Raw genomic sequence first — 121,937 nt, 5'->3', positions numbered from 1 at the left:
AGTGCAAGACGGTCTTAATAAGTGGTAGAGTCAAGATCTAAAACAGCATATATCTTACCTAGCAATACACTTGGTAAAATGTTACACAGTTACCATAGTTCCTGATACTTTATGCATGCTCAGTTAATATATGATGCTGTTAATACTTGGAACAGAGTTTCACTGACTCCAATATTTCAGATTTCAATCCATGCCAAAGTAAACTTATACATCCTAAATCTGCATGAATTTAAATTTCTCAAGGAAAGAAAGACCATCTTACATTCTGCCTAGAATATTAAGAAATGGCTGTATATGCTTAATTTTAAATTCTAGATACTTCTCCAGGATCTGCATCTGTCAAATCTTCTCCAGGATTTGACATCTGCTGATTTTTCTTAGATTATCATATTGCTAGCAGATGAGCACTTTGTTGATAAGCATATCTACCCCCATATCTGTTGTGAGAATTAATTAGATAACAGGTGTGAGTCAGCCAATATGTATTAGAGGCTCAATAGATATTTCAAATGATTTTATCTTTGTTCTATCTCCATAATCATTTTTTTTCTATGAATGGCTAATGTATAACGTTGAGAGAAATGTGAATTCAAGCCATGGAATGAAATACCCTGAACAGTAGGTGAATGACCAGAATGAGGAAAGAATGGCAGGACTGAAAGGAAGTGATATGAATGGATTCACAACAATTAAAGTGGAAGAACATGTGTGGGAAATTATACCTCCTCCTTTCCATGATCCTACCCAAATGTGAGGAGCCTAAATGATTACAAGATACCATTTATTTAACCAATAATCAATAACTATTTGTTGAAATAACTTCAGTTGTTTTAAAATAGTATATAAAGTATTCACATCACTGACGTTATCAGCATTATATTTATTACAGGAAACACAGGTGGAGAGCAAGGTACATAGAGATAAAGTAAACAGACTCAAATTTTGAGATATCTCCTTTTGACTTTTTGTGGCCTGCCTAGAGTCTTTGGTTAACTTAATTCTTGAGCAATCTTTTCTTTCTTTTTTTTTTTGTCAGGATGGGGGATCATGGATCACGGCAATGGGTACTGGAAGGATCTTCTTTTTCTTTTGGATTTGTTTTTTCTCACTTTATTGGTAATCTGTGAGTCATTTGTTTTCTTAATGAAGTACTTTGCCCATTTTCTACCAAAAGTCTTAAGACTATTTTCCTCTTGTTCAGCAAAGCATGATTTCCCTATCACTGTCTGATTTCCCTTTGGAATGTCAGAGTACACTCAATGGGCAACTCCTTGAATTTATTGCTACTCTAATCACAAAGCAAATTATAAAAATCAGAGATGATACCTATACTTAACTTTAACTAGCACTCAATCTATTATCTATGCAGTAAAAGGAAAATATATTCAGCTATCACACAGTCAGGCAGGAACATGGAAAGGAGGAGAAATCATTTACCACACATGTCCTTCCACTCTAATTGTCATGAATCCATTCATATCACTTCTTTCAGTCTTGCCATTCTTTCCTCACTGAAATTCTGGTCATTCACCTACTGTTCAAAGTATTTAATTTCCTGTCTTGAGTTCACATATCTCTCAATATTATTCATTAGCCATTCACAGAAAAATAAAAGTGTCATTGTAGAGACACTGTCACTCCACCAGTGTTCACACAATGAGAGGACATACCCTCAGAGGAACAGTTTGAAGAAAGTGCATGAATGTGAATATCCACAAGAGTCTAATCTCCATCTATATTGTCATCTCTAAGGTTATTCCCCAGGATGTTCAAGCTCACATAACTAATAAACAAAAATAAAGTGTACTCTCTAAAACTATATATATCTTATTCCAGAACACTGTTTTTGGCAATTGCTTGGATTTATGTTCCCGAATCGTGAGCTCACCAGGTGGATTTCCTCTAGATCCAAATCATCAGATCCACTGAAGTGAGTATCAAATGTTAATTATAAATAATATGCAAGCCAGCATTAGTTTTTGTGTGTGATTTAGGAAGCTCGGTTATTAGACATTCATTCCTCCTGGGCCTCAGTGACTGAATTCCCTTGCACTTCCCTCAGAGTTTTGTGATATAAACAACACTGTGGGGCTTTTCAGAGAAGGCAATGGCACCCCACTCCAGTACTTTTGCCTGGAAAATCCCATGGATGGAGGAGCCTGGTAGGCTGTAGTCCATGGGGTCGCTAAGAGTTGGGCACAACTGAGCAACTTCACTTTCACTTTTCACTTTCATGCATTGGAGAGGGAAATGGTAACCCACTCCAGTGTTCTTGCCTGGAGAATCCCAGGGATGGAAGAGCCTGGTGGGCTGCCATCTATGGGGTCACACAGAGTTGGACACGACTGAAACGACTTAGCAGCAGCAGCACAGCATTGGGGCTTTTGCCTTGAGGGGCTTATCCTTTCCACGATTTCTGTAATCTGAGCAAGAAACAAAGGACAGCTCTGGTACTAGGGTTCACTCCAAGAGTCAGAAAGATCCCCTGGAGGAGGAAATGGCAGCCCATTCGAGTATTCTTGCCTGGGAAATCCCATGGACAGAGGAGCCTGGTGGGTTGAAATTCATATGATCACAAAGAGTCGGACATGACTAAGCACTGAGCTGAGCTAAAACTTATGGCAATTAATAGTCTTAATCTCTCCTCAAAAATATTGTCTTCCCTGAGAGAGTTAGAATGGGTTTTACTTTATTTCCAAATATTGATTTCCTAGAAAATTATACATTAATAAACCTTGGCATTATTTTTATGAATTTAGAAAACTTCCAAAAAATAATACAAAAATTTTTCAGTTGAACATGTTTTAATTTTTCCCCAAACATATCATTTCCAAATGCCTTTCTTTCCTTATTTTCTCTTTTCCCATGTGTTTCTGAAGATTCAGTTGCCTTCCAATGTGCTATATGAGCAAAATAAATAATAGCAAATGCATAGTGAGGATTTACTGTGTGTCATATACTAAGGGTTCTCTTTCATCTTAACACGGTCCTAGTAAGAAAGGCACTAAGTCTCCTAAATTTACCTATGAGTAAAATCAATAACAGATAAGTTAATTTATAATTTGCCTAATGTTTCTAGGTGTTGGTTGGCAAACTGGCCCCCATATATGGAGGCAGGGAGAGACTGAAAAAAGAGGCAAGACCACTCCAGATTGGAAGGTGTCACTTTTAATAAACAAGGGGACTTACATGGGTGGCTTGTCATGGATGGTATAAGTCAAGCAGATCTTTGCCTCTTTATGTCAGAAAATTTAAGATCATATAGAGGCCTTTCCTGGGTTCATTCACATACTCAGTCCAGATGGTCTCAACGACACCTTATTATCTCAAATCTGCATCCTTGAAAATGTCTCCAGCTATGGGGATGATGTTGTTTAGTTGCTCAGTTGTGTCTGACTCTGCAGCCCCATGGACTGCAGCAAGCCAGGTTTCCCTGTCCTTCACCATCTCCCAGAGCTTGCTCAAAATTACTTCTATTGAGTGGGTGATTCCATCCATCCAACCATCTTTTCTTCTGTCATTCCCTTCTCCTTCTGTCTTCTATCTTTCTCAGCATCAGTCTTTTCCAATGAGTCAACTGTTCACATTAGGTGGCCAGATTATTGGAGCCTCTGCTTTAGCATCAGTCCTTCCAATGAATATTCAGGGCTAATTTCCTTTAGGATGGACTAAACAAAGTGATTACATGGATTGCAGTCTTGTCTAACTCAACGAAACTATGAGCCATGCCATGTACGACCACTTAGGATGGACGAGTCATGGAGGAGAGTTCTGACAAAACGTGGTCCACTGGAGAAGAGAATGGCAAACCATTTCAGCATTCTTGCCTTGAGAACCCCATGAACAGTATGAAAAGGCAAAAATTGGGACATTAAATGGAACTTAAATTCAAGAATGGGTGGACAAATGAGGAACTTCTGATGCCCAGGCCCATCTCACTGCTCTAGCAGTGGTCATGTCCTCTCAATGACCAACACCAGGCAGAGAGGATAGTACCTATAAAAGTCAGAAGGGCAGCTAGTTCTAGGGGAAGGAAGCAGTGAGGACAGGAAGGAACAGATGATGGACTTTGGAGATGTTATTGTGCTCTATTTCTTGTTTCAGGTACAGAGTACAGGTTTATTTCCTTCATACTTCGGTCTCTCTCTCTCTCTCTCTCTTTTTTTTTCATTTCTTTGCAGATTATATGTCATAATTAATATATGAAAAAATCTGTAAGATGCCTTAAAACCACGCATAAGTCAGTGAAACTACCCAAGGCAGAGTGTAAGGTTAGATATGCCTTTAAAGAATTAACTTGAAAGCAAACTTAGTTATTTCCTATCTAGTTTTCATGTACAAATATCATAAGCAAATTATTTTTTTTAATTCACAGTCAGTCTTAGAATTGCATACTCTATATAACATAGCAACTGTTTCTTTAAGCTAATATATTTTTAATCATATTAAGTCCCTACCAAATCTCAGTGTGACCAGTCATTTTTCTCATAATTTTTCAGCTCTTCATCTTTGATATTTATAAGTAAACAATTTGGGCTCTGTGATTTGAAAGTTAATTGAGTTCTCTGATTCCCAAGTCCACTTTTACTTCCACATAGAGGTTTTAACACATTGAGTAGGGGAAATTAATTATACTTCTCTTCTGAAAACATCTTTTGGTACCAAACCCTTCTTATGACCTTTTTCATCTCTGTGTTTCTCAGAGTGTAGATTAAGGGATTGAACACAGGAGCAGTTATGGTATAAAAAAGAGAAAATAGTTTGTCCTCAGGGAAAGTGGTAGGGTGTCTTAAATAGGCAAAGATTGACTGTCCAAAAAATAAGACAACCACAGTGATGTGAGACCCACAGGTAGAGAGGGCTTTGTGTCTTCCTTCAGCTGAGTGACTTCTTAAGGTGAATAATATAATGACATAGGATCCAAACAAGAGAACAGAGGTTACTAAGGCAACAATTCCTGAATTGGCCACCACAAGGACACCAGTGACATAGGTATCAGTACAGGCAACTTTCAACAAAGGAAAAATGTCACAATCAGTTCAGTTCAGTTGCTCAGTCATGTCCGACTCTTTGCGACCCCATGAATCGCAGCACGCCAGGCCTCCCTGTCTATCACCAACTCCCGGAGTTCACTCAGACTCATATCCATCGAGTCAGTGATGCCATCCAGCCTTCTCATCCTCTGTTGTCCCCTTCTCCTCCTGCCCTCAATCCCTCCCATCATCAGAGTCTTTTCAAATGAGTCAACTCTTTGCTTGAGGTGGCCAAAGTACTGGAGTTTCAGCTTTGGCATCATTCCTTCCAAAGAAATCCCAGGGCTGATCTCCTTCAGAATGGACTGGTTGGACCTTCTTGCAGTCCAATAGTAGTAGTCAATTTCACTGGGGCCACAGAAGGGCAAACTGATTATCATAGAGAACTGAGAAAAGGTATGGACAGCCCCACCAACCCAAGCTGCCAGGATGAGGAGATTTCACCTTGTCCTGTTCATGATAATCATGTAGTGGAGAGGCTTGCAGATGGCAACCCAGTGGTCAAAGGCCATGACTGTAAGGATGCAGATTTCAATTATTCCTAAGAAGTGCAAGGAAAAGACCTGTAACATGCATTACCATAAGAGATGGTTTTCCTTCCCAGGAGCAGGTCACTGATCAGTTTGGCTGTCACACAAGAGGTATACCAGATGTCCATAGAGGATAAGTGGCTGAGGAAATAGTACATTGGTTGGTGAAAAAGGGCTACATCGGATGGAGACAAGGATCAGAAGGTTTCCCACCAAGATGACAACATAACAAAATAAGAAGAACACAAAGCAAAATATTTGTATATTTTGGTTATAGGAAAGTCCCCCCAAAATAAATTCTGAGATGTTCCTCTGACTTTCCACATATTGTATGCTATCTGCAAATAATTGAGTATCTGAAAAAAAATAAAATGAAAGAAAATATTTACAATATGATCACAATTATATAAAAGCTGCTAACAAGCCATTAAAGCTAATTTTAACAAATTACCAAAGCTTGTTATTAAATTAATGATATTATATTTTCTTAGGAATCATAGCTCATTTCTTCAGTATTGTTTTCAAATATTCTGTTACATAGGTAATAATAAAAATAAATGTTATTTCCATGTCCTGGCTATTATAAACAGTGCTGCAATGAACATTGGGGTACACGTGTCTCTTTCCCTTCTGGTTTCCTCAGTGTGTATGCCCAGCAGTGGAAGCAACCTAGATGCCCATCAGCAGATGAATGGATAAGAAAGCTGTGGTACATATACACAATGGAGTATTACTCAGCCATTAAAAAGAATACATTTGAATCAGTTCTAATGAGATGGATGAAACTGGAACCTATTAAACAGAGTGAAGTAAGCCAGAAAGAAAAACACCAATACAGTATACTAACGCATATATATGGAATTTAGAAAGATGGTAACAAAAACCCTGTGTACGAGACAGCAAAAGAGACACTGATGTATAGATCAGTCTTATGGACTCTGGGAGAGGGAGAGGGTGGGGAGATTTGGGAGAATGGCATTGAAACATGTATAATATCATGTATGAAACGAGTTGCCAGTCCAGGTTCAATGCACGATACTGGGTGCTTGGGGCTGGTGCACTGGGACGACCCAGAGGGAGGGTATGGGAAGGGAGGAGGGAGGAGGGTTCAGGATGGGGAACACAGGTATACCTGTGGTGGATTCATTTCGATATTTGGCAAAACTAATACAATATTGTAAAGTTTAAAAATAAAATAAAAAAAAATGTTATTAAATTTTTAAAATATAATTGTTGGAGAAGGCATTGGCAACCCACTCCAGTACTCTTGCCTGGAAAATCCCATGGACAGAGGAGCTTGGTAGGCTGCAGTCCATGGGGTCGCGAAGAGTCAGACACGACTGAGCGACTTCACTTTCACTTTTCATTTTCATGCATTGGAGAAGGAAATGGCAACCTGCTTCAGTGTACTTGCCTGGAGAATCTCAGGGACAGTGGAGCCTGGTGGGCTGCAATCTATGGGGTCGCACAGAGTCGGACATGACTGAAACGACTTAGCAGCAGTAGTAGCAGCAACAGGCTTCCCAGGTGGCTCTAGAGGTAAAGAACCTGTCTGCCAATGCAGAAGACACAAGAGACATGGGTTCAATCCTTGGGTCGATAATATCCCCTGTAGTAGGAAATGGCAACGCAATGCAGACTTCTTGCCTGGAAAATTCCATGGACAAAAAGAACAGGATGGGCTGTGAATCCATGGATCCACAGTGAGTCGACTGAGCACATGGTTTACGGTACAGAACAGGCATTACAGACATTTCTTGACTCATGGTGGTTCATGTTGCAAGTTTACTGACTTTATCATAGTATGAGAATAGTAAGCATAAAGAAGAAACTGTACTTGAATTTTAATCTTTTTCCTGAGCTAGCTATAGGTGATATGATACTCTGTTATAATGCTGGGTCTGAGCAGTGAGTCACAGTAGCCTCCAGTCAGCCTGGTAATCACATAGGTAAAGAACTGATGCACTTAAAACTATTCTGTACCAGACAGCCATTCTGTTTTTCACCTTTAGTGGAGTAATCAATAACTTACATGAGATAGACTTTGTGTTAGAAATAGACTTTGTGTTAGATTGTTTAAAATAGGCTTTGTGTTAGATTGCTGCTGTTGTTCAATCACTAAGTCATGTCCAACTTGTTAGGACCCCATGAACTGCAGCACTCCAGGCTCCCCTGTCCTTCACTATCTCCCTGAGTTTCCTCAAACTCATTTCCATTGAGTCAGTGATGCCATTTGATCATCTCATCCTCTGTTTTCCCCTTCTTCTCTTGCTCTCAATCTTTCCCAGCATCAGAGACTTTTCCAGTGGGTCAGCTCTTTGCATTAGGTAGTCAAAGTATTAGAGATGATTTTGCTCAATTGCAGGCTAATGTAAGTATTCGAGTATGTTTAAGGTAAGCTGGACTACACTATGATGTCCAGTAGGTTAGATGTATTCAATTCTCTTTCAACTTGTATTTTCAGGTTATGATGAATTTATTGGGATGTAATCTCATTTAACCTCATGAAGATCTGAACTATTTCCTAGAGATAATTATACCATTATTACTTTTAACACTTAAACAACAGTGCTATTAATGCAATTTAATAAAGGACTTTTTTTTACTTATAATTTTCAAATGTGTCCTTCAGAAAGGTATTTTTTTTTAATTACATGATGCTCCATTCCCCTACCATGATATAGAACACTTTGCTGGATTTGTCTGTAGTCATATGATCATGGAATACAGTGCATGTAATAAAAGTCACCTAAATTTTGAGCTGTGTGATTAGGATTATAAGTATTGTCCCTTGAAATACAAGAGTGAGGGTAAAGTAAGTACTGCATATTGAACTTGGGAAACCAATCTTGCCTTTATCTTGTGCAAATGGATGAAATAATACCATGTACAGGTTACTACCATGCCATACACATAGCAATCAATCACTATTAGCTATGGCTAAGTTATTGGCTTTAGGCAACATGGCTTTTCAGTTCTATTACAGTATCCAGAGTCCCCTGTATTCATTCCTTTCCTATTATGGATGCCCTGTAATACTTAATGTGAATGCTTAATTACTTTGTTACAAACAACACTTTGATCTCCATCTCCTTACTGAACCCCATCCAAGTCCACTTGGTCCAAGTCACACACACACAAAAATCTTTATGAGAGTTATAATGCAAAATTCACTCTTTCTCAAAGTTGCCTCATGCCTATATTCATGTGCTCATATTCTTACACTTATATTCTAATATTTACACTCAAATCTTCATACACTCATAGTTGAAAAATCTTGAAGATATCAGAATATTTTCCATCTTAAAAAATCTTATTAGCATTTAGATATCTGTAGAATCTAGGCAATTGCTAATTATTAGATAAAAAACAATAAATTCTAGGCTGTGTTAAAAAAAAAAAGTGTGACTTGTTAAGGCACTGTGATCAACAAGAACATGAAAAACATGGAAAATAGGAACAATGTGACAGAGTTTATTCTACTGGGATTCACGCAAAATCCAAAGACACAAAAAATCCTAATTGTTGTGTTTTTGGTTGTCTACATCATCTCTATGGCAGGAAATGTATTCACTGTGGTCGCCATCACCACCATCTCATTATTGGGGTCCCTGATGTACTTCTTTCTGGCTCATCTCTCTTTTATTGATGCCTGCTATTCCTGTGTTGATACCCCTAAACTGATCATAGATTCACTCTATGAAAAGAAAACCAGTACTTTCAAAGGATGTATGAATCAAATCTTTTGGGAACATTTCCTCTCAGGTATTGATATCATCCTGCTTATTTCAATGGCCTATGACCGCTATGTGGCCATCTGCAAGCACCTGCACTATATGACCATCATGAATCAGCAGTTATGCTGGTTGCTAGTGGGAGTGGCAACCCACTAGCAACTATTGGAGAAGGAAATGACAACCCACTCCAGTGTTCTTGCCTGAAGAATCCCAGGGATGGGGAAGCCTGGTGGGCTGCCGTCTATGGGGTCGCACAGAGTCAGACACAACTGACGTGACTTAGCAGTAGCAGTGGGAGTGGCGTGAATGGGAGGCTTTCTTCATGGAATCATCCAGATCCTCTTCATCTTCAGATTACCCTTCTGTGGCCCTAATGTCATAGATCACTTTATGTGTGACCTGCACCCTTTGCTCGATCTTGCCTGCACTGATACCCACACTCTAGGGCTCTTTGTTGCTGCCAACAATGGTATTCTCTGTCTGTTAAACTTCCTTCTCTTGGTTGGCTCCTATGTGGTCATTCTGCACTCCCTAAGGACCAAAAACTCAGAGGCCAGACACAAAGCCCTCTCTGCTTGTATCTCCCACATCACGGGAGTTGTCATATTCTTTGTGCCCTGCATATTTGTATACATGAGGCCTGCAGTTATTTTGCCTATTGATAAATCAGTTGCTGTATTCTACACTATGATAACCCCCATGTTAAATCCCTTAATCTATACCTTGAGGAATGCCCAGTTGAAAACTACCACTGGGAAAAGGTTTATAAGTAAAGCTATTTCAGGTGAAATATAAATGTGGCCAGAACCCAAAGTCATGCAAACAGAGGTAACTGTCAAAAGGACATTGCTGTTAATCTCTGCAAAGAATACCTATTGAAATAAAGAACAACAACAAAAAATTTACCAAGCTTAGATTCTGTAAGAAGGGGATTAGAAATTGGTGCAAGAAAATGGGAAAAGCCAAAACCAGGACCATTCTTTAAATATGTAGAAAATTCTATCAAATTGGAACTTGATATCACTGAATTCATCAATTTATATGGATTCAAAATGTTTATTCTAGTAAAAATAAAAGCCATAAAATATATTGTTTCTTATTAATAATCTCAATAACAATCAATAGAGATAGGCACTGCTATTTTTCCCATTAACAGGTGAGAGACTAAACAGAAAGGAGTAAATTCCAAAATGAAAATATCAAAGAACTAATAAACAGAATCTAACTGATCACTCAAATCATACTTTTAACTGTCAGAAAACAATAACAGAAGGATAACCTAATTACCATTCAAAGAGATTGGGACTGTTTCAAACTATATATATATGTATATACACACATATGTCTATGTGTGTGTTATATTACATGTCATATATTATTACATAATAATATTAATATAGTATATGCTATTATTATATAGTTATATTACATGCATAGTTATATATATATATATATTACATATACAATTAGTTATATAACATATTATTATGTTAGTGTGTATGTGTGTGTGTTCCCAGTCATGTACAACTCTGTGAGCCCATGGACTGCAACCCACTAGGCTCCTCTGCCCAGGGAATTTTTCCAGGCAAGAATACTGGAGTGGGTTGCCATTCCCTCTCAGGGGATCTTTCTGACTCAGGTATGGAAACTGCATTTTTGTGTCTCCTGTACTTTCAGGAAGATTCTTTACCATTAGCGCCACTTCTGAAGCCCTAGTATATATACTATTAAACAATAGGTTATTTCATATAACTAAATACTAATAATTTTATTAATAATTTTGCTTATTTATCTACATCATAGTAGATTATTAGACACTGACTTATCACTGTGATATGTAATTGCAGTAGCCAGTCCTTTTTACAGGAGATCTTCCAAACCCAGGGATCACATCCAAGTCTCCCACATTACAGGTGGATTCTTTATCTGATAGTTCACTTCAGTTCAGTTCAGTTCAGCCACTCAGTTGTATCTGACTCTTTGTGACACCATGAATTGCAGCATGCCAGGCCTCCCTGTCCATCACCAACTCCTGGAGTTCACCCAAACTCATGTGCATCGAGTCGGTGATGCCATTCAGCCATCTCATCCTCTGTCATCCCTTTTTTCTCCTGCCCTCAATCCCTCCGCAGCATCAGGGTCTTTTCCAATGAGTCAGCTCTTCACATCAGGTGGCCAAAGTATTGGAGTTTAAGCCTCAGCATCAGTCCTTCCAATGAACACCCAGGACTGGTCTCCTTTAGGATGGATTGGTTGGATCTCCTTGCAGTCCAAGGGACTCTTAAGAGTCTTCTCCACCACCACAGTTCAAAAGCATCAACTCTTTGGTGCTCAGCTTTCTTCACAGTCCAACTCTCGCATCCATACAAGACCACTGGAAAAACCATAGCCTTGACTAGATGGACCTTTGTTGGCAAAGTAATATCTCTGCTTTTTAATATGCTATCTATGTTGGTCATAACTTTCCTTCCAAGGAGTAAGCGTCCTTTAATTTCATGGCTGCAGTCACCATCGACAGTGATTTTGGAGCCCCCCAAAATAAAGTCTGACACTGTTTCCACTGTTTCCCCATCTATTTCCCATGAAGTGTGGGACCAGATGCCATGATCTTGGTTTTCTGAATGTCGAGCTTCAAGCCAACTTTTTCACTCTCCTCTTTCACTTTCATCAAGAGGCTTTTTACTTCCTCTTCACTTTCTGCCATAAAGGTGGTGTCATCTGCATATTTGAGGTTATTGGCATATCTGAGGCTATTGATATTTCTTCCAGCAATCTTGATTCCAGCTCGTGCTTCTTCCAGCCCAGCACCTCTCATGATGTACTCTGCATATAAGTTAAATAAGCAGGGTGACAGTATACAGCCTTGACGTACTCCTTTTCCTATTTGGAACCAGTCTGTTGTTCCATGTCCAGTTCTAACTGTTGCTTCCTGACCAGCATACAGGTTTCTCAAGAGGCAGGTCAGGTGATCTGGTATTCCCATCTCTTTCAGAATTTTCCACAGTTTATTGTGATCCACACAGTCAAAGGCTGTGACATAGCCAATAAAGCAGAAATAGATGTTTTTCTGGAACTCTCTTGCTTGTTCCATGATCCAGCGGATGTTGGCAATTTGATCTCTTGTTCCTCTGCCTTTTCTAAAACCAGCTTGAACGTCTGGAAGTTCACGGTTCAAGTATTGCTGAAGCCTGGCTTGGAGAATTTTGAGCATTACTTTACTAGCGTGTGAGATGAGTGCAATTGTGTGGTAGTTTGAGCATTCTTTGGCATTGCCTTTCTTTGGGATTGGAATGAAAACTGACATTTTCCAGTCCTGCAGCCACTGCTGAGTTTTGCAAATTTGCTGGCATACTGAGTGCAGCACTTTAAGAGCATCATCTTTCAGGATTTGAAATAGCTCAACTGGAATTTCATCACCTCCAACAGCTTTATTCATAGTGATGCTCTCAAAGGCCCACTTGACTTCACATTCCAGGATGTCTCACTCTAGGTGAGTGATCACACCATCGTGATTATCTGGGTCATGAAGATCTTTCTTGAAGAGATCTCTAGTCTTTCCCACTCTGCTGTTTTCCTCTATTTCTTTGCATTGATCACTGAGGAAGGCTTTCTTATCTTTCCTTACTATTCTTTGGAACTCTGCATTCAAATGGGAATATCTTCCCATTTTTTCCTTTTCTCCTTTGCTTTTTGCTTCTCTTCATTTCACAGCTATTTGTAAGGCCTCCTCAGACAGCCATTTTGCTTTTTTGCAGTTCTTTTCCATGGGGATGGTCTTGATCCCTGTCTCCTGTACAATGTCACGAACCTCCGTCCATAGTTCATCAGGCACTCTATCAGATCTCGTCCCTTAAATCTATTTCTCACTTCCACTGTATAATCATAAGGGATTTGATTAAGATCATACCTGAATGGTCTAGTGGTTTCCCATACTTTCTTCAATTTAAGTCTGAATTTGGCAATATGGAGTTCATGATCTGAGCCACATTCAGCTCCTGGTCTTATTTTTGCTGACCGTATAGAGCTTCTTTGTCTTTGGCTGATATAATCAATCTGATTTCAGTGTTGACCATCTGGTGATGTCCATGTGTAGAGTCTTGTGTTGTTGGAAGAGGGTGTTTGATATGACCAATGCATTCTCTTGGCAAACTCGATTAGCCTTTGCCCTTCTTCATTCTTTATTCAAGGCCAAATTTGCCTGTCACTACAGGTGTTTCTTGACTTACTACTTTTGCATTCCAGTTCCCTATAATGAAAAGAACATATTTTTGGGTATTAGTTCTAAACCGTCTTGTAAGTCTTCATAGAACTGTTCAACCTCAGCTTCTTTAGTGTTACTGGTTGGTTGGTTTGCCTTGGAAATGAACAGAGATCATTCTGTCATTTTTGAGATTGTATCCAAGTACTGCATTTGAGACTCGTTTGTTGCCCAAGATGGCTACACCATTTCTTCTAAGGGATTCCTACCCACAGTAGTAGATATAATGGTCATATGAGTTAAATTCACCCATACCAGTCCATTTAAGTTCGCTGATTCCTAGAATGTCAACATTCACTCTTGCCATCTCCTGTTTGACCACTTCCAATTTGCCTTGATTCATGGACCTAACATTCCAGGTTCCTATGCAATATTGCTGTTTACAGCATCGAACCTTGCTTCTATCACCAGTCACATCCACAACTGGGTATTGTTCTTGCTTTGGCTTTATGAGATAAGCCACCAGAAAAGCCCTAGAATACTGGGGTGGGTAGCCTATTCCTTCTCAAGTGGATCTTCCCAACCCAGAAATTGAACTGGGGTCTCCTGCATTGCAGGCAAATTCTTTACCAGCTGAACTATTAGGGAAACCCTCATAAAACCAACAGGACATTCAATCTCTAGAGGGCAAGTAATAAATATTACATCATGTGTCCAAATTTCCTTTTAGCATTCAGAATCCTTTTGCATTGTCCATGTGACCTTCTCATGTTTATGATCCATCACAAAAAGTGATGATTTAAATCAAAGAATATTTTGAAGTCAAATAGAAAACTCAATTTATTAAATAAACTGTCATACTCCTTAAAACATTTGCTTACCTGATATAAATGGTTTCTACAAGTAACATGATGTATGGTTTATAATAAATATCAAATGAATAAATATAAGTATTTACAGCAAGCAGAATAACAAACACCAAGAAAATTGAAGGAATAGGTATCTTTACGTGCTTTTTTTAGATATTTTAAAATATATATATATGTGTGCCATATACCACAATGTAACAATTGGAGTGACACCACTCGCTACCACGTTTAGAAATCTATTATAAAAATCTGTGCTTTCTATTGCCATTAACTTAGGTTTCTAACCTGCTTAGAGGTCTTATTTCCAAAGGGAGAAATGGTTCACCAGGAGACACAACAATTACGTATTGATCTGAGAGTTAAGACTCCTGCCTAATCACTTTGGGCTCCTCATGCTTCTGAATCAACAAGCAAAAATGTAAGGTAGCATGATCCTGACTGCTAAGGAGAATTGGACTACTCCTAAGGAGAGAAGAAAAGTATGTCTGGAATATAGTAGCTCCCAAAGGGCCCCTCCTGTGTTACTATATTGGATGATTAAGATCAACAAAAAAACTGCAACAACCCAATCCATTTATAATTACTAATGGTGAAGAATTTTCAGCAATGAAGGTCTATACCATCCTGCCAGGCAAAGATAATGAACAAATTAGGTTATTATTGAAGACACAATCATTCCTCTCTGCTAAAACAGCTCCACTTAATTTTATCTCCCTTTTTACTGTTTTCTGCTCTTTAATCTTCTTTATACAGTGCCTCCTAATGATAATAACTCTTGCATTTATATATTCTAAAATTCTTCCATTATTTTAACTGCATTTCCTTTTTCATAAAATCCCATTATCCAGTTCTTTCTCTATTATGATATTTTCAGTGATATTTCAGATCATATTAAATGATCTTATTTTTTAAAAACTGTTAAATTTGCACAAAAGATCTTTTCATAAAAGGTGAAAAGTTTGGTTTTTTCCCCCTTAATTTACTAGAAAATCTTTCTGAGAGTATCTTCTTCACTTAGTTATAATATTTCTTTTAAGCAGTGTACCACGATGTATTTGCTAATCAGTAAAACTTTATTTTTAGAGAGGTTTTAAGTTCATGGCTAGACTGAGATTAAAGTACAGAGATCCCATATACCTCCTGTCCCCAAAATGGGACACTCTCCCCCTCAGAGGGATACACTTGTTAAAGTCAAAAGAACGTACAATGATGCATTGCTATCACCCCAAATTTATAGTTTACATTAGGGTTCACTCTGAGTACTGTGTATTTTGAGGGTTTTGACATATACATTGATAAGATTCAAAATTATAGAAACAAGCAGAAGAATTTCACTGCCTTAAATATCCCTGGTGCTCCACCTGTTCATCCTTTTCCCTTCCCTAATCCTTTACATTATTTAAAATGAATAATATAATGCCATAAGAAACAAACAAGACAGCAAATGTAACTAAGGCAACCATTCCTGAAAAGGCAATTACAAGCACACCAGTGATGTAGGTGTCAGTACATGCGATTTTTAGCAATGGAAAAATATCACAGAAATAGTGATCACTTTCAATACGACCACAGAAAGGCAAGCCGATTGCCATAAAAAATTGAGGAAAGGAATGGACAGCTCCACCAGTCCAAGTAGCTAAGAGGAGAAGATTGCATCTTGTTCTGTTCATGATAATCATATAGTGGAGGGCCTTGCAGATGGTAACATAGCAATCAAAAGCCATGGCAGTAAGAATAAAGATTTCAGTACCTCCAAAGAAATGCAGGATAAGTACCTGTAGCATGCAATCACCATAGGAAATAGTCTTTCTCTCTACTAGCAGATCTCCAATTAATTTGGGTGTAATGCTGGAGGTATAGCAGATGTCTATGAGGGATAAGTGGCTGAGGAAATAGTACATTGGTTGGTTAAAAAGAGGACTGCATTGAATGGAGAAGAGGATCAGAAGGTTTCCTACAAACAGGACAAGATAACAGAACAAGAAAAACACAAAGCAAAATATTTGTATGTTCTGGTTATATGAAAGTCCTAGAAGAATGAATTCTGATATGTTTTTCTGGTTTTCCATTTGAGTTTAGTGTAGGTTATACACAAGTGACTTATGTTTCTGAAAAAAAAAAGAGAAAACATATGCTTGGGTGAATATGAGCACAATAATATAAAATTTACCCAAAATACATTTACATGAATAAACCTTAATATTAATTATTGATTTCATAAATGTTTTTAATCTCTCTTACTTTGTAAATCTATTGCAAAACAATTTATAATGAAATGATTATATGATTTACTCAATTACTTGTAAAGATTTTAAATATTTAAACATTATTTTGAAAATAAAAAAGTTAATTGTTGTTAGTAAAATATTTTACAAAACAAAGAAGGCTAATTGACTCAAGGCAAGAAGATATTCTTTTGTATATTTTTTAATTCTTGTGGCCATATACATGAAGGCAACTTACCTTCTTTTAAAACTAACCAAATTCCCTGAATTATCTAGGGTGAATCCCAAAGAAACACAAATTTGTTTAAAATCCCAGCTTGAACTGCTGAACATTAATTTAAATAGTGCATCCTAAGGTTTCTGTGATGGCTCAAGTGGTAATGAATCTGCCTCAAAGCAGGAGACACTGGTTTGATCCCTGGGTCAGGAAGATTTCCTAGAAGGGGGAATGGCAGCCACTCCAGTATTCTTGCCTGGAAAATCCCATGGACAGAGGAGCCTGGAGGGCTACAGCCCATAGCGTCTCAAAGAGTTGGACACAAGTCAGCATGTACACATACTCTGGGATCAAACATAGTTAATGAGTCATGGTAAATCAATGTGATTGTTGTTACATAAAAAGGTAAAGAACTTTTGAGAAATATACATTAAGATTTTATTTTATTTATACATTATGATTTAAGTTGCAAAAAATTCTACAAGTTAATGTATTTCTCATATTTATATTTCATGTGTTAAGATAAATAAAAAATACATACTGATATTGAAGTTTGTTTTGGATATTGGTAAAGCACAATAAACATTGTGAAGTTGCTCAAGTGTTTGCTGCTGGAAACTTCATGCAAAAAAAAAAAAAACTACTGTTAATATAAGAGATGATATAACAACTTTTGGTCCAGGTATCCCTCAGTGGCATGTGTTGCAGTAAGAATTAATGAAATGTATATAGATTTTCATCTTTCATAACTAAGGGATAATCTTCTTTCTTCTTCCCTTTGCTCAGTTGTGTCTGACTCTTTGTGACTCCATGGACAGTAGCCTACAAGGCTACGCCGTCCATGGGATTTTCCAGGCAAGAATACTGGAGTGGGCTGCCATTTCCTTCTCCAGGGGATCTTCTCAACCCAGGGATTAAACCCAGGTCTCCTGCATTGCAGACAGATGCTTTACCATCTGAGCCACCAGGGAAGCCCCAAGGGATAATCTTAAGATGCTTTTAATCAGTGTAAATTAGTGCAAGATAGAACAAGTTCACTTCTAGATGCTATTTTAACCACTGATGAGGAATTATTTGTCCACAGTGGGTTTGCAAAAGTTAGCACACTTCTAGTGTTTGACAGTCATATTCAGGCCCCCAGAGGTCTATTTAAAAGAAAAACAAACAAACAAACAGAGAATGAATGTTTTTATAACAAGTGCATGATTTTCATATTTAAAAACTGTCAAGTCTAGGGCTTCACAAAATTATTATTGTTATATATAGTCTCGATGATGATTTTAGATGGCAAATAGTTAACAGATAGAAATTTTAAATGGCCTGTATGACACCAATTCTATTTTAAACTATTATTCAAAACTGCAATTTAAAAGAGGTCAAATTTTCTCATTATTCTACTTTGTTTTCACTCTAACTGTAAAGCTTTCAGTCTGTTTTGCTGTAACCACCAGAACAAAATATCAGTTACACAGTGTTCAGCAATTAGCATTAGCTCAAAAGTATTTAAAAAATTTTTTTGGGGGGGTTGCAGCACATTGATCTGTCTTCTACATAATTGCAATTGATACATAGATTTTTTTGTTTGTGAGGTGGAATAATATCGATATGTCAAATAAAATCATTTATATAAAATTTATTTAAAGGAATGTAGACAAAAATAAATAAATAAATAAATTAGAGAGAAATAACTTCATTAACCTGAATCTCTGACTTTAGAAGAGACCTAGATAGTCAAAATAATTCCTCAGAGTTGGAAAGTAATACACTAAAATGAGAACAGACAAAAACCCTGATTCTTTTTTAATCTGAGGTTAAACAGGAGTGTTGAGATGAATGGGGAAGAAGTTATCAAAGAGCAGCCATGAAAATAATGAAATCTTAATTCAGAATCCTTATCTGAGCAGAAAGCAACATGCAACTATCGGGTTAATGAACGTCCAGTGTGTCTTTCTGAGTATTTGCCTTGTAAAAAGATACTATGTATTTAAAAGAAACACATTTAATCGATAATGGATTTAAACAGCATCCTATATTCTGAGCTATTATAATGTAATGAATGGTGTTAACAGTGGTAAAAGGAAAGGTGAAAAGTCAGGTGAGGAGAAAATATTGTCATAAAACAACATTTTTAACATGAGATAGTAAGGAAATCTATACAAAAACTGAAGACACAATGGATGAAATAAAGAATACCAGGCAATCACTAAACAGATGGTTCATGGAATACAACAAAGTTATGGGAAAGTTGCGGAGTGCTAAATTAACTAACCAGTGTGATTCTCAGGCTAATGGTTTAACGTGTTTGAAAGTCTCATTGCATTTAGCTTAGAATTAAGATATTACATAATTCAGAAATTTGATGAAGAATATAAAATACCCAGTGATATATATGGTTCATAACATACTTCTCTTTAACACTCATTTTTGTTTGAGTAAGTAGTTTAGCAGTCAAAGAAACTGTCATGCCTACATAAAAGTGTAACAAAAAGAAAAAATCCCACATAATTTTAACAAGTGCAATCACATAAGTATCAACTTAAATAATATGGTGATGAAAAATTTCAATTAGCTTGATGATAGATTGGTTGTTGTAAGGCAATTTTTAACACATATTAATTGTCTGATTTTCCTTGCATCATGAAAAAATTCTCCAAAATTACCTTATTTCTTCATTTTGAAAATATCTTTGCTCTTCATTATGCTGACAACATAAAAACAGGCACTCTCATGTTTAACTTACTTTCTCCAAAATATATTTAATTTTTTTCTTGTTTTATTAAAACATGCGTGTTACAAACTTATTTTTATTGATCTAGATGAAACTAGTCTATGTTAAAATGGCAGATGCCTTGAAATGGAGAATTACTCATATTTATGGATATTCAAGCTGAAATTGGATCTTATCTTAAAAGTAATATGGGAAAATGCACACAAGTAGGTGATAAGGCACAATGAAACACATTGCCAACTCGAGAATGCTTTAATTCTGTTATTAAACAGAATTTTCCATTTAAATAATACATAATTAAATTTAAAATATGCTGTGACATTAGTATAGTAATTAAATTATCATGTTACAAGAGAATAGCTTTTAGAAAGAAACTATATCAAACAAACATAAACAGCATATAAACAAGCTAGCACATGGCTGGTGGGACACTACTCAAACCGGACCTGAGTGGCTATCAGGTTAGTTTTAGGATGCATCAAGAAGAATTCCTCCCCTAGATACTTACTCTGTCAATTTTTCCCTTGCATAAAAAAATCTGAAGTTAAATACAGAGAATAAAAACCAGTAATTCAAACATATCTTTCAAATATTTTGGAAAATCAATGCATCTTAAATTTTCCACAGATTTACAAGGGAAGCAGGATTAAAATATTCACTAAAATTATCAGTAATGAATGAAGTGTATATTTATCCCTCAGGAAATCAAATTTAGGTCCTGAGTATCATCTATTTTATACCTATGCCTGAAGAAAATTTGGGAAGGACAGAATATAATCTACAGTAACTAAGCAAAAATTAATGTCTTTGAAAGCTCTAAGTAATTATATTCCCAAAGGTACTTGTAAACATATCCAAAGCAAAGATTGTCAAGCCACTCACTGTCCAAGGTAATGTCCCTGTTCCTCTAGTTGTTTGCTAAGTCGCTTCAGTCGTGTCCGACTCTGTGTGACCCCATAAATGGCAGCCCACCATGCTCCTCCGCCCATGGGATTCTCCAGGCAAGAACGCTGGAGTGGGTTGCCATTTCCTTCTCCAATGCATGAAAGTGAAAAGTGAGAGTGAAGTCGCTCAGTCGTGTCTGACTCTTAGCGATCCCATGGACTACAGCCCACCAGGCTCCTCCGCCCATGGGATTCTCCAGGCAAGAGTACTGGAATGGGGTGCCATTGCCTTCTCTGCTCTAGTTGTTTACTTTCCAAATTTATCTTCTAACCTCAGATATTATTCACCTGAGAGCTCACAAAGGCTATAGAGAAGGCATTTCAGAAAACTCTGCTCTGTGTTCATCTAATTTTCTGAAGGCTGGGAGGGAAAATAAAGTAGCTTTCAGGAAAACCTGAGATGAAATAGGACAAGTAGAACCAGTCATGTGCATTCCAAGAATCAAACATAGGGACAATCAAGGTGCTACTGTGTAGCTGCTGGCTCAGATGGTAAAGAATCCACCTGCAATATGGGAGACCTGAGTTCAATCCCTGGGTTGGGAAGATCCCCTGGAGGAGGGTGTGCAATCCACTCCAGTATTCTTGCCTGGGGATTCCCCATGGAGAGAGGGCCCTGGTGGGCTACAGTCCATGGGGTTACAAAGAGTTGGACATGACTGAGAGACTGAGCACACACACTGTATATGGAAAATATGAATAGAATGCATGTATGTGTATATATATATTCAGCTCAGTTGCTCAGTCGTGTCTGATTCTTTGCAACCCCATGGATCACAGCACACCAGGCCTCCCTATCCATTACCAACTCTCGGAGTTCACTCAAACTCACATCATGGGTCGGTGATGCCATCCAGACATCTCATCATCTGTCATCCCCTTTTCCTCCTGCATATCCTTAACTGTCTCCTGGAGTTTGCTCAATCTCATGTCCATTAGCCATAGTTTATTTAAAATGTGTTAATTTCCACTGCAGAGAAAAGTGATTCAGTTTACATATATGTAGAGAGTTCCAGAAAAACATCTATTTCTGCTTTATTGACTATGTCAAAGCCTTTGGCTGTGTGGATCACAATAAACTGTGGAAAATTCTGAAAGAGATGGGAATACCAGACCACCTGACCTGCCTTTTGAGAAATTTGTATGCAGGTCAGGAAGCAACAGTTAGAACTGGACATGGAACAACAGACTGGTTCCAAATAGGAAAAGGAGTACGTAAAGGCTCTATATTATCACCTTGCTTATTTAACTTCTATGCAGAGTACATTATGAGAAACGCTGGACTGGAAGAAACACAAGCTGGAATCAGGATTGCCGGGAGAAATATCAATAACCTCAGATATGCAGATGACACCACCCTTATGGCAGAAAGTGAAGAGGAAGTAAAAAGCCTCTTGATGAAGGTGAAAGAGGAGAGTGAAAAAGTTGGCTTAAAGCTCAACATTCAGAAAACGAAGACCATGGCATCTGGTCCCACACTTCATGGGAAATAGATGGGGAAACAGTGGAAACACTGTCAGACTATTTTTGGGGGCTCCAAAGTCACTGGAGATGGTGACTGCAGCCATGAAATTAAAAGACGCTTACTCCTTGGAAGGAAAGTTATGACCAACATAGATAGCACATTGAAAAGCTGAAATATTACTTTGCCAAAAAAGGTCCGTCTAGTCAAGGCTATGGTTTTTCCAGTGGTCTTGTATGGATGTGAGAGTTGGACTGTGAAGAAAATTGAGCTCCGAAGAATTGATGCTTTTGAACTGTGCTGTTGGAGAAGACTCTTGAGAGTCCCTTGGACTGCAAGGAGATCCAACCAGTCCATTCTGAAGGAGATAAGCCCTGGGATTTCTTTGGAAGGAATGAGGCTAAAGCTGAAACTCCAGTACTTTGGCCACCTCATACAAAGAGTTGACTCATTGGAAAAGACTCTGATGCTGAGAGGGATTGGGGGCAGGAGGAGAAGGGGACGACAGAGGATGAGATGGCTGGATGGCATCACTAACTCGATGGATGTGAGTCTGAGTGAACTCCGGGAGTTGGTGATGGACAGGGAGGCCTGGCATGCTGTGATTCATGGGGTCGCAAAGAGTCGGACATAACTGAGTGACTGAACTGAACTGATATATGTATATATACACATATATGTAAAGTGATTCAGTTTACATATATGTGATATACACATATCTGTGTGTATATATACACACAGATATATATATATATATATATAACTGTGTGTATATATATATTTTTTATATATATATAACTGTGTGTGTGTGTATATATATATATATATATTTTTTTTTTTTTTCAGAGAAGGCAATGGCACCCCACTCCAGTACTCTTGCCTGGAAAATCGCACGGATGTAGGAGCCTGGTAGGCTGCAGTCCATGGGATCGCTAAGAATCGGACATGACTGAGTGACTTCACTTTCTCTTTTCACTTTCATGCATTGGAGAAGGAAATGACAACCCACTCCAGTGTTCTTGCCTGGAGAATCCCAGGGATGGGGAAGCCTGGTGGGCTGCCGTCTATGGGGTCACACAGAGTCGAACACGACTGAAGTGACTTAGCGTAGCATAGCATAGCATATACAGTTTACATATATGTGTATATATATATACATATATATATATGTATATATATACACATATATATATGTAAACTGAATCACTTTGCTCTGCAGTGGAAATTAACACATTTTAAATAAACTATGGCTAATGGACATGAGATTGAGCAAACTCCAGGAGACAGTTAAGGATAGGGAAGCCTGGCATGCTACAGTCCATAGGGTCACAAAGAGTCAGACATGACTTAGAAACTGAGCAACGAAAGTAATTTTAAAAGTAATGAAATTAGAAAATATTGCTTGGAAGGTAAATATTTGCAGAAGCATGGAGGAACCTACAGATTATCATATTAAGTGAAGGAAGTCAAACCGAGTAAGACAAATAATTATATCACTTACGTGGCGTCAAAAGGTGATACAAATTCATTTATTTACAAAACATAAATAGATTCACAGAATGGAAAACAGACTTCTGGTTACCAAAAGGGAGAGGAAGGGGGGGCAAATTAGGAGTTCAGTTCCGTTGCTCAGTTGTGTCCAACACTTTCTGACTTACTTCACTCAGTATAATAGGCTCCAGTTTCATCCACCTCATTAGAACTGATTCAAATGTATTCTTTTTAATGGCTGAGGTATACTCCCTTGTGTATATGTACCACAGCTTTCTTAGCCATTCATCTGCTGATGGACATCTAGGTTGCTTCCATGTCCTGGCTTTTATAAACAGTGCTGCAATGAACATTGGGGTACACGTGTCTCTTTCAATTCTGGTTTCCTCGATGTGCATGCCCAGCAGTGGGATTGCTGGGTCATAGGGCAGTTCTATTTTCAGTTTTTTAAGGAATCTCCACACTGTTCTCCATAGTGGCCATACTCGTTTGCATTCCCAACAACAGTGTAAGAGGGTTCCCTTTTTTCCACACCCTCTCCAGCATTTATTGCTTGTAGACTTTTGGATAGCAGCCATTCTGGCTGGCGTGAAATGGTACCTCATTGTGGTTTTGATTTGCATTTTCCTGATAATGAGTGATGTTGAGCATCTTTTCATTTGTTTGTTAGCCATCTGTATGTCTTCTTTGGAGAAATGTCTGTTTAGTTCTTTGGCCCAAATTTTGATTGGGTCATTTATTTTTCTGGAATTGAGCTGTAGGAGTTGCTTGTATATTTTTGAGATGAATTCTTTGTCAGTTGCTTCATTTGCAATTATTTTCTCCCATTCTGAAGGCTATCTTTTCACCTTGCTTATAGTTTCCTTTGTTGTGCAGAAACTTTTAATTTTAATTAGGCCCCATTTGTTTATTTTTGCTTTTATTTCCAATATTCTGGGAGGTGTGTCATAGAGGATCCTGCTGTGATGTATGTTGGAGAGTGTTTTGCCTATGTTCTCCTCTAGGAGTTTTATAGTGTCTGGTCTTACATTTACATATTTAATCCATTTTTAGTTTATTTTTGTGTTTGGTGTTAGAAAGTGTTCTAGTTTCATTCTTTTACAAGTGGTTGACCAGTTTTCCCAGCACCACTTGTTAAAGAGATTGTCTTTTCTCCATTGTATATTCTTGCCTCCTTTGTCAAAGTTAAGGTATCCATAGGTGTGTGGATTTACCTCTGGGCTTTCTATTTTGTTCCATTGATCTATATTTCTGTCTTTGTGCCAGTACCATACTGTCTTGATGACTGTGGCTTTGTAGTAGAGCCTGAAGTCAGGCAGGTTGATTCCTCCAGTTTCATTCTTCTTTCTCAAGATTGCTTTGGCTATTAGAGGTTTTTTTTTATTTCCATACAAATTGTGAAATTATTTGTTCTAGTTCTGTGAAAAATACCATTGGTAGCTTGATAGGGATTGCATTGAACCTATAGATTTCTTTGGGTAGTATACTCATTTTCACTATATTGATTCTTCCAATCCATGAACATGGTATATTTCTCCATCTATTTGTGTCTTCTTTGAATTCTTTCACCAGTGTTTTATAGTTTTCTATATATAGGTCTTTAGTTTCTTTAGGTAGATATATTCCTAAGTATTTAATTCTTTTCATTGCAATGGTGAATTGAATTGTTTCCTTAATTTGTATGCAGGTCAGGAAGCAAACAGTTAGAACTGGACATGGAACAACAGACTGGTTCCAAATAGGAAAAGGAGTTCATCAAGGCTGTATATTGTCACCCTGTTTATTTAACTTATATGCAGAGCACATCATGAGAAACACTGGACTGGAAGAAACACAAGCTGGAATCAAGATTGCCGGGAGAAATATCAATAACCTCAGATATGCAGATGACACCACCCTTATGGTATAAAGTGAAGAGGAAGTAAAAAGCCTCTTGATGAAAGTGAAAGAGGAGAGTGAAAAAGTTGGCTTAAAGCTCAACATTCAGAAAACGAAGATCATGGCATCTAGTCCTGACACTTCTTGGGAAATAGATGGGGAAACAGTGGAAACAGTGTCAGACTTTATATTTTGGGACTCCAAGATCACTGGAGATGGTGACTGCAGCCATGAAATTAAAAGATGCTTACTCCTTGGAAGGAAAGTTATGACCAACCTAGATAGAATATTCAAAAGCAGAGACATTACTTTGCCAACAAAGTTTTGCCTAGTCAAGGCTATGATTTTTCCTGTGGTCATGTATGGATGTGAAAGTTGGACTGAGAAGAAGGCTGAGCACCGAAGAATTGATGCTTTTGAACTGTGGTATTGGAGAAGACTCTTTAGAGTCCCTTGGACTGCAAGGAGATCCAACCAGTCCATTCTGAAGGAGATCAGCCCTGGGATTTCTTTGGAAGGAATGAGGCTAAAGCTGAAACTCCAGTACTTTGGCCACCTCATGCAAAGAGTTGACTCATTGGAAAAGACTCTGATGCTGGGAGGGATTGGGGGCAGGAGGAGAAGGGGACGACAGAGGATGAGATGGCTGGATGGCATTACTGACTCAATGGACATGAATCTGGGTGGACTCCGGGAGTTGGTGATGGACAGGGAGGCCTAGCATGCTGTGATTCATGGGGTCGCAAAGAGTCAGACACGACTGAGCAACTGATCTGATCTGATCTGATTTTCTCATTATTAGTGTATAGGAATGCAAGGGATTTCTGTGTGTTGATTTTATATCCTGCAACTTTACTATAGTCATTGATTAGTTCTATTAGTTTTCTGGTGCAGTCTTTAGGGTTTTCTATGTAGAGGATCATGTCATCTGCAAACAGTGAGAGTTTTACTTCTTCTTTTCCAATTTGGATTCCTTTTATTTCTTTTTCTGCTCTGATTGCTGTGGCCAAAACTTCCAAAACTATGTTGAGTAGTAATTGTGAAAGTGGGCACCCTTGTCTTGTTCCTGACTTTAGGGGAAATGCTTTCAATTTTTCACCATTGAGGATAATGTTTGCTGTGGGTTTGTCATATGTAGGTTTATTATGTTGAGATATGTTCATTTGCAGAAGGAAGATGACAACCCACTCCACTACTCTTGCCTGGAGAATCCCATGAAGGGAGGAGCATGGTAGGCTACAGTCCTTGGTGTCGCAAAGAGTCGGACACGACTGAGCAACTTCACTTATTTTCATGTTCTTTCTATTCCTGCTTTCTGGAGAGTTTTTTTTTTTTTTTTAAATCATAAATGGGTGTTGAATTTTGTCAAAGGCTTTCTCTTCATCTATTGAGATAATCATATGGCTTTTATTTTTCAATTTGTTAATGTGGTGTATTACATTGATTGATTTGCAGATATTGAAGAATCCTTGCATCCCTGGGGTAAAGCCCACTTGTTCATGGTGTATGATCTTTTTAATGTGTTGTTGGATTCTGATTGCTAGAATTTTGTTAAGGATTTTTGCATCTATGCTCATCAGTGATATTGGCCTGTAGTTTTATTTTTTTGTGGCATCTTTGTCGGGTTTTGGTATTAGGGTGATGGTGGGCGCCTAGAATGAGTTTGGAAGTTTACCTTCCTCTGCAATTTTCTGGAAGAGTTTGAGTAGGATAGGTGTTAGCTCTTCTCTAAATTTTTGGTAGAATTCAGCTGTGAAGCCATCTGGACCTGGGCTTTTGTTTGCTGGAAGATTTCTGATTACAGTTTCAATTTCTGTGCTTGTGATGGGTCTGTTAAGATTTTCTATTTCTTCCTGGTTCTGTTTTGGAAAGTTGTACTTTTCTAAGAATTTGTCCATTTCTTCTAAGTTGCCCATTTTATTGGCATATAATTGCTGATAGTAGTCTCTTATGATCCTTTGTATTTCTGTGTTGTCTGTTGTGATCTCCATTTACATTTCTAATTTTATGGATTTGATTTTTCTCCCTTTGTTTCTTGATGAGTCTGGCTAATAGTCTGACAATTTTATTTATCTTTTCAAAGAACCAGCTTTTGGCTTTGTTGCTTTTTGCTATGGTCTCTTTTGTTTCTTTTGCATTTATTTCTGCCCTAATTTTTAAGATTTCTTTCCTTCTACTAACTCTGGAGTTCTTTATTTCTTCCTTTTCTAGTTGCTTAGGTGTAGAGTTAGATTATTTATTTGACTTTTTTCTTGTTTCTTGAGGTATGCCCGTATTGCTATGAACTTTCCCCTTAGGACCGCTTTTACAGTGTCCCATAGATTTTGGATTGTTGTGTTTTCATTTTCATTTGTTTGTATGCGTATTTTGATTTCTTCTGTGATTTGTTGGTTATTCAGCAGCGTGTTGTTCAGCCTCCATATGTTGGAATTTTTAATAGTTTTTCTCCTGTAATTGACATCTAATCTTACTGCATTGTGGTCAGAAAAGATGCTTGGAATGATTTCAATTTTTTTTGAATTTACCAAGGCTAGATTTATGGCCCAGGATATGATCTATCCTGGAGAAGGTTCCATGTGTGCTTGAGAAAAAGGTGAAATTTATTGTTTTGGGGTGAAGTGTCCTATAGATATCAATTAGGTCTAACTGGTCTATTGTATCATGTAAAGTTTGTGTTTCCTTGTTAATTTTCTGTTTAGTTGATCTATCCATAGGTGTGAGTGGGGTATTAAAGTCTCCCACTATTATTGTGTTATTGTTAATTTCCCCTTTCATAATGTTAGCATTTGTCTTACACATTGTGGTGCTCCTAGGTTGGGTGCATATATATTTATAATTGTTATATCTTCTTCTTGGATTGATCCTTTGATCATTATGTAGTGTCTTCCTTTGTCTCTTTTTACAGCTTTTGTTTTAAAGTCTATTTTATCTGATATGAGTATTGCTACTCCTGCTTTCTTTTGGTCTCTATTTGCATGGAATACCTTTTTCCAGCCCTTCACTTTCAGTCTGTATGTGTCCCCTGTTTTGAGGTGGGTCTCTTGTAGATAACATATATAGGGGTCTTATTTTTGTTTCCATTCAGCCAGTCTTTGTCTTTTGGTTGGGACATTCAAACCATTTATATTTAAGGTAATTATTGATAAGTATGATCCCGTTACCATTTACTTTATTGTTTTGTGTTCGAGTTTATACACCCTTTTTGTGTTTCCTGTCAAGAGAATCTCCTTTAGCATTTGTAGGAGAGCTGGTTTGGTGGTGATGAATTCTCTCAGCTTTTGCTTGTCTGTAAAGCTTTTGATTTCTCCTTCATATTTGAATGAGATCCCTTCTGGGTACAGTAATCTGGGCTGTAGGTTATTTTCTTTCATCACTTTAAGTATGTCCTGCCATTCCCTCCTGGCCTAAAGAGTTTCTATTGAAAGATCAGCTGTTATCCTTATGGGAATCCCCTTGTGTGTTATTTGTTGTTTATCCCTTGCTGCTTTTAATATTTGTTCTTTGTGTTTGATCTTTGCTAATTTGATTAATATGTGTCTTTGGGTGTTTTGCCTTGGGTTTATCCTGTTTGGGACTCTCTGGGTTTCTTGGACTTGGGTGATTATTTCCTTCCCCATTTTAGGGAAGTTTTCAACTATTATCTCCTCAAGTATTTTCTCATGGTCTTCCTTTTTGTCTTCTTCTTCTTCTGGGACTCCTATGATTCGAGTGTTGGGGCATTTAACATTGTCCTGGAGGTCTCTGAGATTGTACTCACTTCTTTTAATTCGTTTTTTTTTTTTCTCTATGATTCATTTATTTCTACTATTCTATCTTCTACTTCACTAATCCTATTTTCTGCCTCCATTATTCTACTATATGTTCCCTCCAGAGTGTTTTTGATCTCATTTATTGCATTATTCATTATATACTGACTTTTTTTTTTTTTGGACATTTTTTTAAAAAATTTCTTCTATGTCCTTGTTAAACCTTTCTTGAATCTTCTCAATCCTTGTCTCCAGGCTATTTATCTGTGATTCCATTTTAATTTCAAGATTTTGGATCACTTTCACTATCATTATTTGGAATTCTTTATCAGGTAGATTCCCTATCTCTTTCTCTTTTGTTTGGTTTGTTGGGCATTTATCTTTTCCTTTACTGGCTGGGTATTCCTCTGTCTCTTCATCCTGTTTATATTGCTGTGTTTAGGGTGGCCTTCCTGTATTCTGGAAGTTTGTGGAGTTCTCTTTATTGTGGAGTTTCCTCACTGTGGGTGGGGTTGTACAGGTGGCTTGTCAAGGTTTCCTGTTAGGGAAGCTTGTGTCGGTGTTCTGGTGGGTGGAGCTGGATTTCTTCTCTCTGGAGGGCAACGTAGTGTCCAGTAATGAGTTACGAGATGTCAGTGGGTTTGGAGTGACTTTGGGCAGCCTGTATATTGAAGTTCAGGGCTGTGTTCCTGTGTTTCTGGAGAATTTGCATGGTATGTCTTGTTCTGGAACTTTTAGCCCTTGGATGATGCTTAGTTTCAGTGTAGGTATGGAGGCATTTGATGAGCTCATGTTGATTAATGTTCCCAGGAGTCAGGGGTTCTCTGGTGTTCTCAGGATTTGGACTTAAACCTCCTGCTCCTGGTTTTCCGTCTTATTTTTACAGTAGCCTCAAGACTTCTCCATCTATACAGCACCATTGATAAAACATCTAGGTTAAAGATGAAAAGTTTCTCCACAGTGAGGGATACCCAGAGAGGTTCACAGAGTTACATGCATAAGAGAAGAGGGAGGAGGGAGTTAGAGGTGACCTGAATAAGATGAGGTGGAATCCAAAGAGGAGAGAGCAAGCTAGCCAATAATCACTTCCTTACATGCGCTCCACAGTCTGGACCACTCAGAGATGTTCACGGAGTTATACAGAGAAGAGAAGAGGGAGGAAAGAGACAGAGGTGGCCAGGAGGATAAAGGGGGGTGATCAAAAGGAGAGAGACAGATCCAGCCAGTAATCAGTTCCCTAAGTCTTCTCCACTGTCTGGAACACACAAAGAGATTCACAGAGTTGGGTAGAGAAGAGAATGGGGAGGGAGGAGATAGAGGTAACCTGGTGGAAAAAAAAAGGAAAGTCCAAAGGGGGAGAGAGCAGTCAAGCCAGTAATCTCATTCCCAAGTAAAAATGAGTACTGAAGATCGGGTTCTTAAAGGTACAAAGTTGATAACAAATACTAAAAAACAAAGATTAAAAATCTAGAGCAGAGGTTCGATTTTCAAAAATAAATATTAAAGAAAAGAAAAAAAAAAAACAAAGTCACAAAGATTATAAAAAATATATATATATATGAAGTTTGCTTTAAAAATAGGGTCTCTCTCTTTTATTTTTTTGCAAAGTAATAGTAGATTATAAAAACGAAAATTAAAGGAGTAATAGAGGACTTAAAATTGAAAAAAAAATTAAAAATGATAGTAAAAATATATCTAGGACTTTCTCTGGTGTTGTTGCGGGCAGTGTGGGGTCAGTTCATTTTTGGCTAGTTCCTTGGTCCAGCTTATATTTCTCAAGATCTCTAGGCCCCTTCCTATGTAGTTGGTACTAACTACAGGGTTTTAATCTATTGGACCTGTCACTTCCAAGATGGTTCCCTCTGTTTTAGCTTCTTCTGTTTGCTGGTCTCTTCAGTGTCTGATTTCCACCCTGACACAAGGTGGCGGTGGTGGACACTTTTTTAGGCTCACTTATTCAGTCACGCTGTGGGGAGGGAGGGACGCTGCAAACAAATAACACTGGCGTGTGCTTGCAGTGTCTCAACCACACTGGGCCTGACCCCGCTCACGGCGCATGTGCCCTCCCTGCCCACACTGGTCAGGCTCTAGGTTCCTCTGCTGGGAACCGTCCAAGGCCAGCCCTGAGCTGCATGCACCTCCCAGGTCTAAGCTGCTCAGGTTCAGGCACTCGGGTGGTCCTCAGAGGTGCAGACTCTGTTGGGCCTGCGTTTTGTGCCCTTCCCAGGTCCGAGCAGCTCAGGTGATGAGGTGTTTGGTGAAAGCAGTTGCTGAGACTTATCGCCTCCCCTGTCTCTGCTGCTCGGTTTTCTGGGTGTACGATTGACGCACCTTCTCAGGTGGATGTTGACCATCCAGAAACCCAAGAAGTCTTAGCAAAGAAGCCTGCTTGCAGTTTGGTAGATAATGCCTCTCTGGGGCTGCAATTGCCCCCTTCTGGCTCTGCCTGTCACCGGAGGGGGATGGTCTGAAGCCAGCTATCTTTGTTCAGTCCTTTGTTCTGTGAGCCGGGCTGAGGGTATCTTAGGTTAGGGATTTTTGCATGGTAGCTATCCCACAGTCTGGTTTGCTAGCCCAAGTTAGTTCCCTCAGATTGCCCTTGGGGCATTCAGGCCCAGTCCTTACTCTAAGCAGTGCAGCCTGCGCCTCTCTACCCAGCCTCCACTTACTAGTGGCCAGTGCAGGCATCTGCACTGCTTCTCTGCTGGGGGAGTTACCATTGGGCACATAATCTGTGGGTTGTAATTATTCATTTATTTTTCCTCCCAGTTATGTTGTCCTCTGTGGTTCCAAGGCTCGCCACAGACTTGGCAGTGAGAGTGTTTCCTGGTGTTTGGAAACTTCTCTCTTTTTTAAGACTCCCTTGCTGGGACGGAGCTCCATCCCTACCTCTTTTGTCTCTCTTTTTGTCTTTTATACTTTTTCCTACCTCCTTTCAAAGATAATGGGCTGCTTTTCTGGGTGCCTGATGTCCTCTGCCAGCCTTCAGAAGTTGTTTTGTGGAATTTACTCAGCGTTTAAATGTTCTTTTGATGAACTTGTTGAGGAGAAAGTGGTCTCCCCGTCCTATTCCGCTGCTATCTTAGGATCACCTCCTCTGGAAATCTCTTTAAATACCCATGCATCACAGATGAAAATGTCTTTTCTGTTTTCATCTCCAGAGCAAGATTTATCAAGGGTGCTGCTGCTGCTGCTAAATCACTTCAGTCGTGTCCGACTCTGTGTTGACCCCATAGATGGCAGCCTACCAGGCTTCCCGTCCCTGGGATTCTCCAGGCAAGAACACTGGAGTGGGTTGCTAATTTCCTTATCCAATGCATGAAAGTGAATAGTGAAAGTGAAGTCGCTCAGTCATGTCCGACTCTAGCGATCCCATGGACTGCAGCCTACCAGGCTTCTCCGTCCATGGGGTTTTCCTGGCAAGAGTGCTGGAGTGGGGTGCAATGACACATTTGTATATGTTTTCACCGCTCTTTCTGCCTCTTGTCTGCAGCACTAAAGCTACTTGTTTGGGCCATTTCCCCATAATGTTCCAAGCTAATGCATTCTAAATTCAAGCCCTGGATTTTCTTTGTAAACTTTGTGAGTCTTTAGGCTAGAAGAAAAGACTTAGACTTATAAAAAGGATAATATTTCTACTGTGAATAATTGGAACAGGGTCTTTTGGAATATGTCATATCTTTCATACTGAAAGCTACTTATCCCAAGATGAGGCAGAATAATTTGAAAATGGAATTAGTTCTGACCATTTTCAAAATCATTAATATCATCTAAGAAGGTGAAAGAGGAGAGTGAAAAAGTTGGCTTAAAGCTCAACATTCAGAAAACAAAGAACATGGCATCCGGTCCCATCACTTCATGGGAAATAGATGGGGAAACAGTGGAAACAGTGTCAGACTTAATCTTTTTGGGCTCCAAAATCACTGCAGATGGTGACCGCAGCCATGAAATTAAAAGACGCTTACTCCTTGGAAGGAAAGTTATGACCAACCTAGATACCATATTCAAAAGCAGAGACATTATTTTGCCAACAAAGGTCCATATAGCCAAGGCTATGGTTTTTCCTGTGGTCATGTATGGATGTGAGAGTTGGACTGGAAGAAGGCTGAGTGCCGAAGAATTGATGCTTTTGAACTGTAGTGTTGGAGAAGACTGTTGAGAGTCCCTTGGACTGCAAGAAGATCCAACCAGTCCATTCTGAAGGAGATCAGCCCTGGGATTTCTTTGGAAGGAATGATGCTAAAGCTGAAACTCCAGTACTTTGGCCACCTCATGCGAAGAGTTGACTCATTGGCAAAGACTCTGATGCTGGGAGGGATTGGGGGCAGGAGGAGAAGGGGACGACAGAGGATGAGATGGCTGGATGGCATCACTGACTTGATGGACGTGAGTCTGAGTGAACTCCGGGAGTTGGTGATGGACAGGGAGTCCTGGAGTGCTGCGATTCATGGGGTCGCGAAGAGTCGGACACGACCGAGTGACTGAACTAAAGACCAGAAGGTAAGTTTTTTTTGTAGCGTCAATCATAGAGCTTGTGATTTTCTGCATGCAGTAATCATTCTGTTTCAACAGTTTTCAAATATAGTAGTAGAGCATTTTAACTTCACCCCATTCTTCCAAAGGTAACTTGTAAATATCATTAACATAATGTTACAAATGAAAAAATTATGGCTCATAGAATTTAAGAAATTTTTAAGATCTAGCTAAATATCAGATATAGTTCTTTGACCATGAGATACTTCTTTTAATAATTAAAACTAATCATGTAAATGAAAATAAAACTTAAATATAATTTACACTGATATGTAAATAAATGTAAATATTAAATGCTATAAATCATCATTTGTTTAGTTCAAACAGGAATGTGAAGAACATTTCCTGGGATCAACTGCTGTGCATAATAAGGGTCTCTGTGACTTCAATAAAAGTAAAATTGGAGATGACTCTTCGTCACTTTAATTGGTTAATTTATTTGTATTTTTGCATAAAACATCAGTTGTTCCTACTGCTGGGTCCATAAATAGAAAAATAAATGAAATGCCTTTGTGTGTTCTCCACAGTGTGATGGATATATTCATACATGTTTCCTCAATCAGTTTTTATAACAACCTGTGAGGTAGACACTGTGAGGTTCTCACTTGACTAGAGGAAACAAGGATGGAAGCTGCAAAGAAGTGAACCCCAGATAAAGAAGTTGCAAGTAGGAGAAAACAAGATTCTTTTCTGGTCTTTCTGATTCTCAAAATGACATACTTAACCACTGGGATTGTGATTTTCAACATTTTACGGAAGAATCTGTGAGATTATATTTTATAGGGGAATTGGAGAGAGAACAAAAAGGCTAAGGGAACACAAAAATAAAATGGATCTACAAAGAAAGCAGCACCATATGTCATTGTTGCTATTGTTGTTCAGTTACTCAGTCATGTCCAACTGTTTGTGACCCCATGGACTGCAGCATGCCGGGCTTCCCTGTCCTCCACCATCTCCTGGAGCTTGCTAAAATTCATTAATTAATTAATATTTGAGGATTAAGAAAAGCTATATTGTGTGTGTATGTATGGATGTTCCTGTGTGTCTGTTGTATTTGCTTGATATACACTTGCCTCTAAAGTTATTAAAGTAATTCAAGTCATCATGGTCAAATCAAAAGAGTTTACTAGTTAAACATTGTTTATTATGACATAGAGCAGAGTTAAAAATTTGAAGCACAGTCAGTATTCATTAAGTTTAATTAATGATTATTCAGTCAGTTCAGTTCAGTCGTTCAGTCATGTCCAACTCTTTGTGACCCCATGAATTGCAGCATGCCAGGCATCCCTGTCCATCACCATCTCCTGGAGTTCACTCAAACTCACGTCCATCGAGTCAGTGATGCCATCCAGTCATCTCATCTTCTGTCGTCCCCTTCTCCTCCTGCCCCCAATTCCTCCCAGGATCAGAGTCTTTTCCAATGAGTCAACTCTTCGCATGAGGTGGCCAAAGTACTGGAGTTTCAGCTTTAGCATCATTCCTTCCAAAGAACACCCAGGGCTGATCTCCTTTTGATTATTATTAAGACTAAAAGTAGTCTTTACAATTTTTAATCCTGTGCAAAAAATGAAATAATACTATCCACATAGGTTGCTATCATGCCATGATGATGTCAGCCATTGAAAGTATGTTTGTTAGCACTATAAATTTACTGGAATTAGGCAATTCATTGATTGTTCGATTACAGTTAACTGTGTCCTTTCATTTCCTTCTCATCAACATTGCTCTGTAAAATTTATGCCAACTATTACAGTTAGTCTTGTCCTGTGGTTCCCTTATCTGTCCTCCTTCACTTTCCTGAACCTAAACCTGCTTCATACAAGTCACACAAAAACCTCTATTAGAGTTGTATCCAGCATTCCCTCTTTCTCAAATGCTTCTTTATCCTTCCACTAGTACTCCCAGTTACTTTCCCTGGTTTCTCTTTTTCTAAGATTAAAAGGAGAACTCTTAAACTTTGATTGCATAGACTTTGCATCCATTTTCTATTTCATTTTTCAGGCTTAGTTGCCATTACACATGAGACCTACTGCTTTTACTAAGGCCCTACGTCATCTCACATGATTTGGTGTGTACAGACCCCCTCTTGCCTCTGTGTTCACTAAGTTACTCTGACTCTAAGCATTGTCTTCCCCCAGAAAAGAATTTGAGTAATTTTTCAAGATATCAGAAGCTGTTTTCTCCTTGCAACAGGATCTGCGGGGTTCCACTCAAGATTCAATAGGTGAGACAGGCCTCCTATTATGATGCAAGGGGAAGTGGGGATTCCTCTTGAGTTGAAGCAGGGAATGAGCCCTCATCTCCCAATGAGGTGGGAAACACGGGACTCTTCTCGACTTGTGGCAGGAAACACAGATTTCATCTCGAGTTGTGACGGGGATCTCTGGGCCCCCTTGTGTTGTATGAAGGGAGTCATGCCTCCTCTCGAGTCTGGAGAGGGAACTCGGGATTGCTCTCTAGGCGCTGTAGGAGAAAAGGGCCTCATCTCGCGTTGATGGGAGAATCTCCTGGTATTTCTCCAGTTGCAGCGGGAGGCTTGGGATTCCTCTCCAGGGACCACGGGGAACTCAGGGAGCCTCTCGTGTTGCCTCAGGGGAGTCAATTCTCTATTCGAGTTACGAGGGGGAGTGCGGGATTGCTCTGGAGTCACGACAGGGGAATCCGGCCTCAATTTGCATGGAAGGTGGAATGTCAAGGTGTTTCTCCAGGTGCCACAGGAAGTTTGGGTTCCCTCGAGTTGCGATGGGGAGCTGAGCGAGTCTCTCATCTTGTTTCTGGGAAGTCATGAGTCCTTTGGAGCTGTGAGGGGCCTCTCGGGATTCGTCTCGAGTTGTTGCAGGGGACTAGGGCCTCACCTGGAGTTGAGGCAGGAAACTCAGGGTTCCTCTCCAGTTCTGACATGGATCTTGGGGTTCCTATGGAGATTCCACTGGGGAGTCAGATGTTGTCTCGTGTTGAGGCATGGAACTCTGCTTCCCTCTCGAGGTGTCAAAGGGGAGTCAGGCCTTCTATTGAGCTAAGGTAGGCATCTGGGGCTGTTTCTTGTGGTGTCACGGGGCTCTCAGTCCTCCCTTCGTGTTGTGAGTTGATGCCCGGGGTTACATTCGAGTCGTTGCAGGGGAATTAGGCATTGTCTCGAGTGAATGGGGACATCGGGATCTTTTCGAATTGTGGCATGACCCCTGGAGTTCCTCTGGTGTTTCAAGTTGAGACAAGCCTCCTCTTGAGATGCGAGAGGAACGTCGGGATTCCTTTGCAGATGAAGCAGGGGCAGGGACCCTCATCTCGAGATGAGGAGGGTAAAACGGGGCTCTTCTTGAGGTGTGGCAAGAAACTCGGTATTCCTCTTGAGTGGGGATGGGTATCTCGGGGAACTTCCTGAGTTGCATAAAGGCTGTCAAGTACCCTTTCGCATTTCAAGAGGGAATGTGGGATTCCTCTCAAGACACTGCTCTGGAAAAGGGCCTCATCTAGCATTGAGGGGAGAATCTCGTGGTTTTTCTCGAGTTGTGGTGGGAAGATTTGGGTTCCTCTCGCGTTGAGACAGGGACCTCAGGCATCCACTCATGTTGCCTCAGAGCACGTCGGGATTCCTCTAGAGTCGTTGCCGGTGAATAGGGCCGTGTCTAGATTCAGTCAGTCAACACAGAGTTACCCACCTGCGGCAACAGGGCTACCTATCAAGCAGCAGCTAGGGAGTCTGGCCTCATCTGGGGTCAAGGCATGGAACTTGGCTTTCCTCTAGAGATTGTCAAGGGGGTGTCAGGCCTCCTGTTGAGTTCAAGTGGGGATTTGGGGCTTTTTCAAGAGGATCAGCAGGGGAGTCAGTCCTCCCATCATGTGAGGGTATCCTTGGTGTTCCATTGGAGCCAGTGCAGGGGAATCAGGACCTATCTGGAGCTAAGGGGGAACTGGGTGTCCTTTTCCCTTGCAGCAGGATCTGTGGTGTTCCGCTCGAGATTCAATAGGTGAGACAGGCCTCCTCTTGTGGTTCGAGGGGAAGTGGGGATTCCTTTTGAGTTGAAGCAGGGAATGGGCCCTCATCTCCTGATGAGGTGGGAAACACCAGGCTCTTCTCAACTTGTGGCGGGAAACTCGGGTTTCATCTCAAGTTGTGACGGGGATATCTGGGCCCACTTGGGCTGCATGAATGCAGTCACGCCTCCTCTCGAGTCTGGAGAGGGAACTCGGGATTGCTCTCTAGGCACTGTAGGAGAAAAGGACCTCATCTCACGTTGATGGGGGCATTTCCTGGTTTTTCTCCAGTTGTGGTGAGAGGCTTGGGATTTCTCTCCAGGTACCACAGGGAACTCAGGGAGCCTCTTGTGTTGCCTCAGGGAAGTCAAGTTTCCATTCAAGTTGTGAGGGCGAGTGCTGGATTTATCTGGAGTCACGATAGGGGAATCGGGCCTCAATCCGCATGGAAGGGGGAATCTCAAGGTGTTTCTTCAGGTGCAGAAGGAAGTTTGGATTCCCTCGAGTTGTGACGGGGAGCTGAGGGAGATGCTCATCTTGTATTTGTGGTCAGGAATCCTTTGGAGTTGTGAGAGGCCTCTCGGGATTTCTTTTGAGTTGGTGCAGGGGACTAAGGCCTCATCTGGAGTTGAGTCAGGAAACTCAGGGTTCCTCTCCAGTTTTAACATGGACCTCGGGGTTCCTATGGCGGTTCCACTGGGGAGTCAGACATCATCTCATATTGAGGCATGGAACTCCACTTCCCTCTCGAGGTTTCAGAGGGGTGTCAGGTGTCCTGTAGAGCTGAGGTAGGCATCTGGGGCTATTTCTTGTGGTGCCATGGGGCTCTCAGTCCTCCCTTCATGTTGTGAGTTGACACTCGGGGTTACATTCGAGTCGTTGCAGGGGAATCAGGCCTTATCTCGAATGGATGGGGACATCGGGGTCTTTTCAAATTGTGGAACGACCCCTGGAGTTCCTCTGGAGTTTCAAGTTGAGACAAGCCTCCTCTTGAGATGCGAAGGGAACGTCGGGATTCCTTTGCAGACGCAGCAGGGGCATGGACCACCATCTCGAGATGAGGAGGGGAAAACGGGACTCTTCCTGAGGTGTGGCGGGAAAGTTGGTGTACCTCTCAAGTGGGGTTGGGTATCTCAGGGAACTTCTTGAGTTGCATCAAGGGTGTCATGTACCCTTTTGCGTTTCAAGAGGGAACATGGGATTCCTCTCAAGACACTCCTCTGGAAAAGGGCCTCATCTTGCATTGAGGGGAGAATCTCGTGGTTTTTCTCGAGTTGCTGCAGAAGATTGGGGTTTCTCTCGCATTGCAATGGGGTCCTCCGAGACCTGTCGTGTTGCCTCAGAGAAGTCAGGTCTGTTTTCCAGTTGCAAGGGTCACGTCGAGATTCCTCTCGAGTCACTACCTGAGAATAGGGCCATGTCTAGAGTTCAGTCAGTCAACTCAGTGTTCCCCTCTGGCGGCGACAGGGATGTCACGCTTCCTATCAAGCTGCAGCTAGGGAGTCAGGCCTCCTCTGGGGTTGAGGCATGGAACTCGGCTCTCCTCTCGAGTTGTCAAAGGGGTGTCAGGCCTCCTGTAGAGTTCAGATGGGGATTTTGGGCTTTTTCAAGAAGATCAGCATGGGAGTCAGGCCTCTTATCATGTTGTGAGGTGATCCCCAGTGTTATGTTGGAGCTGGTGAAGGGGAATCAAGACCTATATCGAGTTGAGGGGGAACTCAGTGTCCTTTTTCCTTTCAGCAGGATCCGCGGGGTTCCCCTCGAGATTCAATAGGTGAGACAGGCCTCCTTTTGTGTTGCGAGGGGAAGTTGGGATTCCTCTTGAGTTGAAGTAGGGAATGGGCCCTCATCTCCCGATGAGGTGGGAAACACGGGGCTCTTCTCGACATGAGGGGGGAAACTCGGGTTTCATCTCCAGTTGTGACAGGGATCTCTGGGCCCCTTGAGTTTCATGAAGGGTGTCATGCCTCCTCTTGAGTCTGGAGAGGGAATTCAGGATTGCTGTCTAGGTGCTGTAGGAGAAAAGGGCCTTATCTCGCGTTGATGGGGGAATCTCCTGGTTTTCCTCTGGTTGTGGTGGGAGGCTTGGGGATTCCTCTCCAGGTACCACGGGGAACTCAGGGAGCCTCTCTTGTTGCCTCAGGGAAGTCAAGTCTCCATTCGAGTTTCTAGGGGAAGCGTGGGATTGCTCTGAAATCACAGCACTGGAATCGGGCCTCAATTCATGTGGAAGGGGGAATCTCAATGTGTTTCTCGAGGTGAGGCAGGAAGTATGAGTTCCTTTGAGTTTCCACGGGGACTGGAGGGAGCCTCTCATGTTTTCTGGGAAGTCAGTAATCCTTTCGAGTTGTGAGGGGCCTCTCGGGATTCCTCTCAAGTTGGTGCAGAGGACTAGGGCCTCATCTGTAGTTGAGGTGGGAAACTCAGGGTTCATCTCCAGTTCTGACAGGGATCTCGGGGTTCCTATGGAGATTCCACTTTGAAGTCAGACATCGTCTCGTGTTGAGGCATGGAACCCCACTTCTCTCTCGAGGTGGAAAAGTGGTGTCAGGCCTCCTGTGGAGTTGAGGTAGGGATCTGGGGCTATTTCTAGTGGCGCCACAGGGCTCTGAGCCCTCCCTTCGTGTCGTGAGTTGATACTTGGGGTGACATTTGAGTCATTGCAGGGGAATGAGGCCTTTTCTCCAGCGGATGGGGACATCGGGTTCTTTTCCAACAGTGACACGACCCCTGGATTTCCTCTCGAGTTTCAAGGTGAGACTGGCCTCTTCCTGAGATGCGACGGGATTGTCGGGATTCCTTTGCAGATGAAGCAGGGAATGGGCCTTCATCTAGAGAGGAGGAGGGGAAAACGGGGCTCTTCTTGAATTGTGGCGGGAAACTCGGTGTTCCTCTCAAGTGGAGACAGGTATGTCGGGGAACTTCTTGAGTTGCCTAAAGGGTGTCAAGTACCCTTTCGAGGCTCAAGAGGGAAGGTGGGATTTCTCTTGAGATGCTGCAGCAGAAAGGGGACTCATCTCACATTGAGGGGAGAATCTCCTGGGTTTTCCCGAGTTGAGGCAAGAAACTTGGGGTTCCTTTAGAGTTGTGACGGGGACCTTAGGGACCAGCTCGTGTTGCCTCAGGAAAGTCAAGTCTCCATTCGAGTTGTGAGGGGCCTCTCGGGATTCCTCTCCAGTCTGTGCAGGGACATAGGGCCTCATCTCGGGTTGAGGCCAGAACCTCAGGTTTCCTCTCCAGTTCTGACATGGATCTCGGGGTATCTATGGAATTTCAACAAGGAATCAGGTCTAGTCTCATGTGGAGACATGGAACTCCGCTTCCCTCTCAAGGTGTAAAATGAGTGCCAGGATTCCTGTTGAGTTGACATAGTGTTCTGGGGCTTTTTCTCGAGGTGCCTTGGGTTTGTCACACCTCCCTTCATGTTTTGAGTCAATGCTCGGGGTTCCAGTCGAGTCAGTGCAGGGGAATCAGGCTTATCTGGAGTGAATGGGGAAATCGGGGTCTTTTTGAATTGAGGCACGACTCTTGGGGATGTGCTGGAGTTTCAAGGTGAGACTGGCCTCCTCTTGAGGGACGATGGCAATGCTGGGATTCCTTTCCCAACGAAGCAGGGGAATCGACCGTCATGTCGTGTTGAGGAGGGGGAAAACAGGGCTATTTTTGAGCTGTGGCATGAAACTCAGTTTTCCTCTCGAGTGGGGATGGGTATCTTGGGGATCTTCCTGAGTTGCATCAAGGATGTCAAGTACCCTTTCACGTTTCAAGAGTGAACGTGGGATTTCTCTCAAGACACTGCTCTGGAAAAGGGCCTAGTTGGAGATATGTCTCTGGGACTTGGAAATGGCGAACCTGAAAGAACAACACTTTGACAGTCTCTGCAAGGACTGACAAGTTTATTTCTGCAGTCAAGCCTTTTTATAGGGGCAAGGAACAAAGAGCTTAGAGCATACAGCCAGCAGAACATGTACAAGGCTAGGATATAATCAGTAAAAGATATTTCAAGGAACAGCGCATTCTTAACGAGCCATGTATTTATCCATGACCCATTTTCTCAAGCAACGTCTTTAATGTTTAATTGTTAAATCTAGGCACCGAGCATAGCCAAAGGCAGGAAATGTTCTTCAGCAATCAGTACACAATGCCTGGGTACTTCTGGCCCTTCGCCATTTTCCCACGAACCTCCTCCTTCAAGGCTATTTTGCACTGTGCCTCCCAAAATATCCTCCTTTTGTTTTTAGTTTAAGCATGGCAGCTGTTAGTTGGACTCCATCGTAGGAGGCATGGAGTCTTGAATAGAGACATCTGTATAGAATTGTATAGTGCCATACCAGATAGGGTTCCTACTGTAACAATAGATATTAGACTAAGAATGCCAGCAATAATCCATCATATTATGCGCCTTGACCTCCTAAAGCCATATTTGAGCAAAACTGAGAGAAATACAGTCGGTCCCTGGTTCTGTTAGGTTAACAGGCAGCCACAAATCAGATCTTTGCTTGACTATTGCAATGTTGACATAATGATATGAAATAATATGGTTTAAACACGTATACAAGGCACATACTGTACAGTTAACAATCTTAGCAGAAAGATCTATATCGAAGTTACCTACAATAAACATGTATGGGAGGTGCACACAAGATTGGATATAACCTGTACTATCGTATAAAAAAGTATAGTTTTGAAGTTTTTAAGGCTTTCACAGTCCCATACACGTTGGCCAAAGCACTCCAATGCAGCAGGAATCTTCCACACATGCCATTGCTCAGGTCCTATGGTAGGGGTTCAGACATTGACGTTTTCTCTTCGGCTTCTCTATGGTCATTGATGAGACCCTTTGCATCAGCTGCGTCACCTGTCAGGGGAGTCTGGTCTTGGGGTCCTTCTTGGTAATGGACATAGTGAAGTGGAACCCAGATTTCTTCATCTGCAACGACAAGACTGTAACCTCTGCCTAGGAGTCATAAGATTCCTGGCAACCATTGATTAAACTGCTTATACCATATTGGTGTGTTGGCTTCTAACAGTTTCTTACTGTTTTCCTCTGCAAAATGTCTGTCTGCACAAGTATCAGAACTATCTTTTAGTAAATTTAAAAATTTAGGGAATAAAGAGTTAAAGATAATAACAATTGAGGGTTCATAGGATAAGAAGTGTATCTCCTCTTCCATATTCCCCCTTTCTGTTTTAACAAATGAGTTTTAAGAGTACGATGGGTTCTTTTGATAATTGCTTGACCCTGGGGATTGTAGGGTATCCCCGTGATGTGTGTTATATTCCATTCCATTAGAAATGAACGAAATGAGTGAGAGGTAAATGCAGGCCCATTATCTGTTTTTAAGACCGAAGGTATTCCCACAACAGGGGACGTGAGTAAAAGTGCGGAAATGGCATGTTTGCTGGATTTTAAGAGACAGGCACTGCCCATGTAAAACCTGAAAATGTATCAATAGAGACAAAAAGCAAAGAAAACTTTCACAAGGAGCAATAAGTGAAGTCAGATTGCCAAAGGGAGTTAGGCTGTTGCCCAGGAGGATTAACTCCTGAAACTGTGGTACATACGTGCAGAGGAGCACAGACATCACAGGATTTAATGATATGTCTCGCTTCAGTGAGGGGAATATGGTATTTAGAGTGCAATCTTTTAGCATTGGTATGAAGATTAGCATGTTCTTCCATAGCAGATGTAAAGATAGGAGCTATGAACTTATCAACAGCATCATTCCCTGCTGACAGGGGGCCAGGTAAAGCTGAATGAGCATGTATATGTGCAATGAAGAAAGGTTCTGTAGGTGATCTAATTAAGGCTTGAGTCTTTGAAAAGAGAATATATAATTCTTCATCTAGGTTGTATAAAAAGGTGGTAACAAAATCGGAGAAAAGGGAAGCAAGGTATTTGGAATCAGTATAGACATTGAAGGATGATGGTTGAAGAGACAAAAGAGCATATAAAGCATACAATTCAACTCTTTGTACTGAAGAATAGGTAGTGGGTAATTTCTCTTTGATATCAGTGCCAACAATCCCAGCTATGCCTTTCTTGTTGCCATCAATGAAATAGGTAGGTGCATTTGAAATAGGCTGGGAGGCAATGATATTAGTTACTATAAATTTAGTAAATTGTAGGAAGTCCCATAATTTTCCTTTCAGCAAATGGAATGAGATAACATTCTGAGAGTCACTTAATGCTATTTGCATGGTCATGTTATACTGTAAGGCAATTTGTAATTCCTTTTTTGTCAAAGGGACATGTATTGCGTATGGATCAAATCCAGTTAAGGTTTGTACAGGGCTCCTTCCTGATACAATTAGCTGTTGTATTTTCTCAATGTATGATACGATTTTCTTTGACTGCTTAGTATGTAGATATACCCATGCTATCGGGTGGTTTTGAGCTATGATTGCAGTAGGTGAATGTTTGGTGGGGAATATATATAAATAGATCGGTTGGGTATGGTCCAGCCGAGTTGAGAAAGATTGTTGAATATGTTTTTCAACAAATTTTAATTCCTCTTTCACTTTTTTTTTTTTGTTAGCTGTCTAGGACTATTAGTGTCAGAAGGTCCCTCTAAAATTTTAAATAAATTTTGTAATGCATAGGTGGGAATGCCAATAGATGACTGAAGGCAATTAATATCTCCTATCAATTTTTGAAAATCATTTAATGTGCATAGAGAATGCACAGAGATTTGAGTTTTTTGAGGTTTTATCTTAGATTCTTCCATAACATGTCCTAGGTAATTATAGGGTGCTTTCAATTGAATTTTATCTGGCACAACAAGTAGGCAATGATTTTGAAGAGTGGTGGTGACTTCATCATATAACTGTTGTAAACAAAGTTCAGATTCCATGGAAAGGAGTATGTCATCCATATAATGAATTATGGAGGCAGTAGGATATTTATCTCTACTGGGTTGTAATAAAACAGATATGAGTTATTGGCAAATGGTAGGAGAGTTCATCATCCCCTGAGGTAAAACCTTCCATTGAAATCTTTTAACAGGAGCCATGTGATTTATAGAGGGAACTGAAAAAGCAAAACGTTTTCTATAGTAAAAGAGCAGTCTTGCAAATCAATAATAATTACAGGCCATCGTTTTTGCACCATGGAAGCGGAGGGCAATCCAGGTTGTAAGGGCCCCATAGGAATCATAGTATTATTAACATTTCTTAAATCTATCAACATACACCATTTTCCTGATTTCCTTTTTATTACAAAAACGGGAGAATTCCATGGGGAAAATGAAGGCTATATATGATTTTTCTGTAATTGCTCATTTACTAATTGTGTGAGAGCTGCCAACTTTTCTTTAGTCAGGGGCCATTGAGGTGTCCATACTGGGGCATCAGATTCCCAATCGAGAGGCAGCGGTGTTAACTCAATGGCCCCCATCAAAAAGGCTCATTTAGAGAGATCATGACTTTTGTTTGTTCAAGAAAATCCCTTCCCCACAAATTAATAGGGATACTGGTAATATATGGTTTGATGTAAACTACAATTTGATCAGGACCATAAGCTTGTAAATAGGATGCACTGATGAAAGTTCGTGTAGCATTAGCCTCTCCTACCCCTAACAGTCTGGAAGGAGCCACAGTCTTATCCCATTCAAGGGGCCATTCTTCAGTTCTAATAATGGAAATGTCGACTCCTGTATCCAAGATACCTGTGAAATTTTTCCCCTGTATCTTTAGAGTAAGCATAGGCTTTTGATGTTCCTTTAATAAGGTAGATAGTGCGGTGGTAAGGTTGGTGCTACTAAAACCTCCCTGCCTAATTTTATCAGATGCCCTCATTGGTTTGACATATGGCAATAGTAATAATTGTGCAAAGCGTTCCCCTTTTTGTAGATATACATTTCTTAATTTTATGGCATTCACCATGACATGTATCTCTCTTTCATAATCTTCATCCACAACTCCAGTCAATATTACTAAACCTTTCATTGTACAGCTGCCACGTCCCAAAATTAGTCCAACTGTTCCAGGTGGGATTGGACCATAATATCCAGTGGGGATTTTATGAGGATTGCATAATTCTATTAATTCCATATCATAAGGACTAGGCATATCAATGCAAGCACTCTTAGATGTAGCTGCTTGCAGTGTCATAATGTTGGGTCCTCCTTTTGTAGTGGGGCTAGAGGATAGCCCCTTTATTAGTTTCCCTGTTGTTTTTGTTGTGCCCCTGGCGTCAATGCATTTCCATCCTTATTGAATTTGGAATGACACTCATTCAACCAATGGGATCCCCTTTTACATTTTGGGCAAACTCCTGGGGACCTTTTTTTATTAGAAGTAAGATTATTTTTAGCTGTTTGCACTGGCATGTGGCATTGTTTTTTCATATGGCCGGCCCTCCCGAAGTTAAAGCATTTAGCATTGGCAGCCTTTTGCACACTGAAAGTTTCTAGTGCCGCTAATTTTGCTCGATGGGACATAGATCCAATATCTCTACAAGCTTTCAAATATTCCATAAGAACCGGTTTCTTGAATTGGTCTAAGCACGGATTGACATTCCTCATTAGCATTTTCAAAGGCAAGTTGTTTTAAAATAATATTTTGTAAGGTTTCATCTCTGATAGATTTTTCGATGGCATCCTTTAATTTTCCTATACATTGGGCATATTCCTCCTCATGTCCCTGGGTAATCTTTACAAATGGAACATCAGAGTTAACATTATCAACCTTTGCCCATGCTCTGCAAGAAATTTCTCTAATGAAATGCAACAGTTGGGCAGTCATATCAGCCATGGCTCCCGTTCCAGTGATATATCATAGGTTAAATTGCCAGGGTTACCACGAGATTGCTGGTCAATCATCATTTGTTGGGCCTCATCACCAACCCACATTTGCCACTGAAGTAATTGTTGAGGATTTAGAACCATCTTTGCTACTTGAAAAAAATCATATGGCATCCAATGATCAGCCCATCCTCTGAGGAATTCTACACAGTAAGGAGAAGTAGGTCCATAGAGAGTGCATGCTTTCTTAAAGCTGGACAACATACCAAAATCTAGACCAGCCCAAGAATTCTGGCCTTGGGCAGGCTGATCAAACTGTATTGGGAAAGCAAAAGTGCAAGCAGGCATCTCCCGAGGAGGAGTGAAATGATTAGTACGAGCAAAGTTAGCAACTGCTGTTACAGACGGAGCAGAAGGAAAAACCTCAGGTTTGGGCTGTCCATTGAATGAAATGACCTCTGCTCTAAGTGGCTTCAGTTTTGACACATCCTGTATACATACGTCTCCATGCTGTTTTTCCAGGGATTGTGTCTGATTAAGCATAACATTCTTATATTTCACAGCACCTTGCATATTTTGTTCCTTAAGCTCGTATTCATGTAAAGACCAAATAGTTTCTACTTCCAAATCAACATTATGCCCTTCAATTTGTTCTATGACAGCCCGTATGAGTGACCACATGGTCACCCACCATTGAGGGGGAATACGGACTCCTTGCCGATATGCTCACAAAACATTATTCTTAACCCTTTTCCATATGTCTAGATTGAGCGTCCCCTCCTCTGGGAACCATGGATTATGTTCCAGTAAAATATGATAGCAGTCATTCAACTGATCTCTTGAAACATTAACACCATTTTGTTTCAGAAAGTGTTGCATTATAGAAATGAAAGGAATCTTACTGCTATGTTGTTCCATCCTGCTTACCTCTTTCTGCAGGGCTCGCCGCTTTGTTCAGTCTTCCTTCAAGTCCCTGTTTGTGGCGCCACTTGTTGGAGATATGTCTCCGGGACTTGGAAACGGTGAACCTGAAAGAACAACACTTGGGCAGTCTCTGCAAGGACTGACAAGTTTATTTCTGCAGTCAAGCCTTTTTATAGGAGCAAGGAACAAAGCGCTTAGAGCGTACAGCCAGCAGAACACGTACAAGGCTAGGATATAATCAGTAAAAGATACTTCAAGGAACAGCACATTCTTAATGACCCATGTATTTATCCATGACCCATTTTCTCAGGCAACGTCTTTAATGTTTAATTGTTAAATCTAGGCGCTGAGCATAGCCAAAGGCAGGAAATGTTCTTCAGAAATCAGTACACAATGCCTGGGTACTTCTGGCCCTTCGCCATTTTCCCACGGACCTCCTCCTTCAAGGCTATTTTGCACTGTGCCTCCCAACAGGCCTCATCTCCTGTTGAGGGGAGAATCTCGTGGTTTTTCTTGAGTTGCGGCGGGAAGCTTGGGGTTCCTCTCGAGTTGCGACGGGGACCTCAGGGACCTGCTTGTGTTTCCTCAGAGAAGTCGGGTCTCCTTTCAAGTTTTGAGGGGCAGGACAGGATTCCTCTTGAGTCACTGCCAGCAAATAGGGCCGTGTCTAGACTTCAGTCATGAAGCTCAGTGTTTCTCTCTAGCAGCGACAGGGATCTCAGGCTTCCCATTAGGGTTCAACTAGGGAGTCAGGCCTCATCTGGTGTCGAGGCATCGAACTCTGCATTCCCCTTGAGTTGTCAAAGGGATGTCAGGGCTCCAGTCAAGTTCAGGTGGGGAATTTGGGCTTTTTCAACAGGATAGGCAGGGCCGACAGGCTCCCCATCCTGTTGTGAGGGGATACTCGGTGTTTCATTGGAGATGGTGCAGGGGTATCAGGACTTATCTGGAGCTGATCGATAACTTGGCGTCCTTTTTCCTTGCAGCAGGATCTGTGGGGTTCCACTCGAGATTCAGTTGGTGACACAGGCCTCCTCTTGTGGTGCGAGGGGAAGATGGGATTCCTCTTGAGTTGAAGCAGGGAATGGCCATCATCTCCAGATGAGGTGGGATACACGGGGCTCTTCTTCAGTTGTGGTGGGAAACTCGGCTTTCACCTCGAGTTGTGATGGGGATCTCTGGGCCCCCTTGAGTTGCATGAAGAGAGTCAAGCCTCCTCTCAAGTTTTGAGAGGGAATTCGGGATTGCTCTCAAGGCGCTGCAGGAGAAAAGGGCCTCATCTCGCATTGACGGGGGAATCTCACAGTTTGTCTCGAGTTGCTGCAGGAGACTTGGGATTCCCCTCCAGGTACCACAGGGAACTCAGGGAGCCTCTTGTGTTGCCTCAGGGAAGTCCAGTCTCCATTTGAGTTGTGAGGGCGAGTTCGGGAGTGCTCTGGAGTCACAGTGGGGGAATCAGGCCTCAATTTGCATGGAAGGTGGAATCTCAAGGTGTTTCTCAGGTTGTGGCTGGAAGTGTGGGTTCCCTTGAGTTGCCACGGGGACCAGAGGGAGCCTCTCATGTTGTGTCTGGGAAGTCAGGAATCCTTTTGAGTTGTGAGGGGCCTCTTGGGATTCCTCTCGAGTTGGTGCAGGGGACTTGGGCCTCATCTGTAGTTGAGGCGGGAAACTCAGGGTTCCTCTCCAGCTCTGACAGGGATCTCGGGGTCCCTATGGAGATTCTACTGTGGGGTAAGATGTCATCTCGTGTTGGGATATGGAACTCCACTTCCCTCTCTGTTGAGGTCCTTTAATGGACCAGAACTGGGTGGTCAGGAGTTGACAATAAGAAAGTAAAGGAGAGAAAGAGGCTGATATTCCTTGGTTTACACAGAAAACCAATAAAGCCCCTGCACGGGGCTTGCTCTGTTCACAAAGGCCTCAGGCGCCCTCTTGATGGGGTGAAGGTGCAGAGCACCTTCTCGAGAGGGTCTTAGCAGCTCAGGCAGGAAAGTAAACTCAGAGAGCCTCTGCGCTCCAGGGGATCAGCATCAAAGAGAGAGAGAGAAAGAGAGAGAGAGAGAGAGACAGACAGACAGACACGGGGACCAGAGCTCTGATGGAGCAAAGGTGTTTTAATCAACATGGTGTGGGCATATATACTGTCTTACAAAGTAGTTATTCTCAGAAAAGATAAAGATTAAAATTCCAGACTTACAAAACATAGGCAATCCATATTAAAGAGAGAGATTTGTAAATAATCACTTTTACCATATGGTTCACAAGAAGGAAGAGGGTACTTATCACCATATAGAAATGCTAATGAAGGAAATGCCTGGATTCCTCAGTCCCAGAAGAGGCTTGCCTCTGCTCTTAATTCCTGAATATTCAGGAATTAATAAGAAGCAGAGAATTCCTGACAGATCCAAAACAGCACACAGGAAGCCTCCTGTTAAATGCTTCCTGACAATTCCCCCTATTTTGTTATATTTGTAAAATGAAATCTGATTTGTATCCAGTTGTCAGCACTATGATTATAATGAATCAAGAGTAACACAATACTGAGGTAATCTGGAAGCAAGTCCAACCATGGGACCTTCTTCCCAGGGTCCTTGGAAATTTACTGCTAACTACAAATTACGTATATATCAAATAATCAAAAGGGAATCACTTCTTAAAGAGATAGAGGAGTTAGGAGAAGTATATAGTTTACAATTAATACAAATTACAGAACATAAAGTCTTATTGTAAATTTCCTATGGCAATAACAAAAGGAATGGGGCATAGGCCTGTATAACATATGACTGGTTATAGAAGTATTTACTATGACCACGACTGGTCCCTGTAAAATGTCTGGTCCAAGTTCCAAGTTTTTTGGTGCTTGCAGCCCAAATGTCCCATTGTTCAGGCCCACTCTGTTTATCAAGGACGATCCTAGGACAAGGTGGGGCTAATCCACCGTCAAGCCACTCAAGAAGTCCTTTGTCATAGTAATGTTCCATCGTAGTGTCAGTGACCTTCCATATCACATACAGTGTTGTTAATATCTTCTGAGCAGTCAGATAACCACATACCATGGGGTTCCCAATCAACAATTGTATGATTAGCCACAAATATTGATTTCCTTCATTTGGTTTGACATTTGTCCCAACGAATGGGAGTATAAGTAAAGTTTTTATAAGTAAACCCTTTACATAATGTTCTTTGTTCTTTCCCTAACTCTTTCCCTAAAGTCTCAGTAGTATAAACATGGTTTACAGACAAAGAAAGGGCAGTAAATAATCCAAGCAATGTCTGAAAGTCTTCTTTTGGAGGCAGGACGAAAGCCCAAGTTTGTCAGCTGATGTTTATGCACAATTTTGCTGGTCCCATGCACAAGGGAATGACTTCATAGCCTAAAGAAATATTAATTAGTTTTCTTTCCTGCCCAGCGTGTGAGGGCCCTTTCCTGTACTAAGGAGAAGGCATATGTATAGAGTCATTAGTTGAAACGATTGGTCCTCTCTCTGTCCTTTTGACCACCTGTAATAGAGGGGGGTTGGGTATTAGTCTGAGCTCGAGTTAGGGAGGTACAGGCCAAACGACTGAGCATTGCCAGGAGAATGTATTCAGGACTTGGAGGCAATCCTGTTGAGAGACCAAATTTTCAGCTTGATTAGTAAGGATTTTTATTTGTCCCCAAGTGGGGAGATCATTGGGGTGATGCTGCCAAGGGTGGTGCTTTCTGGAGATCTTTAGAGCAGACATAGCCCATATTGGAATTTCTTCTTCCTGGGGTTCTTGTTTCATCTCCATTTTGAATGCCGGGGGGCCCCTTGGGTCCAATCTTAAGAAGAGGTTAAAAAATTTAAAACAAAGCTGTATTAACAATAGTTATAGGTTAAGAAAATATGTTGGAATCTAATAAAGTCTACTTTAGATAAGGAAGACAGTAATGTACCTGTGTATTCTCCCCTTTTAATTTTTTTTATTTGTAACTGTAGTGTGTGATGTGTTTGTTTGACTATGTCTTGTGTCTGTGGATTATAAAGAATACTTGTAATATGTATAATAGGAAAAGGTTGTAAAAATTGTTTAAAGTGTCTAGAAATATAGGAGAAGGGAGTATAAACAATTCTAGAGGTAACTCTAGTTTGATGTAAGAAATTGTTTTTGTAATTTATTTTGCACCAAACAGAGTTCCTCTCATGCCTCTTGAGAAAGTGAACGAGGGCTATTTAAATCAGGATCCCCTTTTAGAGTATTAAATAGGTTATTCAGTTGATAATTAACAATGCCTAAAGAAGGTCTAATCCAATTAATATCACCTAAGAGATTTGAAAATCATATAAGGCTTATCAGTACGGATCTGAGTTAGTTGGGGAGTAATGCATTGCCTATTAACAATGAACCCCAAGTAATAGTAAGGTGTAGAGGTTTGAATTTTTTTTTAATTTTATTTTTAATCTTTACATAATTGTATTAGTTTTGCCAAATATCAAAATGAATCCGCCACAGGTATACATGTGTTCCCCATCCTGAACCCTCCTCCCTCCTCCCTCCCCATACCATCCCTCTGGGCCGTCCCAGTGCACTAGCCCCAAGCATCCAGTATCGTGCATCGAACCTGGACTGGCAACTCGTTTCTTACATGATATTTTACATGTTTCAATGTCATTCTCCCAAATCTTCCCACCCTCTCCCTCTCCCACAGAGTCCATAAGACTGTTCTATACATCAGTGTCTCTTTTGCTGTCTCGTACACCGGGTTATTGTTACCATCTTTCTAAATTCCATATATATGCGTTAGTATACTGTATTTATGTTTTTCCTTCTGGCTTACTTCACTCTGTATAATAGGCTCCAGTTTCATCCACCTCATTAGAACTGATTCAAATGTATTCTTTTTAATGGCTGAGTAATACTCCATTGTGTATATGTACCACAGCTTTCTTATCCATTCATCTGCTGATGGACATCTAGGTTGCTTCCATGTCTTGGCTATTATAAACAGTGCTGCGATGAACATTGGGGTACACGTGTCTCTTTCCCTTCTGGTTTCCTCAGTGTGTATGCCCAGCAGTGGGGTTGCTGGATCATAAGGCAGTTCTATTTCCAGTTTTTTAAGGAATCTCCACACTGTTCTCCATAGTGGCTGTACTAGTTTGCATTCCCACCAACAGTGTAAGAGGGTTCCCTTTTCTCCACACCCTCTCCAGCATTTATTATTTGTAGACTTTTGGATCGCAGCCATTCTGACTGGTGTGAAATGGTACCTCATAGTGGTTTTGATTTGCATTTCTCTGATAATGAGTGATGTTGAGCATCTTTTCATGTGTTTGTTAGCCATCTGTATGTCTTCTTTGGAGAAATGTCTATGGATCCTCTATGACCCACCTCCCAGAATATTGGAAATAAAAGCAAAAATAAACAAATGGGACCTAATTAACCTTAAAAGCTTCTGCACATCAAAGGAAACTATTAGCAAGGTGAAAAGACAGCCTTCAGAATGGGAGAAAATAATAGCAAATGAAGCAACTGACAAACAACTAATCTCAAAAATATACAAGCAACTCTTACAGCTCAATTCCAGAAAAATAAACGACCCAATCAAAAAATGGGCCAAAGAACTAAAGAGGTTTGAATTTTTTTCTGGGGCAATGATTAGAGTTTTTAAAGCATAGTTGAGCTATATCAAACATGTGTTCAGTTTTTAAGATAGATGGAGCTGAAAACAATATACCATCCATATAGTGAATAATAAGAAAGTTAGGAAACTGCTTTCTCACAGGCTCAAGGGCTTTGGCTACATAGTACTGACACATGGTAGGAGAATTCATCACCTCTTGTGGCAGTACAGTCTATTGGTACCATTTATAAGGTTTAATATGATTAGGATAAGGGAGAGAGAAAGTGAATCTCTCTCGGTCTAAAGGGTGTAAAGGTATATTAAAAAAAAAACAATCTTGTAAATCAATAATAATAATATGCCCATTTTAAGGAATAGTGGTAGGTGATACGATTTCTGGTTGTAATGCACCCATAGGTTTCATAGATGCACTAACTTTTCTATGGTCTGTTAGGAGACGCCATTTGTTAGATTTTTTTTTTTTATGACAAAAATAGGAGAGTTCCAAGGAGAACAAGATTCTTCAATATGCTTTAATTTTAGTTATGTATCTATAAGTTCTTTAGCCGCCTGTAATTTCTCTTTCGTGAGGGTCCACTGCTCTGTCCAAATAGGCTTGTCATATTTCCAGGTTATTTTTAATAATTATATTTGTTAAATGAGCAGTGGCCCCCAGGAAAAATGTGGAATGTATATCTGAGTTTGTCGTATTTTATATCTTTTTATTAAAAGCATATATCTTACTTTTCCTTAGCAACTGTGAAGTGTCTTGTATATTAGCATTTTATAGATTGGTGAATATATTTATTATATCATATTATAAAATATATTTATTATATATATAAATATATATTTATATTATATATTATACATTATATAATATATTTATTAATAGTTTAAAATCTCTTTAGTTTTTCTGTAAGAAAAACTTTTTGTAAGAGGAAGTTAATGTTTTAGTAATTAATGTTTTAAAATCTTATTTTATTTGGAAATGACCTAGCTATTTAATAAATTTTTATTATTTAGTTTAGTACAACTCTAGAAATTTAAATTATCCCAATCCTAAGAGATTATTTTAGATTATAATAACAGATTATAATAATAGATTATTCTATTAAAATATAATTATTTTAATAGTTTATCTAAAAGTTTTTATCTCATTTATATATATATATATATATGTAAAGAGTTAAATTTTTGTTGACAAATTTAGTTTACCTTAAACCTAGGCATAATAAAAGTATTATATAATGTTGATGACTTAAGACATGTCTTAATTAGGTTAGCAAACAATTATATTTAAATAATATTTATATTTAAATAAACATTATATAATTAAATAATATTATACAATATTATATATTAAATAATATTTTTCAGTTAACATTAATTTGAATTTAAATAGAGCTCATTCTAAAAACAAAGCTGGAATATTGATGGCAGCACTGCCAGATGTTGAGGGTTTCAGGTAAAAGATGGAATTTGTCCCAGGTTTTTGTTGAAGGGGACCTGGTGGGGGGGGGGTCCCTGCTTGGAGTTTTCCAGAATAGGTTTTCTTTCAATGTCAGATTTAGACTTACAATCTTTGGCCCAATGCATTCCTCTACGGTAGTGAGGGCAGATTTTTGGAGGTTTTTTATTTTTATACATTTTTTCTTTTCTTTCTTTCTTTTTTTTTTAGCTTTCTTAGGGCGGTCCCTTTTTAAATGGTTCTTATTTATCCTTTATTTCCGTTTCTTAAGGCAGTAGCTATTGTTTCAGCTACCATTTACATCTTTTGAGTTTCTAATCCTAGATTGCAACAAGCCTTCAAATGAACAATAATAGTCCCTTTCTCGTGAGTTGGAGTTATAGCTTTTGACATTCCTGATTTGCATTATCATAAGCAAGTAATTTCTCTAGTTGCCTTTTGGCTTCTTCTCCAATTACAGTACGGGAAATAGCAGTTTCTAATCTAGCTAAAAAATCAGCATACATTTCATTAGATCCCTGAACTTTAAATAAGTGATGAAGTAAAGTAGAAAAGTGATGGGGCTTTCCAGCCCTTTTACCCATGTTTTAATACTTACCTGCCTCAGTAGGCCCTGGGGTCACTCCATCTGAGAATCTGCCTATGTGTACCAAGTCCCTGTTTGGGTGTCACTTGTTGAGATCCTTTAATGGACCAGAACTGGGTGGCCAGAGTCGATGATAAGAAAGTAAAGGAGAGAAAGAGGCTGATATTCCTTGGTTTACACAGAAAGCCAATAAAGCCCCTGCACGGGGCTTGCTCTGTTCACGAAGGCCTCAGGTGCCCTCTCGATGGGGTGAAGGTGCAAAGCGCCTTCTCAAGAGGGTCTTAGAAGCTCGGGCAGGAAAGTAAACTCAGAGAGCCTCTGCACTCCAGGGGATCAGCATGAAAGAGAGAGTGAGCGAGAGAGAGAGAGAGAAAGAAAGACACGGGGACCAGATCTCTGATGGAGCAAATGTGTTTTAATCAATATGGTGTGGGCATGTATACTGTCTTACAAAGTAGTTATTCTCAGCAAAGATAAAGATTAAAATTCCAGACTTACAAAACATAGGCAATCCATATTAAAGAGAGAGATTTGTAAACAATTATTTTACCCTATGGTTCACAAGAAGGAAGAGGGTACTTATCACCATATAGAAATGCTAATGAAGGAAATGCCTGGATTCCTCAGTCCCAGAAGAGGCTTGCCTCTGCTCTTAATTCCTGAATATTCAAGAATTAATAATGAGCAGAGAATTCCTAACAGATCCAAAACCGCACACAGGAAGCCTCCTGATAAATGCTTCCTGACATCTCTCGAGGTGGAAAAGGGGTGTCAGGCCTCCTGTGGAGTTGAGTAGGGATCTGGGGCTATTTCTAGAGGTACCACGGGGCTCTCAGTCCTCTCTTCATGTCGTGAGTTGATACTCGGGGTGACATTCGAGTTGTTGCAGGGGATTGAGGCCTTATCTCGAGTGGACGGGGACATCGGGGTCCTTGCAAATGGTGGCACGACCCCTAGAATTCCTCTCGAGTTTTAAGGTGAGACCGGCCTCCTCCTGAGGTGCGATGGGAATGTTGGGATTCCTTTGCAGATGAAGCAGGGGAATGGACCCTCACCTCGAGAAGAGGAGGGGAAAATGGGGCTCTTCTTGAGTTGTGGCGGGAAACTCGGTGTTCCTCTTGAGTGGACACGGGTATGTCGGGGAACTTCTTGAGTTGCCTAAAGGGTGTCAAGTACCCTTTTGAGGCTCAAGAGGGAAGATGGGATTTCTCTCAAGATGCTGCAGTGGAAAGGGGCCTCATCTCGCATTGAGGGGAGAATCTCTTGGGTTTCCTCGAGTTGCAGCAGGAAACTCGGGGTTCCTCTCGAGTTGTGATGGGGACCTCAGGGACCCGCTCGTGTTGCCTCAGGAAAGTCAAATCTCCATTCGAGTTGTGAAGGACCTCTCGGGATTCCTCTCCAGTCGGTGCAGGGGCATATGACCTCATCTTGAGTTGAGACCAGAACCTCAGGGTTCCTCTCCAGGTCTGACATGGATCTCGGGCTTCCTATGGAGTTTCAACAGTGGAGTCAGGCCTTGTCTCGTGTGGACACATAAAACTTTGCTTCCCTCTCAAGGTGTAAAAGGGGTGTCAGGCTTCCTGTCAAGTGGACATAGGGGTCTGGGGCTTTTTCTCAAGGTAACACGGGACTAAAACACCTCCTTTCGTATTTTGAGTTGATACTCGGGGTTCCAGTCGAGTCAGTGCAAGGGAATCAGGCTTACCTGGAGTGGATGGGGAAATCGGGGTCTTTTCGAATTGAGGCACGACTCCCGGGGATGCGCTTGAGTTTCGAGGTGAGACCGGCCTCCTCTTGAGGGGCGACGGCAACATCCGGGATTCCTTTCCCGATGAAGCAGGGGAATCGACCCTCATCTTGAGTTGATGAAGGGGAAAACAGGGCTCTTCTTGAGTTGTGGTGTGAAACTCAGTATTCCTCTCGAGTGGGGACGGGTATCCTGGGGACCTTCCTGAGTTGCATCCAGGGTGTCAAGTACCCTTTCATGTTTCAAGAGTGAATGTGGGATTTCTCTAGAGACACTGCTCTGGAAAAGGTCCTCATCTCCCGTTGAGGGGAGAATCTCGTGGTTTTTCTCAAGTTGCGGCAGGAAACTTGGGCTTCCTCTCGAGTTGTGACGGAGACCTCAGGGACCCGCTCGTGTTGCGTCAGAGAAGTCAGGTCTCTTTTCGAGTTGCGAAGGGCAGGCCGGGATTCCTCTCCAGTTGCTGCCTGTGAATAGGGATGTGTCTAGAGTTCAGTCGGGAAATTCAGTGTTCCTCTTCAGCGGTGACATGGATCTTGGGCTTCCTATCAAGGTTCAACTAGGGAGTCAGGCCTCATCTGGTGTTGAGGCATGGAACTCTGCATTCCTCTCGAGCTGTCAAAGGGTTGTCAGGCCTCCGGTCGAGTAGGGGCAGGGAATTTGGGCTTTTTCAAGAGGATAGGCAGGGGCGACAGGCCTCCCATCCTGTTGTGAGGGGATCCTTGGTGTTCCATTGGAGCCGATGCAGGGGAATCAGGACTTATTTGGAGCTGATGGGGAACACGGCGTCCTTTCTCCTTGCAGCAGGATCCACTGTATTCCACTTGAGATTCAATTGGTGACACCGGCCTCCTCTTGTGGTGCGAGGGGAAGTTGGGATTCCTCTTGAGTTGAAGCGGGGAATGGGCCCTCATCTCCAGATGAGGTGGGAAACACGGGGCTCTTCTTGACTTGTGGTGGGAAACTCGGGTTTCATCTCGAGCTGTGACGGGGATGTCTGGGCCCCCTTGAGTTGCATGAAGGGAGTCAAGCCTTCACTCGATTTTTGAGAAGGAACTTGGGATTGCTCTTGAGGCACTGCAGGAGAAAAGGGCCTTATCTCGCGTTGACGAGGGAATCTCGTTGTTTGTCTCAAGTTGCAGCGGGAGGCTTGGGATTCCCCTCCAGGTACCACGGGGAACTCAGGGAGCCTCTTGTGTTGCCTCAGGGGAGTCAAGTCTCCATTCTAGTTGCGAGGGCGAGGGCAGGTGTGCTCTGGAGTCACAGCATGGGAATCAGGCCTCAGTTCGCCTGGAAGGTGGAATCTCAAGGTGTTTCTCGAGTTGTGGCAGTAAGTTTTCGTTCTCTCGACTTGCCACGGGGACCTGAAGGAGCCTCTCATGTTGTGTCTGGGAAGTCAGGAATCCTTTTGAGTTGTGAGGGGCCTCTCGGGATTCCTCTCGAGCTGGTGCATGGGACTAGGGCCGCATTTCAACATGAGGCAGGAAACTCAGGGTTCCTGTCCAGCTATGACAGGGATCTCGGGGTCCCTATGAAGATTCCACTGGGGAGTCAGACATCATCTTGTGTTGGGGCATGGAACTCTGCTTCCCTTTCGAGGTGGAAAAGGGGTGTCACACCTCCTGTCGAGTTGAGGTAGGGATCTGGGCCTATTTCTTGAGGAGCCACAGGGCTCTCAGTCCTCTCTTCGTTTAGTGAGTTGATACTTGGGGTGACATTCGAGTCGTTGCAGGGGATTGAGGCCTTATCTCAAGTGGACAGGGACATCAGGGTCTTTTCAATTGGTTGCACGCCCCTGGTGTTCCTCTTGATTTTCAAGGTGAGACCGGCCTCCTCCTGAGGTCCGATGGGAACGTTGGGGTTCCTTTTAGATGAAGCAGGGGAATGGACTCCCATCTCTTGATGAGGAGGGGAAACCGGGGCTCTTCTTGAGTTGTGGCGGGAAACTTGGTGTTCCTCTCAAGTGGACACGGGTATGTCGGGGAACTTCTTGAGTTGCCTAAAGTTCAGGTACCCTTTCGTGGCTCAAGAGGGAAGGTGGGACTTCTCTTGAGACACTGCAGTGGAAAGGGGCCTCATCTCGCGTTGAGGAGAGAATCCCCTGGGTTTTCTCGAGTTGCAGCAGGAAACTTGGGGTTCCTCTCGAGTTGTGATGGGGGCCTCGGGGACCCGCTCATGTTACCTCAGGAAAGTCAAGTCTCCATTTGAGGGGCCTCTCGGGATTCCTCTCCAGTCGGTGCAGGGGCATATGACCTCATCTTGAGTTGAGGCCAGAACCTCAGGGTTCCTCTCTAGGTCTGACACGGATCTCAGTGTTCCTATGGAGTTTCAATAGTGGAGTCAGGCCCCGTCTCATGTGGAGATATGGAACTCCGCTTCCCTTTCGAGGTGTAAAAGTGGTGTCAGGCTTCCTGTCGAGTGGACATAGGGGTCTGGGGCTTTTTCTTGAGATGCCATGGGGCTGTCACACCTCCTTTCGTGTTTTGAGTTGATACTCGAGGTTCCAGTCCAGTCAGTGCAGGGAATCAGGCTTACTTGGAGTGGATGGGAAAATCGGGGTCTTTTTTTTTTCTTCTAATTTTATTTGATTTTTAAACTTTACATAATTGTATTAGTTTTGCCAAATATCAAAATGAATCCGCCACAGGTATACATGTGTTCCCCATCCCGAACCCTCCTCCCTCCTCCCTCCCCATACCATCCCTCTGGGCCGTCCCAGTGCACTAGCCCCAAGCATCCAGCATCGTGCATCGAACCTGGACTGGCAACTCGTTTCCTACATGATATTTTACATGTTTCATTGCCATTCTCCCAAATCTTCCCACCCTCTCCCTCTCCCACAGAGTCCATAAGACTGTTCTATACATCAGTGTCTCTTTTGCTGTCTCGTACACCGGGTTATTGTTACCATCTTTCTAAATTCCATATATATGCGTTAGTATACTGTATTTATGTTTTTCCTTCTGGCTTACTTCACTCTGTATAATAGGCTCCAGTTTCATCCACCTCATTAGAACTGATTCAAATGTATTCTTTTTAATGGCTGAGTAATACTCCATTGTGTATATGTACCACAGCTTTCTTATCCATTCATCTGCTGATGGACATCTAGGTTGCTTCCATGTCTTGGCTATTATAAACAGTGCTGCGATGAACATTGGGGTACACGTGTCTCTTTCCCTTCTGGTTTCCTCAGTGTGTATGCCCAGCAGTGGGGTTGCTGGATCATAAGGCAGTTCTATTTCCAGTTTTTTAAGGAATCTCCACACTGTTCTCCATAGTGGCTGTACTAGTTTGCATTCCCACCAACAGTGTAAGAGGGTTCCCTTTTCTCCACACCCTCTCCAGCATTTATTATTTGTAGACTTTTGGATCGCAGCCATTCTGACTGGTGTGAAATGGTACCTCATAGTGGTTTTGATTTGCATTTCTCTGATAATGAGTGATGTTGAGCATCTTTTCATGTGTTTGTTAGCCATCTGTATGTCTTCTTTGGAGAAATGTCTATTTAGTTCTTTGGCCCATTTTTTGATTGGGCCGTTTATTTTTCTGGAGTTGAGCTGTAGGAGTTGCTTGTATATTTTTGAGATTAGTTGTTTGTCGGTTGCTTCATTTGCTATTATTTTCTCCCATTCTGAAGGCTGTCTTTTCACCTTGCTAATAGTTTCCTTTGATGTGCAGAAGCTTTTAAGGTTAATTAGGTCCTATTTGTTTATCTTTGCTTTTATTTCCAATATTCTTGGAGGTGGGTCATAGAGGATCCTGCTGTGATGTATGTCGGAGAGTGTTTTGCCTATGTTCTCCTCTAGGAGTTTTATAGTTTCTGGTCTTACGTTTAGATCTTTAATCCATTTTGAGTTTATTTTTGTGTGTGGTGTTAGAAAGTGGTCCAGTTTCATTCTTTTACAAGTGGTTGACCAGATTTGCCAGCACCACTTGTTAAAGAGATTGTCTTTAATCCATTGTATATTCTTGCCTCCTTTGTCAAAGATAAGGTGTCCATATGTGCGTGGATTTATCTCTGGGCTTTCTATTTTATTCCATTGATCAATATTTCTGTCTTTGTGCCAGTACCATACTGTCTTGATAACTGTGGCTTTGTAGTAGAGCCTGAAGTCAGGTAGGTTGATTCCTCCAGTTCCATTTTTCTTTCTCAAGATCGCTTTGGCTATTCGAGGTTTTTTGTATTTCCATACAAATTGTGAAATTATTTGTTCTAGCTCTGTGAAGAATACTGTTGGTAGCTTGATATGGATTGCGTTGAATCTATAAATTGCTTTGGGTAGTATACTCATTTTCACTATATTGATTCTTCCAATCCATGAACATGGTATATTTCTCCATCTATTAGTGTCCTCTTTGATTTCTTTTTGAATTGAGGCACGACTCCTGGGGATGCGCTCGAGTTTCAAGGTGAGACCTGGATCCTCTTCAGAGGTGACAGCAATGTCAGGATCCCTTTCTCGATGAAGCAGGGGAATCGACTATCATCTCGAGTTCAGGATGGGGAAAACGGGGCTCTTCTTGAGTTGTGGTGTGAAACTCGATGTTCCTTTCTAGCGGTGGCGTGTAGGTCGGTGACCTTCCTGAGTTGCCTAAAGGGAATCAACTATCCTTTCAAGGCTCAAGAGGGAAGGTGGGATTTCTCTTGAGATGCTGCAGCAGAAAGGAGCCTCATCTCCTGTTGAGGGGAGAATCTCCTGGGGTTCTCGAGTTGTGGCAGGAAACTTGGGTTTTCTGTTGAGTTGTGATGGGGACCTCAGGGACCTGTGTTGCCTCAGGGAAGTCAAGTATCCATTCGAGTTGTGAGGGGCCTCTTGGGATACCTCTCCAGTCAGTGCAGGGGTTTTCTGTTGAGTTGTGATGGGGACCTCAGGGACCTGTGTTGCCTCAGGGAAGTCAAGTATCCATTCGAATTGTGAGGGGCCTCTTGGGATACCTCTCCAGTCAGTGCAGGGGCAACCTCATCACAAGTTGAGGCAGGAACCTCAGTGTTTCTCTCCAGTTCTGACACGGATCTTGGGTACCTATGGAGTTTCAACAGGGGAGTCAGGCCTCTTCTTGTGTGGAGACATGGAATTCTGCTTCCCTCTCGAGGTGTAAAAGTGGTGTCAGGCCTCCTGTCGAGCTGAGGTAGGGATCTGGGGCTATTTCTAGAGGTGCCACGGAGCTCTCAATCCTCCCTTCATGTTGTGAGTTGATACTCAGGGTTGCATTGGAGTCGTTGCAGGGGAATCAGGCCTTATCTCGAGTGGATGGGGGACATTGGAGTTTTTTCAAATTGTGGCACCACCCCTGGAGTTCCTCTCTAGTTTCAAGGTGGGACTGGCCTCCACTTGAAGTGCGACAGGAACATCAGGATTCCTTTGCAGATGATCAGGGGAATGGACCCTCATCTCGAGATTAGGAGGGGGAAACAGGGCTCTTTTTGAGTTGTCGAGGGAACCTCGGTGTTCCTCTTGAGTGGGGATGGGTATCTAGGGGAACTTCCTGAGTTGCATAAAGGGTGTCCAGTACCCTTTTGTGTTTCAAGAGGGAATGTGGGATTCCTCTAGAGACATTGCTCTGGTAAAGGGCCTCATCTCGAATTGAGTGGAGATTCTCGTGGTTTTTCTCGAATTGCAGCAGGAAGCTTGGGGATCCTCTTGAGTTGTGATGGGGACTTCAAGGACTCGTTCGTCTTGCCTCACAGAAGTCAGGTCTCTTTTCGAGTAGTGAGGGGTACTTCAAGATTCCTCTGGAGTCGCTGCCTGACAATAGGGCCGCATCTGGAGTCCAGTCGGGAAACTCAGTGTTCCTCTCCAGGGGCGACAGGGATCTCGGGCTTCCTATCAAAGTTCAACTAGGGAGTCAGGCCTCATCTGGTGTTGAGGCATGGATATCTGTTTTCCTCTTGAGTTGTCAAATGGAAGTCGGCCTCCTGTCGAGTTCAGGCTGGAAATTTTGGCTTTTTCAAGAGGATCAGCAGGGGAGTGAGGCCTTCCATCCTGTTGTGAGGGTATACTTGGTGTTCCACTGGAGCCCGTGCAGGGGAATCAGGACTTATATGGAGCTGAGGGGGAACTTGGTGTCCTTTTTTCCTTGCAGCAGGATCCGTGGGGTTCCATTCGAGATTCAATAGGTGAGATGGCCTCCTCTTGTGGTGTGAGGGGAAGTTGGGATTCCTCTTGAGTTGAAGCAGGGAATGGGCCCTCATCTCCAGATGAGGTGGGAAACACCGGGCTCTTCTTGAGATGTGGCAGGAAACTTGGGTTTAATTTTGAGTTGTGACGGGGATCTCTGGGCCCCCTTGAGTTGCATGAAGGGAGTCATGCCTCCTCTCGAGTCTGGGGAGGGAACTCAGGATTGCTCTGTAGGCACTGTAGGAGAAAAGGGCCTCATCTCATGTTGACGGGTGAATCTCCTGGTTTTTCTCGAGTTGTACCGGGTGGCTTGGGATTCCCCTCCAGGTACCACGGGGAACTCAGGTAGCCTCTCGTGTTGCCTCAGGGAAGTCAAGTCTCCATGCAAGTTGCAAGGGGGAGTGCGGGATTTTTCTGGAGTCACGGCAGGGGAATCAGGCTTCAATTCTCATTGAAGGAGGAATCTCAAGTTGTTTCTGGAGTTGTGGAAGGAAATTTGGGTTCCCTTGAGTTGCCACAGGGACCTAAGGGAGCCTCTCATGTTGTCTCTGGGAAGTCAGGAATCCTTTCATGTTCTGAGGGGCATCTCGGGATTCCTCTTGTGTTGGTGCAGGGGACTAGGACCTCATCTTGACTTGAGGTGGGAAACTCAGGGTTCCTCTCCAGTTCTTACAGGGATCTCGGGCTTTTTATGGAGATTCCTCTGCGGAGTCAGACATTGTCTCATGTTGAGGAATGGAACTCTGGTTCCCTCTTGAGATGTAAAAAGGGTGTCAGGCCTCCTCTCGAGTTGAAGTAGGGATTTGGGGCTATTTCAAGAGATGCCACTGGTTCTCAGTCCTCCCATCGTGTTGTGAGTTGATACTTGGGGTTACATTCGAGTCATTGCAGGAGAATCAGGCCTTATCTCGAGTGGATTGGTACATTGGGGTCTTCTCAAATTGTGACTCGACCCTTGGAGTTCCTCTTGAGTTTAAAGGTGAGACCAGCCTCCTCTTGTGTTGCGATGGGAACTTTGGCATTCCTTTTCAGATGAAGCATGGGAATGGATCCTCATCTTGAGATGAGGAGGGGAAAACGGGGCTCTTCTTGAGTTGTGGCGGGAAACTTGGGTTGCCTATCAAGTGGAGACCAGTACGTTGGGGAACCTATCTAGTTGCATAATGGTTGTCAAGTTCTCTTTCAAGGCTCAAAGGGGAAGGCAGGATTTCTCTCAAGACGCTGCAGCAGAAAAGGACCTCATCTCACATTGAGGGGTGAATCTCCTGGCTTTTCTCGCATTGGGGAGGAAACTCGGGCTTCCCTCGAGTTTCTACGAGGACCTGAGGGAGCCTCTCATGTTGTCTCTGGGAAGTCAGGAATCCTTTGTGTTGTGAGGGGCCTCTTGAGATTCCTCTCGAGTTGGTGCAGTGGACTAGGGCCTCATCTCGAGTTGAGGCAGGAAGCTCAGTGTTGCTCTTTAGTTCTGAAAGTGATTTCAAGGTTCCTATGGAAATTCCACTGGGCAGTCAGTCATCGTCTCATGTTGAGGCATGGAATTCCAGTTCCCTCTTGAGGTGTAAAAGGGATGTCAGGTCACCTGTCGAGTTGAGGTAGGGATCTGGGGCTATTTCTAGAGGTGCCACGGGGCTCTGAGTCCTCCCTTTCTGTTGTCAGTTTTTACTCACTGTTACATTCGAGTCATTTCAGGGGAATCAGGCCTTTTCTCAAGTGGATGGGGGCATCGGGGTCTTCTAGAATTGTGGCATGACCCCTGGAGTTCCTCTCAAGTTTCACGATCAGACTGGCCTCCTCTTGAGTTGTGACGGGAACGTCGGGATTCCTTTCCAGACAAAGCAGGGGAATGGACCTTCATCTTGATATGAGGAGGGGAAAATGGGTCTCTTCTTGAGTTGAGGCAGGAAACTCAGTGTTCCTCTCAAGTGCAGATGGGTTTGTCAGGAATTATTGAGTTGCCTAAAGGGTGTCAAGTACCCTTTTGTGGCTCAAGAGGAAAGGTGGTATTTCTCTCTCGAGATGCTGCAGTGGAAAAGGCCCTCATTTTGCATTGAGGGGAGAATCTCATGGTTTTTTTCGGGTTGGGCTGGGAAGATTTGGGTTCCTCTGGAATTGCAACGGGGACCTTAGGGACCCTCTCGGATTGCCTCAGAGAAGTCAGGTCTCTTTTCGAGTTACGAGGGGCACGTCGGGATTCCTCTCGAGTCGCTGCCGGCAAACAGGGCCGTGTCTAGACTTCAGTCAGGAAAAACCAGTGTTCCTCTCCTGCGGTGACAAGGATCTTGGGCTTTTTATCAAGGTTCAACTAGGGAATCAGGCCTCGTCTGGTGTCGAGGCATGGAACTCTGCATTCCTCTCGATTTGTCAAAGGGGTGTCAGGGCTCCTGTCAAGTTCAGGTGGGGAATCTGGGCTTTTTCAAGAGGATCAGCAGGGGAGACAGGCCTCCCATCCTGTTGTGAAGGGATACTCGGTATTCCATTGGAGCCAGTGCAGGGCAATCAGGACTTATCTGGAGCTGAGGGGGAACTTGGTGTCCTTTTTCCTAGCAGCAGGATCCGCGGTTTCCACTCGAGCTTCAGTAGGTGAGGCAGGCCTCCTCTTGTGGTGTGAGGGGAAGTTGGAATTCCCATTGAGTTGAAGCAGGGAATGAATGGGCCCTCATCTCCAGATGAGGTGGGAAACATGGGGCTCTTCTCAAGGTGTGGTGGAAAACTCGGGTCTCATCTCGAGTTGTGCTGAGGATCTCTGGGCCCCTTTCAGTTGCATGAAAGGAGTCAAGCCTCCTCTCTAGTTCTGTGAGTGAACTCTGGATTCCTTCCTAGGCTCTGCAGGAATAAGGGGCCTCCTCTCACATTGATGGGGGAATCTCGTGGTTTTTCTCCAGTTGCGGTGGGAGTGATTTTGGCTCCCCCCAAAAATAAAGTCAGCCACTGTTTCCCCATCTATTTTCCATGAAGTGATGGGGCTGAATGTCATTATCTTTGTTTCTGAATGTTGAGCTTTAAGACAACTTTTCCACTCTCTGAGTGTTAAGCTCAATACCCAAAAACTGGCAGAGGGAACCTGATTCTCTCTGTGTGGCACTGAAACTGTGCGGCCAAGCAACAGCTTGAGAATTCATCCAATTGCTATTCCCTTACCTCTGACGGAGCTCCCATTGCTGTAGCCCTTGGTAGTTTGGAAACAACCAGACCCTAACACCTCTCCAAGTAGGCCTTCAGCCTAGTTCATCTGAAAATGCAATAGCGGAGGTGAGGACAGTAAGGCACCCAGTCATGTCTCACACACTCCTGCAGACTGTCCCTTCATGGGCAGTAACTCTAGAAGCTAGGAATGTCTTTGCAAGGCTCTCAAAATGCAGGGTAGAAACTCAGCCATGACTCTGGTATTTCGGCCCTCTGAGCATTTCTGGAGGTCTCACGTTGTAGAAGCTAACCCATTCCTTCCAAATAATGGCTTGCAAACACATGGTGGTTGGCTGCCTCTTCTTCACAGAAGGAAGGCAGCTTTCCCTGCATCCTGCGAACTCTGCTTAACAGCCTGGGGGAAAAGATGTACTTGGAGTTCTTTTCTAAGGAGCTGTTTCCCCTGATTTGAGCTGTGGTAGGGGACCCACAAAAACAGGGGAAGGCAAAACCACACCCACATGTCTTTGCTCTGTAGGAGAGCTCTAGTGAACTGGTCTGTCAAGAACGTTTTTGGCTCCTACAGGGACACATTCTGTGTATGAAGCTGCATTCCCAACATAGCGGCATAGGAAGCATGATACTCTCTGTGCAGCTCTGAAAAGGTGCAGCCAAGCAACAACTTCAGAATCAATCCAATTGCTCTTTCCTTACCTCTGACAGAGCTCCCATTGCTGTAGCCCTTGGCAGTTTGGGAATAACCGGACCCTAACCCCTCTCCAAGTAGGCCTGGGTCCTAGTTAGAATGTAAAGACAATAGTGAGGCTGAGGCCAGTAAGGCGCCAGTCATGTCTCACACACTGCTGCAGCCTGATCCTTCATGGGCAGTAATGCTAGAAGCTAGGAATGTCTTTGGAAGGCTCACAAAGGGCACGGTAGAATCTTGGGCATGACTCTGGAATTTCGGTCCTCTGAGCAGATCTGGAGGTCTCCCGTTGTAGAAGCTTACCTTTTCCTTCCAAATACAGGTTTGCAAATACATGCCGGTTGGCTGCCTCTTGTTCCCCTAGGGAAGCTGGCTTTCCCTGCCACCTGCGAACTCCACTTCCCAGGTTGTGGGAAAAGCGCTTCTTGGGAGTCCTTCCTCATGGGCTGTTTCCCATGATCCTGGGGCTGAGGTAGGGAACCACACATGCAGGGGAAGGCAAAACTTCACCCACATCTTTTTGCTCTGTTGGAGAGCTCTAGTGAACCTGAGTCTGTCAGGAACATTCTAGGCTCCTACGGAGACACACTATGTGAGTGAAGCTGCATACCCAACATAGGGGAACACGGAGCCTGACTCTCTCTGTTCGGTGCAGAATCTGTGAGGCCAAGCATCAGCTTTAGAATCCATCCAATTGCTCTTCCCTTACCTCTGACAGAGCTCCCATTGCTGTACCCCTGGGCAGTTAGGAAACAACCAGACTCTAACCCCTCTCCAAGTATGCCTGTGTCCTAGATGGAATGTAAAGGTGATAGAGGAGCTGAAGCTAGTAAGGCAGCAGTCATGTCTCACACACTCCCACAGCATGCTCCGACATGGGAACTTATGCTAGAACCTAGGGAGGTCTTTGCAAGGTTCACAAAGGGCAGAATAGAATCTAGGCCCAGACTCTGGAATTTCAGTCCTCTGAGCAGATCTGGAGGTCTCCCATTGTAGAAGCTGACACGTTCCTTCCAAATAAAGGCTTGCAAACACATGCCGGTTGGCTGCCTCTTCTTCCCCGAAGGAGGCTTGCTTTCCCCGCATCCTGTGAATGCCTTTTCCCAGACTGAGGGAAAAGCGCTTTTTGGAGGTCTTTCCTCATGGGATCTTTCCCCTGATCCTGGAGCTGAGGTAGGGGACCCACACACGCAGTATAAGACAAAAGTTCATCCACACCTCTTTGCTATGTAGGAGAGCTCTAGTGAACCTAAGTCTGTCAGAAACATTCTTGGCTCCTATGGAGACACGAATCTGCATACCCAACATAGGGGCACAGGGAGCCTGATTCTCTCTGTGTGGTTCAGAAACTGTGCAGCCAGGCAACAGCTTGATAATACATTTATTTAATTGCTCTTCCCTTACCTGTGACAGAGCTCCCATTGCTGTAGCCCTTGGCAGTTTGGAAACAACCTGACCATAACCCCTCCCCAAGTAGGCCTGGGTCCTAGGTCGAATGGAGAGGCAACAGTGGAACTGACACCGATAAGGCGTCAGTCATGCCTCACACATGCCTGCAGCCTGCTCCTTCATGGGCAGTAACGCTAAAAGCTAGGAATGTCTTTACAAGGCTCTCAAATTGCAGGGTAGAATCTCAGCCATGACTCTGGAATTTCGGCCCTCGGAGCATTTACGGAGTTCTCACGTTGTAGAAGCTAACCCATTCCTTCCAAATACAGGCTTGCAAACACACGCCGGTTGGATGCCTCTTCTTCCCGAAGGAGGCTTAGTTTCCCTACATCCTGACAACTCTGCTTCCCAGCTTGCCAGAAAAGCGCTTTTTGGGGGGTCTTTCCTCATGGGCTTTTACACAGAGCTTGGGGCCGATTTAGGGAACCCAAACTCACAGGGGAAGACAAAACCACATCCACACGTCTTTGCTCTGTAGGAGAGCTCTAGTGAAGCTAAGTCTGTCAGGAACATTTCTGGCTCCATGAACACACAGTCTGTGTGTGAAGCTGCATACCCAACATAGGGGCACAAGGAGCCTGATTCTCTCTGTGTGGCGCTCAAGCTGTTCGACCAAGCAACAGCTTGAGAATCCATCCAATTGCTCTTCCCTTACTTCTGACAAAGCTCCCATTGCTGTAGCCATTGACAGTTTGGAAACAACTGGACCCCAACCCCTCTCCAAGTAGGCCTGGGTCTTAGATCGGATGAAAAGGCAATAGCGGATCTGAAGTCAGTAAGGCACCAGTGATGTCTTACACACTCCCGCAGCCTACTCCTTCATGGGCAGTAATGCTAGAAGCTAGGAGTGTCTTTGCAAGGCTCGCAAAGGGCAGGGGAGAATCTCAGCCCAGACTCTGGAATTTCAGTCCTCTGAGCAGATCTGGAGATCTCCCATTGTAGAAGCTAACACGTTCCTTTCAAATACAGGCTTGCAAACACATGCTGGTTAGCTACCTCTTCTTCCCCTAGGGGGGCTTGCTTTCCCTGCCTTCTGCAAGATCCACTTCCCAGGTGTGAGAAAAATGTTTCTTGGAGGTCTTTTCTCATAAGCTGTTTCCCTGAGCCTGCAGCTGAGATAGGGGTTCCACACTCACAGGGGAACGGAAAACCACATCCGAACGTCTTTGCTCTGTAGGAGAGCTCTAGTGAGCCTAAGTCTGTCAGGAATTTTCTTGGGTTCTATGGAGATACACTCTGCGTGTGAAGCTATACCCAACAAAGGGGCACAGGGTGCCTGTTTCTGTCCTTGGGGTACTGAAGATGTGCAGCCAAGCAACAGCTTGAAAATCCATCCTACTACTAATGCCCTACCTCTGACAGAGCTCCCATTGCTCTATTCGTTGGCAGTTTGGAGACAACCGGACCCCACCCCCTATCCAAGTAGGCCTGGGGCCTAGTTTGCCTGGAAAGGCAATATCAGAGCTTAGGCCAGTAAGGCTCCCATTCATGTCTCACACACTCTTGCAGGCTGCTCCTTCATGGGCAGTAACACTAGAAGATAGGAATGTCTTTGTAAAGCTGGTAAAGGGCAGGGGAGAATCTTGACCCTGACTCTCAAATTTCGGTCTTCTGAGCAGATCTTGAGGTCTCCCCTTGTAGAAGCTAATGCTCTCCTTCCAAATACAGGCTTGCAAAATCACACCGGTTTGCTGCCTCCGCTTCTGCAAAGGAGGCTCGCTTTCCCTGCATCCTGCAAACTCGGCTTATGAGCCTGCCCAAAAAGTGCTTCTTTGGTCTTTTCTCAGGGGCTGTTTACCCTGAGCCTGGGGCCGAGGTAGGGGAACCACACTCACAGGGGAAGGCAAAACCACATCCACACGTCTTTGCTGTGTAATAGAGGTCTAGTGAGCCTAAATCTGTCAGGAACATTCTGGGTTCCTATGGAGACACAGTTTGCTTGTGACCCTGCATACCCAAAATAGGTGCACAGGGCTCCTGTTTCTCTGTGAGGTGCACTGAAGCTTTGCGTCCAAGCAACAGCTTGTAAAGCTATCCAATTGCTCTTCCTTTAACTGCGACAGTGTTCCCATTTTGGAGACAACTGGGCCCCACCCCCTATCCAAGTAGGCCTGGGGCCTAGTTAAACTGGAAAGGCAAGAGTGGAGCTGAGGCCAATGAGGCGCCAGTCATGTCTCACACACTCCCGCAGCCTGCTCCTTCATGGGCAGTAATGCTAGATGCTAGGAATGTCTTTTCAAGGCTCGCAAAGGGCAGGGAAGATGCTTGGCCCTGACTCTGAAATTTTGGTCTTCTGAGCAGCTCTTGAGGTCTCCCGTTGTAGAACCTAACATGTTCCTTCCAAATAATGGCTTGCAAACACGCGCCAGTTGGCTGCCTCTTCTTCTATGTGGGAGGCTCGCTTTGCCAGCATCCTGCGAACTCAGCTTCCCAGCCTGGGGGAAAAGTGCTTCTTGGGGGTCTTTCCTCAGGGGATGTTTCTCCTGAGCCTAGGGCCGAAGTAGGACACCCGCACTCACAGGGGAAGGCAAAACTTCATCCATACCTCTTTGCTCTGTAGGAGAGCTCTAGTGAGTTTAAGTCCGTCAGGAACATTCTTCGCACCTATGAAGACACACTCTGTGTGAGGCTGCATACCTGTCCTAGGGACACAAGGAGCCTGATTATCTCCCTGGAGTGCTGTAGCTGTGCGGCTTAGCAACAACTTAAAAATCCATCTGATTACTCTTCCCTTAACTCTGACAGAGCTCGCATCGCTCTAACACTTGGCAGTTTGGAGACAACCGGATCAAAATCCCTCTCCAAGTAGGCCTGGTGCCTAGTTCGACTGGAAAGGCACTGTCCAAGGGAGAATGGGATATCTTTCCAGGAACCCTGGCTCCTGGGTTTTTAATGAGCTTCCTACCCAGCATCATCATTAATTGGGAAGTGTTGACATTGAGAATAAACTAGGGTGGAAATGTAAAAGGCTCTTTGAAAGAATGTGTCTACCAGCTGTGCATCTTATGGAGTATTTCATTTCCTCCCCAACCCTTGGAATGTGCTGGGAACAGGGCAGATTCTTCATTTTTATTGAATAATTTCTATTTCACATAATTATATCCATAGTGTCAGCAACACTATGAGGTATATTAGAGAAGTGATTGTCACAGTTGGTACTTCACAGATCAATAAAGAAAGAAAACTTTTTATTAGGAAGACTGTAAGAGAATTGCTAAGTTTATCCCACAAGGCTACTTTTAAAAAATGAAACAAATCTCTCCCATCATCACCAAGGCTATTGGAGGTCTGTTGACCCCATGCAAGGGAGGTTCTACCTCTCAGGATCCCCTGCTTCAGCATCTCCCTAAGCCAGCAACCTGGGACAGCTGAGTACACTTGAAGTTAGTTCCTTGACCAAGGGAGTTTTTTTGGAAGACAATTTTTTGACAGACAAGGGTGGGAGTAGGTTTTGGGATGTTTCAAGTGCAGTCCATTTATTGGGCACTCTATTTCTACTTCTGTTCCCTGGTGGCTCCGTTAGTAAAGAGTCTGCCTGCAGCGTGGGAGACACGGGTTCAATCCCTGGGTCAGAAGATCTCCTGGAGAAGGAAATGACAGACCACTCCAGTGTTCTTGCCTGAAGAATTCAGTGGACTGAGGAGCCTGGTGGGCTACAAAGGGTTAGACACAGCTGAGTGACTGAACAGTTATTTCTAGTATTATTTCATCAGCTCCACCTCAGATCATCAGGCATTATATCCTAGAGGTTGGGGCCCCCTGCTTTAGTTCCCTCTTTCATCTTCTACACAGCTCCGGCCTGCTTCCTCCCCTCTTCCACCTGCAGAACTACCTGCTGGGCTTCTCTTAGTGTGACTAACAGTCTCCTTCCCTCACTTCCTTTCCTCTGAGTCCCTTCTCCTAACTGGGTTTCCCTGATCTCCATTTAGGCACTTTTACCCCAGGTAGTGCCAGTGGTAAAAAACCTACCTGCCAATGTAGGAATCCAATGATTTTGAGTATTTTTGATATGCTGATTTACTATCTCTATCTTTTCTTTGGCCAGGCATTCAGATTTATACATTTTTAATGAGGTTGTTTGTTCCAGATTTTTTTTGTATAGTTGGAGAACAATCCTTTATCAAATATATATATATATATTTTTTTTAAAGTAGATTTTAACTTTTATTTTAATTTTTTTTTGTTTGAAAATATTTATTATATAACAAAACATAGATATTCTGGAAAACAATCAGATGAATGCACTTGAAAAGTTTTTTTTTTTTTTTTTTAAGTCTCTCACTGTTTCCATTGTTTCCCCATCTATTTGCCACAAAGTGGTGGGACTGCATGCCATGATCTTAGTTTTTTGAATGTTGTTGTTGTTTTTTTTTTAATTATTTAAATAGTATACATGTGTTCCCCATCCTGAACCCTCCTCCCTCCCCCCTCCCCACACCATCCCTCTGGGTCGTCCCAGTGCACCAGCCCCAAGCATCCAGCATCGTGCATTGAACCTGGAACTTAAAAGCTTCTGCACATCAAAGGAAACTATTAGCAAGGTGAAAAGACAGCCTTCAGAATGGGAGAAAATAATAGCAAATGAAGCAACCGACAAACAACTAATCTCAAAAATATACAAGCAACTCCTACAGCTCAACTCCAAATATATATTTTTAAATATATTTTTCTGTGGCTTGTGTTTAAATTTTGTGAATAAGATTTTTAACAGTTTAAATTTATAATTTTTTAAAGTTCATATTATAAATTTTATGTCCTTTTGTGGATAGACATTAGTGTTTTATTTTTCTTTTTTGGTTAAATTTCATAACCAAAACTAAGGTACTGTAGATAGAGTTTTAAGAAAAGCTGAGGTACCATAGATACAGTTTTGCCTTTTGTCTGTTGAGAAGTTTGAGTGAGGTTAGTGTAAGTTGTAAAATTATTTCTACATTCATTTGACTGGATATGGCTTTCAATTATTTGTATAATTGGTTTTGGAAATGTCACGGGAAGTCAGTTTCCCCAAGGGAAACTGGGTAGGTTCCATGAAACATGAACTGTCTTCGATCCCTGGCAATCACTTTCTGCTTCTTCTGGCCTTTAATTTGACTTGTTTGGATATCTCATACTAGTGGAATCACAGAACGTTTGTCCTTTTTTGGTCTGGTTTATTTCACTTAATATAATGACCATAAGGTTCGTCCACATTGTAGCATTGTCAGAATTACCAACTTTGAAGGGCCAAATCATATTCCATTGTGTGTATACTATAGTTTGTTTATGGAATTGGCTGTCAATGGACACTTAGATTGCTTCTGTTTTTTGGCCAGTTTGAATCATGCTGTTGTGTCTATGACTGCAGAAATATGCGTTTATTCAGCCCCCTTTTCCAAATTTTTTGGGTACATAGCATGAATTAGAATTTAAATATCTATTTATTCCATGTGTTAGTTTTGGAGTAATTTCTGTAATGTCTTGTGCAGTAGCAGAACCATTTCAGTTTACCTTTTTGTATGGTAGAATACTGCTCAAGGTTTTGAATATATCCTGTGTTGCATATTCATTCACCCACCGATGGACACTTGAGTGGGTTCAACCTTTGGGCTATTGTGAATAAGGTAGCTATAAATATTTGTGTACCAGTTTTCACTTGAATTATTAACAAATACATAGTACTATATATGAAAGAAACCACAAGGACCTACTGTATAGTTTAGGAAACTGTATTGAATATGGGTTTAACCTTGTTTTTTCCCTGTTTCATGGTAGCAGCTGAATTTTTTTCCCTGTTTCATTGGTCTCTAGCTGTTTGACAAACAGAATAGAAGTAGCTTATCCTGTTTGCAGTTCTAGCCCATCTAAGTAAGGTTCTGTTAAAACCTAAACTTTCATATTTTCCTTCACAAGTGATAATCCATGTATATATTAATCATGGAAGCAAATTTCAAAATATAGCAATTAATTTAAATGTCTTAGTTTTTCAATAGTGCTCTAAATTACCAGGGATAAATTATTACTCTAGAACACTTTGGTAGAGAAAGTAATTTAGTGGGTGTCCTAGTATAGCAGTCAATTAGGGATAAGGATAGGAACATCTAGGGCTTCTGATGTCATCTGTCATAATCCTTTCCCCATGAGCAGGTCAGTCAGTGACAGAACTGGGATTTGAATCCACATCTGAATGACTCCAGAGCCTGTGCTCTTTGTGTTAGATCATAGAGTAATGGGGAATGTTTTAATTCTTTTATTCAGGTTGATACTTGTTATATTCTTCAAGCTCTTATTTTCTTCTCCAGCATGTCCTGAAATCAAAGTTAATGAAGCTAATGAAGGCTTCTCAGCAATCCAAAAGAAACAGTAAGTTACTTGAAGACTGTCCTCCTGGTGTTATTCCTTGATTTGAAATGACACATGTTCTCATGTACTCTCTCCTGTTCTCACTATACTAGAAGCAAAATGTGGCATTTTGAGACCAGAGAGTACAACTTTCTCTCAGGACAATAATTCTGATAGTAACGTTGAAGATGTGGTTGAAACATTTCCCAAACCATCACCCTGGTTTGATGGCATCTGTCATCCTGCCTTCCCATCGCCTGAGCCTGTTTCAAAACTTCGCAAGTCTGTAGCAGACCTTGGTCGTACAAAGGTAAGTTGTTCTGTTTGTAACTCTTCTTTCCCTGTATTTATTCACATACCAGTCCCCTGATCCTTATGGTGACAAAAAGGATCCCACCACAGAAATAGAAGGCCTCAAAGTCACAATATGAAATGGTGTGATAATAAAAGCCATATATGTGCATGATTCAGATTTATAAATATTGGCATACTAAGTATGCCGTTATGAAAGAAAAGAATTACAAAGCACTGAGGAAAAACAACTAGATGAATATGAAGATGGGGAGGAGGATGAACGGGAAGAATTCCTTTAATAAGGACAAGATGAATATAAAATGGAATGAGGGTGAAGATGAGACAGCTATTATACAAACACAACAGAAATAGTGGGGTCAGTCAGATCAGGAACTCTATAGTATAAATATGCAATAAATTATTTCAAATTAAACTTAAGAAGAGAAAGTGGGATTGTAAAAAAACAATGCTCATACTCTTTTGAATAACATATAACTGATTTTTATGAAGAACTAAAAAAAATGTGTTCCTTATTTTTTTTGGTGGTTGTTTTCGAGGGTGGTGGTGGTTCTTGTTTTTTCATTAAATTGAAGTGTAGTCAGTTTAAAATACTGTGTAAGTTTCAGTTGTACAGCAATGTGATTTGTTTATACTTGTGTATGTATGTATGTATGCATGTATGCGTGTGTGTGTGTGTGTGTATGTGTGTATATATATATATATATATATATATATATATATATATATATATATATATATATTAATATAGTTCCCTCTGGAAGTTCATTTAAATTTGAAGTGATTTCTCTTTTTAAAAAAATTCTCACTTTGAAATTAATGAAACGATGTCTTCTATTTAACCTAGCAAAACTTTCGTTTAGAGATAATTCAAGATGAGCCCTGTTTTAGGCCTTTGGAGATGTATTATGAATTAAGAATTTCTGCCCCTTCTGTTTCTTATGGTTTCTAACTTCAGTTCAGTTCAGCTGCTCAGTCGTGTCCGATACTAAATACTTAATGCATTTATTTAATTTACCTTACTGTTTGCTATAACCTTGGTGGGTGTTTTATATCTTTCTGAAAATAAAGAGGAAATACATAAGCATTTTATCTATTCTTTTTACTAAAATTATAATTTATAATTTTATAAATGAGATTCTTAATCTCTCTTAATTAAATGAGAAAATTTTCAGCTGTAACAGTCTGAAAGAAGAAATGTAGAAGTATAATTTTTCCTCTGGAGAGATTCTGATTTCTTTTTTTCTGAATGTCAGCAAATAATGAGTAATTACATACGCTAAATGAATGAAATCATGATTTATGCTTTTTTCTTATATAGGCTACTTGTTATTATTAAATCATAAGGAAAGAAAAAATTACCACCAGAGTTTATAAAATTATCTGTGGAAGATAATTTTTCTTTAAAAAATATCTCTAGCAACATGTACATTCCAGGTTATTTTTATTTATTTATTTTTTATTTTAATTGGAGGCTAGTTACTTTACAATATTGTAGTGGTTTTGCCATACATGGACATGAATCAGCCATGGATGTACATGTGTTCCCCATCCTGAACTCCCCTCCCACCTCCCTCCTCATCCCATCCCTCTGGGTCATTCCAGTGCACCACCCTTGAGCACCCTGTCTCATGCATCGAACCTGGACTGGCGATCTGTTTCCCATATGATAATATACATGTTTCAATGCTATTCTCTCAAGTCATCCCACCCTTGCCTTCTCCCATAGAGTCCAAAATACTGTTCTTTACATCTGTGTCTCTTTTGCTGTCTCGCATATAGGGTTTTCATTACCATCTTTCTAAATTCCATATATATGCGTTAGTATACTGTATTGGTTTTTTTTTTTTTTTTTTGCTTACTTCACTCTGTATAATAGGCTCCAGTTTCATCCACCTCATTAGAACTGATTCAAATGTATTCTTTTTAATGGCTGTGTAATAGTCCATTATGTATATGTACCATGACTTTCTTATCCATTCGCCTGCTGATGGACATCTAGGTTGCTTCCATGTCCTGGCTATTGTAAACAGTGCTGCGATGAACATTGTGTCTCTTTCCCTTCTGGTTTCCTCAGTGTGTATGCCCAGCAGTGGGATTGCTGGGTCGTATGGCAGTTCTATTTCCAGTTTTTTAAGAAATCTCCACACTGTTCTCCATAGTGGCTGTAGTAGTTTGCATTCCCACCAACGGTGTAAGGGGGTTCCCTTTTCTCCACACCCTCTCCAGCATTTATTATTTGTAGACTTTTGGATCGCAGCCATTCTGACTGGTGTGAAATGGTACCTCATAGTGGTTTTGACTTGCATTTCTCTGATAATGAGTGATGTTGAGCATCTTTTCATGTGTTTGTTAGCCATCTGTATGTCTTCTTTGGAGAAATGTCTATTTAGTTCTTTGGCCCATTTTTTGATTGGGTCATTTATTTTTCTGGAGTTGAGCTGTAGGAGTGGCTTGTATATTTTTGAGATTAGTTGTTTGTCAGTTGCTTCATTTGCTATTATTTTCTCCCATTCTGAAGGCTGTCTTTTCACCTTGCTAATAGTTTCCTTTGATGTGCAGAAGCTTTTAAGTTTAATTAGGTCCCATTTGTTTATTTTTTGCTTTTATTTCCAATATTATGGGAGGTGGGTCATAGAGGATCCTGCTGTGATGTATGTCAGAGAGTGTTTTGCCTATGTTCTCCTCTAGGAGTTTTATAGTTTCTGGTCTTACATTGAGATCTTTAATCCATTTTGAGTTTATTTTTGTGTATGGTGTTAGAAAGTGTTCTAGTTTCATTCTTTTACAAGTGGTTGACCAGATTTGCCAGCACCACTTGTTAAAGAGATTGTCTTTAATCCATTGTATATTCTTGCCTCCTTTGTCAAAGATAAGGTGTCCATATGTGCGTGGATTTATCTCTGGGCTTTCTATTTTGTTCCATTGATCTATATTTCTGTCTTTGTGCCAGTACCATACTGTCTTGATAACTGTGGCTTTGTAGTAGAGCCTGAAGTCAGGTAGGTTGATTCCTCCAGTTCCATTTTTCTTTCTCAAGATCGCTTTGGCTATTCGAGGTTTTTTGTATTTCCATACAAATTGTGAAATTATTTGTTCTAGCTCTGTGAAGAATACTGTTGGTAGCTTGATAGGGATTGCATTGAATCTATAGATTGCTTTGGGTAGTATACTCATTTTCACTATATTGATTCTTCCAATCCATGAACATGGTATATTTCTCCATCTGTTAGTGTCCTCTTTGATTTCTTTCACCAGTGTTTTATAGTTTTCTATATATAGGTCTTCAGTTTCTTTAGGTAAATATATTCCTAAATATTTTATTCTTTCCGTTGCAATGGTGAATGGAATTGTTTCCTTAATTTCTCTTTCTGTTTTCTCATTATTAGTGTATAGGAATGCAAGGGATTTCTGTGTGTTGATTTTATATCCTGCAACTTTACTATAGTCATTGATTATTTCTAGTAATTTTCTGGTGGAGTTTTTAGGGTTTTCTATGTAGAGGATCATGTCATCTGCAAATAGTGAGAGTTTTACTTCTTCTTTTCCAATTTGGATTCCTTTTATTTCTTTTTCTGCTCTGATTGCTGTGGCCAAAACTTCCAAAACTATGTTGAATAGTAATGGTGAAAGTGGGCGCCCTTGTCTTATTACTGACTTTAGAGGAAATGCTTTCAATTTTTCACCATTGAGGATAATGTTTGCTGTGGGTTTGTCATATATAGCTTTTATTATGTTGAGGTATGTTCCTTATATTCCTGCTTTCTGGAGAGTTTTTATCATAAATGGATGTTGAATTTTGTCAAAGGCTTTCTCTGCATCTATTGAGATAATAATATGGTTTTTATTTTTCAATTTGTTAATGTGGTGTATTACATTGATTGATTTGCAGATATTGAAGAATCTTTGCATCCCTGGGATAAAGCCCACTTGGTCATGGTGTATGGTCTTTTTAATGTGTTGTTGGATTCTGATTGCTAGAATTTTGTTAAGGATTTTTGCATCTATATTCATCAGTGATATTGGCCTGTAGTTTTCTTTTTTGTGGGATCTTTGTCAGGTTTTGGTATTAGGGTGATGGTGGCCTCATAGAATGAGTTTGGAAGTTTACCTTCCTCTGCAATTTTTTGGCAGAGTTTGAGCAGGATAGGTGTTAGCTCTTCTCTAAATTTTTGGTAGAATTCAGCTGTGAAGCCGTCTGGACCGGGGCTTTTGTTTGCTGGAAGATTTTTGATTACAGTTTCAATTTCCATGCTTGTGATGGGTCTGTTAAGATTTTCTATTTCTTCCTGGCCCAGTTTTGGAAAGTTGTACTTTTCTAAGAATTTGTCCATTTCTTCCACGTTGTCCATTTTATTGGCATATAATTGTTGATAGTAGTCTCTTATGATCCTTTGTATTTCTGTGTTGTCTGTTGTGATGTCTCCATTTTCGTTTCTAATTTTATTGATTTGATTTTTCTCCCTTTGTTTCTTGATGAGTCTGGCTAATGGTTTGTCAATTTTATTTATCCTTTCAAAGAACCAGCTTTTGGTTTTGTTGATTTTTGCTATGGTCTCTTTTGTTTCTTTTGCATTTATTTCTGCTCTAATTTTTAAGATTTCTTTCCTTCTACTAACCCTGGGGTTCTTCATTTCTTCCTTTTCTAGTTGATTTAGGTGTAGAGTTAGGTTATTTATTTGACTTTTTTTTCTTGTTTCTTGAGTTGTGCCTGTATTGCTATGAACTTTCCCCTTAGGACTGCTTTTACCGTGTCCCACAGGTTTTGGGTTGTTGCGTTTTCATTTTCATTTGTTTCTATGCAAATTTTGATTTCGTTTTTGATTTCTTCTGTGATTTGTTGGTTATTCAGCAACGTGTTGTTCAGCCTCCATATGTTGGAATTTTTAATAGTTTTTCTCCTGTAATTGAGATCTAACCAGCACCATTTGTTACAGAGACTACCTTTTGCCCATTGTGTATTCTTGGCTCCTTTGTCATTGATAAGGTGCCCATAGGTGCATGGATTTATCTCTGGGCTTTCTATTTTGTTCCACTGATCTATATTTCTGTCTTTGCCCCAGTACCATACTGCCATGATGACTGTAGCTTTGTATTATAGCCTGAAGTCAGGCAGGTTAATTCCTCCAGTTCCATTCTTCTTTCACAAGATTGCTTTGGCTATTCGAAGTTTTTTTGTATTTCCATACAAATTGTGATATTATTTGTTCTAGTTCTGTGAAGAATACCGTTGGTAGCTTGATAGGGATTGCATTGAATCTATAGATTGCTTTGGGTAGTATACTCATTTTCACTATATTAATTCTTCCAACCCATGAACATGGTATATTTCTCCATCTATTTGTGTCCTCTTTGATTTCTTTCAACAGTGTTTTATAGTTTTCTATATATATAGGTCTTTTGTTTCTTTAGGTAGGTATAATCTAAGTATTTTATTCTTTTCGTTGCAATGGTGAATGGAATTGTTTCCTTAATTTCTCTTTCTGTTTTCTCATTGTTCGTGTATAGGAATGCAAGGGATTTCTATGTGTTAATTTTATATCCTGCAACTTTACTATATTCGTTGATTAGCTCTAGTAATTTTCTGGTGAAGTCTTTAGGGTTTTCTATGTAGAAGATCATGTCAGCTGCAAACAGTGAACGTTTTACTTCTTCTTTTCCAGTCTGGATTCCTTTTATTTCTTTTTCTGCTCTGATTGCTGTGGCCAAAACGTCCAAAACTATGTTGAATAGTAGTGGTGAGAGTGGGCACCCTTGTCTTGGTCCTGACTTTAAGGTAAATGCTTTCAATTTTTCACCACTGAGGATAATGTTTGCTGTGAATTTGTCATATACAGCTTTTATTATGTTGAGGTATGTTCCTTCTGTTCCTGCTTTCTGAAAAGTTTTTATCATAAATAGATGTTGAATTTTGTCAAAGGCTTTCTCTGCATCTATTGAGATAATCATATGGTTTTTATCTTTCAATTTGTTAATGTGGTGTATTACATTGATTGATTTGCGGATACTGAAAAATCCTTGCATCCCTGGGATAAAGCCCACTTGGTCATGATGTATGATCTTTTTAATATGCTTTTAGATTCTGTTTGCTAGAATTTTGTTAAGGATCCTTGCATCTATATTCATCAGTGATATTGGCCTGTAGTTTTCTTTTTTTGTGGCATCTTTGTCTGGTTTTGGTATTAGGGTGATGGTGGCCTCCTAGAATGAGTTTGGAAGTTTACTTTCCTCTGCAATTTTCTGGAAGAGTTTCAGTAGGACAGGTGTTCGTTTGTCTCTACATTTTTGGTTGAATTCAGCTGTGAAGCCGTCTGGACCTGGGCTTTTGTTTGCTGGAATATTTCTGATTACAATTCCAATTTCCATGCTTGTGATGGGTCTGTTAAGATTTTCTATTTCTTCCTGGTTCAGTTTTGGAAAGTTATACTTTTCTAATAATTTGTCCATTTCTTCCACGTTATCCATTTTATTGGCATATAGTTGCTGATAGTAGTCTCTTATGATCCTTTGTATTTCTGTGCTGTCTGTTGTGATTTCTCTATTTTCATTTTGTTGATTTGATTTTTCTCCCTTTGTTTCTTGATGAGTCTGGCTAATGGTTTGTCCACTTTATTTATCTTCTCAAAGAAACAGCTTTTAGCTTTGTTTATTATGGTCTCTTTTGTTTCCTTTGCATTTCTTTCTGCCCTAATTTTTAAGATTTCTTTCTTTCTACTAACCCTGGGGTTCTTCATTTCTTCCTTTTCTAGTTGCTTTAGGTGTAGGGTTAGGTTATTTATTTGACTTTTTTCTTGTTTCTTGAGGTAAGCCTGTATTGCTATGAGCCTTCCCCTTAACACTGCTTTTACAGTGTCCCATAGGTTTGGGGTTGTTTTGTTTTCATTTTCCTTCATTTCCATGCATATTTTGATTTCTTTTTTGATTTCTTCTGTGATTAGTTGGTTATTCAGCAGCGTGTTGTTCAGCCTCCATATGTTGGCATTTTGAATAGTTTTTCTCCTTTAATTGACATCTAATCTTACTGCATTGTGGTCAGAAAAGAGGTTTGGAATGATTTCATTTTTTTTTTTTTTTTGGATTTACCAAAGCTAGATTTATGACCCAGGATGTGATCTATCCTGGAGAAGGTTCCATGTGCACTTGAGAAGAAAAAGGTGAAAATCATTGTTTGGAGTGAAATGTCCTATAGATATCATTTAGGTCTAACTGGTCCATTGTATCATTTAAAGTTTTTGTTTCCTTGTTAATTTTCTGTTTAGTTGATCTATCCATAGATGTGAGTGGGGTATTAAAGTCTCCCACTGTTATTGTGTTATTGTTAATTTCCACTTTCATCCTTGTTAACATTTGCCTTACATATTGTGGTGCTCATATGTTGGTGCATATATATTTATAATTGTTATATCTTCTTCTTGGATTGATCCATTGGTCATTATGTAGTTTCTTTCTTTGTCTCTTTTCACAGCCTTTATTTTAAAGTCTATTTTATCTGATATGAGTATTGCTACTCCTGCTTTCTTTTGATCTCCATTTGCATCAAATAACTTTTTCCAGACCTTCACTTTCAGTCTGTATGTGTCCCCAGTTTTTATGTAGTCTTTTGTAGACAACATATATAGGGGTCTAGTTTTTGTATCCATTCAGCCAGTCTTTGTCTTTTGGTTGGGGCACTCAACCCACTTACATTTAAATTAATTATTGATAAGTATGATCCCGTTGCCATTTACTTTGTTGTTTTGGGTTCATGTTTATACACCTTTTCTTTGTTTCCTGTCTAAAGAAGATCCTTTAGCATTTGATGAAGAGCTGTTTTGGTGGCTGAATTCTCTCAGCTTTTGCTTATCTGTAAAGCTTAATCTGGGTTGTAGGTTTTTCTCTTTCATCACTTTAAGTATGTCCTGCCATTCCCTTCTGGCCTGAAGAGTTTCTATCGAAAGATCAGCTGTTATCCTTATGGGTTTCCTCTTGTGTGTTATTTGTTGTTTTTCCCTTGCTGCTTTTAATATTTGTTCTTTGTGTTTGATCTTTGTTAATTTAATTAACGTGTGTCTTGGGGTGTTTTGCCTTGGGTTTATCCTGTTTGGGACTCTCTGGGTTTCTTGGACTTGGGTGACTATTTCCTTCCCCATTTTAGGGAAGTTATCAACTATTATCACCTCAAGTATTTTTTCATGGCCTTTCTTTGTGTCTTCTTCTTCTGGGACTCATCTGACTCGAATGTTGGGGCATTTAGCATTGTCCCAGAGGTCTCTGAAGTTGTCCTCATTTCTTTTAATTCTTTTTTCTTTTTTCCTCTCTGCTTCATTTATTTCTACCATTCTATCTTCTACCTCACTTGTCCTATCTTCTGCCTCTGCTATTCAACTGTTGGTTCCTTCCAGAGTGTTTTTGATCTCACTTATTGCATTATTCATTATTGATTGACTCTTTTTTATTTCTTCTAGGTCCTTGATAAACATGTCTTGCATTTTCTTAATCCTTGTCTCCAGGCTATTTATCTGTAACTCTATTTTTTTTTCAAGATTTTGGATCATTTTTACTATCATTATTCTGAATTCTTTTTCAGGTAGACTCCCTATCTCCTCCTCTTTTGTTTGGTTTCGTGGGCATTTATCATGTTCCTTTACCTGCTGAGTATTCCTCTGCTTTTTCATCTTGTTTAGATTGCTGTGTTTGGGGTGGCCCTTCAGTAGTCTGGCAGTTTGTGGTTCCTCTTTATTGTGGAGGTTCTTTGCTGTGGGTGGGGTTGGATGGTTGGCTTGTCAAGATTTCATGGTTAGGGAAGCTTGTGTTGGTGTTCTGGTGGGTGGAGCTGGATTTCTTCTGTCTGGAGTGCAATGAAGTGTCCAGTAGTGAGTTTTGAGATGTCTATGGGTTTGGTGTGACTTTGTGCAGCCTGTATATTGAAGTTCAGGGCTATGTTCCTGTGTTTCTGGAAAATTTGCATGGCTCGTCTTGCTCTGGAACTTGTTGGCTCTTGGGTGGTGCTTGGTTTCAGTGTAGGTATGGAGGATTTTGGATGAGCTCTTATCGATTAATGTTCCCAGGGGTCAGGAGTTCTCTGTTATTCTCAGGTTTTGGACTTAAGCCTCCTGTCTCTGGTTTTCAGTCTTATTCTTACAGTAACCTCAAGACTTCTCCATCTATACAGCATCAATGATAAAAACATATAGGTTAATGATGAAAGATTAACCAAAGATCAAACACAAAGATTAACCAAACACAAAGATCAAACACAAAGAACAAACACTCCTCCACAGTGAGGAACACCTGGAGAGGTTCACAGAGTTACATGGAGAAGAGAAGAGGAGATAGAGGTGACCAGGAGTAGGAGAGGGGGAATCAAAAGGGAAGAGAACAAGCTAGCCAGTAATCAATTCCCTATGTGCTCTCCACAGTCTAGACCCCTTGGAGAGGTTCACGGAGTTACAAAGAGAAGAGAAGAGGGAGGAAGGAGACAGAGGTGACCAGGAGGAGAAAAGGGTGAATGAAAGGGAGAGAGACAGATCCAGGCACTAATCAGGTCCCTAAGTATTCTCCACAGTCCAGAACACACAAAGAGATTCAGAGTTGGGTAGAGAAGAGAAGGGGGAGGGAGGAAATAGAGGCGACCTGGTGGAGACAAAGCAGAGTCAAAAAGGGGGGAGAGCAACCAAGCCAGTAATCACACTCCCAAGTAAAAATGGGTACTGAAGATTGGGTTCTTAAAGGTACAAAATTGATAACAAATACCAAAAAGCAAAGATTAAAAATCTAGAGTAGAGGTTAGACTCTGAAAAATACAATATTAGAAAAACAAAACAAAGTCACAAAAATTATGAAATATATACACAAAGTTTGCTTTAAAAATAGGGTCTTTATTTTGGTAAGGTAATAGTAGGTTATAAAAATGAAAATTAAAGGAGTAATGTCAGGGGACGTTCAGCTTTAAGGAATCCAATATGTTATTCTTTTCTTTTGTGTGCCATTTCTCAAGGATTCTCTATTCCTCATCAGTTGCTGCAGGAACGAGCAGAGCTGCACGCAGTTCCCTGGACTGAGATCCTGAGAAAGAGTGACCTGCTTGGTCCCTTCAGTGACTCCCTCCAGTGACCTCAGTGAAACGTGATCTGCTCAGTTATGTGGACATGCAATGCTTTCTGGCCCTTCGAAGATGGTTATTTGCTTGGCTTTGTTTTTGCTCAGTTTCTTTCTTTTCTTTTTTTTTTCTCACTGCCTAAAGCTGCCTTGTATGAAGATATATAAACATGTTTTTATGCAAACAAAGCACCCTTGTTTCACTCGAGACTTGGGTCCCCTGAGTCCCTCTTCTCATCGACTCCAGTCCCCAGGTCCCGGTCTACAAAGCCCATGACAGAGTAATAGAGAACTTAAAAAATAAATATTAAAATAATGATAATAGTAAAAATATATCTAGGAATTTCTCTGGAGCTGTTGTGGGCAGTGTCGGGTCAATTCAGTTTCAGATAGTTCCTTGATCCAGCTTATACTTCTTAAGATCTATAGGCCCCTTCCAATGTAGTCGTTGCTAACTACAGGGTTTTAATCTGTTGCACCTGTCATTTCCAAAGCAGTTCCCTCTGTTTATTTTAGCTTCTTCCATTGCTGTGCTCTTCAGTGTCTAATTTCTGTCCTGACACAAGGAGGTGAAGGTGTTCAGTTATTTAGGCTCACTTATACAGTACTGCTGTGGGGACAGAGGGACATTGCAAACAAATATCACTGGCATGTGTGGGGAGTGCTTGCAGTGTCTTGGCCACACTGGGTTTGCCCCTGCTCATGGTGCGTGTGCTTTCCCACTCTACACTTCTCAGGCTCTAGGTTGCTCTGCTGGGGAACAGAGCTTTGGGTTGTATGCACTTCCGAGGTCTAAGACGCTCAGGTTCAGGTTCTTAGGTAGTCCACAAAGGGTCAGACTCAGTTGGGCCTGTGTTTTTTGCCATTCCCAGGTCTGGGCAGCTCAGGCGACCAGGTGCTTGGTGAGCGCTGTCTCCCCACTTGGGGAGTTCGTCTTATTACCTCCCTGGTCCCAACCGCTCGGTTTCCTGGGTGCCAGCGGGTGCACCCATCTCCAGTGTGCCCTATGTCTCTTCTGGTCTCTGGCTGAGACCCTCCTGGCAGAAGTCAACCATCCAGAATCCCAAGGGGTTTTGGTTAACGACTGGGTGCCTGCTTGAAGCTTGGTAGAGGATGCCTCTCTGGGGCTGAGTTTGCCTCTTTCCAGCTTTGGCTGACCCCCTCCTGCCTCCATGTCTCCAGTGGGGGATGTGCCAATCCACAGCCATCTAGCTCTCCTCTGGTATTCGCTCAGTCCTTTGTTTTTTGAGCAGGCCTGGCAGTGCCTCAGGTTAGGGCTTTTCACAGGATAGTTCTCTCTCTCTCTCTGGCTATCCCACAGTTTGGGTTGCTATCTCATGTTAGTTCCCTTAGATTTCCCCCTCAGGGTATTCAGGCCCAGTCCTTACCCTAAGCAGTGCAGCCCACGCCTCCCTGTTCAGCCCCCACTTGCTTGTGGTGGATGCAAGCACAGGGACTTCTGGTTAGGCATGTGATCTGTGGGTTTTATTTATTTATGTATTTATTTTTCCTCCTGGTTATGTTGCCCTCTGAGATTCCAAAACTCCCCACAGACCCGCTGGTGAGAGTGTTTCCTGGTGTTTGGGAACTTCTCCCCTTTTAAGACTCCCTCCCTGTGATGGATCTTTGTCCCTACCTCTTTTGTCCCTCTTTTTATCTTTTATATTTTGTCCTACCTCCTTTTGAAGACAATGGGCTGCCTTTCTGGGCACCTGATGTCCTCTGCCAGCGTTCAGAAGTTGTTTTGTGGAATCTGCTCAGCGTTCAAATGTTCTTTCAATGAACTTGTGAGGGAGAAAGTGGTCTGCCCGTCCTATTCCTCTGCCATCTTAGGGCTGCGCCCGCCCCCCCCCCCATGTTATTTTTAAGAAACTTTATTAATTTTAGTGTTTATAGATGTTAAATTACCATCTCAATTCTTTGTTATGTGAAACTAACATGTAAATTCTTCCATATAGAAAAGTTAGTCATTGTGGTTACTTGATTTTTTTAGTTGTTTTTTTCTTTCCCAATGTGAATATTGAGTCCTTGTTGATCATCATAAATGTATTTGAAAACTTTTAAACCTTCAGCTTGGATACTTATAGTTTTACTTTTTTTTTTTAATATCTAGGTCATTCCTTTAATCTTTACCTGCCATTCCAGAAGACATAGATAAGAAGTTACAGTCGTTAGTGTGCTGTTTACAGGGAAAGAGGCAGTAAACCATCTGAATGTTCAAATAGGGTTGTAAAAAATTCATTTATTCTTAAGTGAAGGATAATTTCTTTCCAGAATTTTGTTGTTTGTTGTCAGACATCAACAAGAATCAGTCTTAGGTACACCCATGTCCCCTCCCTCCCAACCCCCCCCTCCAATCTCCCTCTCCATCCCACCCTTCTGAATTGTTGAAGAGCCCCTCTTTGAGTTCCCTGAGTGATAGGGCAAATTTCCATTGGCTATCTATTTTACATATGGAATTGTAAGTTTCCATGTTACTCTTTCCATCCATCTCACCATCTCCCCTCTTCCCCTTCACCAGTGTCTCTAAGTCTGTTCTCTCTGTCTGTTTCTCCATTGCTGCCCTGCAAATAAATTTGTCAGTACCATCTTTAGACTCCATACATACGTGTTAGTATCAGATATTTATATTTCTCTTTCTGACTTACTTCACTATGTATAATAGGATCTAGGTTCATCCACCTCAATAGAACGGACTCAAATGCATTCCTCTTTACAGCTGAGTAATGTTCGTTTGTATATATGTACCACCACATCTTCATCCAGTCATCTGTCGATGGCCATCTAAGTTACTACCACGTTCTAGCTATCATAAACAGCACTGCAATGAACATCGGAGTGCGTGTGTCTCTTTCCATTTTGGTTTCCTCAGGGTATACTCCTAGGAGTGGGATTGCTGGGGCATATGGTGGTTTTATTCCTAGTTTCTTAAGGAACCTGCATACCATCTTCCATAGTGGTTGTATCAATTTACCTTGCCACCAGCAGTGCAAGAGGGTTCCCTTCCCCCCCAACACCCTCTCTGGCATTCATTGTTTGTAGACTTTTTGATCATGGCCATTCTGACTGGTGTGAGGTGGTATATGATTGTGGCTGAGCAGTAAAGAATCTGCCTTCAGTGGGAGACCTGGGTTTGATCCCTGAGTTGGAAAGGAGGGCATGACAACCCACTCCAGTATTCTTGCCTGGAAAATCCAATGGATAGGGGAGCCTGGAAGGCTTCAGTCCTAGGGTGGCACAGAGTTGGACATGACTGAAGCGACTAAGCAGCAGAAGAATGCTAGCCATTCTGCCTGGTGTGAGGTGGTATCTCATTGTAGTTTTGATTTTTATTTCTACTGTGGTTTTTTACCATATCGACATTGACAAGATAGTGCTTGAGGCTTGAAAGTATTGCTACATTTGGATTGTCAAGTTGATCTGCAAAGAACATTTCAAGAGAAGCAAAAGCATGGGAAATAGTAATAAATATGTGGGGTTATAATAACAGCAGTTAGCTTTAGTGATGTTTTAGTAAGTGCAAACCATTTTGCATAGCTTAAGTAGCACATGCAGAGTACCTTTATGGCAGCCGTACTTGAAGTAACATAAAGTAATGGTGCCCTGTTTGAAGGTGGCAGCTATGGAAGGAGATAAGAAGGGCCTGCTCTCTTAGATGTGGCAGCCACTGCTTGGTGATGCAGCACCATGTTTGAATTCAGCATCCTGGTTCTGTCATACAGCAACTGAGAGATCTTGGCAAAACCTGTCTTAACCAGGTTAAAAGTAGGGTATTTCTTCAAAGTGATTAGGAAAACTTCATGCAACTCATTGTTATCATCCATTCTAGAAGAGTATCTCTGAGACCCTTCCACAGAAGTATGTGGATCATTTACCTGGAACTGCTGGTCAAAGAGAAAAAAAGATATTAATTGGACAAGTAGAAGGTAAGAACTGTATTGTACAGAAAAATCATTTGACAGAACATTGATTGAAAACGGGGATGCTGATACATTCTAATAGGCAAAGAAAATCACCTGTCGGATGGGTAGTGAGAAAAAACATGAGAAAAGGAGGGCAACTATGTATCTTATCAGGTGTCTACCACAGATTACATTGAGAATCCAGTTTAAGGAGCTAAAAATTATTAGTTCTTAGACTAACTTTGCAGTCCAATGTTTAAGACTTTGTCTGGTTAAGACTCTCCAATGCAGGTGGTGCACTTTCGATTCCTGCTCAGGGAATTAAGATTTCATGTGACACATAACCAAAAACAAATTATTAGTTCTATTTCAAGATACTCTATGACCTAAGAAAAGTCAAGAAATAAGAGGCAAGAGAGAATGAAGGATGAGAGAGGCAGAGGGTAGATGGAGGAAATGAAGAAAAGGAAGCACAGGTCTGTGGGGGAAGAGGGCAATAAGTAATGAAGGTCTTTAGATAAAGGGAGAGTATTTGACATGGACGGTGAATTGCAAGTGAGCTTTTGCACCAAAACTTTTCAGAGAAGAACAGCAAAGTTCTCACCTCTTTCTGTTTACTCATTATTAGGAAGACGTTCAGAACTGCGGTCCCTGGGCATGCAGAGTGGTGTGTTATCCTCTGGGGGAGCATAGGCATAGGTGCTCAGCTGTAATGTGTGAAAATTGGTGTCATACGAAATATGCTGCTTTCCAGCATGGTGTCACATGGGACAAAACAAGAGAGCTGGAAAGAAGGAGAGAACAGGGGGCGTGATGGGGAGACCAAGGAACCTGCAGCCTCATAGAGAGTCCACTGGAAGGTTTCCAACTTCTAATGCCATTTCAGTTTGAGGGGACGTGTTCACATGAGGAAACAGAGGTTGATATTTCCGGAGAATGAATTAAGTTGAAGTCATGTAGAAGCAGACTTCATGTAGACCAGCGTTTCTCAAATTTTAGTCACTTGAGGACCATGTGTGAAGTGCACATGCTGAGCAGGAGGTCTGAGATTCTGTGTTTCTAATAAGCTCTCTGAGTAGCAAGGGTGTAGCCTTACATATAGAGAAATCTGGAAGAAGAGCATTGGATAGTGCAGGACATAACAGGATCAAGGAAAAGCATTATTTTGTGTTTCTTTCTGAGCATGTTTATAGCCAGAGGGAAGCAAAGAGTTGAAGTCGCAGTTATAGGTGTAAGATACCATTGCTAAGCAAAGGGGAGAAAGAAATGGTAGGTGTCAGGTAATGTTTAACTTTAGGACTCCTGTATGTTGTTTTCTGTTTTTCATGAACCCTCTGTTCCTTATCAGTTCCTGGTATATAGGAACAAGTGGAGCGGCACACTGTTCCCAGGACTGAGGTCACGGAATGGAACGCATACGTGAATTTCCTTCAGTAACTGTTACCCTACAGTAAAATTGCTTAGTCACGACCCTCTTACTCAAGATATGGATTGTCTTCTGGCCTTGTGGTGATTGTTATTCCTTGTTATTCCCTTGGTAACCGTTGTTTTATATCTGGCTTTTGTTCTTTTCTTAACTTTATTTTTTTGCCTAAAGCTTCCTTGTATAACAATATATAAACTCACACAAACATGAATAATGCACCCTTGTTCCACTAGACACTTGGGTCTCCCGTGTCCTTCTTTGTCTCTCTGGCTAGTTCTTTGGAGCATGGAGGCCTGATGAGCTCACTTTCCTGCCCAGGCTTCCAAGACCTTCTTGAGAAGATTCCCTGTGCCTTAGTGAGTGGTATAAGCCCTATTCTAGGGCTTTATTGGTTTTCCATGTAACCCAGGGAATATTAGTCTCTCTCTTTTGCTTTCTTTTCATTGACTCCCGTCCACCAGGCCCCAGTCTTTAAAGAAGACCACAGGTAGGGATGATCCATAGAAAGGATGTCAAGGGGGAAGATTTAAGTCCACAGATCCAGAGATTACTACCCTTTGGATAGGAGAGAATCTAGTGAAAGGACAAAGGGAGGAAAGGAAGGCCTTAGGGAGGTGAGTTTGGAGTTCATAATGACACTTGAGAGAACTCCTTCTAGATGACTTCAGTATATTTGCCCTGAAAAGAGATAAGATCATTATTGCTCCAGAGAATCCTGGAGGTGGGAGGGAGTGCTAGAAGTAGGGGAAACGACAGCCCCTCCGAGTAACTCTTAGGCATCAAAGATATATGTTGTGCTGGTATTTGTTATTCAAATTAGATTAATTTGAAAAAGGAGGCATTGACTTTTTTTTTAAAGATAGCTGATTCTTTGAAAGTTGTTTCATAGAAATCCTTTGAAGCATTCACATGATGTACCAAACCAAACTAAATTTTGAAGCCAAACAGATTAATAGGGTTCATTCCCTAAATGCTAGAAATACTTGTAATAAATACTACACTGATTTTGAAACATGCAAGATTTTTAATTTCTAATAATTCTGTGGCAATTAAATGTAGTATTTCCTTTTCACTATTTTAGTGCACTCCTATGTCTGTCTTACCAGTGTCCTAAGATCCCCCTAAAAACAAGACACTAAAACTGAATATATTCAGTGTCAAGGATGAGTGTGAGGATTCTGCTCAGTACTAACTGCATGAATGTACAGCTGGCTTTCATATTTACATGTAATTAACTTTGTGTCCCTTTTTCCTTTTAGATTCTCCTGGGAAATATCCTAACGTAAAGGTAAAAAGGTTTATGATTTTATCTTGAATTCTGAACTGTGGATCATCTCCTATGTACATTATTTAGTAATCAACTTGTTTCCAAACCCCATTCAGCCAGCAGTCAGAATGAAAGAGTCTGTTGCTAATAAAACAGTCAGAATGAAGGATTTATAAACATCCAGTTCAGGTAAATTTTGCAGTACACAGTTAAGTCTGGAAATAGGGACACTGAACTATTTGAAATGCTCAGTCTTCATACTTCTAATATTTTCTTTGCAAATTTAATTGAAGAATTGGACATACACAAAGCAAATATTATTGTTGATACCTGGGTCTTGAAACAAAAAATATTTACAAGGATAAGAACAAGAAATTTTTAAATTGTTAAGCTTCAACTCAATATGTTTCTGTATATGCTTCGACACTCTGAAGTTCTCAGTTTGGAATCTCTATACACCTCAGGAACTCTCCAAGATTAAATTTTAGACTCTAAGTTTTCCCCAATGTCCAAAAATCCTTATTTGAACTCTAACCTTTCCCTAGAGTAAAACTTCACTTGCTAATATGTCAGTTGTACTTCAGCTTATAATTGTTTCATTATAGTATCATTACACAGATGAATGTAGGCCAATCAGATGTTTTGATGAGCAGGCTGTGTGTGTCTATGTTTGTATGTGGATGTGTTTGTGTGTGTGTGTGTGTGTGAGTTTGTGGCATCTTTAACTATTAGAAGTAGGGGAAGTAATCATACTTTAATGACTATTGGATGGACATAATCTTTTGAAACAGTGATTCTGAGAATTGTTGGCTTTAGGATCCTATTATACTTCTAAAAATTATTGAGAATTACAAGGAACTTTTGTTTATGTCTATTGATGTTTACTATATGGGAGTTCAGTTGAGTGAATCAAAATCAGTAATACTAGGCAATTAAAAAGTAGAAGAAATGAGACACACTAGTTTACATCTCTTCATGAATGATGGTGACCTGTGAGATACTGTAAGCTGTGAAGGACTAGTGAGTTTCAGGGGAGAGGAGGGCATGGAACAGATTCTCTGAAGAAAGACTTTGTACTAGTTAGTCAGAGTTGTATTCTCACATTCTAATAAGTGGAGACTTTGTTTTCACATTTTTAAAATGGGGCTTCTGCTGCTTTGAGCCTCAATAATGAGACTTGTCAAAGAGCCAGGCATTTGAAAGTTGATGGTCAGTGTGCGTTGGTGTCCCGTTCAATGACCAAAAATAAGTCAGCATCCACAGAATTTGGACAGAAGACCATAATAGATAAAATGAAGATGAAGACTGTAGCAGTGTTCCTGGTAGGGAATTACTCGCTCCGTCAGCTATGCAAGTGGGAGCTGCCAGGAAACAGAGGAAGCAAAGAAGGTAATGCAGAAGCCCAGAGCACTCAGCCGTGGGCCACCTGGACATGGCCTTACCACCCTTCTGATGGTTCCAAATTAGATAGATTCTATGGCAAAGTCTACCTTGTGCTGACTCCTTTTACGCAGCCGACAGCCAATCAATACCTCTTAGCAAGGTGTTTGCGTTCTCCCTCTGACCATAGTAATATAATAAATAACAAAGAGAGTTAGGAAAACGTAAGTTCGTTCAGGCTGGTGTTTAGCATACACCTGATAGTGGGTAGCAGGATTACGTTTAGAACTCTGGGACTAGTTGGGAGACTAAGTAGCCATCTAGAGACTGCCTTCTCAAAACGGGACTTCTTACCAATGTTTTTATGTGGCTGTTAATTCATAGGAATTAGTCATGATTATATTCAGTATAACTGCAAAAACAACTCTGATACCAAATACTAAAATATTTTTTGTGTTTTCTGTGACTTCGTGTATTTTAGAATTGGCTTTCTCAGTGGGAATGGGAGTCATGGGAAATTTGCTACATAGTACCTCCTTCTCAGCTGTGTCCACATAGTATATCAACTTGTTTTAGTATTTGTAATGAATTAAGAGTTCACAAGAAAGGTTGGTATAAAGGAATGGTGTATCACTTAAAAGCAGTATATAGAAAGTCAATTCTGATTCTACCAGTTTATTGAGTAACCATGTCTAAGAAAGTGTTGTCCATAAATACTAATTAATTTAGCGCCCTTAATCAGTCATACAGTCAGGACTATGGTAAGCAATCATCCACTCTTTCTTTTTTCACTCCTGTACTTTATTTTTTCTATCCTCACATTGCATTTACAGAATATTCTCAGTTATCTCCTAGAATAGTGACTACAGGCTCTAAACTCAACATGTTTGTCTTTTTTTCTTGTAATCTATACAACTGAGTCATTTGCTCTTGTCTCTCCATGAGCTTGGTAGGTCCAGGAAAAACAAATTCAAAAAAAAATGCCTACATGAGTCCCTTCAACACTGGACCATGTGAGATAGGAAAACTACAAAATAGATAGAAGCCACTTCAGTCAGTTTGTGTTGATCATTTTCTTCTCAGTCAATACATTTTATAAAATAGCGAGCAGTTATTTTATCCTTTAGGATCCCTAGATTTGTACATTTATTGATTTCTTAAAGATGTATTCTATACTGTACCCTGAAAGTTTTATATCCGAAATATTTCTGTAAACACTCCCTCAGTTCAGGCCTGCATTACCTTGTTATTCCCAGTATCAATGCCTTCAGATTCACCTTCCTCTGGTTATTTGTATGCCCTTCAGATTCCTCCCTCCCGTGGTCTTTAGGGTCACCAATCTCAAAAGCACACGTGACTATGAGGCACTCTGAGTCACATTAATGTCTAGACATCTTAAAGCACTGTTGATGCTCTCATAACTGACTTATGCCTGACCCTCTATCTCTAGCCCTTTCAGTCCTTTGCTCTAGAATTCTGAACTGCTGCTGGCACCCTTATCACTTGTTCCTGTTGTTGTTGTTCAGTCACTCAGTTGTATCTGATTCTACATGGCCCCATGGACTGCAGCACACCAGGCTTCCCTGTGCTTCACCATCTCCTGTGCTTGCTTAACTCACGTTCATGGAGTTGGCGATACTATGCAACCATCACATCTTCTGTCATTCCCTTTTCCTCCTGACTTCAACCTTTCCCAGCATCAGGGTCTTTTCTAATGAGTCAGCTCTTTGAATCGGGTGGCCAAAGTACTGGAGTTTCAGCACCAGAGTCAGTCTTTCCAATGAATGTTCAGAACTGATTTTGTTTAGGATTGACTGGTTGGATCTCTTTGCAGTCCAAAGGACTGTCATGAGTCTTTCCGAACACCACAGTTGAAAAGCATCAGTTCTTTGGTGCTCAATCTTTTTGGTCCAACTCTCATATCCATACATGACTACTGCAAAAGCCTTTGCTTTGACTAGACGGACCTTTGTCAGCAAAGTAACACCTCTGCTTTTTAATATGCTAAGTTTGTCATATCTTTTCTTCCAAGGAGCAGGTGTCCTTTAATTTCATGACTGCAGTCACCATCTGCATTGATTTTGGAGCCCAAGAAAATAAAGTCTGTTTCTGTTCTCATTGTTTCCCCATCTCTTTGCCATGAAGTGATGGGACTGGATGCCATGACCTTAGTCAGTCCCATCCCTTCACTTTGGACAAATATCTACCCTGTGATGTGTGTGTTCCTCTCCCCATCTTGCTACAGCCTTAAATGTTCTCCCTCTCCTGCCCTCTGTTCCCTTGAACTGTGTAAGTCTGCACTCAGGCATTATCTCCAGAAAAGCCATCATCCCTGACACCTTTTTATACATTTGTCGTGAAACTCCAATGTCTAGTACTGAGCAGAAACCTGAGAAATAGTTATTGAATAAGAGACACTGGGGCTCTGTATCAACCTAGAGGTGTTGGATGGGGAGGGAGATGAGAAGGGGGTTCAAAACGGGGGATATATGTGTACCTATGGCTGATTCATGTTGAGGTTTGACAGAAAACAACAAAATTCTGTAAAGCAGTTATCCTTCAATAAAAAAAATAAATTTAAAAAAAATGCTATATATACCGAGGCGACTTTTAAGAGCTTGTCCCCTGCAGTCTAGGAACCAAGAGGATAGACATGTAAAGAAATAATTTACAGTTCAGATCTATATCTATCACTAGAAAAATCTAGAAAGATACACTAGAAAAATCTTTAAAGTACTAAGGGAGCTACAAGGAAAGGCGTACCTCTTTATCAGGGGAAAGATGGCAGTAATCAAAGACAACTTCACAAAGCAGGTTGAGCCTTAAAAGATGAAAAGTAATTTGTCAGAAGAGTATAGGGAAGCATTTCAGATGAAGGAACTGATAAAAGCTAAAAAGTAAGAGGAATTTTGTAAACTATGAATAATGTTGCAGTTGCTGCTTGGCATGTTGTTAAAAGGTCCTGTTAGAAAGTAGAGAAGAGAATGTATGATGACTTTATATGTCTGTCCTGTATTTTGTTTGGTTTCTGATTGTTTTGTTCACTGCTGTTTGGATCAATCTGTGACTGAATCTTTGAGCTGTTTGTGTTCCTGTAACCTGGTGACATCTGGTATTTCCCAAATGGTTTGTTGAAGTTTTCAGGTCATTGGAAGTAGTTCTTAAAGAAGTAAATATTCAGCTGAAGATTAAGATCGATTTAATCTGTTGTTTCATACAACATTTTAGGTCTCTGTTTTAAATGAGGATTATGTCTTTTATCTAAACATTCTAAGTAACTTTAACTAAACATGCAGATATGTCAAGACTTGGAAATGATAACAGAGGAAGAACAAGAAAAACTTGAAGATGAGAATAACCATGCACAGGTATGTAAAACTGTAAATTTCAATATCTGGTGTAGTACTGTATGATAAAAAAGTGTATCAAACAAGCAAATTAGAATGAAAAGATAAGTTAACACCCATCACAAATGAGTTAAAGCAGAAGTTCAGTGAAATTTTGTGAGGAATACCAAAATACCGACTACGTGATAACCCTAAATAAGAAGCAAACCAAAAGGAAATAGTTCTTAATCTCACAAATAATATACCTGATTGTGAGGAAAAGATGCATTTGGAGTATCTGTCTCTCTAGTATTCCAAACATTTCCTGAACAAAAAGAACCCAGTCTCAAAAATGTTTTTCCGTGGTCTGTAAACTCTGGGTCCCTTGGATAGACTTGTCAGTCATCTTCAAAGCTTTGTTTCCCTGAAAATAAAGTAGACTTTGAAAATTATCAACTAGACATTGGACATGTGTTTATGAAAATTGAGGAGAGTTTTTATAATGATACAGAAAATAAAAAAGTAGGGGAGCCGGTAGTTATATTTGAAGTGAAAGATCAAGAGATTGATATGCAAATGTCACAAAATATGAGGCAAGATCCCACTAATCGGAAATTATACACGGGACAGGCATGTCATTCTAGTCTGTGACTTGTCTACTCTGGTTAGATGAAACATAGAATTCAAATAAAAATTCACGTTCCCCTTGCTGTTGTTAAAATACTGATCTGAAAAATAAAGCAATACAGGACTGGTTCCAGAAGCCACTGCATGCAGATAATTGCAGCAGTAGTGACAATAAAAGCATGGAACCCGAATTAGAAAATGGGGATTCTTCTCCACCTAATAGTCACAGCACATCTGAAATGTATGTAAGTGAATTAGAGAAGGATATGCAGAGGTTTAAGAATGAAATAGACATGTTTCAAGTAGAGTTGCTGGCTCTGGAAAAAGAAAATGTAACTTCCAAAAGAGCTTCTCATTTTCTCTTGCTTTGGTTTTTCTCTTTCTTGATGATGTGGTCCATTTTGATTTTCCATTTATGGATAAAGTGGGGTCATCCAAAGAGGTAATTTTGTAGAAATAGATTATTACCTCAATAACAGGAATTCAGGAAACTATTTTCATGGCTTTTATCCTTCAATCAATTTTCATATCTAATTCTTCTCTGTCAGTCTTCATATGGACTGGGAAACTCATTTACCTATGTACCATGTGGTCTTTTGAGCTAGAATAAGCACCAAGGAAATTGCTTAAGAAGAATAATCAGCTAGGGTTTTGCATCTTTTTTCCCCCCCCTTTAACACTGTTGGGTTAAATATAAGTTATATTTCCATAGAATGGGAAGAAAGCACTGACTGAGAGATGGGACATGAACATGTGTTCCCTCTAATCTCTTCATTGTGGTTGACTATGTGTGATCTTCTCTGCTTTCTGCAATCACTGGGCACTTAGATTTCCAGCATGGCCTCTTCAGGATCTTTTTAATAATAAATACATGTGCTCCCACATATGCTTTAATCAGCACTCTCAGATGTTTCTTTTGAGACAGACCTTTCCATTATGTTGTTTACTAAAATGTAGAAAGATTTGACATGTGTGATTTTATTACATAAATAGTGTATGTGTGTGTGTGTGTGTGTGTGTATGTGCACCCATGTGTGTGCATGTGTGTGTGATAATTACTCAGTCATGTCCAAATCTTTTCAAACCCTTGGACTGTAACCTGCCAGGCTCCTCTGCCCATGGAATTCCCCAGGCCAGAAAGAATACCAGAGCAGCTAGCTGTTCCCTTCTCCAGAGGATCTTCCTAACCCAGGGATTGAACTCAGGTCTCCCCCATTGCAGGTGGATTCTTTAATATTTGAGCCACCAGGGAAGCCCATAGGTAGTATAAACCCTGAGCAAAAAAGAAAAAAAATAATAAGTGTTTATCTACAAAGGAGAAGACTGAGTTCTGAGATGCTGTGAGATTTTTCTTTCTTCAGTAATAGGTTTTTAAAATTGTTTGTTTGCTGTTTTGTGTAAGAGGTGCTTTGACTGAGTTTGAACAACACACAAAAAGACAAAACAAACAAACAAAAAAAGAAACAAAAAAACTCTATGTATTCTCCCATTTAAAAAAAAAAAAAAAAGGAGATGAGCCCTACCCCCAACTAAGGCATTGAGTTACTGTGCCACAGTCATGCTTTTAACTTATCTGATTAATCTGATGAATTCATTTGGTAATATATAACATTCAACGTTCCAGAATTGTATCATCTTTTTTGGTGCCATAAAATGCTAGGGAGTGCCAGATTAGGGCCTTAAACAAAACCTTGAACATTTTTTTGATTTTATTGCTGTTTTTGGTAAATAGTGGGGCAATGCTAGGTAATTATCTCTATACCCTCTAGCTGTAAGGTTTGATGGTTATTGAATGTAGAATTGGGAAGCATTACTTATATTCCAGAATTCCGCACTACCTAACAACTCCTCAGTTTCATTCTGCTCCTTGTGTTTTGGTAAACTCTGCTTCATTTAATTTAGTGAACATCGTCACTTTTTTGCTATCTCCTGGATCCAAGTGAAAAAAGAATTGTAAAAGGCAGAGGGGAAAGAATAGCTTTAGTGCAGAGAGAAGATTGTTTCCTTTCTGAGGTGCGAAGGTGTCACATCCTCTATATCTGGCTGTTTAATGGAAAATCCAGGTAGTAAAGACCAAAGAGGACAGATTTTGTGTCTTTGTCTTTTTATTTCATCGTCTCTGCCCATCAGATGGGGAAGACTGAATATGAATAATTGCATCTTATTAAGAAAGCCATTTTTGAAATTTTGGGGAAATTGTCTTTTCCTCAAACAGATAGGAGCAGATTTTACAAAAATTTCAGTGACTTGTAAGTGATAAAATTAAAATAAACCCAAAAATATTTTTATCACTTAAATTCAGGGTGAGCACTGAATCAAATAATAAAATTGAAAACAAAGGTCTTTATAATCACTACATAGCAATTATTCTTAGTGTCAAACTTCCATTAAAGGTTGAAGAAGAAAAGAAACACAAAAGTAGTGAAGTGGAAGTATCAGAGAACATATGTGATGCTGCTGATGAGAGTGGATTGTTTCAGCAGAGAAAGAGTGGAGGAAACAGCAACCAGGAGTTTCCTGCTATGCCGAATGAGGGTTCTGATAGGTAATCCTATATCAATATTTAACAGCACATCCCTTGTTATGTTCCTATAAAATAATTTCTAACTTGAGCTAATGTTTGTGATGTACAGATTTTATATTTTACTAGAGATATGGTTATTTTTAATATTCTTGTCCTTTAGCCTTATTACTAGAGTTCCTTTGTTAACATACCACCATGTTACATATAAGAGTATTCTGGATTTGACTGCATATTTGCCTTAATCAGTGTGTTGTATATTTAAATTTGTTTTGTCACTAATGAACATCCTTTCATTTCAGTTTGAGGACTTCTTTCAGCATTTCTCATGAGGCGGGACTAGTGGTGATGAACTCCATCAGGTTTGCTTTGTCTGGGACAGTTTTTATTTCTCTTTCATTTCTGAAAGACAACTTTTCTGGAAAGAGTACTCTTGGCTGACAGGTTTTTCTCTCCTAGTACTTTGAGGTTGTCCATGGAGGGAGGCCAAATTGCTGATGGTGGCAGGAGAACCAATGAGGCAACGGTCTTTCAGCCGTGATGCTGCTGTCGCATCATGCGGGTGGTTTAAAAGTGAGCTCTCCTCCCCTGGCCAAATATTTCCTTGGTTCCTTCTTTCATGGTATATATGCCTCATGTCATTTAAAATACCACCTAAATTAAATGTGGCTTTTTTCTGTGAATTCTTTTTTTCATTTATTTTTGGCTGTGCTGGGTCTTTGCCACAGTGCTTGGGCTTCTCAGTGTGGTGTCTTCTCTTGATGCTGAGTGTGGGCTCTAGGGTGCTGGCTCCAGTAGCTGTGTAGCATGGTTTAGTTGCGCCATGGCATGCGGGATCTTCCCTGACCAGGAATGGAACACCTTCCCCCTTTATTGGTAGGTGGAGTCCTAAGCACTGGACCACCAGGGAAGTCCCTAAATTCACCATTATTATATTTAGAAGCAAAACAAAAAATATAGTGTAAATCTACTTATGACTCCCATGTCTAAGAGTCAAGGCGTTTAGCCAGTGGACTCCAGGTTTGTAGTGTAGCCCTTGAGGTTCTTCTCAGTGTCTTTCCAGATGCATCTCTCTATTCTCTTCCATGTATTTTGTGCTCTTCCTTCCAGGTTCCTCAGAAAGAACCCAGATGCCCTGTGCCTGATGTTTGTGTTCACATTTGAATCTCCAAGTAGAATGATTTTCTCCCTTTTCTGTTTCTCATGACCTCCTCTCTTCACTTCTTCTGCAAATCCTTCCTTATTTCACTTATCACTTTCATATGTCAAGTTTTATATATCATAGTGTACATAATCATATCTGCGTTTGAAGGAAGAATTTGTTTTCTTGCATATGGTTGGTACTCTATAACTGTCTTGTGAATTAATCAATGACTTAAGATGGGTAAGAGTTGGAATTTTATAAGAATTGGTTGTTTTTTTATTCTTTATCAGTTGAATTATTAGAAAACATTGGCTTTTTTGTGGACTTTTTAAAGTAGAGATCCTGGTTTGCACAGGAAGGAAGTAAAGAAAAAGAATGATGACAAATGGACACCGGAAGAAAGTGTGATTGCGCCAATATTTGAAAAGACCTGACTGGTGGTCTGCTGCATGTGAATGATGACAGCATTTTAAGGGAAGTGGATCGGGTTGATGACAGGTACATTCTCCAGATTCCTTGTTTGTAGGGAAAGAAATATTAGCACTGAATACTTCTTCTAGAAATAGAGCAGCATTATAGAGTGCTCAGGCCAAGACAAGAGATTGCTCAACTCTAGTGGATAAACACTGCTGAAAGGTTAAGGTGAGGACCAATACCTTTGGCCAGGAAGTCCTTTCAGTAAATAGTCCCCTTGGACAAGCTGGACTGTAATGAATACACCTAAACATTCAGTAGGGAATGTTATTGGGATAGGCAATGAAGAACTGGATGGTAACTGAAGAGGAATGTGGAGTTCACAGTTGTTACTTGTTTTATGTTAAGAAGGGAGCTTTTAGAGTATGTATGCTATTGGAGGGAGAAGGCAATGGCACCCCACTCCAGTACTGTTGCCTGGCAAATCCCATGGATGGAGGAGCCTGGTAGGCTGCAGTCCATGGGGTCACTAGGAGTCAGACACTACTGAGTGACTTCACTTTCACTTTTCAATTTCATGCATTGGAGAAGGAAATGGCAACCCACTCCAGTGTTCTTGCCTGGTGAATCCCAGGGACGGGGGAGTCTGGTGGGCTGCCGTCTATGGGGTCACACAGAGTCGGACACGAATGAAGTGACTTAGCAGTAGCAGCAGCATGTTATTGGAAATGAGCCAGTAGATGGCGTGTTTATTTAGTTTAGTCTTGTTTGCATTTCCAATACTAGAAAGCTTATTGATTGTATGACATTGTCTTTAAACTATTGCAGTGAACTAATTGTACATACTACTTCTGTTCATGTGTAGTTTTATGGTAAGGGCTTGTTCATTGGTTCTGAAGTGTAATATTTCTATGTAATGGAATATGCAGATGATTGCTTAAATTAATTCTATCATATATAGATTTTCAAAAATACATAATTGTGAATTTACAAACACTTAGGCTATACTGAATAGGATATGGTCATTCCTTGATGATTCTAGTTGACAGTAACATGATGAGTAGCTATGATTTTGTAAGGTGCTCTGAAACATCACATCATATTAACTTCATAGTTGTTTATAGATTCCAGGGAAAAGGGAAATATTTTGTTTATATTCAATAGAAAAACATTATTAACAATCTTTCACAAATTATTCCTTTTGCATGATAAAGATCTAAATGACAAAACCCGTGCTTCCTTTACTAAGCGTGTCATTAACACATATTGTGTGCTCAATACATGTACATCAGATGCATGAAGAAACAGCAGAATGGGTGAATGAATGCCTATTGATGAATTTCTTTACAGAAAAGAAAACTTTATTGACAGTAGATTTGCAGGCTTGCCTACCTCTGAAGTCTTTTTAATTTTTGAGAAATATGTTTTAAGATTCAGAAATCATTATTTATAGCTATAGCTAGACCTGAAATAATACTATTGATTCATTTGCTATTGTATTATTTAAAAAGACTTTTCAGTATTACTTTCTCAGCATATTTTGGAAGAGCAGTGTAGAAGCCAGACTTCGTGGCTTTGAATTCTGGGTTTGTTGGTGACATGATGAGTGGGCTTGGGCAAGTTCCTCAGCCTTTGTGAGCTCCATTTCTTCCTATACCTATCTCCCAGAATGATTGTGGGGATGAAAATGCCTTTAGGACATGTCAGGTGCTTCTAATAATGAATGGCCAATGCATAGGAAGTCCTCAAAAAGCTAATATCTTGGTTATTCAAATGGATTCCTTTCTTAGAAGAACTGAAGAAATACCTCCCAGATAGGTCGTATTGCCATAAAAGTTAGTTCTTATGGAAAAGAACAGGTGCCCAAAACACTAGTATACTGTTTCCTATTACACAATGCAAGTAACTTTATGTTTTTCCTTTTCCTTGGATCTAACTTTAATACTTTATTAATATTACTGACATATTTTCTGTGTTCTTTAATGCTGCTCTTATTTATTTCTGCATCCTTTATAGACAATTACTTGCCAATGCAAAGGGTTTATATAAAAAAGAAAAGTTGAGGTATTGTTTGTATTTTTGAATATTTAATATTAGCCTGAAAAGAATCCTTTGTTCTTTTAGGCCTGCAAGGAAAACACCATATGAAAAGAAGAAAGTATAGTTAAAAAAAAAAATGAACTTTCAAAAATACTATCCTTGTCGAAAATACTTTGTCAAAGGAATAGTGGTAAAATAGGAAATCTTCCTTTGTTGTAGAGAAGTTTACTTTGAACACATCATTTAGAAACACTGTTTATAAAGTTATTCTTTTGATAAAAATCTCTTCTTTTAAGAAATGTCTGTTTTTGTTTTGATACAGAGATTTATCACCTCTGTACACTTGGTGTATTTATATAGATTTTAAGGACATTGTGAAACAGTATTGTTTATGTGTAGGTCTGCTAAGCTGCTAAGTCACTTCAGTCGTGTTCGACTCTGTGCGACCCCATGGATGGCAGCCCACTAGACTCCCCTGTCCCTGGGTTTCTTCAGGCAAGAACACTGGAGTGGGCTGCCACTTCCTTCTCTAGTGCATGAAGGTGAAAAGTCAAAGTGAAGTCACTTAGTCATGTCTGACTCTTAGCGACCTCATGGACTGCAGCCTACCAGGCTCCTCTGTGTAGGTCAAAGAACAAATTAATTATGTGAATGAACTGGATGACTTAACTCAGTCGTCCGAGACTGTTTCTGAGGATGGTGACGTGCTTTACTCTACGAATTACACGTTGCAAATAGAACCTCTCAACGTGGGGTGTAAAGGTAGGACCACAGTGTAAATGTTAATGGAAAGCCTGTCTGTGTATAGAGTAGTGATATATGCACACCTTGTCAGTACTGCTGTACAGCCAGGGATATATTACAGTGCTGTGCATCTCAGAAGTTTGATTTGCATTAAAAGGATATGAAAGTGAGTGTATACTCTGAGACACAGGCCTATGATACTCTCACTCACTGTACCTTCTGTTGACTCTTCTTCTTTCCTATGCCTTCACCCACGGTCAGGTCAGCATCATTTTCCTCCTAGAGCAACTGAAATAATCTCAGGACTTCTTTCCATGCCACTCTACCTGGCAGAACCTCGGTCTGCACAGCAACTGTAATTATTGCCTATTTTTAAACATTCAGATCTCATCATGCTACCCCCTTGCTTCAAGCCCAACTGTTGCCTCTCTTTGTTGCGTGGTTAAAGGTCACAATTGTGTGGTTCCATCTGGTTTTAGTTTTCACCCTTCTTTCTACATGAATTCTAGAATCAGCTTGTCAGTTCCCTAAAATGTCTGCTGGTCTTAACGTTTTCATTTTCCTTCAGTTCAAAATACTTTGTACTTTCTCTTTTCATTACCTTTTTGATCCAAGGGTTATTTAGACCCGTGTGATTTAGTTTCCAAATATTGAGAGTTTTCCAGAGATCCTTCTTTGGCTCTTGCTCATGATTCGATAGGTGCATCCAGAGGGGCTCTGGGGCTAGGACTGATTATTTCCTGCCTTGGGGGCAAGATCTTGCTGACTACTCTGTTCATTCTGCTAGGAAAATCTAGGAATTTTCCAGCCTAGCTCATGAGAATTGGAGAAGGAAATGGCAACCCACTCCAGTGTTCTTGCCTGGAGAATCCCAGGGATGGCAGTGCCTGGTAGGCTGCTGTCTATGGGGTCGCCCAGAGTCGGACATGACTGAAGCGACTTAGCAGCAGCAGCAGCAGCTCATGAGAATAGATAGAATTCCTGGGACTGAGTGAGCACCAGTCACAGGTTCCTATAGTCTTTTCAGACGGTTTCTTCCTGGTCTCAGGTGGTTTCTCCCAGATGGGCTCTGTTCTTTCCTCTGCTGAATACCCGAGGGGCTCCTCCTCAGATCTCCAGGGTCCTTTTTCTCTCTGTTCCCCTATCTCCTCTCTATGGTTCTAATCTGTGATCTCTGCCCATTTTGGTTCACCAGACTGTCAGCTTCATCACCTCCTGTCAGGAAGTCTGGCTAACTCAGCTTCCATTCCTTCTCCCTGTGTTGGGGCCTGGAAATTCTCTCAAGGCAGTGAGCTGGGGCATTCCTTAGGCTAACCTCATGTGTTTCCAGGATTGTCTTTCATTCCCTGAAGTCCTTTATCATGAAAATAATTGTTTAATGTATTTTGTAGGTGTTGTTTTTGCTCGCTCCACTCAGGAAGGTAAATCAGTAGCTGTTTACTCTATCTTGGTTAAAAACATAATGGCAGCTGCAGACTGCCCACGGGGTTGTTCTTCCTACTCTACTTACTACTTTCTGCTCATCCTTCATTTCTCAGTGTGACATCTCTTCCCCAGAGAAATCTTTCCTGGACCCAGTCTATGTCAAGTTCTGTTATATGATCATAGAACTCTCTTTTCTTAGAGTATCTATCTGAACTCATAATTATTTTATTTTTCTTTGTCTTCTACTAGACTTCAAGCTAAACAAAACCCAGGGGCATCTGTTTTATTTTCAGAGCTTTGGAATAATATCTTCCACATTATAGACCCTTAATACTTGTTCAGGGCATGGACGAGTGAACGTGAATTGCACAGTCCTTTATACTCAAAAATTACTCACATAAATTTTTGTTTGTTTCTATCTTTGTTTTCTTCATCATGCAGGTTCTGCTGGCTTGTTGAAAATTCAGGATACAATTCTTTTGCATGAAAGATTAGTAGATTTTCAAAGAAGCCACTGTGAACTACTTAGAGGAGAATTTTACAGGATGAAAAGTAAGGTTCGTGGGCTACAAAAAGAGCTCTCAGAAATGAAAGAAGTGAAATCACAGTTAGAACATCAGAAAGTGGAGTGGGAACGAGAGCTCAGCAGCTTAAGGTACTGTACACCTTGCTTTAAAATTACTCAGCCATTAAAAAGAATACATTTGAATCAGTTCTAATGAGGTGGATGAAACTGGAGCCTATTATACAGAGTGAAGTAAGCCAGAAGGAAAAACACCAATACAGTATACTAACGCATATATATGGAATTTAGAAAGATGGTAACGATAACCCTGTATACGAGACAGCAAAAGAGACACTGACGTATAGAACAGTCTTATGGACTTTGTGGGAGAGGGAGAGGGTGGGAAGATTTGGGAGAATGGCATTGAAACATGTAAAATATCATGTATGAAACGAGATGCCAGTCCAGGTTCAATGCACGATACTGGATGCTTGGGGCTAGTGCTGGGACGCCCCTGAGGGATGGTATGGGGAGGGAGGAGGGAGGAGGGTTCAGGATGGGGAACACATGTATACCTGTGGTGGATTCATTTTGATATTTGGCAAAACTAATACAATTATGTAAAGTTTAAAAATAAAATAAAATTAATTAAAAAAAATATTTGAACTATTGTTTCCTTTAATACTGCAGAGATGTAGACATGTTATAATGACTAACTTATCCTCTAGGATTTTACAGAGGAGAAAATGTTAGTAGTATTGTGGAGTGTGAAATTCTTGGAAATAATATAGCATTTTCTTAACAGTGAATGCTTCCAATAACTTAATGTATATTTTTCCAAATCATCATTTTCATGAGCATACAGAAGTCCACTATAATGGAAACCCCATTAAATATTTACCAAATTGACTTTCAGTTGTTTTTTCACTTTTATGTATTCTATTTAATACTGCAAGGAAACACCTTTTCTATAAATTCATTTCTACCTTTCTAATTATTTTAAATACATTTTCTTTAATAATATTGTATAATTTGGTCAAAGTATGAGAACTTAAAAATGGTCTGTAATTTATATTTCTAAACTATTCTTAGGAAAGTTTATATTACTTTACATTCCCATTAGCAGATTTATGAAGTAGCCATTTTTCTCAAGAGAAAATTAGGATAGAATTTATGCAGTTTTATTCTTAACACTCTGTCTGAAAACAGTGACCATTATTAAGTGTTTTTCATTGTATTCCCCCCATGTTTACTATTTTAAACATTGTGAAGAGGGAACAAAAGTTATTGCAGCAGTGAATAATATCATGATTTTCTAAGAAGAGTTTTAAATTTTGCAGATTCATCTTAAAGCAAGAAGAAGAGAATAGAAGAAATGCTGAGATGTTTTATGAAAAAATGAGGGAGCATTTAAGAAGAAAAGAAGACCAATATAGTAAAGAAGTTGAAGTGAAACAGCACCTAGAACTCACTTTCCAAGCAGTAGAAGTGAAAGTGAAAACTGAGAGAAATAATCTGAATTAGGTAGAGTAATCTTTGGTGAAAATTTCAAGTTTCTAACATGATTTTATCAATATTACTTATAATATCCCCTTTTTAAAAAAATACCATTTATTTAGTGTCATTTTGTTTAGTGTTATAGGAAATTTTAGGTTAACTGTTAAAAACAAAAGAAAAGAAATTCAAAGTTCCCAAAGTAACAAGGCCGGAAATAAGAATTGTATGATCCTGACATGCTGGGTGCACTTTTTCAAGCAGAGGGAGGAAGAGGTCACATCAGTAGCTCACACAATAGATCCTGAGAAACCACAGGATTGAGAATGGTGTAGAAACTGGAGGTTAAGCTCTCAGCCCACCTCAAGCAACCGATCCTTCAGCCTTGACAGACCATTCATGAGTGAATAGGTCTAGAAGAGAAGGGGCACTGGGAGGGACCATCGTGCCTAATTTTACATCAACTTGCCTCTGGCCTTCAATCTGGCAGATGGCTGAGGGTCATAGACCCCCCTCCCTCTGTGCCCATAAGCCCTCCAGTCCACCTGCCCCATGAACAGCTCAGAGCTGCCTCCAGTTTTCCCAGCTGCATTCTTCCTTACCACACCTCAAGGACAGGTGTTAACTGTTGTCCTCGAGAGATGCAGGGATTTTTTTTCCAGAAGTTGGTAGAAACCAGACCCTCTTAAAGTTGGTTGCCCTTCCTTCTGCAGAGTTCTCGAGTGGCATCTCACAGCAGAGGAATTTGCTTCCACACCCGATGTCCCTCTCAAACATGGACTGCGTCCCATCCCCGAGGTCCTAGCAGCAGATCTCCCACAACAAAAAGCTCTCGGGAAGAGGTCAGGAAAGTAGTATTTATAATTCAAATCCATTTGTCTAGAGCAGTCAGGGAGTGACATACGATGGCCTCATCCAAGGAGAGGCCTTTAATATTTTCCATAGGAATCAATCTCAAATTTTTGTGACTATCTTGGAGGAGCCGGCACCCTGATTGTGGTTTAGGCAAGGAAGACCATGTATGGTTCACCATCGACTGTGCTACCTGACCAAGTCCTTCTGCTTTGGAGTGAATGTGTCCATCACTCCATGCATGTAGTGCATGCAGTGCAGACACCTTCAGTGTCTGAATCAGAGTCCATTCTTGGCTCCACTGTCATTTCTTTAACCAATACCCTGTCAAGGACCTTTTCACATCATTTACTGTTTTTCATTTTGTAAAAACTGCGACATCAGTTGTAAAAACACTTTTGAACACTTTAAAAAGTTATTTCTTTAGAATAAACTTATAAAAGTGCCTCCCCCGCACCAAGGGATGGGGGGGGGGGGGAACTCTCGCTACCAATTAAAGATATTCTGGGTTTTGGTAATGATTTCGCTTCCTCGATTGATCGTTAGGTTAGTTTATCTCTTCCCCTAATGATAAGGAGTAAACTACAGGCAGTTCAGAGACCACATTTTGGATGTGATTTTTCTACTTGTGAGAAAATGAGCACTCTGCTCTGTGAGTGTCCTATATCAGTACAAGGAACTTTTGAGAACAGTGATAGATATGGCATAATATATATTTAGTGATAGTTATTAAGTGTTTTTCATTGTATTTTCCCCATCTTACTATTTTAAACATGGAGAGATAATGAAAGTTATTGCAGCAGCAAATAATCTCATAGTTTTTTAAGAGCTTTCTAAATTTTAGCTTATTTACCATTAGTGTATGTACCATGAATGAAATAGGAAGCTTATTTTGTATTGATATGTTTGTACTAGAGACATGTGGTTTGATGTAAGAAGACTGCTGCTGCTGCTGCTGCTAAGTCGCTTCAGTATGTCCGACTCTGTGTGACCCCATAGACGGCAGCCCACCAGCCCCGTCCCTGGTATTCTCCAGGCAAGAACACTGGAGTGGGTTGCCATTTCCTTCTCCAGTGCATGAAAGTGAAAAGGGAAAGTGAAGTCGCTCAGTCGTGTCTGACTCTTAGCAAGTAGTAGAGTCCAAAGACATGGTGAAAAGGCTGTAGCTTACTCATATTTTTAACATTTGCCTCTCCAGAATAATTACAGCTAGTGAGTTAATTAATGTTTGTAGAAGTGTCTAGTACAGTTGTCAATAGGTGTAACTTTTGTAATTGCCTATTAAAACGTTAGAAGATAGCATATTCTCAAGGAAAAACTTTTGTATAAAATTTAGTCTATTTATACAGAGTTAAGGCTCTTACTGTGAAGTAGATGTGTAGGAGGTATCAAATGCAGTGTTTATAAACCTAGCAAGTGGTGTTGTTTATTGAATTATAGTTGATTAACAATATTCTGTTAGTTTCAGGTATACAGCACAGTGATTCAGATATATATGTATATATTATATAAATGGGGCTTCCCTGCTGGTTCAGAGTATAAAGAATCTGCCTGCAATGCAGGAGACCTGGGTTCCATCCTTGGGTTGGGAAAATCCCATGGAGAATGTGGAGAAGGCAATGGCACCCCACTCCAGTACTCTTGCCTGGAAAATCACATGGGCAGAGGAGCCTGGTAGGCTGCAGTCCATGGGGTCCCTAAGAGTCAGACACGACCAAGCGACTTCACTTTCACTTTTCACTTTCATGTATTGGAGAAGGAAATGGCAACCCACTCCAGTGTTCTTGCCTGGAGAATCCCAGGGATGGGGGAGCCTGGTGGGCTGAAGTCTATGGGGTTGCCCAGAGTCAGACACGACTGAAGCAACTTAGCAGCAGTAGCAGCAGCAGCCTGGAGAAGGAAATGGCTACCCATTCCAGTATTCTTGCCTGGGAAATTCCATGGACAGAGGAGCCTGGCAGGCTATAGTCTATGGGGTCCCAAAGAGTTGGACATGACTGAGTGACTAATACACATACACACTCACTCACACACATGCTCACATGTACACACACATTCCATTTCAGATTCTTGCAGAATATTAAGTAGTTCCTTATGTTGTACAGTATATCTCTGTTGGTTATTTTATATCTACTAGTGTGTATATGTTAATCCCAGCATCCTAGTTTATCCCTTCCCCTACGCTGCTTTCCCCTGTGGTCACCATAAGTTTGTTTTCTGTGTCTATGAGTCTCTTTCTACTGTGTGAATAAGTTCATTTTAGATTCTACATATAAGCAGTATGATATAATACTTGTCTTTGTCTGACTTACATCACTTAGGGTGATAATATCTAGGTCCATCCCTGTTGCTACAAATAGCATTATTTCATTCTTTTTTATGCCTTACTAGTTTTCCATTATATAAATATTCCACATCAGATGCAATTTTTAAGTGTAGTCAGATCTATGAATCTTTTATTTTAAGCCTTCTGGGTTTATTGTAGTTCAGAGGGAAGCCTTTCCAGTTCTGAGCTTCTTGAAAAGTCTCTTGGGATTTTTTTTTTTTTATTTTACTTTCATGGACTCACTGTCTTCCATTAAATTATTGAAGCTTTGGGAATTTCTGCTTATATAAAGTCTGAGAATTGAATTGAACCTTATTTTTTCCTGTTGGAGACACACTTGGTGCAGTCTTTTCATTGTATAAACATACAAGTTAGTCTTTCATTTCCATAGAAATCATGGAATATCATTTTACTGAGTACTAGCTAAAAATCTCCTTTGTTCACTTAGGTTTATGATAGTGTGAACAAACAAAAGACCTGTTGCACTAAAAGCACATGCTGCAGGAGGAAATTGCCATGCTAAGACTGGAGATAGATGCACTGAAAAATCAGCACCGGGAAAAGGAAGAGAACTATTTTGAGGACATTGAAATTCTCAAAGTAAAGAATGATGATCTTCAAAAGGCAATAAAACTGAATGAGGAAACGTTAACAAAGACTATATCCCACTATACAGGCCAGCTTAATGCTCTGACAGCTGAGAATATGCTGCTAAACTCTAAGCTGGTGAACAAAAAAGAAAGTAAACAAAGACTGGAAACAGAAGTGAAATCCTACCGTTCTAGACTGGGTGTTGCCTTACATGATCAAGGTCAGACATCAAAAAGAGATCTGGAACTTGCCTTCCAGAGAGCAAGAGATGAGTGGTTATGCTTGCGGGACAAAATGAAGTATGATGTGGCTAATCTAAAAGATAACAAGGAGACACTTTCCCAGCAACTATCTACAGTGAAAAATATCTTCAAAAAGCTGAAAATCAAGCTGCATCACGCGAGAGATGATCTTAGAGAAAAGACTTTGATGTTAGAACGTGTCCAGAGGGATCTAAGCCAATCAGAGTTTCAAAAGCAGGAAATTGAACACATGTATCAGAATGAACAAGGCAAAGTGAATACATACCTTGGAAATCAGGAATCCTTAGAGGAGAGATTACCTCAACTCCAGAGTGAAAACATGTTGCTCCACAGCAACTGGGAGCCGAAAGTAAAGAGAAGATGGTCGTTAGCATCCAAGACCAGTTTCAGCGGATCGTGAGAAAACTTCAGGCCAAATATGAGAAACAAGGTCTGATGCTGGAGAAAAGAAACAAGGAGTTAATCAAGAAATGGAATCATTTAAAAGAGAGAATGTATTCATACGAAAATGAGAAAGCAGAAGGAGAAGTGAGTATCCAGAAGGAGAAATAATTCTCAGACTTTCTAAAAGAAAGTTCAAAGTGATTCTGGCTAAATGTTGAATCTAGTTCAATACAAAAAATACACAGGCTGTAAATCTATGGTCTCTAAACCAGCCTAAAAGCATACTTTGTATCCAGCAAATAAAAATTAGACTGAAGAAATCTTTTACTTTGTGTAGGGACATCGTGTCATTTATGAAATGTTAAGAGATTTAGTTCTAAATTGTTAACATAGACAGGTACTAGTAATTTACTCTTTATTAAGGTAATAATTTTAATCTTTATGTTACCACATTTCAGTATTATGACGAAGCAGATAAATGCAATGCTCAAACCTGAAATGAATATTTCAAAACGAAGCTTCAGTTACCTGGATTATCTTGTTAGTCAATTCCAGGTTTCCCAGAGGCTGTATTTTATATATCGTACTTTGTCTTCAGTAGCATGTCATAGCTTTTTGTTATATTTGTTGATACGATTTTATTTTTATTCATGTCAATTTGAGTTATATATGGGGATCATTTTAGCCTTGAATCATTTATTCTTAAAGCCTCTCAACTCTTCAAATGCATCTTAGTTAGTTAGTTAGTTCAGTCACTCAGTCATGTCCGACTCTTTGTGACCCCATGAATCACAGCACGCCAGGCCTCCCTGTCCATCACCAACTCCAGGAGTTCACTCACACTCACGTCCATCTAGTCAGTGATGCCATCCAGCGATCTCGTCCTCTGTTGTCTTCTTCTCTTCCTGCCCCCAGTCCATCCCAATATCAGAGTCTTTTCCAGTGAGTCAACTCTTCACATGAGGTGGCCAAAGTACTGGAGTTTCAGCTTTAGCATCATTCCTTCCAAAGAAATCACAGGGCTGTTCACCTTCAGAGTGGACTGGTTGGATCTCCTTCCAGTCCAAGGGACTAGCAAGAGTCTTCTCCAACACCACAGTTCAAAAGCATCAATTCTTCAGCACTCAGCCTTCTTCATAGTCTAACTCTCACATCCATACATGACCACGGGAAAAACCATAGCCTTGACTAAATGGACATTTGTTGGCAAAGTAGTGTCTCTGCTTTTGAATATGCTATCTATATTGGTCATAACTTTCCTTCCAAGGAGTAAGCATCTTTTAATTTCATGGCTGCAGTCACCATCTGCAGTGATTTTGGAGCTGAAAAAAATACAGTCTGACACTGTTTCCACTGTTTCCCCATCTATTTCCCATGAAGTGATGGGACCGGATGCCATGATCTTCATTTTCTGCATATTGAGCTTTAAGCCAACTTTTCAGTCTCCACTTTCACTTTCATCAAGAGGCTTTTTAGTTCCTCTTCACTTTCTGCCATAAGGGTGGTGTCATCTGCATATCTGAGGTTGCTGATATTCCTCCCAGCAATCTTGATTCCAGCTTGTGTGTCTTCCATTACAGCGTTTCTCATGAGGTACTCTGCATAGAAGTTAAATAAGCAGGGTGACAATATACAGCCTTGATGTACGCCTTTTCCTTTTTGGAACCAGTTTGTTTTTCCATGTCCAGTTCTAACTGTTGCTTCCTGACCTGCATACAGATTTCTCAAGAGGCAGATCAGGTGGTCTGGCATTCCCATCTCTTTTAGAATTTCCCATAGTTTATTGTGATCCACACAGTCAAAGGCTTTGACATAGTCAATAAAGCAGAAACAGATGTTTCTCTGGAACTCCATTGCTTTTTCCATGATCCAGCGGATGTTGGCATTTTGATCTCTGGTTCCTCTGCCTTTTCTAAAATCAGCTTGAACATCAGGAAGTTCATGGTTCACATATTGCTGAAGCCTGGCCTGGAGAATTTTGAGCATTACTTTACTAGCATGTGAGATGAGAGCTATTGTGCGGTAGTTTGAGCATTCTTTGGCATTGCCTTTCTTTGGGATTGGAATGAAAACTGATCTTTTCTAGTCCTGGGGCCACTGCTGAGTTTTCCAAATTTGCTGGCATATTGAGTAGGAAGTCAAGAAACACCTGAAGTAACAGGCAAATTTGGCCTTGGAATATGGAATGAAGCAGGGCAAAGACTAATAGAGTTTTGCTAAGAAAATGCACTGGTCATAGCAAACACCCACTTCCAACAACACAAGAGAAGACTCTACACATGGACATCACCAGATGGTCAGCACTGAAATCAGACTGATTATATTCTTTGCAGCCAAAGATGGAGAGGCTCTATACAGTCAACAAAAACAAGACCAGGAGCTGACTGTGGCTCAGATCATGAACTCCTTATTACCAAATTCAGACTTAAATTGAAGAAAGTAGGGAAAACCACTAGACCATTCAGGTATGACCTAAATCAAATCCCTTATGATTATACAGTGGAAGTGAGAAATAGATTTAAGGGCCTAGACCTGATAGATAGAGTACCTGATGAACTATGGACAGAGGTTCGTGATATTGTACAGGAGACAGGGATCAAGACCATCCCCATGGAAAAGAAATGTAAAAAAGCAAAATGGCTGTCTGGGGAGGCCTTACAAATAGCTGTGAAAAGAAGAGAAGCGAAAAGCAAAGGAGAAAAGGAAAGATATAAGCATCTGAATGCAGAGTTCCAAAGAATAGCAAGAAGAGATAAGAAAGCCTTTCTCAGCGATCAATGCAAAGAAATAGAGGAAAACAACAGAATGAAAAAGACTAGAGATCTTGTCAAGAAAATTAGAGATACCAATGGAACATTTCATGCAAAAATGGGCTCCATAAAGGAACAAAATGGTATGGACCTAACAGAAGCAGAAGATATCAAGAAGAGGTGGCAAGAATACACAGAAAAACTATACAAAAAAGATCTTCACGACCCAGATAATCATGATGGTGTGATCACTGACCTAGAGCCAGACATCCTGGAATGTGAAGTCAAGTGGGCCTTAGAAAGCATCACTACGAACAAAGCTAATGGAGGTGATGGAATTTCAGTTGAAGTATTTCAAATCCTGAAAGATGATGCTGTGAAAGTGCTGCACTCAGTATGCCAGCAAATTTGGAAAACTCAGAAGTGGCCACAGGAGTGGAAAAGGTCAGTTTTCATTCCGATCCCAAAGAAAGGCAATGCCAAAGAATGCTCAAACTACAGCACAATTGCACTCATCTCACATGCCAGTAAAGTAATGCTCTAAATTCTCCAAGCCAGGCTTCAGCAATATGTGAACCATGAACTTCCTGATGTTCAAGCTGGTTTTAGAAAAGGCAGAGGAACCAGAGATCAAAATGCCAACATCTGCTGGATCCTGGAAAAGCAAGAGAGTTCCAGAGAAACATCCGTTTCTGCTTTATTGACTATGTCAAAGCCTTTGACTGTGTGGATCACATTAAACTGTGGGAATTCTGAAAGAGATGGGAATATCAGACCACCTGACCTGCCTCCTGAGAAATCTGTATTCAGGTCAGGAAGCAACAGTTAGAACTGGACATGGAAAAACAGACTGGTTCCATATAGGAAAAGGAGTACGTCAAGGCTGTATATTGTCACCCTGCTTATTTAACTTATATGGAGAGTACATAATGAGAAACGCTGGGCTGGAAGAAGCAAAAGCTGGAATCAAGATTGCCGGGAGAAATATCAATAACCTCAGATATGTAGATGACACCACCTTTATGGCAGAAAGTGAAGAGGAACTAAAAAGCCTCTTGATGAAAGTGAAAGTGGAGACTGAAAAAGTTGGCTTAAAGCTCAACATGCAGAAAATGAAGATCATGGCATCCGGTCCCATCACTTCATGGGAAATAGATGGGGAAACAGTGGAAACAGTGTCAGACTGTATTTTTTTTCAGCTCCAAAATCACTGCAGATGGTTACTGCAGCCATGAAATTAAAAGACGCTTACTCCTTGGAAGGAAAGTTATGACCAACCTAGATAGCATATTCAAAAGCAGAGACATTACTTTGCCAACAAATGTCCGTTTAGTCAAGGCTATGGTTTTTCCCGTGGTCATGTATGGATGTGAGAGTTAGACTATGAAGAAGGCTGAGTGCTGAAGAATTGATGCTTTTGAACTGTGGTGTTGGAGAAGACTCTTGCTAGTCCCTTGGACTGGAAGGAGATCCAACCAGTCCTTTCTGAAGGAGATCAGCCCTGGGATTTCTTTGGAAGGAATGATGCTAAAGCTGAAACTCCAGTACTTTGGCCACCTCATGTGAAGAGTTGACTCATTGGAAAAGATTCCGATGCTGGGAGGGATTGTGGCAGGAAGAGAAGGGGACGACAGAGGATGAGATGGCTGGATGGTATCACTGATTCGACTGGTGTGAGTCTGAGTGAACTCCTGGAGTTGGTGATGGACAGGGAGGCCTGGAGTGCTTCGATTCACGGGGTCACAGAAAGTCGGACACCACTGAGTGACTGAACTGAACTGAACTGAATAGGGTCCGGGAGTGCGGTCACACTGGAGTCTGTGCACGCGTGACACCAGGTTCAGGATCTGGGCGGGGATGTCATCCTGGATATTTTATAACTGTGACCTCAGGTACAGGGTATGAAGGGTGTCCTCTGGAAATGGCTAATATTTAACCCCAGGTACAGGGTCTGGTTGATGGTTCACATTTGAGACTGTGGACATGTGACCCAGGTACAAGATCTGGGAAATGACAGCACCCCGGAGAATATGGACATGTGTCACCAGGTACTGGGTCTGAGATAATGCACACAGGAGAGACTAGATATGTGACCCCAAATACAGTGCCTGGGAGAGATCACCCTGAGAACTGAAGACATGTGATCTCAGATACAGGATCTGGGACGGTGTCACCCTGGAAACTGTAGACATGTAACAGCAGCATATGGTCTGGGAAGGGAGCTCACAATGGAAACTGTGGCCGTGTCATCCCAGGTGCTTGGACTAATATGGTAGTGTCACCCTGAGATCTGTGGACTGTATCCACAGGTATGGGTTGGGGGGGGGGCAGTCGTGTCACCCTGGAAATGTGACCAGAGGATCAAAGTCTGGGAGTGGTGGTCACCATGGAGACTATGTACATATGACCAGAGGTAAAAGTTCTGGTGAGGTGGGGTCATCATGGATAATGTGGATATGTGACCCCAGGTGTAGGGTCTGGCAGAGGCAGTTACCCTGGAAACTGGAAATGTGACCCCAGGTACAGGGTCTGGGCGAGGTGTCACCAAGGAGGCTGTGGACATTTGACCCCAGGGGCTTGTATTTCAAAGTGGTGAACCTTTAGCCTGTGGATGTGTGACCCTAGGTGAAAGGTCTGGGAGTAAGGGTCACCCTGGACTGTGGTCATCTAACACCATGTGCAGGGTCTGGAGAGAGGGCTCTCTGTGGAGACTGGACATGTGACCCCAGGTGAAGGTTCTGTTAGGTGATTTCTCCCTTGAGAAAGTGGACAGGTAACCCAAAATGCAGTGTCTGGGATAGAGGCTGACCCTGGAGCCTGTGGATGTGTAAAACCAGGTGAAGTGTCTTGGAGGTGGGGTCACTGTGGAGACTGTGGACATGTGAACCCTGGTGCAGGGTCTGGGAGAGTGTTCACCCTGGAGACTATGAACATGTGACCCTATGAATAGGGTCTGTGAAGGGGTTCATCAGGGAAACTGTGGCCATGTGATACCAGGTAAAGGATCTGATGTAGGGTGTGAATGTGGAGACTGTGGTCATATAACCCCCGATGCAGGGGAGAAAGGGGGTCACCCTGGAAACTGTGGGTGTGTGATCCCAGGTGCATGATCTGAGAGAGGTTCATCATGGAGACTATGGACATGAAATTCCAGGGATAGGGTCTTGGAGGTGGGGTTACCATGCAGATTGTGTGCAAGTGTTTCTGGTTACTGGGTCTAGGTGGTGGGGTCATCCTGAGGACTATGAATGTGTGATCCAAAATGCAGGGTCTGGGGGTTGCTCTCCCTGCATACTGTGGATGTGTGATCCCAGATGCAGGATCTGGGACATGGGGTCACTCTGGGGATTGTGGACATATTACATCAGGTGAATGGTCTGGGAGAGTGTTACCCTGGAGACTCTGGACATGTTACCCTAAGTGCAGGGACTGGGAGGTGGTGTCACAGGACATTGTGGTCATGAAACCTCAGGTACAGAGTCTGGATGTTGGCTCATACTAGAGACTGTGGACATGTGATCCCATGTATGTGGTCTGGGAGGGATTCACCCTGGATACTACAGAAATTTGACCCCAGGTACAGGATCAAGAGGGGGTTACCCTGGATACTGTTTATGTGTGACCCCACGTGTAGTTTCTGGGAGGTGGAGTCACACTTCAGACTGTAGAAATATGACCCTGGTCCAGGGTGTGGGAGGGGGGTCACCCTGGATCTTGTGGATATGGGACCTTAGGTGCAGGCTCTGGGAGGAGATGTCACACTGGGCACTGTGGTCATGTGACACCAGGTACATAGTCTGGAGGAGGTCTTATCTTGGAGACTGTTTATGTGTGATCCCAGGTGCAGGGTCTGGGATGTGGGTCACCCTTTAGACTCTAGACATGCGACCCCAGGTACAGGGTCTGGGAAGTGGGGTTACCCTGGGGCCAGTGGACATGTGACCCAAGGTCCCAGGTCTGGGGAGGGGTCACACCAAGGAGACTGTGGATGTGTGACTACACATACAGGTTCTGGCAGGGTGTCACCCAGATGAATATGGACTTGTGAACCTGGTAAGTTGTAGTCACCCTGGATACTGTGGACATGTGAATCCAAGTGTGGGGTGTGAGTGGTGTCAACAAGAATTTTGACATGTGACCCCAGGTGCAGGTACTTCAAAGCAGTCCAAATGGAGCCTGTGGATGTGTGAACCCAGGACAAGGCTCTGGGAGGTGAGGTCACCCTTGAGACTGGACATGTGACCCCAGGTGCAGGGTCTTGAGGTGGGTTCACTTTGGAAACTGTGGATATGTGACCCAGGTTCAGGGTTTTGGAGGACATTCATCCTGCAGAATGTGGACATGTGATCCCATGTACAGGGTCTGAAAAGGTGTTCACCAGGAAAACTGTGACCATGTGACACCTGGTATAGTATCTGAAGAGGGGTGTCAGCATGGAGACTGTGAATATGTACACCAGGTGCTTGGATGTGGGCTGCAGTCACCCTGGAGACTGTGCATGTGTGACCCAGTTTCAGTGTCTGGGATGTTTGTCACCCTGGAGATGGTGCACCTTTGACTTCAGGTACAGATTCTGGGGGGCACTTTCACCCTGGGGACTGTGGACATGTGACAGCAAGTACAGGGTCTGAGTGATGGGGTCACCCTATGAACTGTGGACATCTGATCCCACATGTAGGGTCTGAAAGAGGGGCCTCTGTAGAGACTGTGGATATCTTACCCTTGGTGCAGGGTCTGGGAGGAGGTCAAAATGAACAGTGTGGATGTGTGACTCCAGGTATTGGAACTTGGAGGCAGGGTCACCCTGGAGACTGTGGACATGTGACCCCAGGTACAGCATCTGGGAAGTGATGTCAGCATGGGTAATGTGGACGTTTGACCCAAATTGTAGGGTCTGGGGAGAGGGCTAACCCTGAAGACTGGATGTGTGATTCTAGGTGCATGGTCTGGGGAGGTGTCATCTTGGAGACTGTGGATGTGTGACTCCATATATAGGGTATAGGAGGTGGGGTCACACTTTAGACTGTAGACATGTGACCCTGGTCCAGAGTCACCCTGGAGATTGTGAACATAGGATCCCAGGTACATTGTTTAGGAACTGGGTCACTGTGGAGACTGTGGACACGTGACCCCAAGTGCAGGGTCTTGGAAGGGGGTCACCCTGGAGACTGGACATGTGACCCCAGGTACAGTTTCTGGGAGAGTGTCACCCTAGACTGTGGACATGTGACCCCAAGTGTAGGATTTGGGAGAGGGGTCACCCTGTTGGCTGGACATATGTCACCAGGTGCAGGTTATGGGCAGGAGGGACACCCTCGATATTGTCAAAGTGTGACCCCAGGCACAGGGTCTGGGCATTCCCTCATAGCTCAAAAGCTTCCCCTATAGCTCAGTCAGTAAAGAATCTACCTGCAATGCAGGAGACCTGGGTTTGATTGCTGGGCTGAGAAGATTTCCTGGAGAAGGAAATGGTAACCCACTCCAGTATTCTTGCCTGGAGAATCCCATGGATAGAGGAACCTCGCTGGCTACAGTTCATGGGGTCACAAGAGTTGGACACGACTTAGTGACTAAACCAACCACCATTAAGGACTGATAAAGGGTGAGAGTTTAGCAAATAGAAAATAAATAGACAAAGTCTGGGAGAGGGGGTCACCTTGGAGACTGTGTACGTGTGACCCCAGGTACAGTGTTTGGAAAGGGAGTCATCCTAGTGACTATGGACATGTAAGCCCAGGTAAAGGGTGTGGAAGGAGGGTCACCACGACTCCAGGTACAGGGTAGGTGATGTGAGGTCACCGTGGAGACTGTGGACATGTGACTGCAGGTGTAGGGTCTGGGAAGGGTTTACCTCAGAGACTGTGGACAAGTGACACGATGTGTAAGGTCTAGATGTGAGGATTACCCTGGAAACTGAAAATGTGACTCCAGGTACACGGTCTGGTAGGTGGGGTAATCATGTTGACTGTGAATTTGTGACAAAATGTATATGGTCTGACCCTGAGACAATGTACAGGTGACCATAGATGTATGTTTGGGAGGGAGTGTAAGTGTGTGAGGGTGTGAGATGGAATGTGAGAGTGTGCAAGGGAGTGTAAGAGTATTTAAGAGTATGTGAGGGAGAATAAGACTGCATGAGGGCATGTGAGGGATTGTAAGAGTGTGCAAGAGAGTGTAAGAGTGTTCAAGAATGTGCAGGGGAGTGTAAGAGTGAGATTAAAGTGTGAAACGGTGTATGATGGAGTGAAAGAGTGTGTGAAGATGTGCGAGGGAGACTCAGAGCATGTGAGGGAATGTAATAGTGTGCAATGGTGTGTGAGTGTGTGTACGAGTATTCAAGGGTGTGTAAGGGAGTGTAAGAGTGTGTGAGGATTGCAATGGAATATAAAAGTGTGCAAGGGTGTGCTGGAGATAAGAGCATGAGAGGGTGGTGAAGGAGTATAAGTTTGTCAGGTAGTGCCACAGAGTGTAAGAGCATCAAGGGAGTGTAAGAGTGTGTGAGGGTGTCTGATGGAGTGTAAGGGTGAGCAAGGGTGTGCAAGGGATTTTAAATCCTTGTAAGGAAGTTTAAGTGCATTTAAGGTTGTGCAAGGGAGTATAAGAGCATGGTAGTGAGTGTAAGAGTGTACAAGGTTGTGGGAAAGTATGTAAGAGCATATGAGGGACTGTAAGACTGTATGAGAGTGTGCAAGAGGGTGTAATAGTATGAAAGAGAGTGTAAGAGTGTGTGATGGTATGCAAGGGATTGTAACAGCATGTGAGATAGTGTAAGAGTGTGCAAGGGTGTGCTATAGAGTTTAAGGGTGAGCAAGGGTGTGCAAGGGATTGTAAATCCTTGCAAGGAAGTTTAAGTGCATTTAAGGTTGTGCAAGGGAGTATAAGAGCATGATAGGGAGTGTAAGATTGTGCAAGGTTGTGGGAAAGTGTGTAAGAGCGTGTGAGAGACTATAAGACTGTATGAGAGTGTGCAAGTGAGTGTAATAGTATGCAAGAGAGAGTAAGAGTGTGCGATGGTGTGCAAGGGATTGTAACAGCATGCAAGGTAGTATAAGAGTGTGCAAGGGTGTGCTATGGAGTATAAGAGTGTGTGAGGGTGGGTGAGGAAATCTCAGAGCATGCAAAGAAGTATAACAGTGTGTGAAGACGAGTGAGGGAGTGTAAGTGTGTGTGTGTGTGTGTGCACATGCAAAGGAGTGTAGGAGGGTGCGAGGCATTGTAGTAGCATGTTAGAGAGTGTAAGAGTGTGGAATGGTGTGCAAGGAGATGGAAGAGCATATGAAGGAGTGTAACAGTTTGTGAGGGTCTGCAAAGGATTATAAGAGTGTGTGAGGGTGTGTGAGAGAGTGTAATAGTGTGCTAGGGTGTGAGATGGAATGTAAGAGTGTGAGAGGGTGTTCCAGGGAGTTTAAGAGAGATCCCAGGTGCATAGTAGATTTGGAGTCACTTGGAACTAGTGGTCGTTTCAGGGATTATAAGAACATGAGAGGAAGTATAAGAATGTGTGAGGGTGTCCAAGGAGTGTAAGAGTGAGCAAGGCAGTGTAAGTGTGTGAGCATGTGCAATGGAATATAAGAGTGTATGAGGGTATTCAATGGAGTGTAAGAGTGTTCAGGGTGTGAGAGGAAGTGTAAGAGTGAGTGACAGTGTGTGAGGGAGTGTAAGGGTGAGGGAGGAGGTGTAAGACTGAAAAGTTGTGGGAGGAGTGTAACAGTGAGTGAGGTAGTGGGAGGGAGTGTAATAGTGTGAAAGGGTGTGCAAGAGCATGTGAGGATGTGCGAGAGTGTGTGATGCTGTGCAAGGACAGCCAAGGAGATTCAAAGATGTGTG

At 41.3% G+C, this 121,937-nt stretch overlaps 4 pseudogenes; 2 read left to right on the top strand and 2 right to left on the bottom strand.

The window, feature by feature from the left end:
* Positions 5,363-5,872, bottom strand: OR4P86P (olfactory receptor family 4 subfamily P member 86, pseudogene; annotated as a pseudogene).
* OR4C194P (olfactory receptor family 4 subfamily C member 194, pseudogene) lies at positions 9,001-10,140 on the top strand (annotated as a pseudogene).
* On the bottom strand, positions 15,750-16,436 carry OR4P58P (olfactory receptor family 4 subfamily P member 58, pseudogene; annotated as a pseudogene).
* On the top strand, positions 67,609-111,626 carry LOC100299850 (ankyrin repeat domain-containing protein 26-like; annotated as a pseudogene).
* The last annotated feature ends 10,311 nt before the right edge of the window (positions 111,627-121,937 follow it).

The sequence above is a fragment of the Bos taurus genome, chromosome 18 (assembly GCF_002263795.3).
Source record: "Bos taurus isolate L1 Dominette 01449 registration number 42190680 breed Hereford chromosome 18, ARS-UCD2.0, whole genome shotgun sequence".
NCBI lineage: Eukaryota > Metazoa > Chordata > Mammalia > Artiodactyla > Bovidae > Bos > Bos taurus.
The sequence above is the reverse complement of the archived record's forward strand: the minus strand, read 5'-3'. Positions and strand labels throughout refer to the sequence as shown.